Source organism: Athene noctua, chromosome 10, assembly GCF_965140245.1.
Source record: "Athene noctua chromosome 10, bAthNoc1.hap1.1, whole genome shotgun sequence".
NCBI lineage: Eukaryota > Metazoa > Chordata > Aves > Strigiformes > Strigidae > Athene > Athene noctua.
In genome coordinates, this window is record NC_134046.1 from 19,779,822 (window position 1) to 19,900,024 (window position 120,203).

General features: G+C 47.8%; 2 protein-coding genes across 4 annotated transcripts; one reads left to right on the forward strand and one right to left on the reverse strand.

The window, feature by feature from the left end:
* The first annotated feature begins 17,018 nt into the window (after positions 1-17,018).
* On the forward strand, positions 17,019-88,996 carry RAD54L2 (RAD54 like 2). 3 transcript variants are annotated; one of them, XM_074914622.1, is made up of 23 exons: positions 17,019-17,141; positions 39,548-39,754; positions 64,822-65,020; positions 66,655-66,794; positions 68,395-68,526; positions 69,297-69,529; positions 70,012-70,194; positions 70,462-70,595; positions 71,899-72,095; positions 72,628-72,970; positions 74,675-74,852; positions 75,440-75,691; positions 76,320-76,438; positions 76,717-76,832; positions 77,797-77,896; positions 78,241-78,446; positions 79,742-79,917; positions 80,690-80,886; positions 80,998-81,194; positions 81,663-81,752; positions 82,325-82,417; positions 82,634-83,098; positions 85,709-88,996. In XM_074914622.1, the coding sequence occupies exons 2-23, from the start codon at positions 39,604-39,606 to the stop codon at positions 85,774-85,776; spliced, it is 3,969 nt and encodes a 1,322-aa protein (XP_074770723.1). In that variant the 5' UTR covers positions 17,019-17,141; positions 39,548-39,603; the 3' UTR covers positions 85,777-88,996. The 3 variants fall into 3 exon arrangements, with proteins under 3 accessions (XP_074770723.1, XP_074770721.1, XP_074770722.1); XM_074914620.1 differs by lacking the exon at positions 85,709-88,996 and having other exon boundaries at positions 82,634-84,773; XM_074914621.1 differs by lacking the exons at positions 17,019-17,141; positions 39,548-39,754; positions 85,709-88,996 and adding an exon at positions 52,859-53,603 and having other exon boundaries at positions 82,634-84,773.
* Positions 88,997-89,062: 66 nt separating this feature from the next.
* LOC141964352 (semaphorin-3D-like) lies at positions 89,063-114,011 on the reverse strand. The gene is made up of 18 exons (XM_074914623.1): positions 113,920-114,011; positions 100,333-100,537; positions 95,483-95,643; positions 94,674-94,736; positions 94,298-94,417; positions 93,844-93,946; positions 93,294-93,422; positions 92,822-92,967; positions 92,466-92,580; positions 92,231-92,300; positions 91,743-91,887; positions 91,440-91,662; positions 91,231-91,319; positions 90,695-90,736; positions 90,250-90,407; positions 89,957-90,021; positions 89,572-89,702; positions 89,063-89,486 (listed from the first exon to the last, which is right to left on the reverse strand). Exons 2-18 carry the CDS (start codon positions 100,454-100,456, stop codon positions 89,070-89,072), a joined length of 2,301 nt encoding a protein of 766 aa, XP_074770724.1. The 5' UTR covers positions 100,457-100,537; positions 113,920-114,011; the 3' UTR covers positions 89,063-89,069.
* Positions 114,012-120,203: the final 6,192 nt, after the last annotated feature.

Consider the following 120,203-nt stretch of genomic DNA (forward strand, 5'->3'; position numbering starts at 1 on the left):
GCTTCCAGACTTAAGGACAGTTAATTGTGAAGTCAGAGGAGGAATGGCACTGGTAAGAGAAGCCAGGAAGACACAAGCTGTGCTTCCAAAGGATGCCTTGTGTACAGCTGAGCATGGAAGTATGTGGCTGGGATGCCTCATCTGCTCACAGCTGCTGACAAAGGCAGAGAGCCCCAAACCCAGCCTCCAGGCTTCACCTTCCTGCCTGGACAGACCTTCACTGTGAGAATGAAAAATGTTTGTGATCAGGAAGCTTGCAACATTCAGAGAGACTCCTCACTGTGGCTGCCTTACAAGGAGAGGAAGGACTCTAAGCTTTCAGGAGAGTGAATTGCTTACCTTGACCTCCAACACAGGTCTGCATTGATAAAGTTTACTGACTTCCTACACTTCACCTTTCATTACTTGCCCCATCTACTTGTGGCAGTCAGTTTGCTCATCACTGTGTTTCTATATTGCAATTGAGTTTCTGTTGCAGGGTAGCCGAGACAGTAGTTACTGACTTAGCAGCCTCTAACCTCTGCAGCATAATTTTGCTGCATGATTCATAGCAGGTGTGTAGTAAATCCAGTAACAGAGTTCAGTCCCTTCTCAGCACTTGTGTGTGTCACGCTGCTGCTGCAACTACACACAACACCCAGCTGGGTTCCCTGGCAGCATCTGGGAAAGGGTACGATGCCAGGGACTGAACCTTTGGGAGGGTTTCAACCTGCCCTGCTAAGACGCTTGTAAACTGAAGGATGTTTCTTTACAACTCCCATGCCCCAGGGGACTGCAGAAACCAGGCAGGAGGTCAGACGTCTGAGGAGCTGCACCTGGGAACAGAGGACATTCTCCAGGAGTACCGTGGAGGTCAGTCTGCCTGTGCACCAGTTTGGCTGTGAGTCACTTCTCTGCGGAGCACTTTCTTCCCTTCCACCCTGCCACTCTCCTGCAGTACCAGTGGGGATCTGGGGAGTGAGCAGCAGACACAAAGCTCTCCCAGGAGTGCCTCTGCTCCAGCCTTTGTACCATCTATTGCTCTTCCAGCCTTGATCTGCCAGATTAGTTCAGAAGTTTTTTTGTGAGATGTGATGCAGTACTGTAGCAGCTAATATTTGCAACGATATCCCTCATGCCATAGGGGCTTTAAACACTGTCTGGACTCCCCAACAGCACTTGATTGCCATATATATAACACCAATCCTTCACATGCTGTGCAAAAATATTGCTTGTTGGATTAGATTATGGCCATGGGTGACCTGCAAGATGACAGCACATTAGCAAACAGTCTGCTCTTGTTTCTTGCCTACATCTGAGAGAAGTCAGATACTACAATAGAAAGATGGGAGAAAAGAGATAGAAAGTGGGAGTAAGCAAGGGAAAGCAGCGCAGTGGGATCCTCCCTGCCTGAACAGACTGAACAGAGCAGAGGGCTGCCGGCTTTGTCACAGGTTACCTACCGTCCAGGTGACTGGGCAAATGGGGCAAAATATGTGCCCTCAGTGCCCATGATAAATGATGTGTGACAAGGGAGTAGTCCAATCACTAGATGGCACACCAGGACCATCACACCAGACCAGCATCCCCTTGGGAGGAGAGGAAAGCAAGCACTATAGCCCCAAGCACAGATTAACAAACATTCATCGGGAAAGACCCGTTTGTGGGGTCTTGTGTGCACACATAGAGCAAAACTGGATGGAAAAATAAAATGTAAAAGTGCAGACAAAAATTGTTCATTCAGTCAAATTCTGACTGTTCTCTGCTATTTCTGAGTGACAATGGGTAAGGTGGGGGAGACCCACTCATGAATGGAGTGCAGAGACAATGCACAGAGGGAATGCAGTTACCACCTCTTCTGAGAGCTAAGCCTGCTCCCATGTGTGGAGAGAGCATTTGGGTTTTCTTTCTAGCAGGAAAGGCCAAGCAAAGTATAAGGAGAAGTTTCTTGCAGTAGATAAAACTTCTCTGCTTCCCAGATGGAGATGGAGTGAGGGACAGTGGCAGCAGGCTGATATTACCTACTGCAAAAGGAGTTCAAGGGTGGTTATTTGTGGAGAGAGGAACAAGTGATAGAAAAGTGATAACGTCGTTTCTGGGACAGGTTTTTCTCTGTGCTGGAGCTAACACAGCAACACAAGCTAAAACCAGCTAAGGTATTTATGAGGAGGGGCTAGGCAGAGACCTACATTTTGGCAGAAGCCCAGCTACCATTGTGTATTGTTCTGCCGCTGTATATCAGTAGCAGCAGTTCACTCTTGAAAGCATTAAGGACTGTATCACTGCCAACTACGCTAACTCTTCTGGACACACAGGGTCTGCAGGACTTGCCATCAGGCAGTCAGTGCACCTCAGGCTGTCCCAGTGTTTGCATGAATTCAGCAGTGCAGACTCAGGCTCACCAGCCAGTTCCCCCCCGAGCAATCGAGCAATCATTTGGCTGAGAATTTAGCCGAGACTGAAGAGAGAAGCCAGATCTGTATCTAGGAACACAGAGATGCAGAAGAATGTAGTTCATCAGCTCATATACTAATGAGAACATGAGCAGGCAAAAGGCTTTCTTCCAAACAGGCTAGTGCCAAAACCCTCCATTCAGACACTCAGTATGATGCCAAGAGCACATAACCGCCTAGTTGAGTATCTGAATGACAGCACATCTGCGTTTGCAAGCTAAAAGTCAACAGGAAAGTTAAGTAATACAAAGTGATCACTGTTGTGTGAAGTGCATGAACCTCTTGTTTTCCAGTAGCATGGCACCTGAATCCGGACCACGCTGCAGTAACGCTGCCCAGTAGTGAGTACTGGGCAGAGCCTTTCTCAGAGCTGTATGCTCAGCTTCTCAGAGGCATCTAGCAACTTCAAGCAGGTATTCCTACCTCTCCTGTCTCCCAAATAAGAAAAGTAAAGTGGGGTTAGGGATTGTGTATTACCCAGGAGGAGGGAGCCATGATACAGCCATCAGGAAAGAGCCTTTGGGAGAGTGGAAGTGCACAGGTAATGGTTGGACTAGATGATCTTCAAGGTCTTTTCCAACCTAGACGATTCTGTGATTCTGTGAACACAGAATATACAAGAGAGAACATGAAAAAAGCAGGGGATAGAAAGTATGCAGAAAGTGTCATTATGACAAGGAGACATGGTTGTCTCTAAACTAATTTCTCTAACTAGGAATGAGGTAAAAGTTCATTTCAGGCACTACACAAAATCCCTTACTAGTTTTTGTCGTTTAACAAGGGTTTTCCTTTTTTATCTGTTTTGTTACTATAGGAAACAGCCACTCAACCAGCAAACTCTTCAGACAGGAGGAAGCAAGAAAAGATTATGCACAGCATGCTGTGAAATGCCTGCAAGACACACACTGGGAATATAAACGAATTCTTCCTGATGTTTTCCAGCAACAAGGATCTTAGGGATTACTTGTAACAACAGCAGCTTTAAAGAACAAAGATTAAACAAAACCAGGAAAAAGTATGGTTTTAAGACTATCCTTTTCAAGAGGAAGGAGGGGGTTGTTTTGTTTTTTTCTTTTTAAAGAGAGATTATCAGGCCTTACTGCAGGTTATATACCTGTTCACAACTTCTCTCTACAGGAGTTAATTGGGTCAGGAGTCTGTATGTGACAGATTTGATGTATGGGGAAACAATAAGGAAGTTAGTGAAGGTGGGCTGTAATAATTACAGGCACTGTAGATACATGCAAACATGCTCGTTTTAGATTCATGAGTTGTTTTATCACTGAGGGATTCCATCAAGAGTCTTAGCAACAATCAGGTGGTGTTTGTCATATCTAGCTTTTCCACTATTTGGTAATCCTAATCTTTGTCTTGACAGTGGTTGTGGTTACAACTCTCAAAGCTCCGCAGATATCAGCTCCAAGCAGCCACGTGTGCACGGTACCACTGCAGTTACTACCAAGACATTTGGACCTGGACCACTGTAAAGTCTGAACACAGATCACTTTACTGTCACATTCAGCTGCACCTAGGAAGAAGATCTGAAGTTCCCCTTGCAGCGTAAAGCACTCAAGAGCTTTTGACACAGAAAGAATTATCAGCTGAAGTAATCTAATGGTAAAGCCACGAAGAGGGACAGGCTGTAGGAGCAGCTGTATGGGATTTGCATACAGGGATGATGGGATTTACCCAAGACACTTGCCCTAAATTTCTCTCTGCCATGAAACAGTTATTTTTTCACCCCAAAAGAATTACTTCCTCTGGCAAAACCTCTTTTTGTGCTGCCCTGACCCCAAAAGGCCTCTGTGGCCCCAGAAACACCCTGGGGTAGGGGTGTTTCAGAGGGTCTTACTGAAACACTGAGCACCACCAAGCCCACATACCTTGGAAATCCAAGTGGGCCTTGTCTCATTCTGTTAATGGTGCAGACCCAGATCCCCGCTGTTGTGAGTGACTTCATAAAGTGCCAGTTCTGCTGCTGAACTCAAAATGCCAAGTCAAAATGGTACCACCGGCTTGAGGGGTCTTTCCCTCACCTTTTCCACTAGCCCTCTTGTATGGACAACAGTGTCTCTTGTGTCTCTTTCTCCCAGGTGCTTCACAGCCCTAGTCAGCAGGGAGAGAATATAGCAACAATGAAGTTTCATGATTTTCTTTGCACAAATAAAACAGAATCACATGATGACAGGGCAGAAGGGGAAGGGAAAAGTGCTGAATTTTTAGGAATTAAATCGGGTAGTAACCCACAAAGGAGAAAAATCCCACTGCCTCCCAGGGCACCGCACACTGTGTTAGCAATTGCAGAGTCATAATCATGGGTTTTTCTCTCCAGGGAGCTCTGTTTGTGAACATTTAGTTTCATTTATAGGAGTGCAGGGTGTTTTATATAGTGGTCTATTCCTTTTGGGATGCAGGTGAATGCTGGGATGGAGATCCTTATCCTTATTCTAAAACCAGAATTGGTAAATGATAATAAAAAAAAATATCTTAATGTCCTCTCTTCTTCTGGAGCTGGGGTTAGGGGCAGTTCAGATGTCCAGTAATGGCTGCAAATTATAATAAATGGGTGATGTGAAGCTCTGCATTATCATTCAAGCTGAATGCTCAGCATATTGTCTGTAACACACACATCTCTCTGTAATGGGAGACATTTTTTACCACTTCTGGACACAAAGGAACAACAAACTATAAGAATACCAATTTTGGTACTGAGCATTTACGTGTAACTGTGTATCGTTCAGCAGCTGTGAGTAGGCTTGACTTGCAACAAGACTGCAAGTTGCATTTGCATGGCAAACCTCAAACTTGGCAAACAATATCATCTAAAAAAGGGATACATTACTCCAGGCCTAAGTGTATAACCTGCCACAGTATGAGTGTTAAATTGTGATAAAATGCAACTAATTAAGAAATAGGGGCATTCTGGAGGGATAATTTTGGCATTCCCCACTGACAAGAATTAATATATCTTTTTTTGAGAGTTCTTCTCTTGATTCTTTCTCCTTCAAGCCTTCAGAGAAAAAGATCCTTCTGAGCTGTTGGACGTACCAAATCATCAGTATGTCTCGATAGGACTGACAAGAATTTTCCCTATATTACCTTATTTAACAGTCTACGTTTCATGTTTAATGTTTGTATGCTTATCATAATACAACATTACACTTAATGTAGTGTCTGGACAATAATCTCCAGTGTAGTCAAGGAGGAAAATAGTGCTTTAGCCCAAAGAGAAGCTAAAAAGATGGGAGGAGGTGATGAGAGATGTTTATGGCTTTTACAGGCTATTTGGACAGCAGAACTCACAGGAGATTTTAGCAATACAGATACAAAGCTTTGAGCCAGGAAGGAAGAGGGAGGCATGTTTAGCCACTTTTTGAGGCTAGGATGCTATTTTCCACAAAGCAAAGTTTGCATTGTGGCTGTGAGTACCAAGATTTATTTTGTTTTGTCTTTGGATTGTGGGAGTAAAATGCTGGTCTCCTTGAAATATGTGGGATGTTAGTGACTAAGATAATAGAGGCAAGGTTTCACGATAGACATTTGGAATCATCTCCATCCCAGCCTCTCCCAGCATGCTCCCAGCCAGTTTCATAGCAGACAGGTGCACCGGGCCATGTTACCTGCCTGATGAGTTCCTTGTGACGCACAACCTTCTCCCACTAGTTACTGTTCACTAGTGTTACGTTCTCCTGGGCTACAGAAAAATGCTCATGAGCAATGGGACAATCTCCTGGAAGATGAATCCCCAAGGGAGAGCTGCAGGAAACAATATTGCCTGCTGTGGAAAGTTTTACAAACCAGTTGTGGTTACCCACCATACAGGAGATGAATATTTAGTGTTTGCTTTAGAGCAGCGTCTCCAGATCTAACCATGCATCTCCCTATATCTCCCTTTCACAACCGGCAACCAGCTAAAAAGTGAGTACTGAGGTTTCACAGCTCCAGCTCTTCTGGACTAGTTCCCTCCTTGCCTGGAGTTGATCAGCATCAGTCTCCCAAGAGCCTTAGAAAAAGCAGAGGAGGAGGAAGAAGAAACTTGCTTTCTCACAGCCAGGCAAGTTACAAAACCATTTGGCTTTCTGGACTGGCTGCAGAGACTCCCCACACTTCATTTTTAGAGAAAAATTTTTCCTCATATTCCCAACACTGCTTTTCTCACTTGGTCCTCCCTGGCTGAACCTTTACCAAGGCTTTGGTAACACATGTATTTTGTAGTCAAGGGGGTTGTAGCCCCTTCCCTGCATATAGGAGAATGTATCACCCTGCAGACACTATCATACTCCACTTCTTATATCCCCTTCCTCCAGAAACAGTACCTGATTGTGGGAATTTGCTCAGTTAGGAATAATCCCCAGGAGGGATTCACAGCTGGCTGAGAGGGGTTTGCTGGAGGGAGGGCTATGGCTCCCCTCTTCCCCATATAAGTGTCAGATGCAGCATCCTCATCCCTGAGCTCTGTTTTCTGGAAGGACTCTGACTTCATGCTGTGCTTCTGCCACAGTCACAGCATCCAGGTCTGCAAGTTTTGCTCAGGGCCTCCCTCTCAGATCACTTAATGGTGGGGAACTGCTGGGAGCACTTGTGTCCCAAAACTCTCTTGGGAATTCAGCAGTCTGCTTCCCATCCAGGCACCAGCTGGGAGCAATCCATTCCTGCTCAGCTCTGCACCCAGACTATATGCGAGCAATTTTAAACCCAGGGTGTGGATTAGTTGAATATGACTAAGAAAATGAAAGATGACTAAGAAAAACAAGTTTGTGTGCTGTGGAATGTATTTCCAGCCTGAAACAGCTGAAAAACTCTGCAATTCTCTCACAAAGTCCTGAGAAGTGCACAGAACTCCTGATAACATCAAAGAACCCTGAGAGCCAGAGTTCCTGCCTCCAGCTCATCTCCCAACAGAGCTGAGAATATGGCACTCACATTCAGAAACACCTCTGCCTGGTGGTCTTCCAGGAGTCTGTATCAGTGGAAAAACATTCTCTGGCCACCGCTTTTCACTCCTGTGGAGCAAGTGGCTGTGCAAAGGAGCCACCAGGGCTGTCACCTCCTGCTGCAGCCCTCTGGCCCATGTTCTGTTCATTTGTAACTTCATGTCAAGGCACACCAGGGTCGCTGTGTCCATGGAAGCTCTTGGCAGGTATATGCAAACTTGTCTGGATAAACTTCAATCCTATTCCTTGGCTGATTTCTAACCCTCTGCAGCTACAGTTCCAGTCATTCTCTGGCTTCTTCTGCCTCTTCTTTTGTGGTTTTTCTTTGATTTTTCCCTAATACTTCACATAATTCTGGTTGCTATGCAGTGTTTCCAGGCTCAGCCATCTGTAACAATCCCCCACCATGGGTGTGTGCAGCTTGACTGTAGTGTGGACATTTTGCTGATTAATTTGCATTTTTTGTATAGTTATTTTGGATGCTTGAAAATAAACTGAAAAGAAAGCTGTTACTAATACCTTCCCCCTCCTAGTGACAATTAACTTCAGCAAATTAATCTTTTTCAAAATCATCCTTTGTGTGGTCTAGACCAGGGTGCAGACAGTAATATAAACTATTGCTCAATTTACTGTCCCCTTTTGTTCTCAGCATTGCCATGTAGATGAGACAGGTGGATAGAGGGGAGCAAGGAAGCAGCACAGTACAACTGCAAGTCAGAAAGACTTTGAAGATCTACATGGGTCCTGTGCTGGGTCATCACATGGGGTGATGAGGGGAATCCCAGAGGCTGCTTCCTCTACCAGAAGCTGGAGAAAGGGAAGGATCTGAGTCCCGTTCCCCCACATGCTGAACACATGTCCCAGTCCCTAGACTATTAAAAGAAAACAATTTGCTGTTTCATAACCCTTCAGTAGTGCCTGGAAAGAAGCATTGTACAGTTCCCAAAGCTCTTACAACAGGTATGTTCTCACCTTAACTGCTAGTGTGATCTGTAAACAGTAAGTTTCCAAAAATAATTGCCAAGCCTCTTGACTGCATTGTCCTCCCCTCCTTCCTGCCAATGGCCTGGCTGGGCAGGTCGTGCCGCATTTGAGCAAGGAAGGTCATTCACCTGCCCAGGCTCCGGCTGTGCAGGTGAAGAAATAACACGTTAATGTTGCTTCCCATTTTATGCATCAGGACACTTTATGCATACAGGAAGCCCTAGGATTACCTCCTTCATACACAGAGTTCCATAGTTTCCCTACTTAAATACATCCACCATCAAAACCATTTTGTTAAATCATGCCCCAGAGATTGAGTGTCTTGCAGAAATGAAAATGTGCTTTTGAAATAGAGATAATTCCTCGAGTTGCTGAACCTCAGAAACAATCATAAAGCCAGAGGAATTAATGAAAGGGAGAAATTATGTTTAATGTAGTTTAAAATGTTGTTGTTTAGGGTTGTTTTTCAAATGAGTGAAATCACCTATTGTGGAGGAAAAACAAACTACAATGGTGTTAGATTATTCCAAAATTCAGATACCACCCACTGCAGGAGGACAGAGACTGCAGAGAGCACTGAATTACCCTGGTATATTCCCACTAAGTGAAGAAGCACAAATAATTGTTTTGAAGATCCCTTCCCAAAGACAGGAGATGCTGGGATGGTAGAGCATAATAAATTGTGGATTTTAAGCACATCAATATGTGCCATTAGTCAGATTATGTTAATGTTCGACTCCACCAATGTTTTAGAATGATGTTTTGGCATCACAAGAAATGTGGCTAGTATCTATTGGTAATAAAACGGGGGGGGGGGGATGTAATCAGAGTAGCAACAAAGAAAACATAGGTACAAATCAGGAGATGCTATGGCTTGCATTTAGTTGTATGGCATTTAAAACATTAAAATTAGCAATTACAGTGCACAGGGTGTTGAGAAAACTCCTCTAGTAACACAGGCTCTACATGGTGGATAGTGGGCAATGGCTCCAGGATTCCAGGTGGAGTGCACCCATGGATACCAGTGGAGTGTCAGGAAAGGAGCAGATCCTGGCCACACTAACACCTCATTGCCTCAACAGGCAGTCATGTGCATGACCAGAGAGTCTCACATGGTGTATGGCCTCAGGATTACAATACTAAAAAGGAAGTATTACTGTTAATAAATAAGAAGTGAAATCAACACTAATCCCTACATTCAGGCTGCTTAAAGAATTTGTAGTGATTACAGGCATTCTAATGAACAAAACTTAGCTCCCACATGAAGAACAAAGAAGAGAATGGAAGGCATACTGAAAGGCAAAAAGAAAAGCTAGGTATCTTGTTTTATGGCTGCAGATTAATAGTAAACTCTGGATGAATCTACAGAATGAAGAAGCAAATGTAGATCTTAACAGCATTAATATGAAAAGTGCACTAAATCCTCTTCCCAAACCTCGATAATCCACCTATAGTCCTTCTGTCTGTGGTATATCTGCTCAAAACCAAAAAGTCCTTTATTATTAGTCATTTAATTGCACATCTCCTTCCCTTCCAAAACAAACTCCTTCCTTTGCCATCTTCATCTATGAGGATAAATTTCAGGATAAACAATTAAAGTGCATTTGTGAAATGAGCAAAACAGAAAAACCTTGCTGTTTCTAGCTGGTTTATAGACCTCCTACCTATCAGCATCATTCATACACAGCCCCCCTAGTCATGGTAAAGCCTCAGGGTCTTCATCAATAGACAGTCTGAAGGCAGAGGCCAACAGCTTCTACGACAGGGAAAAGAACAGAAACTGAGTAGTCCCCCACTTCTCTATCAATAGCAAATACCCACTGCACTTAAAGGGACAAAAAAATAGGAACCAAGGGGATCCCAGGACCAGCAGGGCAGGGGTCTCACCAGTCAATGCTCATATCACACCACCTGAGTCAGGGGAGCCAGGGAGGCTGAGGGACAGCAGCCACCATCAACCAAGAACCCAGATCATCAGACAAACTCGTAAGACAGAAGTAAAGTTAAACTAAGAAACCAGTCTACAAACCACAGTCAGCAACACCAACCCAAAATAGGCATATACCAAGACAAAGTGCCTGGGGTTGAGTTTAAACAGATCCCCTGTGACAATGGGCAGGGAGTCTGCATGGAAGCCCCAGGTGAAGCCAGTCAGGGCCATTAAGGTCCACTGGAGCCCAGACATCTGCAGCCCAGCACAGAGACAGTGTTATCACATAGGGGACAGCTCCCTTGTATGGAGTGTTATCAAAGTTAATTCCCCAGGAGAAAGCTTACTGTAGCATTGGAAAGGAGATCTTGCAGAGAAGTGGCAGTGAAAACCTATTCACATGTTGGTCATGGATTGTGTCATCTTTTCTGCCCCACAGCTAATGACAGAAAAGTGGAACTGGCCATGGGCAAAAGCAAAGTGAACACCAGTCTCCCCCAGCTCTGTGACCTAGCTTCTTTCTTGGTAGAAGGAGGTCACCTTGCCTCTTTGGAGTGACGAGGCAGAAGTTGGTTTGTGCCTTCAATAAGGACAAACCAAGAGCTGTCTGCTGGAAAGGCATAACCACTTTGTGCCTTCTCCTTGTAGCTTCCAAAGCACAGCAGGGAACAGGGCAGTCCTGACCAGCTGCCGGGTTTATTTTCCACTAAGGAAGGTGAGGAGGTGATTTTTTGCCCCGTGACCTCTTCTTGTCCTAGGTGAGTGAAATGTCCTGGGATGCAGAAAGCCCATGCTGGCCAGGAAAGGGTCAGTGTATTTTGGGGTGAAGTGGGGGTGAATGTTACTGTGCTCACCTTGCTTTGCCTGCTATAACCAACCAGCTTGGAAGAAGGGCTTAAAAGGAGTGAGCTGAACCTAGGAAGGAGAGTGAAGTTGTCTGTTTTTTTCAGGCCAGGCTTAGAAGCAAACAAGATACTGGGTAATGCTTTATTATTACTGTATTTTGCTTGCTTATTTCTCAGTTGCACCACAGTATGTGGTTCTGGCTAAGCAGAGAAAGAAGAAAACTACATAACTTTGATCTTGCTGTGAATTTGCTGATGGGTCTTCACAGGTGATTTAATGATGCACTTACACGTGCTGGAGCTGCAGGTTTAATTTTGCCCCCCTCTGTGGGAGGTTAGAGCATAGGTCTCTGTGGGCTTCACTGCTGGCCTGACAGACCTTGTGGTAGGTGGCTGAGCAGGGTGAGCCCTGGTTTAGCCAGATATCCTGCTGTGGGGATTGCTGGCAACAGCTGTGTGACCTTTTCTAATAAGATGTTGCCTTGCATTAGTTGTTAAACCTGGTACTTTTGTTTCTTTAAATATACCGCTGTCTCTTCTATGAGCAAAGCACCCTATCTTGCCCTCACTCCCTCCTGTTACTCTGTATATCCTTGTATCTTTGCTATTCTCTTTCCTGGCATGAAATTGTAAATCCTTCCACCTTCTAGAAGAGGTGGTGCCTTGTTTTACCTTCCTGCTGCCTTTTCCGAGTGGCTGCACCCAATCCTCTCCCCCAGTGTTTGAGAATGGGGTGTTGAAGGTTGATGAGTGTTTCAAGTGAGCAGTGCTGTGCTGAGTTATGCAATGTCATTACAGGATTTCAGTACTGTAATCCTTCCCAAGGCAGCTCACTATAGGGTTAAGAAAACAAAATAAATGCTCTCTCTCCGAGCAGAGAGATCTTGCTCTGTAATGACACTGACTCTCTTCTGGATTGGGCTAGTGCAAAGCCTAACATGCAGAGGAAGTGTTCCATGTTGCTTTCTGTAATGAGGATTGCCTGTAACTTGTCCATAATGAAACTCGGTTGTTTTTGTTCTCGTGTCTGGTTCTTAGCACCTTCTAGCGGGGAAAGGAGAAGGCTGCAGACTGAGTATTGGGGCACAAGTGAAATCTAAGCTGAATATCATGGTGCTGGTTAGAGGTCTCTGAAGCTGAACCACTGTAAACTCAACAGACTCTTCTGAGATGAGGCTCCCTGTTAACTCCTGGACCAAGTCCTTCAGCACAAAGCTTAATGTTACATTAAGTGTGATGTTAGAAATAGAGTGAACTTCTGTTTCTGATTTTTCTCTTTCCTTCCTTCTGCATGACTGCTTGAATACTTCTCTCAGGATAGAAACAGCTTGGCAGTGCCTGCAGGTTTCCCATCCTGCAGTTTGGATGTGCTCACAGTGATCGAGGGACTGGCTGGAGTGCGTTCCTTTCTTCCACAGTGGGACAGGGCAGCAGCATACAGAGCAAGCACCAAATAAAGAAATGGGGAAAATCAGAGAGAAGTAAAGGTATATGGAAAAGGAGGCAACAGAGATATGGTTAAGCAGGTGACTGGTGCTGTGATGCAGAGCACTGCTGGCCAGGGAAGGTGTCCAGGAAGTACGAGGTGTGTCACCATGGCACACTGCTGACTATGCCTCCTTCATGTCCGGTAAAGTAACACACCTTAGACCCAACTCTTGAAAGAGAAGGATGTAAGAAAGGGCATGTCTCCCAGCAGTAGGAATTGTGCTGTAACAATTGTAACGCTGTCACTAGAGTACTTGAAAACAATTGCTGTGGTTCATGGTCCCATCAAACCCAACACACTAGTGCCAGTGATGAGGTTCGTGATTTATTAATTGCTTTGAATGGGGTGTCATATGCAGACTCACAGCTGCTTGGATTGTAGAATGAAATTCAGACCTGCTCCTTTGACTGTGTCTGTGGACTGCACCTTGAATGTATCTGCTCTGTTTCTGAGCATCCCATCACAGGTTTTCAGTTTCCAGAACCGTTGGACAGAGCTTAGGATGGAAGAGGTACTGTAGTGTCAGGGCACTGAAGGCAAAGCTGAGTTATTCTCCTGATGTGATAATGTGTTTTTCTCCTGCTCTAGAGACAGCCTTCACAGAGCCTTGTCCCCTGTGGCAAGATGAGTAGGTTTAGGAGATGCTTCTATAACTTTCATGGAAAGTATTTGCAAGGGCGTTTCAACTCCCTGTGCGTTTTGTGGGTTACACATTTCAGGGCATTTATTCAGTGTGCAGAAACTTTCCTAAATCCCACCTTTCAGATCTTTTAAAGACCCTGTTGTGGGAAGAGGGCCCACAGTATCTAGAGCAGGACTGATGGCTCTACGTATTGAGTTCTGACTTGAAGGTCTGATCAGAAAAGCTGTGAAAGGTAATGCTTTGCCATTTGGAAAAGGCACTTTCATAAAACTTCATAAATTGTGCTCTGCTGGACAAGAATGACATAGCCAAGTGCCGAAGTGCTCACGGTTATGAGAGAATCAATTAGGGCATATTGATGAATAATGCATGTGCAGCTTAGGAGGGATGGATGACAGCGTTTTTATTTTTATACTGTTAATTGAGCATGATTCTAGGACAGAAAAAAAAAAAAAAAAAGAAACACAAAGGGAAGATGGGGAGCTTTGGGGGGAGATTCTGGTCGGAGCGTCAGAAGCTGGAGGTTCACCAGCAACACTTCCTGTCCATTAAGCTGTAAAAACTTCAGGAAGAGGAATTGTACTAATGTCCTCTATAGCTCCTAATTCATGTAACTGATACTGCCCAAGAACCCAATTCAGACTGTAAATGATATGAGCATTTAAAGAGATAAAAGTTGAAGCTGTTGCTTTGAAATCTGATGGCCTTTCCTATTAACATAACGTCTGCCTTGCTCACTTGGGGCCCAGTTGTAGGATATCAGTCAGCTCTATTTATCTCTAGATATGAGGTTCCACTCTTCCATGGATGTGCAGGGATCTCTGAAGGAGAGCTGATGCAGTGGGTGCTGGAGGAAGCCTGGGACCCTGGTGGGAAATGATCTGTGCATGCGCCAATGTTCCCTGCATGCTGGTGTGAAGCTGTGTCATAAGAAGACCAGGTCAAAATCAGCTGCTCTACAGATCTTATGGGTCTCCCCTTGGGCATAATCACTGGCTGGTGTTGCAAAAGCCAGGGATTCTGTGTCAACTCAGGCTGGTGTAACTGCTGCAGGCTAGAGCAAGAGCCTGGCAAAGAAGGAGGAGTGCTCCACATCCCTTTGCTTTGGTGTTTCCCAACACCCAGCTAAGGGAATTTCTCCACACTTGGGTGCCTGCCCAGCTCAGAGCAAAGCCTGCTGCAGGTGCCCAGTAGTATTCACCTGAGGCAAGGACAGAGGGCACACCGTTATGGTGAGCAATCAGCCACTGGCCTGAGGAACCATGTCAGTTTGTGTGTGTAGCACTTCTGGTGATGGTTGATGTGCAAAAGGCTTTGGAGTGTTGTGTGGATAGCTACTCCATGCAGGTTGGATGAGAATCACTGATCCAGCCTGGAAAATTTCAGATAATTTCTTAATTTGCTTAATCTGGAAGGGTCAGTCCTTCAACCTAATCTCCCACAGTGATAGTAAAGGACAGCTGGTACCTGTTTAAGGAGCCAGAACTGCCATGTGTGATGGGACTTGTGTGTACTTAATGTTTTCTTGAGGAATAACATCTGGGCTTTCTATGCTAGTTCTGTCTGCATGGTGTAACTCCAGCCTCAGTGCTGAAAACCAGCAGTAATAACTCACACTTGCTGCTAGGACTGAATGTTGGTGGTGGTATGAGTTCCTGGTGGCATCTGCTTCAGTGTGGTGAGTGTGGGTGTCCTGAGGCTGCACTGTGAGCTATCTGCTGAGAAAGCATGAGTGATGAGGAGCTGTGTGAAGGGGGCAAACACCATAGTGGGACTGTGCAGGCAGCTTGCCTGTGCAGGCAGCTTGCCTGTGCCAAACCCTGCCCAGTACATCCACCGGACAACATGGATGTCCAATTGGAAAGGTTTATTGACATTGAAAGATAGTGGTTATCTATATTATCTATCTATAGAAGCCAAAAATAATTTTCTAGGTCTGTTTTAACTGCCTCGGCTAACTTAATAGAAATAAGAAGGTGCTAGCTGCTGGAGTGCCTACAGGAGTGGCCCTTGAAGCAGCCATCCTTATCTGGACTGTGTTTGTCAATGCTACTGTGGAGAAAACGCCTGAAGCAGGACATTTTTTAATGTTGTAATGTGGAATAAATGCCAATAAGAACTCCTCACTGCTCTGCTGGGGGCTCTTCTGCCTGCTTTAACTTGCACTTGTTCCACTCTGCCTCCAAGGCCTCTGCCGTCATCCCTCTCTCTGAATGTTTTCTCTGTGTGACAGGCTGGGGCAGGGAAAGAAAACCTGGAATTTCATGTTGGATGAAGAAGGTCCCTTGGAGAATTTGGATGTGTCTAGGTGGAGAGGAGAGTGAAAGCTTTCTGTGATGCATGCCTTTGCAAGGCCCCCAGGGGCACACCGTTTGTGAGATGGCTCTGAGGTGTTAGAGTCCTTTTATTCTGAAACAGGTCTGGCTTCCTGCAAATCCAGGAGACCCCTGAAGGACTAAGGTTTGAATTAGACCGGCCATGCTCAGGCTGCTACTAGTCTCCAGAGTTAGATACCAGACTCCCGCTTTTATTTTTCCTGCTCTGGATTTGAGGACTTGCGTGGGGAACCAGACAGGCGCTTTCTCTGCTGGTCTTGTTCTTTTTCTTCCCTTTAACAAAAGGAAGCACCAGGCTCCTGCTGTCGTACAGGATGAGCAGCCCACTCTCAGTGCAGTGTGTCCTCGCAGAGCTGAAGGCTGTCAGTACATGGGGCTGTGCCTGTCCGTGGGACCGCAGCCAGCTGGTGGAGGTGAGCGATGAGCTCCCATTTTACTCAGCACTCATTAGGTCACATCTGAAATGCTGTGTGTGGCTTTAGATACACACACACGCACACACCCCGGTATGTGAAAGAGATGAATTTAAGCAAGTCCTGTGGAGGCTGTGAAAGGGTTGAGGCAAAACAGGCTGAGGGAGGTGGGTGGGTTGAGCTGGAGAAGGGTTTGGACAGATTCAGTGGTGGTTGCCCGGTGCCGGTGCGGAGGGTATGGAGGCGGCAGAGCCAGGCTGATGGCAGGAGAATGAGAAATGGTGGTTGTGAACATAAATGGTTCCTGTTTCTAGACTAGAGGTGAGGGAAAAGTTCTCTCCTGTGAGGAAGTCCAGTGTTGGAGCCAGGGCTCAGAGGCCGATGGAATTCCGTATGTGGAGGGTTTTAAGACCTCACAGGACAAGGCCCAGAGCTGAGCTCTGCATTGTCCCTGCCTTGAAGGGGAGGGACCCGCTGATGCCCCCCAACCTTAACTACCAAGGGACGTGGCGGCTAATTATCAGCACCCCGCGGGGGGTGGCTGGGGGCGTCACTCCCACGCTCCTTGCAGTAACTCCCCTCACAGCCGATGGCACCGGCAGAAGCAGCCGAGGCTCCCGGGGAGGCGCCGCATCCCCCGGCCGGGGCGCGGCTCCCGCCGTTACCCGCTCCAGCCCCTAGGTGGGCTCCCGGCCCCGTACGCCGGGACCGGCGGCCCCGCTCCCGGGCCTGCCCGGGCGGCGGATGGGGCCCGCGGGACTCCGGCGGGAGGGCGGGCGGGCTCCGGCGGCGCGGGGCGGCCCCGTCCAGCGGCGAGCGGGCCCTGGGGGGCGCCGAGGGGAGCGGGGTCCCCTCCGGGCCGGGGCGCCCCGTCCCCGCCGCGCGGCTCCCGCCGCCTGCGCGCCCTCTGGGGCGAGGGGGAACCTTTCTTCCGCCCTGCGGAACCTTTGCGGCGGAGGCGCCTGTTGCTGCCCGGGGGATCCTGCGGCTGCTCCGGTGGGGGGTGGGGGGCCGGACGCTGGGTGATGCGGCCCCCGAGCGGCGGCTGAGCGCCGAGGCCGGGACGGAGGCGGGCGGGCGGCCGCCAGCTCCCGGGGCCCGCCGCGGCCCGCAGCCCCCCCCGCCCCCCGCCGAGGTGAGGGCTCAGCGGCGCGGCGGGGGCGCCGCCGCCACAATGGGAGCGGGCTGGGAAGGGGCGAGCCGGCGGAGGCCCGCGGCCGCCCGCCCCGCCCCGCCGGGGGTGTGTGGGGAGCGGCGGGGGGCGACGGCCGCCGGGGCGGGGGGCGAGCGGGCACCCGGGCTGGGGGTGGCGGGGCAGCGGCTGGCGGACCCGGGGCGGGGGGTCGGAGTGGGGGCGGCGAGGAAACGGCCACCCGGTCTGGGAGGGCGGCGAGGAAACGGCCCCAGCTCTTGGGGAGCGGCGGGGCAGCGCCGGGGGGGCGGGTCCCGGAGCCGGCGCGGCGGTGCGAGGGAGCCGGGGGCTGCGCGGCTGCCGGGCTGGGACCGGGGCTGAGCCTGGGGGCGCGGGCCGGGCTGAGGCTGCACCCGCCCCCCGGGCCCCCGCCGACTCCCGTGGGAGCGGGGCGGCCGGCCTGGGGACCGCCGAGCCCCGGCTTCGGGGCCGGCAGGGCAGCGCGGCTCGCCTCCCCCAGCATCCCGCCGCGTTTCGGGGCCTAAGCGAGTTTCTGATTCTGGGGGCCGTGGGCGGGCCGCCTGCGGGGGCTGCACCCGCCTCCCCTGGGGTGTCGTGGCTCCTCGGGTGTCGGCCCGTGCGGGAAGGAGGGTGCTGAGCCGGCGGGGCCTGCCGGAGCCCGGCTGCGCCGGGGTACAGTGGCTGTCACGCTCCTGCTGTGACTGAACAGCAGTCCTCTGTAGGACTGGTAAACAGACAGGCAAAGTAATAATTTAGTGTCTGTGAGACTCGCTGGTGAGCTTTGGAGGCTGTGTTGAGCTGTTAGCTCTTCACGCTTGATCCTGTCTCACCGCTTTTTAACTTGCTCCCTCCGTATATGTTTATGGGTTACTTTTGCCGGTGGTTACGTTGGTGACTGGATGTTTTGGTGCTCGTGTTTGAGAGGCGCTCACTAACTCCATTGATTTCCCTTCCTGCCCCTTCATCGATTTGTACAAAACTGGTGCTTTAAAAAGTTCTTAGTACATCACTTTAGTCTATAGGCAGGTGGTGAATTTTTATTGTTCCCCCCAAATCTTTAAAAGGAATTAATGGAGCTCTTATTTCCCTTTTTATGCTAATATGATGCTGATGATCACATTTGCTTGTCTTATTAACTTTATTAACGTTGGATATTCTTTGTTAGTTATTCTTTGTATGGTTATCCAACCGTATCACATTGTGCCTAGAGAATAATCACTTAGCCTGTAGGAAATCACTGTAGAAACTTCTGTATTGGTTTAAGGTGTTCCTGCTGCCTGGCTGAAGGTAGTAAGTCCCTATCCTGACTTAGAGTAATGGACCTTGTGAGCACACTCTGCTTCAGTGCAAAACAATTAGTTTAGAATAAACAGGCTTTGTTTTGGTAATTCTGCCCTAGGGGCAGTAGCACTTGGCAGAGGGATGAAAACACAACAGTCTGCTTGGACCACTGCAGGTGCTTCTGACGGGAGCTCTGACCTGGCCTTGATGTGCTAAGTGAGGCTTCTTTCCCCAGGTGTGGAGCTACACATCCTGAATATACAGAGCAAACAGCATAGCTTCTTATCCTGTGACATTACCAGAATCAGAATATAGGGGTTGTTCATTAACTGTAGGTGTTGAATGTGGCATTTCCAAGAAAAATGCACTTGCTGCTTTAAGGAAGAACTGTCGTGGATGTGTGATGTTTTCTGGGTTGATGCTGCCTCAGACTGAATACCACTTTCTCCCCCCAAAAAGCTGAATGTTTAGCCACTGTGTTCCACTTATATTACACTCAGGTAACTGGTAACTTCTGCATCCCTAAAATGTCTTGAAATTCCAATTTTGGTACCTGAGAGTATTACAAATCCTGGATGAGAACATCAGGTGATCTTTTGAGAAGAACCAAACATGTTTTCTGTCTCATCTCAATAGTGGTTGCATTTTAGTGGAGATTGAAAGGTATGATCTGGCATACAAATTGCAACAGGCCATTACAGTGTTCTCTGGGATCCAAGTTGATGTCATAGAATAATTCAGGTTGGAAAGGGCCTCAGGAGTTGTCTAGTCCAACCTGTTGCTCAGAGTGGGATCAACACCAAGTTCAGATCAGGGCTTTGTTCATTCAGGTCTTAAACCCTACAAAGACAAAGAGTCATCAGTTTCTGCATCCCTGTTCCAGTGCTTGACTGTCCTCACAAGGAAAAACCTTTTCTTTATGTCAGGTCAGGACCTCCGCTGTTGCAGTTTCTCATGTCCTCCTGCCACACTCCTCTGTGCAGAGCCTGTGCACAGCCTTCCGTCTTCTTGATAACCTCTGTGTAGGTACGGGAGATCTGCTGTCACCTCCCCAAAGCCTTTTCTACTCCCCTCTGGACAACCCCATCTCTCATGGCCTCTCCTCACACAGCAAGTGCTCTGTCCCCCCAAGGATCTTGGTAGCCCTCCACTGAACTCAGTCTGGTTTATCTGTGTCTGTCTTGTACTGGGGATGTCCAGAACTGCACATGGTATTTCACATGGGTCTGAAAAGTGCCAAGTGAATGGGAGTGATCACTCCCCTTGATCAGGCAGGCTGTGTTCCTGCTGACCCAGCTTGGCCTGCTGTTAGCTTGCATCACTGCCAGGGCGCACTGCTGACTCATGTTTAGCCTGCTGCCCACCATGTGTTACATTTCATCTTTGTGTGTACCTGCACATCCATGTATGTAGCTGTTCTCCCTCCTGCCATGCATCTCTGAAAAGAGCCTTGTTAGTGTGTATGTGTGTATGTATACACGTATGTGTGTATGTATACACACATGCATCACATTACACCTTCTGCAGCTGAACAATAGTTTTCCCATCCTTTTCCACACATCCCAGTTGTTGCTAGTGGTGACTGTTGACTACCTGGCCTATCCTAACTCTTCTGCTGTCACAAGTACCCTGACTGTTTGTGCCTCCCGGCGGGCAGCTCTGCCTGTTTCATTGCCCTGACTTTGTTTTGCAAAATTTCATTGTGTCAAATACCTCTTTGAGATGTATCGGGTTACTAGGCTAGGAAGGGAGTGGCAGTGTAGCGAGACTTTTCCCATGAGGATTGAGTTGAATCCCATTTGATCGAATTCAAATCCAGAATGTGATAACCTAGGAAGTGTATTTTCAAATAGTGTTGTTTATGCTTGTGAGTTAAATAAAACATTTAGATGCGGTATTTTTAAGAATGCAGTTAGTTGCAGCACAATTACGTTCATGTAATTTCTTTGAACTTGTTTCCTTCAGGTGTTCAGAAGTTTTTGGGAGATAATAGCCTGTAGGATAAATATTCTCTGATAACAAAGTTTCTTATTTTAATCTTAATTTTGGAGAACTTAGTTCCTGCATTTCCTAGATACTTGCTACAGATATATTCCTAGGTACTTGGTACAGATAAAATTTTGAGACATGTGTTTTCTGTTAATTTCTACGTAATATTTTCCTGATTGTCAAGTATGTTGTGTTAATTACAGCTGGGTTTGTTTCAGAGAATGTTTATCACAAGACAGGAATTTGTTGTGTTTAAGCAACATTTTTAGCTGTATAAAAATAAAAGTAATATAAGAAGTAATACTTCTTAGAAGTATAGAGTATCAGTATAAGAAAGTTACTGATCAGTATTTCGTATGTGATAAGCATATGCTAAATGCACATACTTGCTAACAAAAATAGTATATCTGAAGTTGAAACAAGTTTTGGGGAAAAAAAAAACCAGAACGGATGAAAAAGTGTATATTACTTTCAGTCATGTAGATATAAAACTTATCAAGAATTGTTGCCTTAAAAAATACCTCAAACTATAGAAAATAGGCTTTTAAAAATTCTTGAAGGTCAGACATACCGTTGACTCAATTTTATGTCTGAAGTGGAATAGCAGAATGTCAATTTAGTCCTGCAAGTGAGACTGATTCAGTGCTATTGTAATCTTAGAGCAGCTGTGATAATTCAAATCTTGTTCTTGCTCAGTGGTAATGCAGGAGTTGGGGTCACTCTGACACCTCCAAAAACCTTGTGGCATTTTTAAGGTAACTAGAACTCATTTGAAGCGGGGGGCAGGTAGTATTACATCACTTAAATTTAATAACAGCATTTTCAAATGCTCTGAAATGTGCAAGTAGGAGCAGTGATTTGAAGCACCCTATGGTGGCCTGTCAGCCTGTCCCAAAGCTGCTGTTCTGCAGGTATGTATCTGCAGGTTTGAATGTGGAAACAAAGAAAGGACAAATGAACCAACTTGAGTATTAGTGACAACTGATTATTCAAACATTGGAAAAGATGTAAATGCTGGTATGCACCTGCCTAGAGGAAGTATTGATTCTGTGCTCAAGGATATAACTTTGTGACTGAAGATACCATTAAAGTATGCAAAAATCTTAACAGAAAGACTTTTTAGCCAGTTGCTTCAAAACAAGGATGAAGAAATCTGTTAGATGCTATCAGTGTGACTTGTAGTATGAACAGGGAGTACAGTGTTCAAACCTTAGTGCCCTCTACTACCGTCCTAAATCCTAGGAGGAGTTTTTGAGCATTGAAGTGCAGTCACCTTCTTGAAAACCTATTTGAAAAGGAGGAGAGTTGATGAGAAGAACCAGGTTCTTGGTGATGTGACTTGATGTGATTTCTCCTCCTCCTCCTCTACGTGTGTATATAGAGTTGTATTGGTAGAAGCCTTAGTAGATGCAATACACTGACACAAAACACTTTCTACTGCTATAACTGAAATTTCTGGCCAAAAATTAAGCATAGTAACAGAATCTCTTCTCTGCTGTTGTAATTGGTTCTATGCCGGTAGACTTTTGCTGGCAGATAAGTAGAAAATCAGAGTTGGAGAAGCTCAATAAACCTACATGCTTTCTTGTGTTACAAATACATTGAAACTTAATGCTGCACATGAGGAGGACTTTGATCGAGGCCTAACATGCAGACCAACATGCTTTACATAAGAGAGCCTTAAGAGAGGCACTAAACTTATAAAAGCAATTAAAGAGGTTTTGTAGTGATTTGGCAGATTATGGGCAGATAACATTGCTCTGGCATTCTCTGTGGAAAGCTAGCTTGATCTAATTAGCAAAGACTTGGAGCTATACAAGGGCAGAATTGATTAACAGAAGTGCAGAACCTTTCTGTTACTCAGCCAGTCTGGCTGATCAGGTACAAAGAGTTTGTAGGGCAAGAACAGTATGGGAAATAATTGAAACGTGGTGGAGGTAACATCATCTTTACTTGTACTTTCTTCCCTTGACAATGAAAATTTTTACCTAAAATTTTTGCTTATGAAGAAAGCTTTTCCAGGCCATCAGAGCCATGAAAATGATGTTTTAGAGACATGATAATTCATCAAAGATTTTCTCTAGTCTTTGAGAAACTCAAGTCTTGCCCAGGATATCAGTATCAATTAAGTGTGGGTTATTATATTTGGAGTTGTTGAATCCAGAATAAATAGGTGGTTAGAGTGTATTGATTTCATGTGAATTGCTCTAGCTGTTTGTTGCACCCAAAGGCTAATACAACAACCAACCGACCAACCCCCAAACCAAATAAAATCGATGAACCTGACAAAGGAATTGTGGAGTGGAGTGGACTCAGCCTACTGCGTCAACTTGGAAAACAGGATGTTATTCGAAAAGGAATTGATTGAGGAGGGCTGGTGGTAGGATTGACTTAACATTAGTGAAGTAACCTACTACATGGCTGGTGAGTTGCCAGTGCTCTGGAAGATCAAAAAATTGTCATTAAAGCTCTTGTATCAAACACATACTTAGGCATGGGACTTACGTGATAACTGTATTCCCATGCCTCCTCTAATGATAATCAATGAGGGTGGTGTTGAAAAGTGAATCTTGTTCAACAGATATTGTTTCATGTATGGTCAGTGAGTCAAAACCTAGATAAAAATAGTAGATGTAGGAAACAGAATATGAATTGAGGATTTTTCAGGGATTTATAGTAGATCCAAGGCTTTGTAGTATTTTTATCAGTGGCCTGGAAGAAAACATGAAATTAGAGCTGATCAAATTTGTGGATTATGCGAAGATAGCACTGAGTAGTGAAGCATGAAGAAGGAATAGCAGCTGTGCAGTGTCCTCTAAATTGTTTGGGTAATGGGGTCTAATATGGCCAAATATGTTTTTAGAGAGCTGGAACATGGAGTTATGCATGTTGAGGGAAAGACTGGATGCTGTAGGTCTAGAATAAAGAATTGTGCTTCCAGAAACCAGGGACCTTGGAAAGGATGACAGGAGTGGAACAGGTATGTGGCAGTATGTGAGTCCTGAGAGTAATGTTGTAAATATGAGGGCTAACAAAATAAGCAAATTTTTAAATTCTAATGTACATCCGAAATAACAGGAAATACTGAATAAGGACAGAGAGGTGAAATCAGTTGGGGAGTATTTTGACCAGGTTTAACGTTAGTGATTTTAAAGAGATGTTCAAACCCAACGAAGATGTAGGGTTAAATATTGCTTGGATGATTAAGCCACTCATTACAAAACTTTTTCTTAAAGTGCTCAATTGGTTTAGCTTATCGTGAGGTATTCAAAAGTCTCAATTTTCTTTGGGCAAAATAGGCTGTGTACCAAAGGGCTCTTTAATTTAGTGGAAAAAGATATGATAGCGGCCAGTGCCTGGAAGTTAAAAAGATTATTTCAAATTAGGAAAAAGGCACAGATTGTTAACAATGAATGTGATTAACCATCGAAGGCATTAGGAAGATCCTTGTAACTATTAAAGGAAATTAAGATATCCCCATCTCTAGAAGTCATCAAGTCAGGTTGAAATATCATTTAAAAGATATACATGAGGAGTTTTTGCATACTGACACTGTACATGTAAATGTACGAGCATACATGCCACCATACAAGTACAGGGGTATTTGCACATGCCAAACAGATCTTGCCCAATGGTGTTCAGACTAGGTCCTCTTCTTGCCCGAACTGGAGTTAATCAAATGATCTGATTATGATAGCTGTTCATTTATAGCACTCCTTTAAATCTTTTAAGCATACATTTTCTGTCAAGGGAGTAAATGTGCTTGTATGAGCCAGGTACTTAAATGAAATCAAATGTTTGCGACCTCTTTTTTTTGGGAAGCACTGTCATTTTTTCATGACGGGGAAGGGAAGGCGCTGTATGGGGAAGGACAGGGTGAGCTGTTTCATTTCTTGAACAAACTGGAATATCTGCCCCAGTCTTTTTCCTCAAAAATCTGATAACATGCTCTTAAGAAGTCTACTCACCAGAAGTGAGAGGTAAACTTTATATTGTCAGTGCTGGGGGCTAAGTCATTACATTCTGTAAAATTACTTTTTCACCGGGGGAAGAAATTGCACATGCTCATGGTGGCAGGGGTAGTTTTGAGTGTGAATGCATAAGGATGCAGTGGTTTTTGTTTCTCTGCCAGTATGAAATCAGTGTGTTTCTTGTCCAACAAAAGGAATGGTTTCTTTTGTGTCCTGTCTGCCAAAGTGGTGAAGGATATGGCGGGGGGGAAGCTGTGAGTCCTCTCCTGCATTGGTCATTATGGAGATGACTGATTGCTTGTGGATTTTCAGCAGCTCATCAGGAATGTTTTCCTAAACCCTTCAGGGATTGTGATGGGCACTAGTCTGGTTGTGATAGCAGCTTAATCCTGGTAACCACCTTTCCAGACATTTTGATCTTTTCCCCCATCACAGGACAGGTGCGTGCCCAGTCATATGAACACAGGAAGGGCCATGGGAAATGCAGCCTGCAGGAGCTGGATGCTTTGCTTGTGGGAAATTGCTGCTAGATGGCCTTTTCCCCAGGTGCTCCCTTGACTTCAGTAGGAAATGGGTGCATACATCGAACTGCTCTTGTGCAGAAAAGATGTTTCCAGAAAGCATCAGATGTAATATTGTTCAGTAGCTCTGTTTTGGGGAAGGGCAGGTGCTATAGCAAATGACTTTCTTATCTCTGAAAGACTGTCCTGCTGGAGGGTTACCTCCTCAGAGCATTTTCCAGCCAACTGCTACCTTTCCCCCTCTATTGCTTATATTATTATTTCATCAAGACAGGCAAGGTCTTGTATTCTTTTCTTTGTGCTCTTGGGCTGTCCTGTGCAGGAAGACTTAGAGATAAAATCCTTTTGTTGAGAGAAGTTGTTTATATTTTAATCATTAAATTTCCTTGCTTCTTGGGGGGGGTTGTCGCTCTCCTTGCTGTTATCTTGTCTGACCCGTTTTGCTGACAAAGGGAAGGCAAGGAAGAGACAGAAGTGGTTGTAAGTGAACAGTTTCTTTACTTGCAGTCTTACAATGACTTTTTTTTTTTTTTTCCCCCTTTTTAAAAAAAGTGATCTTCTGGCTTCTCTTTACAGTTGCTTCTGCTCTAGGAGTGTTTTAAGTTAGAAAGTCCTTCCCAATGTGTGCATTTTTCTCCTTGCCTGTGGCTGTTGTAGGCAGTTGCATCGCTGAAGGGCTGGTGAAGTCTTGCATCTGGCCTGGGGTCTCATGCCTCAATGCAAGCTCTGGAGAGTTTATATAGCTTGTTTCGTAGCCCTGAGATTTTGTTGATTGGCAAGAGCAAGGCAGCAATGATGAGTTATAATCATAGTCTAGACAACATTTTTGAGCTCTGTATGTCATTCTGGAGGGCTGTCAGCCTCTACAGCAGATGAGACTTGGGAGGACACAAAGCTTAAACTCGAGAGTTCTTTCTCTTTTTTTCTCTTACAGGTAATCATTGTGAACTAGAATGATTCTGAAAGTAATGACCCATATATTTCTAAATCTGTTGCTGGTCTCTCTGTTTTTAAATATTTTGAAGTACAGTATTCCTTAAAATACACTGTCATGTACTATTAGTGGAATTCTCTAGTTTTTCAGGCCTTGCTGCTTTAACTGCAACTGTTGTTACTATTGTGGAAGAATTGCACCACAAGAACTGGAGCAGAGTGAGAGATGAAAATGAAGAAGCTGCAATTTAGCTAACATTTTTTTGTTGCTTTCCTTAAGGAAACTCCAAACTGATGCAAAAAGCCCCACTTTGAATACAGACATTCTTTCTAGATTTCCAGAAACAATGAATCTTCCTTTTAAACTGCAACTTAATAGAAAAACCCTCACCTTTACCTTACAGAAATTAATTTGAATGTAGAAGTTTCTGATGTCATTACTATCTTGCCTTCATTTTTTAATGTTTTTAGGTTTCAGGTTAGCTAGATTGTATTTATTATATGCTAGACAAAAGAAACTCAAGCCTACCCTTTAATGGGCTTTTTGAACTCTTACAGATTCTAGTCTTGTTTTCTTCATGGGTGTCTTTTTGATTTTGTGTTTACTGTCTTAGAAAATAAAAAAGCACAATAAAAAAGGATGGATCAGAGGGGAAGCAAAAAAATTTTTGGTTATTCCTCTGTGAAATCCCATCAATTTCATGCTGCTACTCTCCATGAGTATTATCAGCTAACTCCACCTCTCTCCTTATTTATGTCAGGGAAGGTTGAGGGGGAACAGAATTAATTGTCCAGGAGTCTGGATGAGATTTTGGAGGTGGGAGAAGGCTTGTAGAACTCAGGAGATAAGGGTTCCAGTTTTTTCTACTTCTTTTCGTTCTACTGTTGTTCTGTGCTGGAACTCCTCCTGCATCCTGTACCAGACAGGTGTCTTTCTTGGGGCTGATGAGGGGATCTGTCTCTTCTCTCCTCACCCATATCTTCACTTGTCTGTGACATTATTTAGTATAAGGTTGTAAAATGTGGAAGGGGTTACCAGTGGCCTGGGTCAGAAAATGGAGATCAAGAGTAGCAGTTTCTGGAGTGGCAACTTCATTCCTAGCAGGAGAAGGTATGAGAGAAGACTTTTAGGACTTCATGGCAAAGATGGTTATGCCCCCTTAAGCAGTTTGGGTGAAGTTGAAGTGTTGACTGAAACGAGCCCAAAGCAAGCAGGGAACATGCATGAGGGGCTATGCATACCATTATGTATTTATGGCCAGAATTTCACAGTGGTCCTTGGTTGTATGTGATGGATGGAAGACCCTGCTCTTGTGGGAAGGTTAGTCCTCAAGTGGAGAAAGCAGTGCATGCCAGGAGCTGTGCTTTTTGAGCAGGCAGCAAAGTATACTTTAGATTGGGTGCAAAGCAAAGGTTTCTGAGATCAAGACTAAAATAAAATATTGATTCCCTGAAGATCTTGGGGAAAGGTCTATGTTCTAGAACAGCCCAAGAATATTTGCTTATCCGAGACATGAAAAAGAAAGGTAGAGAGCTGAAGGAAGTGATTTTCTTTTATTCAGGTACTAAAAATTAGCCCTTGATCTCAAGCAAGGGTATCATGGCCATAGGAAATTCCTCTTCATGAGGTTAAAGAAACTACCTGTTTGTTCTCATGGTGCAGATTGCATTACTTCCCTTTGTCACCACATAGAGGTGTCCATTTTGTGAGGCCTGCTTGAGTGAAATTAGGAAAGGACCTGCCCCGACCTGGAGAAATTTCTGTCTGATAGTTACTAGTTTCTCTAGGTCAGGGCAGCTTACCTTCCTGCTCCCCAGAACAGAGCCTTATCCTTTCTTTGTCCCTTTAATGCTGGTACCCGTATGTAATTGCAAGGACCTGTTCATAGAATCTATCTTTAAATACATTAAGGACTTGCATGAGGTCTATTACTATTTTGCTTTGAGTTCTGGGCAGCTTAAAAGTATTTTCTGTGGGGAGAGAGATGTACATATCAAGGGTATATAACTGCATGATATAATTTATGGTACTTGTCCCTTTTGAGTGGCAATTGTATTGATTTTTCAATTAAAAAACCCCAACAAAACGAACTTCAGAAATAGATACCTCTCCACACAAACCACATAATGATGCCATGACTATTTAAAGAAAGAGACAATTGAGAGGATTAAGTATGAGAATGTTCATGTCTCACCTCAGATATGTGTACCATCCTTTTGATTAGTGTTTGTAATGAAGGTAAGAAAGCTTTGTCACAAGGACCATCTCATTTTCTCAAATCAAAACGCTGTCTGTCCCCTATACTGGAGCAGCATTTTGGCTGCTAAGACCATGGCCCTGGGGACAATGATGCCAGCTTGGTCAGGCCATACCCAGGGCTGCATGTTCCCACCATCTGACTGTTTTTCCCTTTGTGCTTGCACAGCTGTCCATGCAACTTTGTAGTAAATTGCATTTGGGAACTGAATTTTGCTTCCAGGTTGTTTTTCAGCTGAATCGGTTTGCTGTCCAGCCACACAGATAGTTGTGCTGGCATGATATGGGGGTGGTGTGCTAACGGGAAAGAGCAGCTGCTGCAGAGACCGTGTCCGAGGCCTGAGAAGCTGCAGTCAGAAGGAGTAAAAATGGGTAATTAAATCAAGGCCAAATGTTTATTACCCTTCTGGTGCCTGTGAAATCTGAAAACTGTCTGTCAGTGTCAGGACATGTCACTGTCTCTCTAATTAGTGGGATTAGCATCAGATTTTGGTTGCCATTTTCTGTTTATCACTTTTATTTAGTCCTTGTGTTCTTGCATCACTTTCTGATGAAACCAAAAGAAACAGCATTCCTAGCGTAACATAACTTTCCAGAGGTTTAGGTGACTTTTGCAGCATTGCTACTTAACACTTGGATGAAAAGGTATCTGGCTATGACTTCTCTTTTCCAGAAGTAGTGCAAGAGTTGTATGTTCCTTCCTTTAAAAAAGTGCTGGGGTTATGGAGTGCACCTCAGCAACCAAACACAAGCTTCTGGACATAGGAAGTAAGAAAAATCAAAATGTTTTGGCAGGGGATGTTTGAGTGTGGGAGATAGCAGGAAGAAAGAATATTTTCTTAAATCAAGAAGTTATTGTAGGAATGGTGTCATCCATTGGCTTTTAGGTTTCTTGTCTGCAGGTGTCAACAGATTGAGGGAAGAGAACCAAAAAATAAACCTTACAAAATCAGTGCCTTTCAACATTTAGTGTATGAAGTGTACCCCAGGCTCTACATGGGGTAAAGCAATTGCCTTGAAAACTGGATGGCAAGATGACTGTTGCACAGAATAGAGAAAATTTGGCGTTGAAGAAATTGGCACGAGATGGGATATATGGGGAAAAGCTGTTATCCCAGAAGAGATTTTTTTTCTGATTTTCCCTCAATACTGGTATGTGGTCCTCTTATCTCTGAAGGAGAATTTCCTGGGGAAGCTGGGTTGTGGTGTTGGGTTTTTTTTTTTGGGGGGTGTGGGGGTGGAGCTCTTAACCCTGGACAATGCATAGTAAGATTTACCCTAGCCAGCATTTTTAAGTTTCTGTCCGCTATAACTTCATATCGTCTTTTCCAGGGAATGTGAGTAACTAAGGTCTTTATTATGTGATGTGAATTTGTTTATTCTATAATGAAAATAGTAGTTAACTACTTGAGGAAAATAAAACCCAGATAATGAGAACACTGAGGAAATGGGTGATCTGCTTAGTCATGCAGACTCTGAAGAAAATGTTTTTTTTTTCTGACTCTCCCTTGAAAATTGTTTAGAGGTGCCTTTTTCTTCCTCCTGTACTTAGCATAGCACTTGTGAAAAACAGAGAGGAGATCTTATATTTCAACTAAATCAATACTTCTGGTCAGTGAAATGCTTATCTTCACAGAATGAGATACAGAGTTGTTAGCCTATGCTGCTAGGGTAGGATCTTTTTGTGAATATATGTATAGTTTTATTGTGATGAGGAGGTGCATCCTCTAGCAAGTCTTTAACTGTTAACATTTGCCTCCTTCATTCCTAACAAGGAGAGAACTATGAATGAAATGGAGTGAGATTTTACAGCATTGCCAGTAAATCTGCCCTGGAAGTGCATGTAACTTGTTTACTCTGTTAAAGAATGCTATTAATTGTACCCAAGAACTTCAATCAAAAGAATTATAGTTACTATTCACATTTCTGACTTCAGCCCAAATCAATAATGATCAAGAATTCCTACAATTAGACAAATGGGTAGTTTCAGTAAAATGACTTGGCAACCTTGATTCAAGACTGATAATTCAGTAATCTAACTAATAATTTAAGAGGAGGGGAGGAAAAATAGAGATGGGACAAGAAATTCTGTTCCTGTTATATTTTGGGAGATACGGGCAGCTGAGTGTAGGGATGTTGACTTTCAACATATGGTCCCCTTCGCTTGGGATGGTAACATGTCAACAGGATGCTGGAAGAACTGGCTTGCCTGCAGTTCCTTCTGTATTTGCTCACTGGGTACGGCTGCCAGTCAGGTAGTGTTGGCAGATGCTAAATGAGCTTTGATAGAAAAAGTGGTCACTTGGGGAAAGCAGTTGACTGAAACTTGCACTTAACTTTGGAGGAAGAATACCCAAAAGGTTATGTTTTTTTGAAGATCACAGCTGAATGCTCTTTATCATTCTGCTTCTGAATCTTGGAAACAACATTTGGATTCTGCATGGGTATGAATATCTATAGAGTTGTCTGTTCAGCAAGAACAAGTACTCCAAAAGACATTCCTAGCATTTATGAAAAGTGAATTTATACATTTGGGAGATAGTGACATTTTTACTCTGAGACCTGTGTCGAGTAGCCAGCAGCTACTTCTGTAGATGACTGTTGTGGTGCTTATTCACCTTACAGTGGTTTTTAATAATTGGCTAATACATCCCTTTTCAGTTGCACTTTCCTGTCTTAGCATTGGATGTGCTTGTGCCTGTTCATAAGGGTAATTAATGTCCTGTTTAACATAAGTTGGGACTGAACAGTTGGTTATGATAACCAAAAGGGTAGAGTGACCCACCGCCACCGCATACACAGTATTTGCATATCTCCTTAGCCAAACTTGCATTGTGCTGCTTTTAAAACTCTTTTGAAAGTAAGCTCAAGTATGTACAGTTGTATACTCAAAATTTTATAAGCTAAAATTGTAATATGTATATCATGAGACTCAGAGCTCAGTTTCTTCTGTGAAATAATATCTCTAATTGGGGTGGTTTTTGTGTGTGTATGCAAATGATCCCCCGAACAGTGTGTTGGATTGTTTGTACGGTACGGTGAGAGGCAGTAAGGTGCATTCTTTTCCTTTGCAGGCCTTTCCAAACCATTGGGGGTTTTTGAGCCAGCGAAACGCAGCCAAAGTGGTGGTTCCATTACTAAGGACAAAACTACAGGAGGCTGTTTCATCCAGTTGCTTTCCATGTGAGCTGCCTATAGCATCAATCAAAATAGATATATTTGTGCAGGGTAGATAAGGATCGGTGTGAGTGTTTTATTTTGACCTGTTCGGTAGAGAAGGCAAAGATCAACATGTTTTGGTGACTTTGTTCTCAAGACTAGTAGAGAAGTGACCTTTATAAGTGGCACTTACTGTAAATTTTTCCAGCACTATGCAAGTAGAATGTTCTGCTGGAGGGAATGACTCTGAAAGAAACCCATGTTTCTGACATTTTTTAATCCTTTAATGGATTTTTAATCTACAGTGGAATCCAATAAAAATTAGTTTAATGTTTGATTACTTGACAGGCTGGAGCAACTTGGATCTAACATATGCTAATTGTCATCTTCATATCATGCAAGTTCAAAACTGTTTATTTCAATTTCCTCCTACTTCAGGATTTTTTGGTTTTCTTCTTTCTTTTTTTTGCTTGTGTTCAAGTTTCTTTGGTAAACTGTAGGTGGCATAAGTAATGCTTTCTTGTCGCTAGTGTAATTATCATTGCTGGAGGTGGGGTAGGGAATGAAGAGGAAAAAAAACATGCTGAATTCTTCTTTTTTCTAAAAACTGCATAGACCAAAACCCCAGGTTTTAAGTCCAGTTCTGAAGAGGAATAAAGATGAGACATCAAAAACAAACTCCCAGTCGTCTGCAAGTCTTTGTAGTGAAATGCAGACATATGACCAGAGGAAGAGTTAAGTTGTGTTTGCTTTGTGATCTGTTGATGACAGTGTGCAATGTGACTGGTGTCTGTCTCATAGGGGATGGTGGGTTGTCCTGGACTGCTGCTGATGGGAAAGCTTGTTTCCTGAGAATAGTTAAAGGCGCTGAATCATTCCCCTGTAATGAAATGTGATTCTCTATGAGGCAAAGAAAGAAGAGTGTGTGGATGGAGCAATACTGAGGAAACAGGATAGATCAACTAGGCCTTTCAGCACTGGGAAAACATGCAATTTTCCTCATTCTGAAAGATGAAAACATTGTTTATGAGCTATATCAGAATGTTTCTGTGGGATGCTCTTGAAGGAGGTAAGACATAATGTTAGCGTATCTCAATGACCAAAGTCATAGCTTGTCTTCACAGAGTGACAGTGACTGATCTGTACTTGAGAGGGGATTAGCTCTTTTTCTTTTCACTCCTCTCTGTTCCACTGCCTCTGTTTATGTAATTTATTCTTGATTTATTACATAACTTCTTGTTACACATAGGTGCCAGAGAAGAGCTTAAACTCCTAGAGGGATGTTTCAGTTATCTGGATCTTCCTTACTTCTGGGAATTGGCTCACATCTTGACATAGTTCCGGTACTCACAAAGGGAAAGCTTGGCATACCTCTCTCCTGAGATTTTAAAATCTATCTTTTGGAATTTGAGAATGGTTATCGTTAATGCAGCATAGGAAAATTTTCCCCAACTTAATCTGCTATCTAAAATGTATTGAATATAATTTGGAATCCTGACAGACTATGCCCTACTATTGAGTCTTCCCCACCATTTGAAAACTTCTCGGGATTTTACTCCTCTCAACTGATTGCTTTTCTAGAGCTATAGCACCATGGGCAAAACCTGTAAAAGCACACTGGAAAGTGGCTTTTGTGTTGAAATTCTGTTTGCTTTGAAAGCAGAAGCAGTGATCAAGGAAAGAAAGTTTCCTTTTCTCAACATTTTCTTCATCAGAGAATGCAAGTGCCATTTATACAGAAGTTGCCAGAGCTAAAAACATAAGTAGAGATTCTGTGAAGTAAGAGACAAAATTTTTGTTGATTGTGATGGTGTTAATTCAAGTGAATATCAGTAATTACTGGAAGCAAAACTGGTCACATGCTTCTTACCTCAGATAGCCTGAACTTTTACACAGCACAAAACAAACCGCTCTTCTAGATAGGGTGGTTCATGGTGAGGACATTCTGAGTATTTCAAAGGAAAGAGCTGATTTACAGGAAGCCGATTTATACTTCAATACGCTTAAGTAAAATTGCTTTTAAAAGCAATGCAACGTTGTTTAGTCAAATAATTGTATATATACATATATGCAAACACAAAAATAGTTAGCCCATTTCTGCTGGCTCTGTCCAGAGATAAAGAGCTTGTCAGTGCCTTACAAAGTTTCTGTGGAAGTGAGTGCTGACATCCTACAAAGAGTATTCAGGTTTTTTTCTTTAAAGGTTACAGAATGTTGACACTCTCAGCATCCCTTCTGAAGTGCAGGAGAGAAAGGACCCTGTGGCAGGAGGTTCCTGCAGCAGTTGATGAATGATGCTGGTGTGTGCCACTGCCACCAGTCCAGGTTGTGTAATGATCTGCAGATGCTGCCATTGACTCGTGCTAGCTCTTTTTGTTCGGGATCGCAGTGGGAGCCAGGCCTTATGTAATGTTCATTGTCACGTTCTCTGTTCCAGCACTGTCATGTCAGCAGAGGGGAAGGATTAACTCTCCCTTTTCTTTCTTTATGGGTTTGTGTTAGTTGGTTGCGGTTTTTTTTTGCTTTCTCCCACCCCTTCTTGTGGCAGCTTTTGTTGTTTTTGTTGTCAGGGAACAACCAGTTTCAGACTGTTTTTAGTATTGTGGTGCCTTTTAGGAAGGAGATTGTTAACCTAGAGAGAATAAAAGAGCAGATCCTACAACTCTCCTAAAACTGATATATGGAAGTGTTTTTTAAAGCACTTTTTTTTTTTTTTTCTCTCAATTCCTGTTCCCCACAAATCACAGTGGGCTCCTTGATACTTGCATCAAATGTGGAAAAGACTAGATGTGTTGTGCCTATGTTTATGTGGGATGGAGAGAAACACACTTGCCTTCCTCAGAAGGGTGGTCCAAGACAAGCAGATGCTCTCCAATTTATGATTTTACCGACTGCTGCTTTTCTTCAGTTTAATATTCCTGTAGTAAACACATCAGAGAGGGAATCAATGCCACTTAGTTTTGTTGTGATTTGAACAAGAGGAAATGAAGGAGGAGAATTGTTTTCTCCCTTCCCAGCGAGCAGTGTGTGGCCACCAGTTATCCATGAGTCACAGCTGAAAAGCTGTATTGCTTGAGTCTTAACAGTCTCAGACTGCAAAGGAAGAAGAGATTTAAATCACGAAGTAATCAATTAAGGGTGGCTTTAAAAGCAATTTGTGGGGAATATCGTTGGGAGAAAGAAGTTCCTGTTGATTTTTCAGTAAACACTTAAGTTTGCTTTGTTAAGAATTTACAGGGGACCTACGAGGCTAGTATTGGTCAGTAACACTGTTGGCTCTTTTTTGAGAAAATATTTATCCCTTTAAGTGATTCCTCCCTCCCCTGCCATTTTTTATGATAATGTAAAATAGAGATGTTAGTGTGTTACATAACATAAATTAGAGAAGTTCTGATGTTTGTTAGAATCAAACTGTCCAAACCCACTGATCTCAGGTTTCTTTCTTGTTAGATTTTTAAATTGAACAGAGAAGTATTCACTGTTATTTTGCAATAACAGTGCAAGTTATTACTTGCAAACTGATACAAGATTTTTTTATCGTACAGAGAAGCTTAAGCTCATGACTTCTTCAGTGATCCGTCTGTATGCTTTATAATAATTTTCTATTAATTACTGAAGGCTACCTATAAGGTACCAAAACTGCACTAGCAGCAATCTAGCAAAAAGATGAGATTTCTCCCAAGGAGCCACCAGTTACCTTCATATGCATCCAGTTTGAAGTGTTTGTGTGTGAGCTGCATGTGTGAGAGGAATCTTATGGCCCCAGCCAACCATTTTGCTGTTTTGCTGTGAAACAAAAAAGATAAAGGAAGTTACTATTACCATAAAACATGAGTGTGTAGCAGAGACGGAAGAGTGTTATGCAGCACTGACTTTGAAATACCTGGTTTTATTAAACTGTGTGCAAATCCTCTTGTGATTTGCCAGCATGCTTGATCCTGTTTCTATGGCCAGGCGCCACAATGACCAATGTGAAGTCTTGGTTACAAAACAGGCTTTAAGGGACAAATCTTGATGAGTCCCAGATATTGGGCTTGGCTGGAGGCTGGGGAGGTGATGGAATCCTCTTTACTATTGAGCACCGTAGTAGCATTAGTGTTAAACCTGCCCTTTCCGAGGGGATTTGTATGGGATGGGTGTATACTCAGGAATGAGTATGTCCTGTGCCTAAATCACTCGTGTCATAACAGAAAAAGAGTTTCTGTAAAGCCACTTTGGCTTCTGTGACTTCCTGGAGGTATAGGGGAATCCTGCTTCTCCTTGCTCAGGTGGGGAAGGACTTCAGCCTGCCCTGTCCTGCATCCTTCCTTTTTACTTGTTTGTAATAGTTAATTAAATAATAGTTTGGTTTTTATAGTGCTGATGAGTCCTCTGATGAAAATGATGATTTTGTACAGAAATGGGCAAAGTCACCACATCCCATGATGCTGCTGTCGCACTTAATAGTTTGGCTCATGGCGTGCATGACCGTGTGGTGAAAAACTATCACTTAGGAGGGGAAAAAGTTCGCTTTCACATTTTTCTCTCAACTTCATACATAAGAAATAAATGGTGATTTTAAACCTTTGCGGAGTGAAAGAAAAACACGAGGACAATAGAAACGTGTCCAAATTTCCAAGCCCTTGACGTTTTTCTCATCCAGAACTGAGTCTCTTTTCTGTGCAGGCTGAGGAGGAGGCAGTCATCACCACATGGCATTTACTTACTATCTGAAATGTTCTACCTTAAAAAAGCAAAGCCCAAAAAACTTCAGAACTATTTTTATCTTTGTTGAAAGACAGGACATAATACATGAGAGAAGCTGTCTTGGATGTTAATTTGATGTGCAGTTGATTGCAGGGTTTAACTTCCTGGGTAGGATAAACATGACAGCTCTTTTCTCCTCCCTGAGTAAGCAAGAGGAATTTTTCAAAGTGTGTTCACCTGATACCTCACCCCATTTTCTCAGTGGCCTCACCACCTGCTGAAATGGGCATGGTACTGTATGGACTTCTGACTTTCTGTTGTAAACGGTGGTGTAGCAGGTTTGGTTTGTGTCTCTTGGTGCTGGTAACCCTCCTTATGGCATACAGCTTGGGGTGCAGCTTCTTTTGTGGCAGGGCAGGAGGCTCGCGGGTTGATACGATGTGGGACAGCCAGAAAGTCCAGACAAACAGTAACTTTGATTAGTTGAAGGTAATCTGTTTATCTCTCGCAAAGCGCTCTTCCTACAGTGATTAAATGTTGAGCACGGTGTATCTGTGTGTGCAAAGGCAAGAGATGGGGCAGGTTGGAATAACTCAGCCATAAAACAGTAGCGACAGCTACAATCTGGCCCTGTTGTGTAATTCCCCTTGGTGGAAGGCTCCAAACTGGGTCAGATCGGTGTGAGAAACGAGGGCAGTCTTGCGGCTGTGTAATGCCTACCTGCCTGTGTGCCGTGTCCCTGCTGCGGGCTCCCAGTGCCACCAGGCAGGGTGGGAGCCCTCCCGAGACCCTGGGCTTACACAGTGGAGAGGAGCTGCCAGAGCTGAGGAGGAGGATGGGAGAGAGGAAGACAGACAGCAGCATGATAATAGACATAGAGGAGTTAACCATCTTTGTTTCACCCAGCTTTTGCAAGATTTAATTAAGTCTTTTCAAAAGCTTCTGTTGAACTCTCCTGCATATGGCTGGGGCTGCTGAACGAGTGTCAAGAGTTAGCTTATAAAGAACATGTACTTACTGCTAAACAAAAATAAAGCTTAGAATAGAGCCCTTTTGTACTCTAGTCTGAGAGACATCTGCTCTCCACTGGATTTTATTTTATTTATAGAAATACAAGGATCCATATCCTTTCCTTTAATTTTCAGAAAGTATTCTGTGGGTTGGTGGTTTTTTTTTTTTAAGGTTCTGCAACAAATGATGAAACATGAGAGATGACACACAGGAGGATGCTGATGGGAGAAACCGTATCATGTGTCATTCTTTGACCCGGAGCATTTAGTAGCATTACAAAACTTCTGCTTTTCCTGTTTGTAGATGAGAATTAATTCCTGCCTTTTTAGTAGTGTTTGTATTCTTTTTCTTTTTTTTTTTTTTTTTTGTTGATGCCTAGTTTGCTGGGATAGTAAAACATGGAAATTTTTTATATGCTTCTGTTGATATAGTTTCCAGCAGATAGCATGAGAAATGCTTTATAGCACAGTATGGACAACACAGAAATAAATAAATCCCCTTGAAATCCCAAGTGACCAGCATAGATCCACAAAGGTAACACTGCTGACCATCTCCTCCTGAAAGATAAGGAAACACATGTGACTTTATGGTCACAGGTTTGAGTACAACCTGTAAAGAGTAAAACAATATTTGTTTTCCTTAGGGCTGAGTATCAGCTGGAAGGGAACATTGTTGCTATTTAAAAGTAAAAATAAGCCACTGTTTTGAAATACACATAGGCTTTAGCATAGCATTTGTCAAGAAAACCTTCTGATAATAGATGACTTTGTGTCTGCAGTCCCTGACAGAAGTGACCAGACATCAGAAAGTAAGCACTCCCAGACCTTGCAGTGCCCGGGGCTCACCGATTTGCAGCAGGCTGACAGCAACAGGACATAGTACCTAGCAGACCACAGAAGCTGTATGAATGTCTTTGGCTTGTGCAAACTGGCACAGTTCCACTTGAGCTAATTTAGATTTTGGCCTTTTCTACCATCTGCTTTACTAAGCCAACTTACTTTGTGTGACATGTGTAATAGTGTAGTGACTTCAGTTGTCTCTGCCTGGTGGTAAAGTGCTCCTGGGACCTAGTGGTGAAAGGCTTCCTATTCCAATACCAATCTCCACAAAGTCTGTTCTTCCCTTGTGTTTATTTTCTTTCAGACACTCTTCAGTGTTATTGAGGACCTGCGAGAGGGAAAGTAGGAACTGATGACTTCAGCTGAAATAATTCAGCGTACTTGACAGTTAGATTTTCAGCCCTGCTACAGGGGGCTTGAGTTGTGTCTTTAACCTTCAAGTTTCTGAGCTCATCTAGTTTCATTTTCAGCTGTGTTTCAGCAGTAATTTTTCTGTTTCTTAAAGTGTAGATATGTATGCTGCCTTATCTGCTTAGAAGTTGTTTGTTTGTTTGTTTTTAAAGCGGTTGATTAGTTCTCAAGCACTTCATAGTTTACGCTGGAAATGTGGTGTAAGCAGGGGGCAGTGGAAAATGAGTGACTAGGAAATGTTTCCCTCATCTATCTTTAAAGCTTTCTGGGGAATGTGTGGGTAGTAATTCTTCTGAGGCTTGATTTTTTTGAACACATGCTTTGGTTTATGTTCCTTAAGATCAAGATGCCTTCTTTATTGTCCTTTCTTGGGTATGTTTCTTTCTTTTCATCCGTCTTACGCAGCAACTTTATGATAATTCTTTGTGTAGGAGAGTACCTAGGAGTAGCCAGGACTGTCCAGAAGTGACAGTGCATGATCTGAACAACAAAACTTGTGATTTTGTGATTGTCCTGGCCCTCTCTTTAGGTTTTAGATTTGTTTTGTGCCATGATTTCTGCTGTGGTGCACTGGAGTAATGTAACAGAGGAGTTATACACAGCCAGCTCTGGTTCTTGTCCTTTAGAGAAAGGAAATGCAAATTCTCTCTGACCCATCCTTCCTTTGTGTTTACTTTTTTCTTACCCTGCTTTACAAAGGGACATACAACCTTTAAAAACTGGATCTTTGTTATCTTCTGTCTGTACTGTTATTAAGGTAAGGCTGTCTCTGTTCTGTTGGTTGGAATGGAGACTTCAGACGGGCTGTGATGAGTGCTGGGTGACCTTCGCAGTGGGTACAGCTAAGTCAGGAGGGTGGTGTCTGTCTGCAGCCCACGGTCTGCATACTGTGATGGTGTTTGCAGTGCTCAGGGATCAGGGTAACAGGTATCCATATGGGATTCTGAGTCTGATCCTTTTTTCTGTGCTTCATGTTTGGATGGTAGTGTTATGAAATTGTTCACATCATTCATTTATTTTTGCATCTTCATATAATCATACTAGGAATCTTTCTGCTGTGTACATGTCTAGGATACCAAGAAAGAGGTGGATTTTTTAGTGATAAGTTAATATATTGATTCTACAATGCTGGACCTATATCATCATGATACATTGCTTATGGCATCCGTTTTCTATGCGGGATTTTGTGCAGTCTGATATAACTGTTATTTAAAAGACTGATGGCAGATTTGTGTTTTTATATGCAGTAATCCTGCTATGATTTTGAGCCTTGAGGCTCAACGATTGGTATTTACTAGGCTCATTATGTACCTCTCTTCTTTTCTTGCAGGGCTGCCTCACGGTAGAACATGAGCAGGTAATGCACAAGGAGAACCACTGGGAATCATGTCAGACGAGTCAATCTCAGGGAGTGATCCGGACCTGGACCCGGACTTGGAGCAGGAGGATATGGAAGAGGAGGAGGAGGAAGATGAGGAGGAGGCGATGGAGGAGGACAATGATGGGGATGACGAGGAGGACCTACTTGATGAGAGTGGTAAGTGAATGGGTTATGAATCTGTGCATATATTTGTTACACAAAACTGGCGTTACTAATTTTGGTGAGTGACACCTTGGTAGGCAGCATAAGGGTTAGGATTTGTCCAGCACTTGGTAGGGAGATGTGCTTATGTGGGTGTTTAGCTGAAATAGGGATTTAATCTAGGTTAAATTTGGATTCCTGGCCAAAAAAATTTCCCATCATGAAAACAAGCCATAAGCATAAATTGTAAGTAGGATAGAATTTTTAAAATAGCTACAGATTCTGGGGAAGCAATTATATAAAGAAGTAAGTAAATCAGTTTACAATTACTTATATTATTAAAAGGATTCAGTGAAATTAAATATATTTACAGCACTGGCTTGCCCATAGGTAAACAATTTAATGGATATTATGGGCAATTACTACAATAATAATCTTTAACTACTGGAAAATGTTTTTTTCTCACAGTATACAGGTTGGGTTTATTTTTGTTTGTTTGCTTTACAGTATGAAAAGTGACAGTGCTCACTAAGTTGTTACCTTTTATTCTCACCTAGTTCTAACTGCTCCACTCTCCTCTTCAGTTAGGACCAATACAGGTGTTTGTGGACCAGCGCTTGCAGGTTACATTTAAGCAAGATTAGGTAACTGTTCCGGTTCATGGCATAATTCTAGAAATATGTTTGTTGGTCCAGCTGAAGAGCTGATGCTCTAGGACACATAGACAGGAGTACTCAGGTGGGAATTCCCTGTGCTGTAATCTCCACCCAACTCCTTGTATCATAAAACTACAGCCTGAGCCTAAGGGGATGCTGTATTTGCTTCCTTTAAAATTGTGATGTTTTTAATAATTTCAAAGGATGTGCAAATTTTTGAATGCACCTACATAAACCTACTGAAAATAGTCTTCCTTTTCTTAGCGTAGAATGTGTTAAAAGACAGATACTTGTGTCATCTTCGAGTTACTAAAGTATTTTTGTTTTCAAAGTGTGTTGTTGTCCTTAAGTGTTGTTTTTTGCTTTGTTTTTATATTATTTCAGCCACATGCTACCTGAAGACACTGTTTTGATTTTAAATACTTACAAATGTTTACAAAAATGCATTTTATTCCTTGGTTTTTATTCACATGATGGCTTTTCCTAATAAGAAAGCAGCAGAAATGAAAGTGTTAGTTCAGGTAAGAAGCAAGGGAATTCCCAGGAGAGAAGAGATATAGGGCCACAGATTACTTTGTCTCGAAGAGACTGGCTGTGACTTTGGTACTTTGTTCATGGGAACCTGCACCCAGCAGAGGAGGTGTGATGCTGTAGACGAACATTTATTAGCAGAGAGGAGTGACAGTATGTTATGTCCCAGTGGGTCACTCTCCATGTTTATTTTATCATAGACCTGTGTATTTTATCATCACATCTATAGTATTGTGTCTGAATACTTATAATTGTTTGATTGTTTGATCATAATTGATTATTTTTTCCAACGCAGACAAAATTAATGTATGTATATCAGAACATCACTAACCATTAATGACAGCTGTTTATTATCTTAAAACACTAGAAGCATGTTTATATTTTGCATTTTGGTGACTAATTAAAAATAAGTTTTAACAAATTGGGAAGTAATAAGAGAGAGTAAAAAAGGCAATTTACCTATAACTAACATAAAACATCTTTATAGTTGTTCATTAGGTACAGGAAAGCTCTCGCACAATCTGAGCAAAGCTAGATTGCCTCTGAGGTTTCAGATAGGTTTAAAGCTGAAACAATCTGCCAAGATATCAGGATGCTTTCTGTGTTCTTAGCTGTATAATTATTGTTTTCTGTGGAGGTGTTCACTCTGCTTTTCTTGATATCTCTTCACAGCTACATATTGCCTCAGAAATGTCATTTGACATCTATATTACCTTAGATCTAATATAAAACCAGTCTCCTGCTATTTGACCTATGAAATATAGCTTACTTCAGAATTAAGAGGATCATTTTATTTTGCCCATCTGATGTTTATAGTCCTGTCTCTTTGTGGATGACCCTCATTCATAAAAACTGTCTTAGGGAACAGACAGTTACTTTTATTCACAAGAAGGAAGTGCTCTAATGTTTATACAATGAAGCTTTTTGAAAGCTTGATTTTAATAATTTCTATTAAAACTTTGTGCTCCCTGTTCCCAGCTGTGCTGTTCTCCTCCCCTCCTGGTATTGTGGTTGTTCTGTAGATGTTCCATTGGGGATCCTTGGGGAGTCCTTCACTTGTAGATGGGCTCCTGCATATTTCTAGCACTACAAGATTTAGAAGATTATTAATCTTTCACAGTTATTTCCTTGGAAGAGTGACAGGCTGCATATACATTTTGTCCAAACTGAAACTGATAACTTGTTTTAAATAATAGTGATTATAACAAATATAAAACTTAACATTTTTACTCTGGCTTGCAAAATAGTGGCTTTGTTTTAGGAACGTAAGTTTTTCATGTTTTAATGGTGACTCAAATTACTTAAGAACCTTCCAGGGTTAATGTAATGTTATCCACACCTGTTGGTGGATAGTATAGTCTCAGACTTAGCAGTGACTTGTATTTTGCATGTTTAACCTTTTCTTGTCTTTTTGATATATGTTGTATGTGGAATTAATACTCGTGGTGGTTTCAGTTTCAGAATTTTCTTGGAGTTCTTTTTACATTCTGGTAATTGAGTGCTATCTTAAGTACTGGTGCAGTTTTTCTCATCTCTGCTCAAAGTTTTGTTTGCGTTTAGTGTAGGCTGTCCCACAGATGGTCTAGAGTTTAGTTTGGACCTTTATGGTACAAACTTTAAGTCTTGATCAAAGCAGCTCTTATCTTAAACATTCTCCCCCTGTCCTCAAGGAAGAAAAACAGCACAGAAGGCTGATTTTCTGAGTATTTCTGACTATTTCTGAGAAAGTGAGAGTTAATAACCACATAGCTTACATCCTTTGTACATTTCTTCAGTGGTGGTCAGTTAATGAACCTTAGCATCATGTGTAGGAGCACTTATAGCTTTATTCTTTTTTTCTAGAGCACTTTTTCCAGGACATACCTACCCTGACACTTATAACCCCTTCCCAGTGGCTGCCAGACTGCACACCCATCCTATCAGCATGCTTCAATCCTAGCTGGAGGCTTCCACTGCTTTTTCAGCCTTGTCATCCCTGCCCACTGCATCTGTTTTCTCATCACTTGTGGGTAGCAGCACTTGTTTTATCATGTTTGATTTTGTGATATCGGTGCGTGACTGCTAAGAACTTTTTTCGTTAACTCCCTAAATCCTTTTCACTAGAAATGTGATGTACTGATGACTGTAGAGATAAAGGGCTGTTTCAAGCCCTGCACTTTTTCCTCTGATCCTGGTAGTTGCTCAGGGCTGTGTAGAACTCTGTAGGAATAAAAGCTAATTTGAGCAAAGAGGAAACAAACCTCCAGTATGGATTTTAGAGATCATTTCAAATGCAAGGACTGTTCATACCTCAGAGCTTTCCTGAGGAAAGCTGTTGAGTGTTTGAACGAATCCCACTGTAGTGCTCTGTTTTTCTACTTTCTGAATGTCTTTGGATTATTCTGATTGAAGTCTCTGGAATTAATTATCTCTTACTGATACATATTGCTGTAATTCTGCTATTAATAGTGATGTTAAGTTGCTTGTTTTCTTACCTCTGAGTATATGGGTTAAACACTTTTTTTTTAAGTGTAGTTCAGGGGTAAAAGTGTAGAGAGCTGGTTGTTTCAGTTCTCTGAAAGATGCCTTAATGAGCACAGGTGTTCAGACACTGTTCTCAAAGGGTACTAGTTGTGTTTGCATTACAGGGTGTGTGGTACAGGAGACAGGGACTGGAATCAGAACTTCTGGAGTATAGCAGCGGACCATTCTCCGGTACCATGGTAGTACTGCAGTACTTAATGTACAGATATACCAGGCAACACCAAATAGTAACATATTAGATGCTACTGTTGTGATATGACAATCTCCACACAATTGGCCTTGTATTCTGCCCTGTGTTTTCCACTTTGCCTGTTTTCTCCTTTCCCATCCCCTCTTTCTTTTGGCAGGGCTGGCCGTGATAGCTCTGTGGCATCTGTATGACTAGTGGAGAACAGGAGAAGGTGGAGGCAGTTTGTGCTCCCTCTTCTCATCTCAGACTCATACTGTTCCTCCTCCTCCCTGACAAAGTGCTGGAGCAAAACAAAACTGCTTTGAGTGGGGTTTCTATGGATATGTGGACCCTTAAAGAGGAGTGAATGAGGAGCACAGTTGTGTTTGGTGGTACAGAATCGCAAGTCCCAGGAGAGTGGAGGATGTGCAGGTGCCTGTGCTCTTTTGCAATGCGGTAGGGTAAAGGCACCATGGCCAAGTCTCATAACCTCTGAAAGATTGGCACAGGAGCTTAGTGAGGGGAAAGAGAGACCCTTTTCCTCACCCTAGCTGCTTATAACTGTGCTCATCCCTATGACATTTGATAGTATCATGACAGATTCAGAGTTCCCTCTTGTCTCTGGAGCATGATCCAGAATGCATTTCAATGGCTGTTCTTTGAACTTGAGCATGCCGCTTGGAACTCACAGTTTTGAGAGTCCCAAGATACTAAGGCAGGAGTACTTGACTTCAGATGACAACTACTGCCAATTCAGGTTTGAAAAAATCTTTGCTTTCCTTGAACTCTTGCTAGAGGAAAGCCTGTTTATTTAAAGGTGTACTGCTAGATCAGCTTTGCGTACGATTTTCACTTGGTGGTTGGGGATAAAAATGCTGGCATGAAATTATAGAAAGAATGGATTTTGTTTAATGTGATGTTCCTTTGTTGCTCTTTGTAGCTCATCATCATGGTGCATGCAGCAAGGGGTGCAATTACATTGAAAGCAAAATTGATTTGTATCTGCCTGGATAATTTCTTTGTCTAACCTGATGGGGAAAATCAGTAGTTAACACCATACTTACTAGAAAGTTCATTAGCACCCAAAGTTATTAAAACTGGAATTGTTTTGCAAATCTGTTTTTAAAGTCATGTGGAAATGTGGGATTTTTTGAATGCTACATGAATGCAGGTGCAGGGAGCTGCTGTTCATTTTGGGAAATTGTGTTATTCATGTGCTTCCCACCCCAAAGTTGTTCCATCTTTTCTTCTCCCTAACAAAGTACTGGAACAAAACAAAACTGTGGTGTGTGTGTGGGAGTCCCCAGCTGGATGTGTGGAATTGGGAATAGAGCAAATTTCTATCCTTACAGGGGAAGAGAGGAAAGTCTTTGGTATAAATCTGCTCATTTTGCAGGCTCCTCCTGCTCATATACATGAGTTTTTGCTTTTCATCTGAAGTTATTCTTTATAAATTAGGTCACGTTATACTCACCTGTATGAAACTGAGAAGCAGGGGAAGACAAGTCTCCTGAATTAATATACCCTGATAAATGATACTATTCTACATCGTTTTATATCCAGATTTAGAAAGGCCCATACTGCTGGAGGAAAAAAAGAAGGAAAAAAAAAAAAAAAAGGAAGCTATTGTTAGAAAGTAATTTACCTGCACTTTTTACTTGAATTGGATGGTCCTGCTTGTATTAGTAAATGGAGATTAGTTCCAGCAACATGAAATCTTTTTGCCTTCTACTTTTGACCACACTGGACATCATTTTCTCTCAGGGAAGCGCTGGTTTTAAGTTGTCCTCCCTATCTACTAGAAAACAAAATGCATTCCTTAAGAAGAGGATGAGCAAATATATACTTATTTCTTTAATCTCTCAACTCCTTTTAGAAAGCAGCTTTTCACAGCTGTGTCTTCAGGTGGTAATGAGGGTAGATGGGCATCCCAAGGTCGAGGCAGCCTCAGAGACTATAGCTGCTCTTTGAGAAACCCTCTAATGAGATGCTTCCATCTGCTGCAGTACATGGGCACAGTGGACTGGATTGCTTCTTGCTTGCTGCCTCAGACTGGTGATAACATGTGCTTTGATCTGTTGTCCTTGTTTAGCTGAAGGCTGGTGGTAGGGGCTAAGGAAAGGTACAGGCCTGTTGGAGTAAGCTTGGAGTGGAGAGGAGGCTCTTTTTGTTGACTGAAAGTGGATGAGTTGGAGGAAGAGGTGAAGAAAGAAATGAAAATCAGGACTTCCCTAAATCTACAAAAACACTGAAGACTATCGTGAGGATTCCTTTAATTTTAAACTCTGCTATATTTTATATGTGAGTGTGTCAGTAAGTAATAATCCTATAGTTTAATCTGCAAGTTACTGTTAGCAGAGCGCGAGGTGGATTTCTTGGGGGGAAGGGAAGAGTGGTGGTATTTCCATTTTTTCCTTCTTGATGGACTTTCGTACCTTGCTGCTTTTATTTTGGTTACTTGTGGCTGGATGCAGCTCCCTCTAGAGTCCACCAGTACTATTTCTAAAGAAGCTAGGAGGGCATATTCTGGGGAAGCAAACCTCTTCTCAACAGTAAGTTTGTTGCTTCCACAATGGCCCTGATCTTTGTAAGCCTGGGAAGCCAAACCTGAAGTTCCATGTACCGCTGTGCACTTTGCTCTTCTTGAACAACCAGGTAGATTTGTAGTGACTTCTCACAGACTGTCTTCCAAGCCAATAATTTATGCAAAGAGGATGGCATGTGTGGTATCTAGAAGTACAAAAGTAATCACTACATGTGAAAGAATTTACTTGTTAATTAATATCCTGCATATTGGCATGTGTTTAAACTTTATCAAATTGATATGAGAAACTGCATTACCTTTGAAAATGATCCTTATGGATCAGTGTTTATATATGCTTTATTGTATGGGTGCAGACTGTGGGGCTCAACCTCAAGTCAGCTGGTTGTGGATAACTCAGCAAGTGTGTGTCTAACTGCAGATATTGGATGTGTTCCTCAGGTGACTTTCTATAATGAAGAAGTTAGGGGTTTTTATTCTTTTCTCAGTTCCTGAAAGGGATAAGAGCATCTCCAAAGTTGCTTTGTGTCTGTTAAGCATGCATTCTCCGCCTCCACAAATCTTACATTTGAGACTTGTGTTGGTTTCCTAAGACCCAGAAAGTTAGGAGCTGGCTGTCTGTTTCCACAATCCAGCTGAATAAAATGCAGAACATATAGTTAGTATCAAAGGTGAAAAGAGACAGGATACTAGCATTTGTAGTTTTAGCAATCCTGATTACTGAGTAATGCAGAAAAGTTATTTTGAAATTGTAGGGAGGAGGATTTGCCTCTCATTTAGGCAAAAGCTCCACTGATTTCTCTGGGAACTTTGCTCCGTTACAGAAGGCTGCATATTTTACCCATTATTTTTTATTCTGGTGGTTTCCCTGTAGTACAGGGTGTCTTTCAGAACAAATGGTGTTTCTGTGTGTAGTCTGAGGGGTTTGGACCTGACCAACTAGTTAGTGTCTGTGTACCCAGCACATTTTATGGGAGCAGCTAATGCCCATGCAGACCCCATGGCAGGCACCCAGCTCCCTTGAAGTGGCTTTACTGGACTTGCTAAATGGTGACATGAAAAAAAAAAAAAAATCCTCTTGGGTGCTTTGCTGGGAACAGCCAGTACTGTACGCTTTGTTAGCTCCCTTTCTGCTGAACCCGGAGCTGCAGATTGCCTTGCCGGGCATTTTGTTTGTGTTGGGGCAGATTTGGTTGTCAGAGGGTGATAGAGGCAGGTGAAAGTCCCTTATCTACACGCTGTTTGCCCATAAATCTGGGAGGAATAGAAGGTAACAGGCATGGAGAGGAGTGTGGGAGGAGTGGCGCCTGGGGTTTGTGGGGGTTTTATTGACTGATTCCAGCATTTTAACTAACCCTGTGAACTAGGTTATTCTCAGCAGGGTGAGGTGTGGCTTGACGGCTGCTGTGGGAAGGAAGGATGAGATCCTGACGAGTGCTGTCCCCCCAGCCCCCTTTGCAGGGAGTTACAGACTGACGATGTTGCAGGTCAGTCCCTGAGCTTTTCACTGTCTGCCTGCTCTTTCCTAAAGTGCGGACTTGTTCCCAGTCTCTGCTTATCCTAAGCAGGGGGAAGCTGTGAATGAAGACATTCGTGACTCCTCTGCCCCCCTGCCAGGCTCTCTGACAGCGGCTTCCTTTCTGAGAGGGTGGCACAAAGTCTGGCATAGTCTAAGTGTTATATAACCTGGAGTAATGACATGCTTTACTTCTTTAAAAGGAGGTGATGACGCCAGAGCTCTGCTTCCTTCAGATCCTCCGACTGGGCACAGGGACTGGCTGATCTCATGAAATGATGTGGTATTATAACTAGCTGCGGGTTTTTTTCCTCTTTTCTTCCTCCTTCCTTTTGATCTATTGCGTATGATGGAATACAAAATAGAAATCCTTCTATGTGGTTCAAGAACAGCCCACGTCCGTGGCTCTGCATTTCCTATATATATGTATATGGATTTTTTTCAAATGTTTTTTTACCTGTACCTACATGCTCTCTTATCTTAAAGCTGCCACAAACGTGAGAGTAGCATGAATGCACGGGGAGCAGGGTCAGTGAGTGAGCGGTTATTAGCTGAACAAAGGATTGCTCCAAGTCTTTCATGGAGAGAAGTATCTTGTTTCTGCCTGCTTTTCTGATAGGCTTTGCAGGATACGGGGGTAGTGCATTATTGGTCAAAAACTTGCTTTTCTCTTTTCACAAAGCAGCCAGAGAATCTCTTAACGAAGGACAGTCCCACTTACTTCTCTATCACGTTTGGTACCTTTTTCCCCATGTATGTTTTCGGTAATCAGCTTTGTACCACACCTAGTCATTGCTAATAGCTAGTCCATCATCTGCAACTTCTGAAACCATGATGAAATCGCAAGGAAACTAATTAGTAATTTGTAATGTGGTATTTTCCTTCTTGAACAGGTAAGGAGTGGCAAAGTGACTTTGCCAAGGTCGCGTGATGAAGCCAAAGTGAAAATCCTCTGCTTTGTGTTTTAGGCAGCACCCCTTTTATTTTCAAATATACTAGATGAAACATCTATCTGTTTTGCATTTGAATTTAAACTATGCAAGGGGTCCTTGTTTTCATTTTTCCTTAATTTATCTGTCATTGTGCTGGTTTTAATGACTGATTAATTAAAATGTGCATGTAGCTATATGTTGTACAAGTATAATTATAACATTTTTTGCCAAGAAGCAGCAGCAAGTTTGGAAGGAGGGGGAATTATTTTCATTAAATCAGAAGTATTCTTCAGATATTAAAACACAATATCACATCACAGTTATTTGCTTTACTCGTTGTTTTAATCTCCTGCTTGGGCTTTGTAGAAAACTGCAACACTAAACTTTCAGAAGTGTCTGGCTCATTGTTTGCATCAAAGTTTTTCAATGTAATACCCATTTTTTTATTTTAATAAAACTAATTTGTACTACAGATATTGAAAATGTCTTGTTCACATTTTCTTCAACTTGTAGTTCACTGACTGAATCTCAAATAAATTCTAAGTAGGAGTAAGAAGACATTATTTTCACTTGCAAATATGCAAATAGGAACGAGACAGGAGAAAGCTACAAGATAAAATCTTTTTGGGCTAGGTGAACAGAAACGTCTAGTTTAAATCTGTCAAAACCAATTTTGTAATTAAAACATCTTTGTTAATCATCTATGTAAAATATTTAAATACTTGAACTATCAGAAGCAATTTCAAAATGGCACTTGTGTCCTCTTAGCTTGTGATTTATGTCAAATTTGCATGTAGATGAAAACTGGAATGAAATTAAACTTATACAAAACTACTTCTGTGGTGCACAAATACATTGTGTCATCTTCAGCAGCAGAAATATAGCAAGTTATAGGAATATCATTATCTATGGTATAAATCCTTTGACTTCAAATCATTACATCTCGTCTAATAACAGCTTGTTTTCTTCAATACATTTAAACAACCTTTGAAAGCCTGGGACTGAAGTCTGAAGCAGTGTATGTTTTGCCACAGTGACAGTCTGAAAAACATTTGCAGAAGGCACTATGTTTTATCACTACCTGTATTTTGCGTGATTAGAATTTTGTTACATTATGTACAACTTTCCCCTCAGTTATGATTTAAATGAGTGTGGGAAAGAAAATAAACCAAGATTTATATGAATACAAATACAGTTATAAAAACCAGGTTGATCAAGTTTTATGCCGTATGGTTCAGTCCAAAACTCACTAAAGTCAATGGAAAAACTCCTCTGCTTTTCCAGGGTTAGTTTAGATCTTACTCATAGAGTTTTTATTTACAGTGCAGTGTTTGTTTAAAAAGCAAGTGATTCTCAAAGCCCAGCTATACTCAGTTGCCAATAAATAGTGTTGTGGAGTTCTAGGTTGGTAAACACCACCTTATACAATAACCAATTCAAACCTGATATTCTTGTGTGTTTTCCATGCTGCTAAAACAGGACAGGGAAAGTGGCCTTAATGATATTTGTATGTGCTACTAGCAGCTGATAATCAAGAGTGAAATTTGGCTGTTAAGCCTAGTTTGTGTTTGATAACTTACAATTCGTATTTGTAGGCAGCTTCTCTACTTGTTGGAGATCAGTGGGGTGTGCAGAAGCAGCTGGTAGATGTGAAGCACACCTGTGAGAAAGCCGTGGGATGGGGAAGGGACTGCACTACAGGGTGATGATGAGGAGGGTGAACAACACCCAGGGCAGTCACTGGAGAGAAGGGAACCACCCTGGCTTGCAGGGACTGAGGGCATGGTGACACGCTATGGATCCAGTGCTTCTCACCAGCGCTGCACTTGGTGGGCTTGGATCAGGTCAGTGTTGAGCAGTCCCGGAGCTGCTCAGCCTGCAGAGCTCAGCAAGGGGAGCAGTGGATTGAGAGAACCAGGCTCAAGGTGGAGAATAGGCATGGGGATGGGGAAGGAGCTACTGGCTTAAAAGGATGGGGAGGGAGAGTCACCTGTGAAATGTTTTGGGATATTTTGTTGAAACTTTACAGTTGAACACTTAAGTTTAGTTTAATTTCTGTCCCCTCATCTCCAATGTTCTTTGTTATACAGAGGAGACTGTCCTGAAAAACTTTGGTTGAGCTTGTGTGTGAGTTTTAACCCTGATGAATTTACAGTGCTCAAGGTTGCTGACATTGCTGCTGAAAAGACTTGTCAGTTGAATAAAACCCATGCTGTGAAGGGCCTTTATCTTGATACTCTATGAAAATACAAAATTTATAGTGATGATTTTTTTTAACAGGATAATCTCTGATGTTTGCAAGGGAACCTCTCAAGTGACAACAGTGTCTTGAGAAGCATCTTCTGATGTATAGCACAGTCATACAATTGTAAAGAGCTTGTGGTTTGAGCATGAGATAGGTGAGGTATGACAGCTAGGTAAGATTCCAGACTCTGTAGGGAAGGGAGAACATTCTTTAATAGCAAGGCTGGCCTCACAGAAAAGCTATTCAGTAAATGGGCTTATCTATAACAAGATTACCTTCCATGAGGAGATCATTTTATAAACTGACTGTTTCTGGCAGATCTAATTCTTGGCTGTGTGAATACGTATTTATCATGGCTAACAGTGATGGCCTCAACAGTAGGCTGTTGTGAGTAGAAAAGCTAGAAAAACTCCTTTGCATTTTACACCCTAAAGTGAAGAAGGAAATTCCCTTTTTATTGCTGTGTGCAGGACAGGTACAGGTTGCCTGTTTTCCCCGGTGTATTGAACTTCCATTTTCTCATGCTTGATTGCTGTCATAAGCATGCCTTGGAAACTACCCAGTTGTATATACACAAATACTTGTCTTTAAATCTTGCTTCCCAGTTTCATAAATCAGTTAGGTCAGATGCTGAGGTCATGTTTGGTTATTTATTCGAACCCTATAAAGTCCTTATAAGGCCTGCTACAAGATCCTCGGCTATGTACTTTTCTTAATATATTTGTCCCTCTTTCCCCCCTTAATAAACACTGTTGTCCTTGTGTACCAGCCAGGCTATTTGAATCTGTGACATAGGTGAAAGGCTGTCTTGTTACCAAGTCTCTTAATTTTAGTACAGTTCATTTTTACTTTGGTAAAATTTATGTGGCTCTAATCATGAAAATAGCACCTTGGGTTTGTTTCAAAGTTGTGATGTACCCTAAAGCAATGAGGATATTTTGATGGTAGCAAACATTCACTGTGCTCTACCACCTTCTCAAATAAAAGGTCTAGCAAAAATGGCTGGAGTCACACAAAGGGTAACGGGGCTCTGCCCTAGCTGTGTTTGCAGACCTTTAGATCAACTTTTACTGTTACAAGCGCAGCTCATTGTCCTGAGGTCATGCAGATCTGTGCCAGGGCTGTTCAGACACAGCCTGCTTCAGGCTTCTTGTGCCTGTCCTGGTTTTCCTGACTCTCCAGTTGTTTCAAGCAAAGAGCTGACTTCATTATGTGGACAAATGCTCTCTAGAAGTAAGCTGATTTAATTACATGTCTATCAGCTCAGGTTTGCTGTTTGTTACTGGCCATTGGGTATGCCTGTGAAGGGAATTGGGCATGGAGAAAGTCTCTGTAGCACTGAGGGAGGTTAGGCATGAAGGGGGTTGAACCCTTCAGGGGTTCAACCACCCAACCAGCTTTAAAGTACTTAATCTGTTCTGTACTTACTTATTCTCTCCTGTACCTGTCCTTCTGATGCAGATGGATGATGGGAGGAAGGCTTGCTTAGAATAAGCTTGCACTCCACAAATTCTGACAGGTTGTTTCCTAAAAACTGGGAAATCTCATTCATACTCCATTTGCTGCACAGAGTGCCTTCTACAGACTAGTAGTGCTGTACCAGCTGCTGATTTAATGAAGTGAACAGGATGCTTTTTCAACTGTTATTGTGCAAACAGGTTACCAGCTCGCATTAAATTGCTCAGGTTTCAGTCTCGGTTGTCCAGGTTTCTTGGAAGATAGCAGGCATCATGCAAATAGTTCATAAAATCTCAGATACCAAGACTGTTTTCAAAGCCAAAAAGGCTGTACTTCTTTTTGCAACATTCCTCCACTCTTTTTCTTTTGTGCTGTGAAACTTGGAAGTGGGATTATGGTCCCGTGTGTCTCCTGCACTGAACGTCCTTGTTGTCTGTTGGGATTCCCCTTGTGCGGGGCCCCGCCACAGCCTGAATGGTTATGTAAGGATTTTTATTTTATTCTCAGTCTTGGTCTCTGCCACTAGTTGAACTGGATCACGGGCTGAGTGAATGGGATCCGATCCGATCTGGACGGCGTGCAGCTCCTCCACTCAAGACGAGAGAGAGGAGAGAGACCTCCCCCGTACACACCCACTCAACCTCCCTGCTCTTCTTCTCTCTTTTAAAACTCTTCCCAGGGGTAACCGAGGTTGCTCTCACTGTTTGGGAACACATACCAAAGCCAAACGGGCCGGCAGCACAGCTCCAGGCATCGATCCCCAGGGGAGCAGCAGCTACCTCGGGCAGGGCTGTGTTGTTTGACTCTCCAAGCAGGGGAGGAGGTAGTGACAATTTTTATTTAGGCTGAACACGAGGCATATTTAACTAGTTATATAACAGTGACCCTGGTCCGTCTCGGCTGGGTGCAGGGAGGATATATGCGTACTGATTCCCGTCACACTGGCTGGGTGGATTCAAGCGCTAGGAGCTATTTACCAAAGTTATTTTCAGAAACCTTAAGTGCAGGTTTCCCTGCCTGTACCCTGGACTGTTTTATCAGGAAGCATTTCCCACTTGTGAACTGAACAGCCAGTGAGCGTGGATTTAGTGCTCACTGGGCTGCAGGCAGAGATAACGAGTTGTCGGGAGTGACTGGAAACTTTTGTCCTGAAGACCCTGAGACAAGAATAGCAGAAGGGCTGAGAGCGTGCGGCCACACTGAACAAGTGTTGGGGCAGAGTCGTGGGCAGAGGTCTTGCCTCAGTGCACTGAGCAGCATGTTACTCTTGGATGAGTCTCAGCAATTTCCAGGTAGGACACAGGTTGTTTTTTCATGGTTTTTTGTTCCAGAAACTGCCCCCCCTGCCATCCACCCCCCCCTACCCCCCCCCCCCCCCCCCCCCCCCCAGTTTTCTGTTCCCTCTTGCTGTCCTGTTACAGACCATCCCCTGTGCAGGAGCACCCTACTCATTAGTAGGTAGCAAAGTGCATCAGGAACTGAGGCTCAGGGGCTCTGGTTTTAATTTGCTGCCTACCTGGCAAGTATAGAAATGGTTGAATTTGTCAGAGTCTTGCAGTGCTTGTTAGTTTGATGGAGGTGATATGAGAAGGAAGCTCATTCTTTCTTTGTCCTTTTAATGTGCTTTGGTGATAGGACGTTCTGGGTCTAGCTGTTATTGTTTCTGCTGCTGTCATGTTGTAATGCTGCAAAAGTAATTTTTAGCAAGAGAGGAGGCAACTGTTAACATTAGTATGATTTTATATCTAGTGTCCTCTCCCCTACCCCCTTCAACTTTCTGGGTATACTTTACCCCAACATCCTACTCAATAAGAGTTTTAAAAGCTTCTTTTGTCAGTGAAATATTTGGTGACTTGCTGACTGGGCAGCAGTCTGGGCACCAGGCAGAGCTGTTGCTGCTTGCTCCAGATCCCCTAATTAGTGCTTAATAGACTAAGAGCTACTTGGCTTTTTTTTTCCTCCCATCAAATGGAAGATGCTGGTGAAACCCTAATACAAGTTTACAGTTTGGGGATGGCTGCCACTTAGTTTGCTTGCTGGTAGATTGATATTATGTGTTGGAGAAAAAACTTTGTTCAAATTTGAAGAACTTTCTAAATTTGTAATTTAACTTGTTACTTTGAGGCCAGGTACTCAGGCATGCCAAGCTTCTTTCACCTTATGCTGAACATGTGGCAAATACCTCCAGAGTTTGTGCTATGAATTTAATAGGCTGGTCAAAAATGGTCCCCAGAAGTTCCAGCTCTGTGTTTCTCCTTTATTATAGGAGTCCAGTGCAGTGTGATCTTCATGAGGAGTTTTTGTAGAAATAAACCATGCAGTATTTATTGTCTATTGGTGGGAGGAGTGGATTCTAGCAAAAAAAATCCATCTTTTCTTGCTTTTTTATTTCTCTGGTTGTGATGGCAGGACAAAGAAGCAAATTCTGGGAGAGTGTGAACTGAGAAGAGAAAGGAATTATGACACAAAATTAGTTTGGATAAATGAGGAATCTGGGTGATACAAGTGGCTTATGTAACTCAATCTAGATAATAGGTATAAAAAGAGAAGACAGGGAGGGGAAGATGTTTTTGGAAAAGAGACTGTAGGTCATAGGTGGAGGGAGAATGCAAGGTTAGAGGTCTTCCAAAAATTTGGGGTGGAAAGGTATTTTTGTGTCATTTGTAAAAATATAAGAGAGCAAGAGTGCAAATGAATCCTCCTTGTACAGCATTGCTCATCAGGTTCTAAAGTCTGCTCTACCAGTGGGAAAGTTATCTCTGTTTGAGGAAGCATTTGTACCTGATCTAACGTGGTTGTGCTCTGGCTGGTGGATCCAGGAAGGTCTCTGTCCCACTTTTCCATAGCCACCTTGTCCCCAGAAGGGATGATAAAACTGCACAAGGTCAGAGTGAGTCTGGTGCAAAACTGAGGTATTGTGTTCTTCCCTGCGTTTATGCTTCAACCACTGGTCAGTATTTCTTTTCTTCTCTGGTTTATGTGGCTTTTTCTCACTCTAGGTGCCTGAACACTTCTTTGGGGCATTCAAAGTAGCAAGTGCTTGTATATGCAGTGATGTGCTATCTGTTTATTATTTTATAAATGTTTCTGGAAAGTCAGAGGGGATTTTAATTATTTTTATGGCAGCACCCACCAGGTAGTAAATCAAGGGTTTTTTGAAGTACACTACCTGTAGCCCATTTGAAAATAAGCTGTTGCCCTGCAAGAAAAAAGTCCCATAGTTAAAGAGCCATGTCTTCTCCCCATATTCACATATGCTTCTTTTTTTTTACCGTAGAGGTAGTTGTAATTTTAGCAGCCCTCTGAAGGAAGCAGTGCTTGTCTTTTTTCCGGGCTGTAAAGGGCTTAGCTTTTGGGGTGTTACAGATTTTGGGTGGGGGTGTCCTTGTGACATTGTTACTTCAGTTTGTGAGAGTCTGATTGCCATGACCAGCTTTGCAGCCCTTTGTCAAACTCCTTTAGCAGCACACAAAGCAGCACCAATATTTTGAAAAGGAAAACTAGAAACAGATTGTTCTTTGAGTGATGATGTTTCATCCTGGTCTTATTAGCTTTCTTCAGTGCTCTTGGTCACTTTTCTGGCTGCATTTGATGGGAGAAGTGCCAGTGGAATGCAGTGGCACACAGGCTCAAACTCAAGAATTTGCATTTTTCTCCCAAGTGATGCCTCCCTCATTAAACAGAGTCCTTTAAAATTCCTCTGAAATTACTTTAGAGGCTGAAGCAGAATAAGGGAATGCAGCTGAAGTTCTGTGCTTTGTTACAGTTCTAAAAAAATCCACAACTATGTTTTGTTTTTCCAAGTAGGAAATTATATTTAATGAGAGGAAAGAGAGCCTGTTGGTCAGAGTGTAGGACAAGGAGCCAACAACTTGGTAGTTACTGATGCCTACCTGATTTCTTTTCCTTAGTTTCCTCCTCTGCAAGATGGGCAGGAGGGTGTTTCACCAGTTATTGAGAGGACAGTGTCATGCTTGTGAACTCCTTTGACACTGAACTAGAGTGGAAATGCCAGGTATTATAATTCTGAAATCTCTCCTCTCTTGTACCATTGCCATCGTGAGCAACAACAAAGGTGCACTCAGATGCTGAAGCATGCTTTACGCTGGGATTATTTCCCATGCTGCTCATATAAATTAGGAGTATCAGCTCTTGTCTGCCCCATCCCTGTTAACAGGTCCTGAACAAAGCTATGGTGAAGGCTTGAGGCAGAGATTAAAGTTCAGCTTGTACTTGTTGTTTGTTTGCCATTTTGGTGGCCTTGGAAGCGTGTGGCAGCAATAATCCCTTCTTTATTATTTCTCATTGCTCTGAGGGTATCCTGGTGTAAAGCTAATGCCACAACTCCCAGCTACCTAGTGTAAACTAATGCTTATGTAATCATTGCATAATGCAGAATGCTTGCTCCCCTACTCGTCCTCTTTTCTTAGTCCCTGAAATTCATCCCTAGAAGAGTCATGGTAGCAACCAGCTGGATTCACTGTGCTGGGAACATATCAAGCCCCCGTATGCATCTATTTTCCGAAGTTGGAGGGGAAATTTATCTTTGTTACCTAAATCAGTATTTACCCACCTTAACAGGATAGAGCAGACTTTTTTTTTTAAAGTTCTGAACTATTGTGAAAATAAGTAAGGTCTGATGCTTAAATCCGGTTACTTGTGGTTTAGATCTAATTTTTGTAATTTGGTTGGCAAAACTATATTCTGGGTTACTAGTTAACTGGAGTAACCAGAAAAGGGAGGTTTCAGTTCCCTCCTGTGTGCAGCTTGTTGAAAACTTCCCAGCACTCAGCCTGAAACACTTCCTGACTCTGGTGCAGTAGTTTTATGTAACTTGGTTGCTCTCTCACACCCCCTGCTAAAGGACAAATGTAACCCATCCCTGCTTCACTTGCTACCTTAAGGGGTGCGTTTCCTGGCTTTGTTTCCCTGTCTTGACTAATGCTTCCAGTGTCTGTGCGAGAGAGGGGGGGGGACTTGTGCGGAGGAGACAGTTTACATTTTAGGTTTGAGGACTTTTCTTGGGAAAAGTAATTTTGATTATATATCTAGAAGAGTGATGCCAGGTAGCAGCATTCTGCATTTTTCTGATTCTTACCATCTCAAAGCACTGTGAAAATGTTTGATTTGAAATTTCACAACCCTCCTTTGAATGTATCAGAGCTGGAAATGGACATGAAATTGCCCAGTGCTCCAGAGTAACCATCGACCTTTCCTCTGTGGTGTCTGCAAGAGGGAAAACAACCTGATGGGCACCCCGCCTGGGCTGCATTTGGGGGGCTTGTGCAGGGAGGAGAGCGAGGTCCCGAAGGGGCTGGGTGCAGCTGCCTGGTGCGGGGCTGCCCGGAGCAGCTACCTGCCGCACTCCAGCGGCGCGGGGTGCCGGTGGCTGCAAGCCCATGCCATACAATGGTTATATAAGTGCTCTTTGGTGTTTATGTAACCTGGGTCTCAGCGTCCGCAGTGTTGAGGCCTGGCCAGAACAAGAGCTCTTGGGTATTTGGGGCCTGGTTCTGCTTGCATAATCTCAGAGCTAGAAGGTATGTTGTCTGTCACCAAAGTTGGCTGTTTGATGTTCCAGTTTGCCTCTCGGCACTTCTTGGCTGCTTCCTTTCCCTTTGGTTTTTGGGTGGTATCTTCCTTGCTCCTGCCTTTCAATTCTGCTGCCTTTTGTTCCTGAAGGATTCCTTCGGATCAGGAAAGGAGTTTTATTCTGCAGCATAACCTCATCAGTAACTGATACGCTGAAAGACCTCTGAAGGAAGAAAAAGAAGGGCAGTGCTGCCTTATAATTTATCTTTTAAAGTTTTCCATCGATTGGGGCTTACTTCCTGCCCGAGGAGGAGTGTGGAGATGGGTTTGGCTTTTGCGTGTTCCAGATCCGGCTCCCTCCCCATGCTTTGGCCCGCAGAGCCTGTGCTGGGGGTGTTTTCTTCAGAGCTCATTTCACATCTCTCCCCTCCATCCTCTGGTCCTGGGCTGGGGATGGAGTCAGCCTGCCATCTCTCACCAGCAATCTGCAGATTCCACATAGGTGTCTTGAACCCACAGTGACTGATGGCTTTACAGATATCTAGAGAAGTGAAAAATGTGTTACTCAGACTTCAAGCGGTGCTATTTGTTATACCAATATGACAGTCTCTGTGTCTGGTTACAGTGACAAGTATGAACAACAGACCTGAGGTGGTTAACTCCTAGATAAATCAGCAACAGGAATGAAGATGTTAGAGTTGATGTACGTGCTGTTTGACAGGCGAGGGAAGCTTCCCCTGGGAGCAGGCAAGCTCTGGGGCTGGGCAGGCTCAGCCCGAAAGATGCCTTTGTGTCTTGCAGTACTGTGGCTGTGACTCAGCAGGACACCAACCATTGCAGCCGGCGGCAGAGCTGGGGCGAGAGCAGTGGTGGAAATCGGTCGTTCCTCCGATCAGTGGGCTGTGTTTTGCTGGTGTCGAGCGGGGACAGCATGCGGCAAGGGGCCGGGAGCTGCCGGCCCTCTGGGCAAGGGGCCGGTGCGCAACACGCCTGGCCTGGGAGCTCCCCGCAGCCAGGGCCCTGGCGAGGGCAGGACGTCTGCGGGGGCACCCAGACAAGCACAGGAGTACTCCGTGCGTGAGAGAAACCACCAGCGTAGACAAAAGGCCGATCCCATCTCGGAGGACTCGGCGCTGGCTCTTGTGCTGTCAGCGAGTGGGTGCCTGCTCGCGGCGGGGTCCCGGCATGCTGGCGGGGAGTGCGGCCAGGCGGGTGCTGAGGCGCGGGGGGGTAGGTGTGCCGGCTTATGTAATGCTTACATAATTAGGGCTTTGTTAAGCAGTTGTGGCTGGGAGGGGCGTCCTGCCATCGAAGACTGAGCCTGATTATTTTCTGAGCAGAACAAAGTCTTGTTGCTAATTAGCTGCCCTGGTAAGGGCTGCAGGGGGTAGCCATGGCCCTGGGTCCCAGGGGGCTCATCCCACACACAGGGTGGCTTTCCTGGTGCTCTGGGAGGAGGGAACGGGGTGCTGATGTGCGTCAAGCCCTGCACGGGGGGTTTGTGGCTCTCCTAGATGTTACATCAGGTGGGGCCTGGAGGAAGGGATTCTGATCTTTGCTTTTGCCCACACCATCCTTGAGGGGTTTCAAAAGGAATTTCCTGCCTTCAACCTTGGGGTGCTCAAGTGTTTTCATAATGCTGCCTCTGTGAGAGGCTGCTCTGTGCAGACACCTCTCCTTCCTTCTTACATGGCATCCATGCAACAGCTGCACAAGGAGAGAATATTCTGAACATGTTTAATTTATATTCCACAGCTGAATACAGAATGAACCAGAGCATTCTGTTGCCAGCCTCTGAGATGATTGCTCCGCTGCAGCTAGAGAACTGATGTTCTTTGGGTGACAACTACAGTTGAACTCTGGCATCACCTACACACCTCTCCAGTGCCCAATGCACTGGGAGAACATCACATAACCCCAGAGAACATCTTCCAGCCTGTCAGTGCCTTTGCAGTCAGGTTTGCTCTGCAGTCGCTTCTCTAGCCTTTGGCACAGTTGTAGTTCAGTGTGTCAGTGACTGCGAGTGTTGCCGCTGGAACTGTGCAATTAGTCTTGTGCCATCTCTCAGTGCTCCTCCCATTCTTGCTTTGACAGCTCAGTACCGGCTGTAGTAGTACTAGCTAGTACTAGCTAGTCTCTGACAAGCTATTGCCCACAAACTGCATGGATGTTCCCAGAACGCCTGCAATAATATTTAACTGCTCCTTGCTCTTTGTGCAGGACAAAAGAGAGCTCCCAAAGCAAGAATTAACTCCTCGCTGCTCTGCATGCAGCTACCTTCCTCACCCTGTCCTTAGGGTAGGAAATAATTCCCAAAGACTCAACAAAATAATGCTGTTTGGTATCCTGTGTTTCCATAGTGAAATAATTTTAGACATAAACAAGCATCTGGTTTTCAGTGGTATGCCTTCCCTGGAGTCACTGGAGCTACACTGGCAGAGAAGTTGGCTTCCCAGGAGGAGGTTGTACCTCTAGCTAGCCACGTTAGCTAGCTAGTAACTGAGGAGCAAGGAAGTAACCATCTTACACAGTGTTTTGTCCACTGAGGTGTCTCTGGGACCTTCTTGTCAGCAACCTCAGGTAGGGGACCCTCGAGTCTTGTCCTGAATGGCAATTTTTGTACTCCTAGGAGTGTTGGACCGTTGCTAGATCTGAACTGTGGATGTTTACTTGTGCACAGACACTTGGTCTTACTGAGGTTCGCCTTGGAGTGAATATTGGATGCAGCTATAACACACTTTCTCACACACCTCAGTGTCAAGAGAAGACCGTGTTGGTTGCAATAATCTCACACCTCGAAAAAATGTACCTGCTGCTTCATGACACTTCACAGCAACCTGAGCCTCTCTGCAGAGCAGGCTCAGGTGTTGAGAGCAATTCACTGCTGAATCAAAGATCCTAGAGAATATTCTTCAGGCTGCATCCTGTGCTGTTTTAAGGGAAGTCTGAGAGTATTCTGAAAGAAGGAGGTGATAAGGTGAGTTTTATAAGTTTGGGTACAAGAGGAAGTGCCTGACTGTGGAATAAATCTTTTGCTGTGTTATGCATCATGAGTCACACCTGTGTGCACTGTTTTGGGGCAGCTCTGGCAGGCACACCACATAGGGAGCATATGAAGCAGAGTCATACAGAGCAGTCACGACTCTTTTCCTTACAGAGACTTCTAAACTGTAATTTGCAAGTGTCGGTCGAGAAGCCAAACACCTCCCCCTGCTTGTATGTACAGCTGGGGGTGGTGAGCAAAGAAAACTGGCAACCCCTGGTCTGCAGCACAAACCAGAGATGTGCTGTAATCAGGTCTATTGGGTTGTGGTGGTGGAGGCACATTTTAAACTCAAAAAGTGCATGAGAAAGGATGGTTGTGCCCCTTTGGCTTTCAGGGTACCTTGCAGGACAGAGTGCCTGAGTGTGTGCAGGTGTCTATAACTGAGGACTGGTGGGAACTGCTTGGGGACCCCTCAGATGGAAAGCTGTAACCCACCTGCAGGAGCAGCTGCTTGACAAGCTCACTGCATTGATGCTATCACCACTACCCTTAGGAAAGCCTCGTTCTAGATCTGATGCCTCTTCTGATGAGCACAGTGCAAAACATGTAACAGCTGGTGTGAACCCAGCAGTTGGTGTTCCAGCTGATTCTGTGCCCACAGTGGGTAAGCATGGGATGGGTTTACAGCCTTGTTGGTGACCGTGACTGTCCCATGGCTGTCTTCTGCTGAGCGGACTTGGGCCTGCTTTTTTGCCCAGAGCTGTGCTTGGGCACGTGTGGCTGATCTCCCTGTGCAAGGCTGTGCTGGGTTGTTACCCATGGGCTGGTGGCAACGCTTTTGCACTGAGGCAATGGATAATTGCCCAGGTCTTCCTAGAGTGCACTAACAGTTTAAGCATGATCAGGCAGTTGTCAACATGCAAACATGGCTGATGAATTTTTGTGTTGTGTAAAAAGCTACTTGTATAGCCATGTCAGAGTAGTGTGTTGAGCTTCTGTTACAAAACCATAATTGCATTTCTGTTGTAGATGTAGGCTTGGCAAAATTGGGGCAGAAATTATTCCATTGATTACCTGATGGGACCTGTTCAACAAGGCTGTTCCCACACTCCCTCCATCCCAAAGACCAAACCTGTTCTTATACAAAATAGGGGTTTGTGTGTGTAGTTACTGTTTCTTAATGTGTTTCTGGCCCAGTGTGGCTCCCACTTACACAGCTTGGAGCTCACCATGCTTGAGTACAACCATGTGGCTGCAGCAGGGAGTCTTGCTTTTTATATGCAGTAAGATTTAGGCTGTGTACACAACCAGGAGTTTAATACAAAACAGCAACAAAACAGTTCCTGCTAGCAACTGCCAGCTCATGTCACAGGTGTGGTGGGAGCTGTTGCATGGTTAGACTTGTGATTTTTATCATTGTGTTAGCTAAGCTTTGTGAAAAGCAGCTTTGTTCATTGTAGTGTCAAGGATGGGACCAGCCTCAGGAAGCTGGCTGTCCTCTGAATCCCACCCCAGCTGAATCAGTGTGATGTTTGGTACTGTCACTAGTGTAGAAGAGATCTTGGTATCTAGATGTGTATGTGTCAGGAACGTGGGCTGAGGCACAGATTGTGTTCCTCACCTCAGAACTTGTATTGGCAGGACAAACACCAGCCTGAGCAGACGTGGCTGTGGCGGATGAAGGCCTGTGCTCAGTGCAGGACCAAATTTATCATCAGATTTTGGGCTTCAGGCTCCTGCTCAGATGAGAATTATATTTTAAAAAAACTTGTCTGATCCAGCTGTGTGTAGGTTTCATCACAACTTGTATTACATATGATTAGAAGGAAAGAAAAGGCAAAATGCAGAGGTGGGATGACTCTACATAGGGATTGCACAACAAATATGAAAGCATACAGAAGAGACATGTAATGGCCTTACCTTTGGGCTTCTGAGCCTTTGGATTTTGTTAACATCACCCTCGTCCTAAAGGCACTCTTTCCTGGCACAGTGAAGGTGGCAGTCACTGCTGAAGGAGGTAACCAGGGGAGGGAAGTGCTTCCTCTTCCAAACAGCCTGACTTTGCTCTCTGATGTCTTGTCAAGGTCCCCTGGGCCCAGAGTGAGATGGCAGCAATGTAACCATGGCAGTGTTTGTCTCGGGGTAGTCACTGCTTTAATGACTCATCTGGGAGAATGTGATCACATGTGCAGCCTCCCTGCTTCCCTTTGCCCTATTTCATCCAATCTTTTGATCTAGTTATATAACCAGGAGTCCAGAGGGGTGGGGGGAAGGAAACAGTGCTGAAGAATCGCAGGTAATGTGTCTGTAGCTGAAATAGCAGAGCTGTTGTCTGGGAAGCCTGGGAAACTGGGTTTACGCCCAGCACAGTTCTCTGTCTGCAAGTGTATGTGATGTGTGATGTCTGAGCTTGTAAACTTAAGGAGTCATGGTGGGGAGGACATGGCTCCAAGACCTTGGCTGTGGTAGGAGAACTACTGTGACTGTAGCAGCGAACCCCTTTGCCTTTATCTTCACATGCAACATAACTCTTGCATTCATCGTGAGATCTGTTTCATCCCATAAGTTGTGGATACCTGTTTTTCCAGTATGTGTAGGACTTGCTGAGACTGATGTTCACAGAAATGTTTGCGCTGCTCTGCTGGTATTGGTCCATGGTGGGGTGAGCCCTGAAGTCCAAAATGGATTCTGACATAGACTTCAGGCAAATGCTGGGGCAGGTCTGGTGGGATGTCTGGAGAGGAAGCTTGCACAGTCAGTGCTTTTGACCAAGGTGTGAATTTAGTTCTTGTCATCTCAATTTTAAGAGGTGATACTGGTGATAAGGTTAATTTAATAGGCATATTAAATGTGGCAGCTGCAGAGGTGTCTGCACATGCAACATGTTGCACTCATGCATCCTTCATTTAAGCTCCCAGCTTTTTGAGAAGGGATGTTCTTTGTCTCCAGATCCCATGGAGTCACAATGTGATGCTTGTTAGCCCTGTATTACTTAATCTGCCACATTCTTCTGCACTGATGTCTTCTTTCCTTCAAAGTTCTGTCTAATTGTCATTTCAATTCAGTCATTAGCTCAGATACACAGTGTAAGCAAGAAAGCTGATTATGAGATGAGGTTCAGGGTATCTCTTTGCCTGACACAAGGGGACAAGATGCTTCAAAGAAGCTAATACAAGGCTTGTCAGAAACAGTTTACTTCAAGGGAAGCTTTTGAACAGAAACATTTCCTTTCTGTGCTCTGCAAGCATTAGTTTGGTCACTGGCAGCCTGTTGAAGAGCAAAATGTCACATAGAACAAGGTGTCATTTCACATAGTGCTTTAAGAATGAAATCAGCCACTAATGGAAGTCTGAAAATAGGAGAATGCAGAGAAAAAGGAAAATGTGTGATTTATAGTGTGGAAAGAGTATTGCCACTTGCTTTTTGTTTTTGAAAAAGCTTGCCAGAAATTGCCATTTAAATAATGAGTGGAGCTGGTGATAAAACAACCAAGTTGCCTGCTAAGCCATGACCTAGTGTTTGAACCAGATAACTTCTTGCATGGTATGTTCTGTTAACTTGGAAGATGGTTACACAGGTGTCACATAAATGGAAATTTCTGCCCCACTTGAATGCTGTGAAATAAAGAAAATGAGATTCGTGTCCCATGTTTTAATCAGAGTTCATTGAGCCCTGTAGGAAAACAGTCCCTTAGGGGCAGCAAGCGCTCCTCATGGACTGAAATAATTTTGCCTTGTTTTCTTGTCAGGACACTTTTGGGCTGGGTTGAGTGGTGTTAGTCTTGGCTTTCACTGTAAAACTTTTTTAACAGTCTTTGAGTGGTGGCTGTTGGAAAGGACCCAGTTTTGACCCTCAGAGAAACATGCTTGCGAACGAGTGAGAACAGGGATTCTTGATTCCCATTCACCTCAAATCCTGATGAATGCTCGTGTAAAAGCCAGCTGCCAGCCTGGGACAGTTGTTCTGATGTCATTACCTCCTTGTCTTTTCAGACCAACCCCAGGAAGCTGTGTTCAGCGGTGACCGTGTTGAACATGCAGAGGATGGAGAATGGCAGCGCTCTACTTCAACTACCTCATCTCAGAGTGAGCGGGCAGAGCGACTCTTGCAGAACCAGCACAAGAGCCTGGCCTCTGAGGACACCAAAAAGAAGAGGGCTCAGAAACCATCTCACATGCGGAGGAACATACGGTAAGCAGCAGCAAGACAGAAAAAGCTAGGGTCCTATATAGCCCTTTGGGTAAAAACAGAATTTCTGGACGTTGCTTCTGAGCTACATTTTGCCACTGCCAGCGAACCAGATGGCTTTTCTTTTCCAAAACCTTAGGATTTCACCAGTGGGAGTAGTATGATCTCAGACTGGAGTACTGTATGTGGGTGCAGACTTGTTTGGTATTTCAGAAGAGCGAATATTTGGTTATGGAATATACTGCAAAAATTGTGTATTTGCTGCTGGCCTTTAAGGCATATAATTGAAAAATAGTACCACCATTAAGTAAACATCCAGTTTCAGATATCTGCTGATGGGCATCCTATTGCAAACAGACTAAAATACATTTCTTCCCTCTACTATCCTGGGTACTTGTTGGCAGAAATGCTGATGCTGTGACTGGTGACTGAAATGTTGGAAATCAGTTTCGCCTGGATTTTATAAAGCAGTAATTGTGTAAGTCACCACATATATTCTGGGACAAGTTGTGAGGAGGTAATTAGCTATGAAATTTTGTTCTAGGGGATCTAAAATTCTCTGAGGAGTCATAATGGATCAGGAACTCCTGTGGCAGGAAGTGTCTCTTTTGCCCTGTATGTAACGTGCTGGTGGTCTTTGGTTCATATTTAAGCTTGTGCAGACTGATTTTCTTATTCTGAAGGAATGGCCATTGAGTAGGCCTTGGAAACTGAGACTTCGGTAGGATGGAGAAGATGGGTAGGTTTAAAGGCCAGATTGAGGGAGCATGATTTTACCACTGCTTGTACTGCACCTCTCCTCTGGCAAAAGAGCCTTTGTTTCCACGGCTGCACATGTGAAACTGAAGTGGGGGAAAAGCAACTTTTGGAAGTAAAGAAAATTACCTGTAAAGGTAAGGTGCTTTGAGAGCATCATTTGAAACAATTGTTAAAGCCATTAGAGATCCTAGTTCCTGAAAATGCTATGACAGAGGAGAATCAGGGAGATGACTTTTCGTGGGGGAAGAATTGATGCCTTTTCTTCCCATATATCTTCTTTGTACGACTTTGTGCATTTTCTGTTTAGAAACTGCATAGCAATAAATAACATGTTTTCAGACAGCGGAACTAGTCTGTGATAACCTAGTTTAAGTATATACTTACCCACTCACATTTTTCCTCCTTTCATTATTTTCCTCCTTTCATTATTTTCCTCCTTTCATTATTTTCCTCCTTTCATTATTTTCCTCCTTTCATTATTTTCCTCCTTTCATTATTTTCCTCCTTTCATTATTTTCCTCCTTTCATTATTTTCCTCCTTTCATTATTTTCCTCCTTTCATTATTTTCCTCCTTTCATTATTTTCCTCCTTTCATTATTTTCCTCCTTTCATTATTTTCCTCCTTTCATTATTTTCCTCCTTTCATTATTTTCCTTTCCTTGACCAGTAGTTGTGTTACCTGTACCTGGAAAGCAGAGTCTTGAAATAGCTGTAAAATTTGTAGCTTTTGATGATGATGTTTCTACCCTGTGTATCTGACAAGCTACCTGGAGCTTGTCAATCATCTTTTGAGCCAGCTGTACAGCCATTCAAATTTTTGGAAGAAATTGTTCCGAATGTAACCAAATCATGTTTCTCTCTTTGCTCCTGTGTTCAGAAAGCTGTTGCGTGAAGACCAACTGGAAGCTGTGACAAAAGCAGCCCAGCAGGAAGAGTTGGAGAGAAGGAAACGGCTAGAGCAGCAGCGGAAGGATTATCCAGCCACTATACCAACCGTACCCCTAGAGTTTCTTCCTGGTAAGCAGTGAGAGATGCCACCTGAAGCAATATTTTTTTTAAGGATAGAAGCTGGATGAAGAAGAAGGTAATGCTATGCTTGTCCATGATAGGACAAGGGGTAATGGTTTTAAACTAAAAGAAGGTAGATTCAGACTAGATATAAGGAAGAAATTTTTTATGCTGAGGGTGGTGAAACACTGACACAGGTTGCCCAGAGAGGTGGCAGATGCCCCATCCCTGGAAACATTCAAGGTCGGGTTGGATGAGGCTTTGGGCAACCTGATCTAGTTGAAGATGTCCCTGCTCATTGCAGAGGGGTTGGACTAGATAAGCTTTAAAGGTCCCTTCCAACCCAAATCATTCTGTGATTCTGTGCTGCACTTGGACTTCCAAGTGTAAACTCTTGAAACAACAGTTCCAAACCCCTTTTAGTTCAATGTAGTCAGTTCCACTTCTGAGCTAGTTCTGAGTCAAGATGCTGTGGCTGTATGGTAAAGGTACCAGGTAACTTTTGTTAAGATATTTTGACAAGTTGATTGTGTGTAAGCAGGATGCTGGAACAGGTCTCTCTCTTGTCTTTTCAACAGTATGGAAGCTTAAAGCAATGTACTTGACAGAAATGCCATGTCCTTGGTTCAGATCATATTGGTACTGTGAATGGTCTGGTTGGTAATGCATGGGTCTAGTTCTAGGGGTATTGGAGCAATAGACTGGGTGTACATATGTTCATGATGTAACCTTGTCCTTTCTGCATGTTTTAGCAAGCAGTGAAATAGTAGGCGGTATAAATGGTTCAGCATCACCCTTGTCTTTTGATCAATATGTCATCTTGCATTGTCTTCTAACCCAGATCATTTCACTGATCTAATTTATAGCACAGCCTCTCAGACTGGTGTAAAGGGCAGAGAAGTGCAGTTGGAAGGTGTTGGGAGTAAGGAGTTCTTGAGTTGACTTTGCCTCTTGAGAAAATGTATATTCTCCCTTAAGTGCAAGTGTTCAAAACATTTTTACATGGGGAGGGGGGGGGAAGGAGTAAGAGCTATTTAAAGCACTCTAACTGTTGCAGAGCAGGTTGTAGCCCTGGAAGAACGCCGTTGCTGGCTGAGTCACTGCAGCGGTGCTTATTTGGCCCTGTTAGCTAGCCTTTCTCCCCACATGGCAATGCTTAAACATACAAACAAATGGTCTTGATCAGCAAACGTTGTTTATGGTATGTGGGATATAATTATTACAGTGTCCTTACTAATAAAGGGCAGTTATCATCCCTTCAGCAGTTGTTACTTTCTCTGCTGGGTGAAAACCAGCTTTTAATTCTGAGAGCCAAAAAAAAAAAGAGAGGCTTTAGCATGTTGCGTGGTCAGTGTGCCCCAGCCAGGGCATGCAATGGAGAGGGTGCCATCAGCAATGGGCTATTGTTTCGGCATATTGAGGAAGGAGGAGATTGTGACCCAGGAAGCTGAGTCATAGCAGTATTGTAGACAGTGAGAGTCTGTTATGGAAAATTCCAGGACTAAGTTATTGGAGCAAAAGTGGAAGGAAATACTGTCTGGTTTTTGAACAGTTTTGTCTCCTTCCCCATTATTATGAATTACTTATTGTTTGTAATTTATGTTTGTAGAGGACATCGTTTTCAGAACAGCAGAGGCTACCCAGCTCCCCCCTCAGGTCCTGGCTGAGGAAGTGATCTGCCTAGATAGTACCAGCAGTGGCAGTGAAGATGATGCTAAAGGAAAAAATAGCATTAAAGATGGTAAGTGACCAATTGCCTCAGCCTGGTCTTCTCACAATTTGCTGTTTATTTAGCCCCAAGTCTCCTGTTCCCATCTAGTCAGATGTTCCAGTAGTGAATCACTTCAGATTTTTGTAGACCTGTTGGTCTACAGTTCTGGCCTTTGAGTCCTAAACTAACATACATAAAATGGCCAGTCAGGCACTCTTGCAAACTTTATTTCTAAGTGATTATTTCTACTTTATAAATGCACTTAGTTTTGCTAAGTGCTCTGATGATGAATGCTTACATGATCTGCTTTGTATAAAAGGAACATCTAAATATTCAGATCTGCAACTGAAAGTGGGTTTTATGTCACTTGCCCCAAATGGATCTAACCTGACTCCTTTATACCAAAACTGGCAGAGTACTTCCTCCTGATTTCCTTGGTGGTCCTTAGACATTGTATGAACAGATAACATGCATGTCTGGGTTTGGGAATTAAGAGGACATACGGAGGAGAACATAAAATGCTTACAGAAACTGTCTCATGTTCTGTTTGAATCAGCCCAAATTAATGTTCTCTGAAACACAGGGAAACTCAGGAAAACTCATGCTTTTATATACTGGTCTGAGGGGCCTGTTGTGTGCCTCTGTTGTGCTTGCTTGATCAGAATAGGCCATTAGGCCAGTGTAGAATTGCAAAAGGGGAGTAGCCTTATTTTCTTGATATGATTTTTTTCCATGCATGATAAACTCTGATGTCAAGTTAACCTTTGCCCTTATTCTCTCTTGTTTTGGTTACTTTATAGAAGTGATTGAGCTGAGTTCAGGAGAGGATGATGCCCTCCAAATTGTGGACAGTAGTGACTCTGGCAATGAAGGGGAGGAGGATGGCAGTGAAGAGAGCAGTGGCTCTCATGTGAATGATGCCTTAAATCAGTCAGATGCTCTGGGGCAAGTCATTGTCAACATCAATCATCCACCAAATGAGGAGGACATTTTCCTGGCTCCCCAGCTTGCACATGCAGTAAAACCTCATCAGGTAGGCTCTGTTAACCTTGAAAATGCAATGAATTCAGGCAAACCGGTCTTGTAGTCTCAGCAGAAGTTCTTTGGTGAGCTCTGTGACCAGTTTGGTTGTGGTGGTGGCTGTCATGGACAGTCAAATGATAAGGACAAGTTAAAGGAAGGCCAGGGCTAGGTATAATTTTGGCTGTTGTTATCATCAGACTTTTGCATATTTAGATGAACGTTTTAAAAATAAAATTATATTTATAAACAAACTAATCAACCCCAATTCAGATTCTCTGTCTTCAAATGAATTTTGATTTATTAGTATATTTTCAGGAAGTTTTATAAGTATCTAAAAACACTGATGTTCTGAGCCTTCCCTCGATTACTGTAGTAAACTTGAAACAACCCCTTTATTTTCACAGTTATGCAATTCTAATGTGCTTACTGCTCTGTAAGTTCATACCCATCTTGGTTTTGTTCTCCCACCACTTTTTCTGCGTTTCTGTCTAGATTGGTGGAATCCGATTCCTGTATGACAACTTGGTCGAGTCCTTGGAGAGATTTAAAACCAGCAGTGGGTTTGGGTGTATTTTAGCACATAGCATGGGCCTGGGCAAGACCATACAGGTCATCTCTTTCTTGGATGTACTTTTCCGCCACACGGAAGCAAAGACTGTTCTTGCCATTGTACCTGTAAGTAGCCACGTGAGGGGCTGGCTGAGGGGCTTCCTTGCACTACTTCTTTCTTTGTGTAGAGAAGATTGATTAGTGTCCTGTCTCACATGAAGCTTTATCAAACCCTTGCTGTTCTTCTCTCTCTTTCATTCCCTGCGTCCCTGAGTTTGCATGCTGTAGTCTGCTCCTTCTGTCTGGGCATGGCTGGGTGTCATTCCCTATTCTCATTTTTTTTCTTAAAATCAGGAGTGGGGACTTTAATCCTTCCATGGCTAACTTTTTCAGGTGAATACACTCCAAAACTGGCTAGCAGAATTCAACATGTGGCTCCCAGCACCTGAAAACCTTCCTGCTGATTATGACTCCAAAGAGGTCCAGCCTCGCACCTTCAAAGTCCACATCCTGAATGACGAACACAAGTAGGTGCTATTAGAATCCCTTTTGAGCTCTTGGACTGCATCTTACAGAACTGTCATGAGAATTGCTGTTGCAGACTGTTTAGTTTGGGCTAATTCTGTGCCCTCAACTCCCAGATCTTTCCCACTGTGTGTTTGTTGTGGATGCCATCTTGAGGGGATGATTTTGGTATCTGTGAGAGATTTATTGTCTCTTTCATTCAATACTAGGATCTTTTACTTCCTTCTCACACTGCTAAGGTGCCTTTCTCTTCTTCTGTGTATGCTGAGATCAGGAACCCAGTTGCAGAGACAGCTACTTCTGCAGAGAGGAGCAGAAGTGCTGTGGTTTGTTTCTGGTGGTACACTGCTAGTCCTGTCAGAGTCCTGGGATTCCCAAGACATGTGCCTCCTCTAAAACATGTTGCTTATATTTTAAATATGAGTTGGGTTTTTTTCCCCAAGATTTTTCACACACTTAAGGATTCCTCTACCTGAACTGTGACTTTCTGTGAATTGTGTTGTCCTTGAGGGATTCTGGCAAGTTATACAAAGCCTCCTTGTCCAGAAAGGAGAGATCAGTGATTGCAGTTACAGCCTGGTGTAGAGTGTATTCCTGGCTTGTGGATCTCTTCTTCTTTCTGGCTCATTTTTCTTGCATGGGTCAGGACAGTGTACTGATCCTAGGGAGCTCTCAGTTCATCAGCTATGTTCATATGTTCATCTGCTGAGGTCTTCGTCTTCTGGCTGGAGAGTACTTTGAATCTACTGATGCTACTCCAGCCATGTGTTTACTATTGGATGAGATCTGATGTCCTCTGGGAGGATTGAGTGAGGACAGTGTCTAGATCTGAACCAATTCTGAGCAGGCTAGCAGGGAAGGAATAACTGAGGGATGGTAGCATTGGAAGAGACAACAACAAGGGATAAACGACTAGACGATTACAACCACGCACATTAGCAGCTTGTTCTGAAAATGGTTTTTGCAGAGGCAGTCTCCTCAACAGCTCTTTAAAAAGGATATTCTCAAGTTTGATATGCTTTTGTACATGACAAACTTCTATAGCTCAGTTCCTGTAAGGATTTGTCAATCGTAACCCTGTTACCTGTGGCACATAAAAGGGTTTTTTTCTTTTCTTCTGTACCATGTTGTCTCCTAAAGAAACTTCATTGTATTCCTCTGCTTGGTTTGATGTGAGAAAGTATTTCAATTAATTGAATGGGTCTTTTTTCTAATCAGACTCCAATCCAGTGGTTCAAACTGAAACTGGAGAGAAAGCTTACAGTTTATTTGGTTGGTTTGTTTATTTGTTTGCTTGCTTTGCAGGACAACAGCTGCACGTGCAAAGGTGGTGAATGACTGGGTGATAGAAGGTGGTGTGCTGCTGATGGGATATGAGATGTACCGTCTCCTCTCACTGAAGAAGTCCTTTGCCACTGGCAGGAAGAAGAAAACAAAGAAACAAGCTGTCCCTGTCATTATTGACTTAGATGAGGAAGACAGGCAGCAAGAGCTGCTGAAAGGTGGGAGGCCAGTCCTTGAGAGAGAGAGTGTGATCCAGTTGTCCAGCTGGATATCAACTCTGGCAACACAGGGAAACAACCTATAACTTGCTTTTAGCATCCCTGCCATGATCAAACTTTGCTGGGCAGGATTGTGTCTTTGGAGGCAGAAGGTTGTGGAGCTTTGGTTGATTCTTTCATTTCTTGTAGTAGCTGCAAGTAAGCATGGAAGGCAGTACAATGAACTCGGGGATTTGTCTGGGTGAGATTTGCCAGTCTGATGTGATGCAAGACACCCAACTTGATGCAATTCAGGTCATTGAGCAGAAATCAATGGACAGTCATGTCTGGTCATTACCACATTATGCTAAATTGGAGCTAGTGTCTAGTCACATTTTATTTCCTGAATCAGCCTTGCTCTTTGCTACCCATGAATACTGAGAGGTTTTTTGTCTTTCAGAACTGTCTATGTTTTTGGGAAGTTTGTGACCCTATAAAACTAGAACTTTGTCTTACTCATCTCTAACTGACACTTAACATTTCTTGTCCTCAGGGATTGAGAAGGCTTTGTCTCGCCCTGGCCCAGATGTGGTTATTTGTGATGAGGGGCACAGGATAAAGAACTGTCATGCCAGCACTTCACAGGCCCTGAAGAACATCCGCTCCCGCCGGCGGGTAGTGCTGACTGGCTATCCGCTCCAGAACAACCTCATTGAGTATTGGTGCATGGTAGACTTCGTCCGACCTGACTTTCTAGGTTCACGGCAGGAATTCAGCAACATGTTTGAGCGCCCCATCCTGAACGGGCAGTGTATTGACAGCACCCCTCAAGATGTCCGTCTCATGAGGTATCGCAGTCATGTCCTGCATAGCCTGCTGGAAGGCTTTGTGCAGCGGTGAGTCCACAATGAGTTCTTAATGGTGTAGTCCATGCAAACAGCTCCTTCATCCCAGATTAGTCTGCTTATTTGCTGAGTTTACGCAGTACAGCTAATCATGCTGCCTTATAGAATCGTAAAATCATTTATGTTGGAAAAGACCCTTAAGATTGTTGAGTCCAACCATTAACCTAATGCTGCCAAGCCCACCACTAAAGCACGTTCCTTAGTGCCACAACTACACATCTTTTAAATACCTGCAGGGGTGGGGACTCAACACTACCCTGGTAGCCTGTTCCAATGTTTGACAACCCTTTCGGTGAAGAAATTGTTCCTAATATCCAATCTAAACCTCCCCTGGTGCCACCTGAGGCCATTTCCTCTTGTCCTATCACTTGTTATCCAGCAAGAGAGACCAACGCCAGCTTCACTACAACTTCCTTTCAGGTAGTTGTGGAGAGTGGTAAGGTCTCCCCTCAGCTTCCTTTTCTGCAGATTAAACAGTGCCAGTTCCCTCAGCCGCTGCTTACAGGACTTCTGCTCTAGACCCTTCACCAGCTTCATTGTCCTTCTCTGGATATGCTCCAGCACCTCAATGTCTGTGTTGTAGTGAGAGGCCCAAAACTGAACGCAGTATCTGAGGTGCAGCATCACCAGTGCTGAGTACGGGGGGACGATCCCTTCCCTGGTCCTACTGGCCACACTATTTCTGATACAAGACAGGATGCTATTGGCTTTCTTGGCCGTCTGTGCACACTGCTGGTTCATATTCAGCCAGCTGCTGACCAACACCTCCAGGTCCTTTTCTGCTGGGCAGCTTTCCAGACACTCTTCCCCAAGCCTTTAGTGTTGGTGGGGTGGTTGTGACCCGAGTGCAGGACCCAACACTTAGCCTTGTTGAATCTCATACAATTGTCCTCAGCCCATCAATGCAGCTTCTTAGGCTTGAGTTTTAAACAGGCACTTTAATTTCTCTTTGTGGGAGGATCTTAAGCATACAGAGAAGACCACAGAGGAGGTTCATAGGTTACCAGCTCCGTATTTCTCTCAGAATCTCTGTCTTGGTTAATCTGTCAACAGCAAAGTGATCCTTATGGCTGTTTTGCCTTTGAGGGTAGAAGTAAAGTTGGTTTGGTTTGGTACCACAAGCTCTAATAATGGAAAACAACACCTCTAACTGCACCAGAGTGACCTCAGATTTATCTTGATGTCCTAATAGTTAATTTGGATGTGTACTTTTTGACATCTTCTACCTGAGGGTCTGAAAGTCTTTCATCAGTCCTCACTTATGAAAAGTGACAGTGTCTCCACCACTCTGGAAACACATCAGCTTTGTTTCTCAGATAAAGGTTCTAAGCTGCTGGACCAGTGATTTGGATGGACTGTCTTAGTCATTGGCAGAGCTAAAGAAAGATCTTAAGTCTTATTTCTGTTTTTCATCTGCTATGGAAAACAGGACTTTGATCACCCTCTTAACACTGTAACCTATGCTAGAAGGTTGTAACATTTGAGGTCTCTGTAATTGTGCTTACAGTTGGTATTTGGCTGCAGGGAGAGTATCTCAGAAGTGTCATGCAGTAGAGAAGCATACAACTAAAGGTCTTTCTCCCTGCAACTGGGTGGGCAAGAAGTCAAAATCTTACCCTACAGGCAGCCACAGAGAGATCAGACTGGGAAATTCCCTTCCCTCTATTTATCTCTCTTTCTTTATTTTCTCCACAGGCGAGGCCACAATGTGCTGAAGGTTCAGCTCCCATCTAAGGAAGAACACGTCATTTTGGTACGTCTATCAAAGATCCAGCGGGCCCTTTATACGGAGTTCATGAACCGGTTCCGAGATGCAGGCAACAGTGGCTGGCTGGGACTGAACCCACTCAAAGCTTTCTGTGTCTGTTGTAAGGTAGGTTTTGTCAGGAGATGTAAAGAAATATTCTAGTATGTAAGGGAGAGACAGGAATATAAGTCAAAACAGGAGATAAAAGCATGGTTGGCCAGGCACATCTGTCTTCAGAGTGCTCTGCAATGGTCTGGCAGAATTGTTATCCCTGTGTCCAGAACTGGGATGCAGGGATGTTAAATGTCTTTCTCAGATTTGTGCAAGAAACCTGCTGCCTTCAGCTGAACCAGTACTGGGCTGATACCTTAACCATTTAACAAGCAGCTTCCTCTGCATTTGTGCTGTATGGGTGCACAATGGCCTTCTGTTTTGTTCTCAATTAAATAATTTGGCAGTTTTAAAGTCAGAAGAGCCTTGGTTAAGATGGTTTATACCCTGTGTTATGGTAGAGTCATGTTTTCTGTTTTCACTACCTTAATGCCGTCAGACTGGTTTTCCCTGCAGTGCCTTATAGTTCCATGTGGAGATGGTGAGGAGAAGATCAAAGTATTAGTTCTTTCCTTTGAATAGCTGTGGGAATTTTCAGTCCACAGTCACTGACTAGCAGTAGGCAACTCAGACCTAACCACTTTCTCTTCTTACCCCTTCAGATCTGGAACCATCCAGATGTGCTGTATGAAGCTCTGCAAAAGGAGAATCTGGCAAATGAGCAGGATTTGGATGTGGATGACCTTGGCACAGCAAGTACTAATTCCCGTTGCCAGCCTCAGGGAATTAAAGTCAAAACAGAAAGTAATGCATTGGCATCACCAGTTGGAGAAGCTACCAATAGCAAGTTCCTTCAGAGCGTTGGTTTCAACCCTTTTCAGGAGAGAGCAAATCAGGTCGTTACTTACGAGTGGGTGAGTACCACTGCAGGAAAACTCTTCATCTGGAGGGTTATGATAAGCATAGGCTAGATACTTACTCTGAAAGACTGTACCTCTTTTTGTTAAGACAGTTTTCTGAAGTAGAGGGGGAAAAAAAAAAAGACTCTACTGTTTAAGAGTTGGAGATTTCTGTTACATTTTCTCTACCACAGAGCATCTTGATAAGCATGTCTGCATGGTGCAGGTAGGGTTTTTGGGACTCTGATGAAGCAGGAGTGCAGGCAGCACTCTTTTATACCATTGTTTTCATCTGACCAAAAAGTCTGTGGACTTTGTTATTCTGAAAAAGGTGTTAGAGTGTAAGTTTAATCTAGATAAGATGGTAGTAAATCTAGTGGGCTAGAGGAAAGGTCTTGAGATAAAGTAGAGAGTCATGAGAGGTTAAGAGAATGCTCGTTCATCCTTACTACAAGAAGCTTGTCATTTGGAGCTTCTGGAATGGGAGGTAGCAGCAGTAGTTGGGAGTAACGTTGTCACCTCGACCTGGCTGGATGTATATAACCTCTCTGCATTGACTTATTTCTCTCACCTTGAGACAGGATTGTTGAACTAAACAGGGAATGAGCAACTCCACCTGTAATAGTCTCCCGTTTCTCGGTAGGCCAAAGACATCTTGTGTAATTACCAGACGGGAGTCTTGGAGAACTCACCCAAGATGGTGTTACTCTTCCACCTAATTGAGGAAAGTGTGAAGCTTGGAGACAAGATCTTGGTCTTCAGGTAAGCAAAGTATTAACAGCTGATCCTACAGTCACTAAAGGAGGTTGTTACACAGGGTGAGTGGTGTGGCAGTTCCTCTTTTCTCCTTTGTTGTATTAGATCCTGGTTTTCCTCCACGGATTTTATACCTCTGCCACTATCAAGTTTACTAGTGAGAGGTGTGCTGCCACAAGCAGGGTTTGACAACCCTCCGTTCTGTCATGGTTTGGGAAGAGTTCTAATGCTCCACTTTTGCTACTGTGGGGGATTTCTCCTGAACAGAAATCTTGGTTTTGCAGCCAGAGCTTGTCCACGTTATCCGTCATTGAAGAGTTTTTGGCAGAGAGAGCAATGCCGAGTCCTGCAGGCTCAGATGGAGGAGTTCACAACTGGGTCCGAAATATCAACTATTACAGTGAGTGCAGCCAATCTTCCTCTCTTTTGGTGTGACACTGTTTGATCCTCTGAGATGGACTAATTCCTGAAAGTGACCCGCCATCTTCTTGTAGTTGTCCCTGGGTGTGAAAATGCTCTTCCGAAGCACTCTTCTGAAGAGGTCTCTTTCAGATTGTTCTTACTTTAGTTGCTTGGGAAGACAGTGTCAGTTTGATAGCAACTAACTGATATTTCTAAATCCTCTTTTTGACAACTTACTCAGAAGATGTTAGATATCTTTAATGTCTCACAGACTAGTGCTTTCTTAAGTTGTAAAAGATACTTTTTGCTTCCTGTTGGCTGTTTTCTAGATCTTGCTTCCCAAACCAGAATCACTGTTGAACGCTTTCACTAGCTTGGGACTGTGAATTCCTCCTCCCTTCTTCCACACTTTAAGTCTTGTTCTGGCATGGATTGTTGCTTTGTGTGGCTACTTTACAGGCCAGAACTGAGAGGAGCAGTAGGTATGGTGTTCTGATTTTTGCAGAGCTGCCAGAAGCAAGCTGCTGCACAGGAACAGAGATGTGACACCCTCCTGCACTCCTTTAGACCAGTATTCTCTGTGCTTAGATCCAGTCTATTCTTTCTCTTGGTTCCTCGAGCTTCCAGCATATGTGAGACCTTAATCCCTGCTGCTCTGGCTTGCTGTCTGTCTTGCCTAATGTGGAGCCTTAATGGGCTAGGTGTACTATAGCACTTCCAGTCTTGGCCTTGCCAAGCTCGAGTAATGTTTTGCTTGATCTTTTAGCTGAAAATATCCCAACCTGGCTGGGCAAATTAGGTACAGAGTGGTCCAGCTGGGGTCCTGGAGCGCATGAGTTGAGGAAGACCTAGAATTGATTGGGAACCAGTGCCAAAGTTCAGTGTTTGGGAAGTGGTTTTGTTCTGATGGAATTCCCGCAAATATACCGAGCTTTTAAATGTGTCCTTAATTTCCTTCTCAGGACTGGATGGCAGCACCTCTGCCTCAGAAAGGGAACGACTGATTAACCAGTTCAATGACCCCAGCAACACCTCTGTTTGGCTCTTCCTTTTGTCCACACGGTAAGCTGGCTGGAGCAGAAAGGCACAGTGGAGGACTCACACTGATGCTCTGTATGCATATGGGTTTTCAGTTCTTAACTTCCTTTCTAACATGGTCTCAAGACTCTATGGAATGATAGTGCCATCTGCTTCTGAATTCCCTAGGGGTGTAGGATTTTAGCCTTAGTCCTCTGCAACAACTTAACAACAGTCTTCAAAACCAAACACAGGTTTGAAGTTGCCTTTATGACTGGAGGGAACTTTCCATAGACACCTCATAGACTCTTGGCTGTGATGGCAGTTCCTGTCTAGAAGCTTTGAAAATTGGCCAAGGCAGCAATTTGAAATTTACCTTCTATTTCCAGTGCTGGGTGTTTGGGTGTCAACCTCATTGGAGCAAACAGAGTGGTGGTGTTTGACGCTTCTTGGAACCCATGCCATGATGCCCAGGCCGTGTGCCGAGTATACCGCTATGGGCAGAAGAAGCCATGCCACATTTACAGACTGGTTTCTGATTACACCCTTGAAAAGAAGATCTATGACCGTCAGATCTCCAAGCAGGGCATGTCAGGTAAGCGTGGATGGACATTGCACTCCACTCTTGGCTTTCATGCCTTTTAGCTCCTTTAAGTCTTGTTTCTGTGGTTTTTTTAACTTCTTTTTTATAAGGCTGAACACCAGACAGCCTAAGAAGTGACAGACACTATCCTAGGGCTGTGTTTGATGTTTATGAATGGACAGTGATGTGAGATCCTATAAGAAATTCCCTGGCAGAGCTGTAGGGGTTGTAGAGACAGCATCCTGCAGCAGGGTTGTGCTGCCAGCCCAGTGCAGTGCCATTTACCTTCCCTGCTACTCTCCTGGCTGCTGCAAGAGACTGGAGACTTGAGGGGTGGTCGTCCTGTTTTCCCCTGTGCCTGGGGGATTACTTGTCTTAAACTGAGCATTACTTATTAAATAGCTCTGTACTTCCATTTCTCCAGCAGCAAGAGAGAAGACAGTGACATTAAGATATATATTGATACCTTTCACTGATAGTGCTTACTTAGGAGCCAAGAATAATTCATTCATTTCAGTTCTGACCTGCCCTTGTACCAAAAGTATCTTTTGTGCTGGCTTGCGCCAACTGTCGAGCTGCTCTCCTAGGGAATGCAGCTGAGGGTTGTGGTGACCCAAAAAGAGTTCTGCTGCCTCTATCCTTCTTTGTCTCGAAACCCAACTCCAGAGGCAGCAGCCTGGCGTGATCGGCTCAGCATGCTGTCTTGCACTTGAGGTGGAGTCCCCTGGCAGCTGGCTTGGTGCCCAGGAGGGGCCTTGATATAGATGTTTTCTCCATGTGCTCCCATTTGCCCTGTGTGCAGGAAGGAACATCCAAGGAAAACTTTCAGGCTCTTGTGAGGGAGGGACTGTGACTGCTCTTCTGAGCTTTTGACTCAACAAAGTTCCGTAAATTTCAGCACCTGGTTATTAACTTGAGCCTTTTTGGTGGGATTTGTGAGAGGACACATGCTGATGTGGCCTGCAGTTCTGTTCCAGGCCTTGCATGTTTTCAGCCTTGCGATGTGAGACGGGACACCATCCCTAACTAGCTTCATGTTCCTGCATGCCAGGAGCTCAGTGACCTGCACTGCATTGCTGTGCTGTCTGGAGCACAAGCATTTGTCAGCCTGACTTGGTCAAACAGGCTCATCCCTGAACACGGCTGATGATTTTTTTTTTTCCCTGCCCTGACATTTGCAGAAGGCTTCTTAGGACTGTGCAGATTGCAATGAGGGAGCTCTGTTGGGACAGGAGTGAAGGAAGGGCAGCAGGCAGCAGTATCTATCTCTTCCCTTCTCTGCTCACTCCGTTCCCTCTCTTTTCCAGATCGGGTGGTGGATGATCTGAACCCAGTGCTGAACTTCACCCGCCGGGAGGTGGAGAACCTGCTGCATTTTGTGGAAGAGGAATCTGACCCTGCTCAGCTCTCCCTCAATCCAAGCAAGATGAAGGAGTCAGTTCTACAATTAGCCTGTCTCAAGTATCCTCACCTCATCACCAAGGTAAGACCAACCTACTTCGTTGCTGGTACAGCACTGCACAGGCAGGAGGTCTGGAGGAGTCTGGCTTTGTGATGGGGATGTGATGGCAAGAAGGACACATCTATGTGCTGTTAGGAATAGGTAAAAAATCCTCTAGAGAGGGCTCTAAGAGCCCTGCCCTTCCCTGCAATATCTTCTACACATTTACAGCCACGTCTGTCCTGGACAGATTTGGGGGCAGGTTGTCGGGCACCACTTTCTTCAACTTGGTGCTGGGTGGGAAGGTGGCAGTGACATATCCCAGCTTGCTGTCAGCTCCTGTCTTAGGATGGCTTTAAAACAAAGCAGAGCCAGCCAGCACTTGCCTGTGTTGTGAAGTTTCACTGCTAGGGTGGTGGTGCAGAGTGGGCCCGTGGCCAGGTGCCGTGGGGCTCTGGTGGCTGTGTGATGACTCGGCAGGCTCTGCGTTTGGGCTTTTAGCCTGGCCTGTGGCTCGTGGGTTTTGCTCTGTGCTCGTGGTAAGCGATGACCTTGGCTGGGCAGGCTTAGCGATGGTGAGTGATTGCTTAGCTGACTGTCACTCTTCAAGCTGAGCCTTGGTCACATCCATAGCGTTGCCCCACGCATGCCCCACGCGTGCCATCACCAGCTCTGTCTCCCAATTCCCCTCTTCCCTGCTCCAGCCTGGGATGGAAACAGCGTTGATGCAGGGACCAGGTGGCTGCCATTTGGGGCATGCTGGTTCCCTCTTGTGGTGTGCTGATGTCAAAACCTCAGTGCTGTGGGGTTGCAGGAGCCTTTTCAGCATGAGTCACTGCTGATCGACCGGAAGGAGCACAAGCTGACCAAGGCAGAGAAGAAAGCAGCCAAGAAGAGCTATGAGGAGGAAAAGCGAGCATCCGTCCCCTACACCCGGCCGTCCTACGCACAGTATTACCCAGCCAGTGACCAGAGTCTGACGAGCATCCCTGCCTTTAGCCAGAGGAACTGGTGAGTACCTGACTCTTCCCCTTCTTCCCATGCTGTAGACATGAAATGAGGGGGCAGAGGACGCTTAGCCCTGTCGGTGGGGTCACTGCACTTTTCTTCCTCTCTCACTAGGCGACCAGCCCTCAAGGGTGAGGACAAGCCGGTGGCAAGTGTCCGCCCAGTTCAATCCACCCCCATACCTATGATGCCCCGGCATGTCCCCATGGGTGGTGCTGGATCAACCTCAAGTTCCAACCCTGCTGTCAACTTCCCCATCAACTATCTACAGCGAGCTGGTGTCTTTGTGCAGAAGATTGTCACCACCACAGGTGAGTGGCTGATGCTCCCAGTAAGTTGAGTTGTGATGCCCATGGTGAATTGAGGATCAGGGTGAGTTGTTGATGCCCTCATGGGCTATGGGCAGACAGGCATCACAGCCACTGATACTGCCTCTGCATTTGGGTGGTTCTCCTGTACTTGGAGGACTTTCCCTGCAGGTGTGTAAGGGGCATGGGCCTGGCGGGTTGTTGAGAGTGAAGTCCAGGTGAGAGGGCCTGCAGTACTGTCAGCAGTTGTCCTTGTTGGGACAGGGGAGATGCTGTGCCAGAGCAGCGTGGCTTTTGCTTCCTTGGAGCCTCTGCTGCCTTTCTGTGCTGCTCAGAAATAAACCCAGGGTTTGCGCATAGGAGAGACAACTGCATTGCAAGCAAAGGGGTTTGGTGGTGCACCTCTCCACTTCTGACTGTGACTGACATGTAATTTCATGGTCACTGTTGTGTTTCTTCCCCCACTGCCAGATATTGTGATTCCGGGTACAAATACATCCACTGATGTACAAGCAAGAATCAGTGCTGGCGAGAGCATCCACATCATCCGAGGGACAAAAGGTAAGTCTGTCTGTCTTGGTAAGACTTGTGGATAGGGTCCTAGCCAATGCTAATTAGCAAAGAAAAGGATGTAAAAGCATGAATGAGTCCCTTGAGAGGAAAAAAAACATGAAGGGAAGGAGATCTGGACATCTGGACCCATGCTTTGGGTGTGCTGTTGTAGCTGATGCTTCAGGGCTATTGCAGCTGTGGCTGCTCCTGCCTCTGAGAGGAGCTGTTGAACTTTATGGCTGGGTGTCTCATTCTCACAACACTCACTGCATGTACTGGGACAGCCAAACACTTCCTGCTGCTCCCAGAGCAAGCTTAGTCCCAGGCACGAAGTTCCATATTTCCCACTGGCAGCACATTGGGAGAGGGTGAGCTCCAACCCAGGAAAGCTGAAGGGGGGTGGAAGTGAGGAGGGAGAAAGGGGGCAGAAGCGCCGCCCTGATGTCCCTGCATGGTCTGTGGGCTGGCCTTACGCAGCACTGCTGTCCCATTCCTGCCCAGGCAGCCTCACGGGCTCACAGATCCAGGGTCCTAAGTTGAGACTGGAAACCATGAATGAAGTTGTTGTGTCTCTGTCCCAGGGACGTACATCCGGACCAGCGATGGGCGGATTTTTGCTATCCGGACCACTGGGAAGCCAAAGGGCAACGAAGACCGTCGGACAGCTGCCTCAGGTAGGGGCTTGCAAGCACTCTGTGGGTCTTTCTCACAGGCTTTTCTGTGAGTGTCTGGGATAGCATTCCCTGGCCACCTTCCATCACGCCTGTGTTCAGAGCTGACCTGAAATCTCCCCATGTTATCCCCACCGGAAGGTGTTCCACTGTTGCCTCTTGGCCCCAGGTTCTTCTCCAAGGTTGTCTTTCTCACCTGCTTCATCTCCTTGTTTACAGGCTCCCAGAGCTCCTCACTGGAGTCCACAAGCAATGGCAGACACAGTGCCTCATCACCGCAGCTCCCCAGCGCGGAGGAGCTCACTCGGCCCATATCCCCCGATAGCCCCGAGATCATCAGTGAACTGCAGCAGTACGCAGAGGCAGCAGCTGCCCGGGAGTCCCGGCACAGCTCTCCCAGCACCAACGCAGCGCAAAGCCACCCTGCCCGCACGGACAACGCGCCCGGCTTAGCAGCCCGAGGAGCCGAGCAGCGTGTGGGGATTCACTGCATGGCTCCCTCCGTGTCTTCAGCCCTGCCGGCCACCAGCCAGCACGTCGATGCCCACTCGGTGTTGGACTTACGGGGCAACAAGCGCAAGTCGACCTCGCCATCAGCTCCAGAGGAGCAAGCCCGCAGGCAGCAGAAGAAGCGCCAGTTGCCATCGTCCGTGCAGCCGTACGAACACGGGTACCCCGTCTCTGGTGGGTTCGCCATGCCTCCTGTCTCTTTAAACCACAACCTAACCCATCCATTTGCCTCCCAACCAGGAAACTCCTTGTACATGGGCACTGGCTCCTCTTATTACCAGCTGCCCAATTTACTCCCAGACCCTCATCTGGTGTTCCCTGTGACTACTGACCCTCTGCTGACAGCCGGCACCGCCAGCTCTTCTGCTGCTACCTCAGCCACCGCCAGCGTCCCCTCATTCATGCTAAACCCTTCTCTGACGGGGGTGCTGCCCAATTACTCGCTTCCCTTCACGCAGTCACTTCTGCCCGAGCCCAGGATGTTTGCTCCTTTCCCAGCCCCCGTCTTGCCTAGCAGCCTTCCCAGGAGCATGGCATCTGCCTACCCTGGCTACATGTCCCCTCACTCGGGCTATCCGGCCGGGGGCCTCCTTCGGTCCCAGGTGCCTCAGTTTGAACCCCAGGAGGTCCCAGAGGTGGGATGCAGCTCTAATGACGAGGACAAAGACGACGATGTTATAGAGATCACAGGGAAATAGTGGGCCCAGCTCCTGCTTGGTCTCAGCTCCGCCAGGAGGCAAAAGTTGCAGGACCTTTTTTGGGAGTCAGGATTTCCCCTCTGGGCCACAGCAGCGGGTGGAGAAGGATGCAAAGGGTGTGGCGTGGGGGTTGTTTTGTTCTTTTCATTTTGTTTTGTTGTTTTTTAGCTGTCAAGGATCTGAATTGTATTAGGGGCTGGGAGATGGGAGGGGGGATAGAGTGGACCTGCGAGGGCCCGGAGAGCAAGAGCCAGGGGAGGAGGGAAGCAGCAATGCAAACCATATGAGTGCCTCCCTTCCACACTCTGTCTGTCTGTCTGTCTCTGTTCTCTGTCTTGTCTGGAAGGGGGAGGCTTGGTGTTGCAAGTCAGTGCCCTTCTCAGGCCTGGAGGCACGGGCTTGACCACTGGTAGGGCCCAGCTCTCTCTCACATGAACTGCCTTATCTGTGAACTTCTCTCACTCTGGGAGGTATGGGCCAGGGGGGCGACTCCAGCAGAGGTTGGGGACAAAGCGTTTTTTACTGGGGAGGGAGCGGGGGGGGCTTCTACGTTGTGTATGTGGGGCAGGGGGGAATTGATGTAAAAGAGAAACAAAAAAAAGAAACAAAACACCCCACAAACAATTTGTCATCCTCTTCAAATTCACATGAAACTAGAGCAAGGGCTCCAGATGGGTTCCTGCCGCAGCCAGGAGGGCAGGGCTCTGGTGGGGGGCTCCCCCAGGCCCTTCTGGAGGGTCCCGTCCAAGGCAGGTTGGTCCCGTGGTTCTGATGCCAGCTCTGTGTGCCAGATGACTGGAGCAAGCCCAGATGTCTTGGTGGCTGTCAGAGGGGAATCCTGGTGACTTCCCCAGCTCTGCAGCCCTGCCAGGCTGTGTGAAGGCCATGTCTCGCCCCACCGTGGCCCACCAGATCTGGGGGTAGGTGGGCTCACTGCTGCTTCTGAACAGCGCCAGACAGTGGAGGTTGGGAGGGGAGACTGGACCCAGAGCCAGTTGCTGTTGAAGCTGTGATTGGAGCGACTTCCCCCTGCACAGAATCTCTACATTAATTTATTTCATGAAGGCATAGTATTTATTGTTTGGGGGACTCTTTCTTTCTACTTTTAAATTAATTTCCATATTAAAAAAATAAAATGCTGGCCTCCATCATGCAGTGGTTGCTTGTTGGGTTGTCTGTGTGGCGAGAAGCAGCCGGTTGACCAAAGTGTAGCCTAGAAGCAGGGCCGGCTGTAGCTGACCCATGTCGTGTTGGCTTGATGTGCCCCATCAGGGGATCATGGCAGAGCAGGGAGGAGTTGTGCCAGGTACTCTGCAGCAGCTGGCGGGAGGATGGAGTCCTCTTCTCGTGTTGGAGCAGGTGGAGGAGCACGTGTGGAAGTCTCCTGTGCTCGTTCCCAGCGAGGAGAAGGGCTGTGAGGCATGCTTTCCCCACGCGGGGAGCAGCACGGGGCCCAGCCCGGCTCTGCCACAGGCGTGCAGAGGCTGGCCCTAGCCCTGACAGCGAACGGGCTGGCTGCTCGCCTCGTCACCAGGGCTCCTAAGGAGAGGTTGGGCTACCCGAGTGCAGCTGGATGGGTGTGTGTGGCTGTGTGTGTGACCACGTTAGGCTGGAGACGTCAGATCCAGGAACCTCCGTGTCACATCTGGGTGTCATCAGGCAGGAGATGTGCTCGCCTGTGTGGGATGTCCCTGGAGTGTGGCCGGGGCCTCGGAGCAGTGGTAGCTTGCAGGGGACCTCTTGGGCTGTGGAAGCTGCAGACACTGCTGTCTATTGGGACCAACTAGGTGTAGGAAAGGGCAGGATGTCCTGACATCCTCCATCGAAGGGGTGCTGGAAGATGGGGACCTCCCTTCCTCAGAGAGAGAGGGGGTGTGGGGGTGTGCACGCGTGTGTTACAAAAACATAATAAAAAATGTTATGGGGCTTTCCTAGTGTCTTTCTCTGTTTAATGGACATTGTCTGTCAAACATAACCACACCATTCATAGAAGCCTTAGATCAACAGTTTAGCTATGCAAATTATTTTAATTATTTTTTTAAAAAACAAACATTAAAATAGTGCTTTCTTCTTTAACATATCCTAGGAGTTGAAAACCGAGGGGTTCTGAGCAAACTGCTGGACAACTTGTCTTTGGATGCACCATGGAAATAAAAATCAAACCCCCCCACAAAAGTAACAAAGCAAATTAACTGATGGTGTTCATGCAAGTTTCTCCAAAGACTTGACAGTGCTGCATCTGTGAGTCATGCCCTCCTGTGCTCTGTGTGTCCACCTCATGCACAACCCTGTGACACTGATTGTATGACAAGCTTGCCCAGATGTCCGTTGCATCCCTGTGAGGCTGTCGGTTTTCCGGTGGATTTGGGGAATGGACCTAGGCAAGGGCTTTCCTTGTCGAGAGTAGCAAGTTGAGACCTGTGGGTGCGTGTGGGAGGCCGGAGCGTGAGCAGACCCTCTCCAGAGCCCTGCCACAGCCCTGCTCCTCACTGGTGGTGGTCAGGGTGGTAGGGCTCATCCCAGGGACCCTCCCAAGTCCTCTCTGAATGGGGCATTTCTGTGGCTCTGTGCTGGGACAAGGCATGAAGATTTGGCTAGGGGCAGTTGGCACCACAGCTTTGGCCACTTCCTCTGCCTCTTGCCTCTCCAGGAGAACACTCAGGGCTTCCTGAGCAGGCCCTGGCACATCTCCACGCTGCTGTCTGATGTCCTCCTGGGGCTCTCTGATGTAGCCCAGGCCCTGTGGCCATAGGAGCTGGAGGTGTCCAGCGCTCACCTGCCACCAGGCACACGCTTTGTGCCACGGGCTGGCCATCACCCTCTCGGCACCAGGGTGAGGTGCGAGGGCTCTCCTGGCTCCTGCATGGCCATGGCAGCTTGGAGACCCTTCCCTGCCATCCCATCGTGTGGCTGCCCCCAGATGTGACCTGTGGCAAGGGGCTTCCTCTCGCTGGCAAACATGAGTGGCTCTGCCAGCTACAGCAAGTGCCCGAGTGGAGCCCTGGCTGCCCTCCCTGAGCACAGTGGGATGGGCAGCAAATGCCTGCCCCATGTACCAGCCCTGAGCACCCCTTAACGAGGGGCAGGGTCCCCTGGGCCCTGTCAGAGCTTGGCTGAGAGGCAGTCACAGGGAGAGCTGTGACGCCCTGACCATGGGGCTCCCGTGGGGACTGGCAGTGACTGGGGCTGCTCCAAGGCCACCAGAGGCACCCGCTCTCCCACAGCACTGTGGGAAGAGTTTCCTCCACCCCACGGAATCCCTGAGGGTGTGTGGGTTACCCAGGGCCTTTTCCAAGTGGGGGGACCTGTCAGAACCCTAAAACCCCTCTCCCATGGGACTCCCTCTACCCCTCATCTGCCCCCCAAGACTTTTCTCCTCTTTGGCACGTGGTTCTGCTGCAGAGGGTCCCGTCTTGGTTTTCCTGAGCCTGGAACAGGGGCTTTCCCTTCACGGGTTAAATTCTTCTTTTGCCACTGAATTTCTGTCTCCAAATGACCGTATGGAAACAGCAGCCAGTTTGCAGCGGGGCTGCGGGTGACATTGAGGACAGCAGTGCAGGACTCGCCGCTGGGGTTTTTGGACACTAAGGAAGATTTCTGAGCGCAGCCCCAACGCCGGGGCAGAGCTGCAGGGGCCTCAGGGGCAGCGAGCTGCCCTCCATGTCAGCACCCAGCCCTCAGCCCTTCATTGGGTGGGAGGTTTCTGCTCCTGGGGACAGTGGGACAAAGGCTGAGTACTGCTGTGGGACATAGTGCTGCAGGTGTAGGGGGGGCTGTGGCTGCTCTGTGCCCTGGTCTCAGTGGTCTTGTTGCCCCCCTGTACTGATGTAGTTCTCGGGACATTGTGAGGGGCTGCAGGGTGGGGGCAGCACAGCCCAGCCTGGCCCACGGTGGGCAGGATCTGCTGCACGTTGGCTCCTCGGAGTGCCTGGGAGGGTGATGGGGTGGATGCAGGTAATCACAGAAAGCAAATATTCTGGCAAGCAAAGGATGGGATTTCCATGGGGGCTTCACTAGAAATTATGTATATTTTGGCTTAATGATGTCAGCAAATGGCTGAATGCAAGAGAATTGCTGTTGGTTTGTGGGTGGCTTCCAGGCCAACGGGGACAAAGTACAGTGAATACCTTCACAACTGGTGTTTCTCACCACTCTGGGATGACTTTTGTTAACCCAGTCTTGGAAGGACCGGGGGTGGGAGGGCTGGGGCGGGGGGCAGAGGTTAAAAGGGGAATGTAGTCCAGCTAGATTACAGTAAGATGATGGCTCCTTGCAACTCAGAGCAAGCGCTCCCATTGAAGGGATGACGGTGCGAGTGAGGGAGAGCAACCTCTGCCGCCACCTGGACCACCGCCGCTGCCCGCGGCTGCCTTGTGCCTCCCACCTTGGTGGCACCCAGCTCGTAGCTGGAGTCTCTGGCAGATTCACGGGAGCCTGAAGGAGTCCATCGCTGAGTCACTGAGTCTCATTTTGGGTTTTCTGTTGGTTTGGGGTTCTTTTTTTTTCTTTTTTTTTGTCTTTTTTACTACCGCCTTAGTTTGTGGCCTGTCTTTTTGTGGTTGGAAAGAGGAGTATCGCTAGCAGGGTGGGTTGGTCAGTTGGCCCCACGCATGATCACGTGCTTCCCTCTTCTCTGTTGAATGGGATGTGCTCGCCTGATCTCCCAGAACAGAGACTTTGAACAATTTGTTGTTTATATGATGTATTTATTTTTACTTGTGTTTCATGTCATTTTTTAAAAAAATAATAAATTGTAAGTTGGTATAACTGCCTGTTGTTTCTCTCTCTTTTTTTGATAAAATAAACGTCAAAATTTTAAAAAGCAGTGTGGTTTGAAGTGGATTGGAGCTGGGCTGTGCATGAGCATCTCTGCAAACCCCAGGTGCCCTGCTGCCAGAGCTGGGGCTCAGCATGCCGCTGTGTCCCGCTGCCTCCAGCAGCATTTGGGCTCTGCTGATGCCTCCACAGTCACCCAGGTGAGCACCCCACTGGGGCACCCTGCTGCTGGCCAGGGTGCAGTGAGGCGCCGGCTGCCTCCGGAGGTGAGGGAGCCTGGGGGCACAGATGTCCGTTGCAGGGCTGGACGCTGCTGGGTGTCAGGGAACCATTTGTGAGAGCTGGCTGTTTCCCTTCTCTGTCCTCTGTGCTTATTACTGTTGCTGATAACGATCATCGTTAAGGGCCAGGGGAAAACAGGGAGAATAAATATTCTGCAGGGTGTAAATAGCTTTGAGTCTCGGAGACCTGATGTGGGCTGCGTGCCCTGGTTCCGGTGTGCCCTGTGGGGCACATGGAGAGGCAGCAGGAGCTGGCAAGGTTTGAGGTAGTCACAGCGAGGCGTTTCTGCACGGGAAGCTGAGAGGTGTCTTGGAGCTGATGCCCACGTGCAAGCTGATGCCCTGGAGAGACCAGAAGGGAGCTGGGGGTGGCCTGGCTCCCTCTGCCCCTCACAGGGGCTGGGGGTGCCTCCGCACCCGGCCGTTCTTGCTGTCTGGGGATGGGTGCTGCCACTTCTGGTGCCAGGCTTTCTGCCGCTGCCTTTCCTGGTGCCGCAGGGCGTTGCAGTAGATATCCAGGCTGGTGCCCGGTGCCCCCAGGGCCCGCGGGAAGCCCTTGTAGCCAGGGTGCAGGTCAATCCGGGGCCGAGGGCTCTGGTGGGTCCCTCCTAGCTCGGCCCCCTTGCTCCGCTTGTAAGGTGTCACCTCCATGGCCTCGTGCCTGATGATACGGAGGCTGTATCGGGTGAGGGGCCGGGAGAAGGAGCGCTCCACCGCCTGGCACTCGTAGGTGCCCATGTCCTCCCTCGCCAGCTGGCGGATCAACAGCCCTTGCTCCAGCACCAAGAAGTGGCCGTTGTTCCTGACCTGGGGCAAAGGCAGAGCACCGTGGGTCAGTCCCCAGGGACTGAGCCACCCCTGCACCTTGTCCCTGCTGTCCTGTCCCCTGTACCTCGCTCAGGCCTGTCTCCTCACTGTGCTGCACCAGCCACCGGACAGTCGTCTGTGGGGAGCGTGCCAGGCACTCGAGGAAGGTTGAATTCTTCTCCACTCCAAAAACCAGCTTCTCCATAGCAGCGGTCGCTGTGGGGATGGGAAGGAGAGGGGAAGGGGTGAGTACCCTGCGTGGGAACTGCGTGACAGGCAGGGAGGAAGGACAGCATGGAGCATCCAGCACATGGTAGGCTGCACAGGGTATGCAGTGTATCGTGCTGGTGCAGCTGGTGAGCACTGGTTTCCTAGTGCTATGCCTCCTGCCCTCCTGGGCATTGCTGTCCCCCGGGCAGAGCTGGCTGCCTGCACTGGGGCTCCTCGGAGAGGCCGGGGCTGGCACTCACCCTCTGCAGTGTCTTGGCACTGGCTGAGCGGGTCAGACTTTAGCACGTCCTGGCAGCGGGCACGCCTGTGGGAGAGCAGACAAGGCTGGGGGGTGGCTTCTGCCCCTGGGACCCCCCTGTGGCAGACCAGCCAGGGAGAGGGGGGACCAGGGATGGCTGGGGCACTTGCTGGCAGGGTGACAGTAGGGGTCTGGGCTGGCAGGTAAAGCCTCCAGGGCCAGCAGCTTGCCCTCCACTGCTCTGAACACCATCCATTTGAGGGCGCACAGCAGCTGACCCAGGCAGACACTCACCTCTTCTCAGTGAGCAGGTGAGGGGCACAGTTCTTGCCATCCCAGGTGCAGTAGGGGTCCCTGGCAAGGCAGCAGTCGGTGCAGGTTTTGCCATAGAGTTCGCAGCGGTACAGGGAGAGCTGGAGCAGCCCGTGGGTGCTGCTCACAAACAGCTCCTGCTGCTCAGGCAAGCGGAACAACAGCAGTCAGTACCCAGGGCTGGAGACCAGGGCTAGAGGGGGAACAGAACTCCCGGCCCAGTGCTGGGGTGGGGGGCACTGGGAGACAGCGGGAGAGCGGGGCAGAACCTGCCACACACACCCCCCCCCCGACTGCCCTGGTGGGACCCCATTCCCTAAACATGCAAGCTCTGGGGCCAAGGGACCCACACAGAGGGGCTGGGGCCAGCTGCCCTCTGTGCCCTATCCCTTGGCTGCTTTGGGAAGAAGCAGGAGGGAGGACTCACCCTCTTTGGTGATAATTTCATGTCCAGGATGGGAGAAGGCATCTGGAAAGGAAGGAGAGAGTGCTGCAGCTATGTTGTCCCTCCTGGGTGCTCCAGCCTGCCAGTGGGGCTGGACCCGGGGCGGCAGGGTGCTGGGGCCTGGCCCTGGTCTCTGGTCCCAGCTCCACCTGCTCCACACTCCAGCCTGGGCTGGCCCTCCTCAGTGTGAGCAGCCCGGGGCAGCCCTGCCTGCCAACTGTGCTTTCAAACCTGGGCTCAGACCACCCATTTTATTTTGGGCTCTGGTGTGCCACCCCCATCCCTGACAGGGACGGGACGGGGAGCTGGGAGATGACTTGGCTCTGGTTTCCCTGGCTCCCCTACATACTATCAGCATCACCTGCCAGTCAGGGCAGGCAGAAGCCACCAGCAGTGAGGCGAGGGACCTCCCTGATAGAGGCCAGTGACTTGCTGCAGGAGCTTGCAGGGAGGATGCCACAGAGCGAGGGGAGGCTGTGTGGTCCAAGCCTCCGTGGTCCAGTCCTGGCCTCCTGTACCTTAGTGACGCTGATCTCCTCCAGGCTGATCACCTCGGTGCCACGGCTCACCCCACCAGCCAGCCCCACCTTCAGGACTTTACCTTCATCTGTGAATGCAGCAGGAGAAGGAGCTGTCAGGGCTGGGAGCCACCTGAGCTGGCAGGGCCCATGTGCCATGCAGGCTGCCCTGTGGTGACAGCGTCCCCAGAGCGGGGGTGAGTTCCCACCTGTGCCAAGGAAGAGCACGTCGTAGTGCCGGCTCTCCATCTCCAGCCTGTGCACCAGCAGCCGCCGCAGCCGGTAAGGCACATTGACCCTCACCAGGATGGGCTGGCGGCCCTGCGGGTACACAGGCTCCCACATCAGCTGGTGGGTGCGCATGAAGCTGATCACCTCATCGGGGAAGTCCTTGGTGGACTGCAGGAGGGGGTCGTACGTCTCACTGGGGCACTGCGTGGCAACATGGAGGGCTGCATTAGGGCCAGGCCAGCCCATCCCGCTCCCCCCTACCCTGCTCCCCAGTCCCTTACCATGCCAGGACGGGGATAGGGGACGCGGCCTTTGTATTCTACCCAACGGTAGTCAAATCCCTCCTTGTGTGCAAAGGGGCCACTGAAGGCAGCTCTCAAAGCAGCCATGGAGTAGACACAGACAGCAGAACCGCTGAAGACACCGCTGCAGGGGGAGTGCGGGGCTGTCAGTGACCCTGCTGCTCCACCAGGAACAGGAACATGCACACCCGCACCCAGCTGGGAGTCATGCAAGGCACCCAGGGGGTGACAGGAATCCCTTTGGCACAGCCAGCCCAGCCTAGGGGACCGCTGGCTGTACCGATGACAGATGCGGTGGTTTGGCAGATGGGCTGGTGAACCAGCAGCAGGGGAAGCACTGAAACAGGCAGTGACCCTTCCTCTGCCAGCTGGGTGCTGGTCCTGCCCTTGTCCCCCTGGGGCAGCCCTGGTGAGGGGCTGGTAGGGCTGGACTGCCCCACGCAGGGGCCAGCCAGAGCCCTGCTCACCTGGAGACTGTGAAGAGGCCAAAGACAAGTGGGTTCTGCGGATCCCGGGTGCGCAGGAGGAAAACATCCTCTGCAGAGAGAGGGGTGGAGGTGAGGCACCCAGGAGCTGGAGCGCCAGTCTGGGAGATGCAGGTGGGCATCCTCGATACTGTGCCCACCTCCCTGGGGCACACTGGGAGGAGCAGCCGGGGCGGAGCAGTGCTGAGCCAGGCTGCAGAGCGGGCTGTGCACTCACCGAGCTGGTCAAAGTGGGTCTCAGTGCCCTGGGGCCCAGGGATGGAGCACACCAGGCGGGCCTTGAGGAACGTGCTCCAGCGGTTGATGAGGCTGCGCTTTCCTCCTACGTCGTTCTGGCAGGCACCAAGAGCCAGGCTTAGTCCAGGCTCTCCAAGCTTCCCCCACCACCACGCACTCCTCCATCCCCACAGCAGGACACCCCCAGCCCCGAGTCCTCTGCTCTGTGGTAGGTGTGTGGTGACACCCTCACATCCTGCTGCTGGCCCCTGCTTGGGGTGCCCCTTGGCCCAGATGAGGTAAAAGCCCACCTAGTGGGACACCTGGGCCATGGCATGCTACTCTCTGGTGACTGACCTTGCAGACACGGGCCACCCTGGCGTGGATGTGCCGCCTGTCCCACTGCCCAGCTTCCATGGTTGTCTCACGGAAGAAGATGTAGACCTTGTCATCGTGCGGGTTGTAGGTATCAGGGATAGCGTAGGCACCGATGAATGCAGGTTCTGCAGGGGCAAGGAGCAGCACAACTGTCACTTTGCCCTGATCTGACCCTGTTGTACTGCCCTTGGAAGCCCTTGGGAGCAGTGTGAGACGCTGTGTACTCAGGGTGCCCCATGGAGACCCTGCTACTGGGAAGGCAGAGCCCCATTCCCGGTGCTCAGGCTGCAGAGTGTGGGCTGGCACATGGGTCCCACCAAAGCAACCATCAGTGTTTCCCCTCCGGAGAGGAGAAGGGGCCAGACTGCTGAGCTCTGGCCCCAGCGCTGGCCCCAGCCTCTCCCCAGCAGTCAGGAGAGCCCCCCATGCCCCACAGGTTCCCCAGTCCTACCGTGTAGCCAGTGGTCCTGGTTCTGCTCTGTCCGGATGTAGCTCTGCTCAGCCCCATGGACCCAGGTCCGGAAGAAGGCAGCACTGCTGCCCATAAAGTCACTGGAGGTCCCTGAATACAGTTCCCCATCTGCGGGGACAGAGGGGGCATGTGTGGGTTGGGGATGCCACTGCTGGAGGCGCAGCCTGGCTGGGAGCCTCCCCCAGACCTGTGACCCAGCACAGCTTCTAGTCCCCAACCCACCTAGACCTTCTACAGCGCTGGTACAAGGTGGGCAGGCTGGTTACGCCTCACACCCCCATGTGCGTGCCGCTCAATCTACTCCCTGCATTCGTGATTCTGTGCAGGAACTGCGAGGTTGGAGTGAGCCGGGGCAGGACTGGGCTCTGCAGGATGGCTTCTCTCACTCACACCCGCTAAGGCACCCGCCCAGGACTGCAGCCACGCACAGCAGAGCAGGGTGCAGGCACCGCTGCCAGTGCCTCCCAGCACAGACCATTCCCAGTGCTCCCACCTTCCAGCATCACCTCTGCTCCCCTCTCCCTCTTACCAACAAGGAGTCCCGTGAAGGGTTCATGGGGGCTGTATGGGCACCGTCCTCGCCCCGATTCCAAGGAGTGGGTCACCAACCGCATGGGGGGAGCCCCGGGACCCTGTCACAGCCAAAGGGGAGATGTCAGCCCAGGGGGAGGATGGAAACAAGCTGGGCATGTGAAGAGTGGGAAGGAGGCTGGTGTGCTTGGCTCTGCAACAGGTGGGTCCCTCAAGGGAGCTGCTAGGAGCGGGTCCTGTTCCCACAGGGCACCCTGGCACTGCCAAGCCAGGACTGCTTCTCATCACATGCACCAAGGCCATGCAGGTGACTGTGCCATGCTGGCCAGACACCCTTCCTAGGCTATGGGGCTCCCTCTCCCTGCCACTCGCTGGGGAAGAGGATGGGGACATGTTGGGGGTCTCTGGCCACCTTCTGCAATGGGGACGTGTCTGGCCAAAGTGTCCCTCACCTTCCACCTGGGTCCCAGCTGGATGAAGGCACAGACGGGCTGGTAGGAGCCAGTCCCACAGGCGAACACGTGAGTCCTGTTGAAGGGCTGGAGGAGGCGGATGAAGTTGGCACACTCCGTCTGCTCAAGGGGAGATGTTTGTTAGTGGTCTAAGCCCAGGTCTGGGCATTCGTGCCCAGCCTCATGGCATGTCTACTCGGGATGCAGGAGCCCAGCCAGATCCTCCCTTGGCTGCCAGTAAACTGAGCTTAACTCCAGCTGGCTCAACACCCTCATCTCAGGCAGACCCCACACTCCCTTTCAGGGTGATGTGGGTGTTTAATATCCATGGCAAACCACAAAAAGCCATGAGCCGGGGGCTGCCAGCCTTACTTACCTCCACGTTCTTCCCTGCCAGCTGGCAATGCTCAACCTGCTCCCTGGAGGCTGGCCAGAAAATCTGCAACACAGAGACCCCCACCAATGCAGCCCCTGCTTTCCTTCACCGGCCAGGGTCGACTGGCTTCCACGGCCACAAGTGGGAATGGGCTCTGCCAAAAGCTGCTGCCAGGCACATGGTGAGGACATGGAGCTGCTCTGCAATGGGTCTGACATCCCCTTGGGTCCCCCAAGGGCCTGGCCAAGCTCAGAGGGCAGCCTGCCAAATAGGCTGAGAGTGAATCTGGCGTGGGGACAGAGCCTGGGTGGGCCACGGCACGCCCAGTCGGTGGGCAGGCTCTCCTGGATCCCGGCCCATGGGAACGCCAGGCTGCAGCGCCTTAATGTGCTTTCCTTTTGTTGGGCTTGAGCTGCACACCCTGCCAGCAGGATGTCTTGGGATGACATTAGAGGACTCACTGCTGGAGTTGTAGCTCTTGCAGCAGCAGCAGGGACTAGGTGTGATAGCAGGGCTCTGGGCACTGCCCTTCCGCCCGTGCTCTGTGTCCACCCAAGTCTCTTCTCCTAGCCAAGACGCCCTGTACCTCCCCGGTGTTGGCCTGTCCCAGAGGGGCTCAACAGCACCAGGGATGGGTTGACCCCACTGATTGAGACATCCTGGTGTAAATGTGTCCCTGGTAACATTAGAGCAGCCCAGCTTGGAGCACATCCACCTCCACGCCCCGGCACTGGAACGAGGAGCAGCTCCCAGGGAGGAAGAGACCAGCCTGGTCAGGGTCATGCTCACACCCTCCTACCAGCACTGACCTTCTCAGGCTCTCTGCTGGGATGGTCCAGGTGGAGCAGGAAGATGTGGTTTTTTGCTCCCACCATCAGCCAGGCCCTGTCTTCATCCACCAAGAGGGCTTGGAAATTCAGGCCATCCCCTGAGGCCAGCAACAGGCGAGAGCTGTTGGATTTCAGCAGATCTGAGGAGCACAAGGTGGGAGAATGAGATACCCATCCATGAGTGGCACAACAAGCAGCCAGAGGTCCCGTGCTCCCCCTCTCCATGACAGCTCTGACTATCCCCACCTTCCCCAAGGGAATGCAACATTCCTGCCATTGCCTTAGCAGACAAACACCAGCTTTGGTGTCCCAAAGCTCATCATGAAGCCTCCACTCATGAGAATACCTGGAGGAAACAGTGAATTACCCCTACAAAGAGGAAAGCTGTCCTGACCTTGCTCTAGGCTGGGCTGATTTGCAGGCGGTGGGGCAGGACAGTGGTCCAGCCTGAGGAGCCCAGGTTGCTCAGCTTCCAGCCTGCCTTTCAGAGGAGCTCTTGGAGCCCCAAAGCCACTGCATCCCATAATCATGAGGAGAAGGCTGACAACAGAGGTGACTGTAACTCCCTGTAACTCACTGTAACTCCCATCAAGATTTCCCTGGGCTTCAGATCAAAAGACTTTACATAAAAAAGGTTTTGGCTATTTGCTGGGGCATTAGAATGCATTAGAATGACTCAGGAAAAGGGTTTTCAAGAGCATTCCTTCGGCACTGCTGGAGGGAAGAGCCACCTTTCTGAGGGTGAAAGTGTGCCACGGACACAGTGTGCTCCATGGGGAGTGGAGACAGGGCAGTGGGAAGGGCTCTGTTGCTCAGGCTGTAGCTCCTCCTGTGCAGAAGCCTGGGGGCCGCTAGCATGGCCCCTCCAGCACAGTTGCAGACATGTGGGTGTGTGAGAGGGACAATAAGCTCTTGTGTCTTGGTTAACCACTCCTGAAACAACATCCCGCAGGCCCGCATCGGTCCGTGACATGCAGCACCAGGTTTTGGGCTGGCTGCCGGGGTGAGCATCCCCAGCATGGACACGGAGCCGCAGCAGCTGCCATCCCAGTGAGCACTGGCTCCCAGGGATCGAGGCAGGGGAGACAGGCACCAAGGTGGGCCTTAGAGCTTCCAGAAACCATAACATATCACTTTCCGCTTCAGAAGTGGCGGGATCCAGCTAGGGAGAGGCTGAAGGCTGGCAATGCTGGCAAGGCTGCTCTTGGTTTTGGTGCTGTGCAGGGAAAGGTGCAAAAATAGGGCCATGGGATGGGGAGATGGAAATGGGCTGCTGCTGAATGGGGACTGGAGGGAGGTGAAATGCAGTGGGAAACCTGGGGTGATCTGTAAGACCCAGGCTGAGAATTTACCCAAAATCATGTGGATTGAGGCAACAGTTCAGGAACTGAGGGAGGGGAGCCGTCAGGGGGAACCGGTGGCTAGGAGCATGGGTGGACGTGTGGCCCGGGCGCAGGTGGCGTGTACGTGGGCATGGGCACAGCTCCATTCAAAGGGGACCGGCTGACCCAGGAGGTTGCGTCTCTCTTCCTTCCACCCCGTTTCCAGGGCAGAGGGGAAGCGGGGCCAGTGCTTGCGAGCTGGAAACGCCACTGACGTCATTTGTCCCTGTGGGGGGAAGGACCTGCTGGGCCCCAGACAGCAAGCAGGGGTCCCTGCCCGGATCCACACTGCTGCAGCCAGGACTGCTCCCAGCTAGCCTTTCCTTCTCCCCTTGCTCCAGGGTCAATGCTCCAGTTACTGCAGGACACAAATCCACCTCTGCCAGGCTCCCAGCCATGTCAGGGAGCTCCTGGCCCTCCTCCTGCTCCCACAAAAATTGTGCACAGCCCACTTCACTCCCCCCTACCCTCGGGTGTCCAAGGGCTCCCCTCTGGATGCTGTGGATATGGGGGGAGCAGATTTCCAAGCCATTTCCCACCAGCTGAACGGGATTAACAGCTGAATTCCTGTCCCTGCCTGCAGGCCACTGTCACTGCTGAGTCCCCAGTGAGATGCATTGCCCTCCCTCCTGTGCCTGCCAATGCTCCTGGCAGCTGCCCTATCCAGGCCGAAATGTCAGGCAGGGTACTGGGGAGTCAGGTTGGGGTGGGAGGGAAGGTTAAATGTTGATCTGGTACATGGGCCTAATTAAGTGGATTGGGGACAAGTCTGGTCCCCAGGAATGTCACCCACTGGTCACCCTCTGACCTGCCCCAGCCCCACCCAAGGACAAGGTCAGGGAGGATGATGGAGGAGCCCTCCCTGCTGCTGTGAGAGTATGTAGGAGGACCCAGGAAGGATTCACTGCCCTGCACTTGCACCATGAGACTTCTGGCAGGTTTAATGTCCATGAGGGTCTGACCCTGATGGTCTCTGTGGCACGGTTCTGCTCCCTCACCAAGCACACGGCAAGTGCTGTGGATCCAGATCCTGTACACAGGAAGCTGCTGCACATACACCAGCCTCTTCTTGCCCCCAGTCAAGCTACACACACAAGGCATTTGATCCCAACCCCGACCCCCAGGGCAGGGAACCAGGCAGTCTCTGCAGCAGCTGTGCTGTGGCTAAACTGATGGGTGAGCCCGGAGAAACATCCTCTCCTTTGTGTTCACTATCTCCCAAGGCCACGGTGTTTTTCTTTATTGTTGGGACCACTGTAACCGCCTTGTCCCATCCATCATCTCCGCCTGCCCCTTAGCTACAGCATCCTCAGTGCAAGGCGACCCTGGGCTTCCTGGGGTCACAGCCCGGCTGTGCTGGAGGGCTGTCCTCTCCCCTTCCCCCAGCCCTCAGACAGGTCAGACCATGGAAGAAGATTGCTGAAGCCCAGGGGAAACTTGGCACTAAATCAGGCTCCAGCCCCTCACTGCTGTTGGCTGATAAGAGACGTGTCAGTGCAGCTCTTGGTGCTGATAACCAGAGACCCACCAGCCTCCTGTACTCCTGAGCACTTGCTGCATGGTGATGGCTTCTGGGTCCTGCCCAGCTGGGCTGGCTGCAGATCAGAGGCTGGCAGAAGACCCATTTACCAACTCCTAGCTGTGCCTGACCTGGATTATTACAGTAAGAGGAGCTGGGAGGCTTCCTGTGGTTTCGGTGCATAGCTGCACTGCTCTACAGCCTCAGAAAACAGAGGCTCAGCCCTGGGCAATGTCAGGGCTGACCCAACCTGACCCATCTTACCCACAGGCTGCCCCTTGCATGGCCATGATTGCTGGTGTGCTATTATAAACCTTCTCCTCACCTCCTCAGCAGGGTGGGAGCCACTGCTGTTGTTCTTGGCCCTGTGCCCTGTGCCCCATCCTTCCTTTGCTCTCCCAGCCTTCGGTGCTGTCATTTCCTTCTTGCAAAGCCTGCTTGAATCTTCTCCCCCCACCCCGCCAAGGGCTCTGCCTGCCACCCCCATGCTGGGATCTGAGGGCAAGGCTGATCCTGTAGACAGACTCTCAAAGGCCTCCTTTTATTATTTTTTTTTCTAGAGGCTTTTAAACCTAAACTTCTCAAGGCATTGTGTCCTTGAACCTGTCCCATGCTGTCCGTGAGTCACATCCCCTGCCATTGTTAGCATTGTCCTTGAGCCCTCCTGATGCTGGGAGCTTCCTATGCTGCCTCTGCCCAAGACGTGAGGGCTTTTGGCATGTCTGGCCCCAGCACACTGTGGGGCTTTGAAGTCAGCAGTCCCTCTGCACCCCCGCTGCCCCAGCAGCCCTGCTCTGCCTCCTCCAGCTCCAAGGCAAGGCAGACCCTGCACTGTATTTCCGAGCTGAGCTATCAGCAATGTCATCTCCCTATCTGGCATCCCTGGGAGGTCCAACCCTCTCCAGCCACAAAGTGGGGGCATCTTCCACCTTGCTGGCTGTCCCGGCCCAGAGAGTAGCTTCTCAGGGTGATGGATCAGGCCAAGAGAGTGGCTGCAGAGCTTTGATGGCCCCACCACTGCCACCTGACAGGTGTGGAGAAAGGCTGGTGGAGCCGTACTGACTGACACGTCCAGTGCACCTCTGGGGATGTCCTGTCTGTCCTTCAAAGCAACTTGCTCTTTCTCACATAGGTGAAGCTGAAAGCAGGTAAGTTGGCCAAGTCCATGCTGCAGGTCCATGGCAGGCTCTAACCACCCACATCATTCCCCTGCAGAGACCCTTTCCCTACAGACTCCCTTCTTGCACTCCTCTGCCGGGCTGTGTACTGTGCTACCTGTCAGTCTGCTTTTGTTGCACCTTCAGCTCACCAAAAGCAGGCCCCCCTTCGCATCAGGCACAAGAGCAAACTGTGCTACCCCTGAAGAGCTCATAATCTAAACAGACAAGACAGATGCAGGGGGGAAGGGTAAAGTGCAGCAGGGAACTGATCTGCACAGTGGATCAGTCTCTCCTCAGCAGGAAAGGAGGGGTAAAGGCAGAGGGGCTGAGCTGGGGCAGGACTGTGCTAGTGGGAGGCAGGAGAAGAGGCTCAGTGTCCCCTCTGCTCTGTGAGCATGAAGAGAGGGGACACTGCCCTGAGGCTGCCCAGGTCAGCTCCAGCCCAGGATACACCATAAGATGCCCAGAGTGAGTCTGAGCAGGAAACATCCCTTCTGGTGCCGGTGTTGTGCTGGACCAGGGCAGGACATTCCCTGCTCAGCTGCCTTCTCCGATGCAGCAGCGCCAGTGCAGCATCCTCAGGGGCTATGCTTGGAGCTGCATCCGGGAAACATCTCGAGGACCCAACATGTGGTGATGTTGCAGCCACAACTGTGGGGCTACTGCCTGCCTCCCCTGAGTCCTGGCTGCCCCCTTGGCTCCCTGCCTGCAGGATGCTTTCCCAGCCCTCCCAAGCAAGGTGCAGACCCCAAGGAACTTCACCCTTACCTTTGTAGGCGAGGCGAAGGCGCGGGGCATGCTGCTTCCATGCCTTGCTGCTGCCCAGCTGCTGCAGGAGGAGGCAGAGGAGGAGTGCGATGAGGGGCAGCCTGCGGCCGGGGGCAGCACGCATTCTGGAGCTCAGCAGTGGGGAGCGGGCAGCTCACCCTCACAGCACCATGGTCCAGCACCGAGATGCCACCTCCACTGCCAACTGCAAGGAGAAAAGGGGTAAGGTTGCATTGCAGAGGGCTGTGTGAGGGTCGGGACCCCCGTCTCACCGGCCACTGGCTGGGAGGGTGTTCAAGGGACGGCGAGTGACAGCCTGGAAGGTCTGCAAGCAGCTCGTCAGCCAGAATACATCAGGTCAGCTGCCTGGCAGAGAGGAACCACCAAGAGCAAGGGGCCAGCCCCCTGCACACCCACACCGCTGCAAAATGAGCTGGGGCTGCTGTGCAGCTTTCTGTGGGGGGAGGTCACAGCCACAGCGAGCTTGGCGTGCTGGGCCAGGGCGGCGAGGCACAGGCTGGGGACCCAGCGCCAGCTGCAAGAGTCTCATCAGCGTTTATCTGAGCAGAGCACCTGCAGTCTGCCAGGGATTGGGCCCACCCTCCCCAGGGAGTGTGGGCTTGGCGGGAGGCAAGGCTTGTCTTGAGGAGCTCCCGCCGCCTGAACTGGCCAGGCTGGGAGGGAAAGTGACAGCCCAAGGTGGCCGGTGTCTTGCTGGCTGGCCTGTCCTCACAGCCTCAGCAGTCACCAATGGTTCTGGTGGGGTGAGGAAGATTTCTGAATATCTCCGTTGCCATGAGCCATGCTCCTCCCCACTGGGACACCCTGCACCCCCTGTCTCTGGGAGCTGGCAGAGCAGCTGGTGCTCACAGGACCAGTTTGGGTGCTGGGAAAGGCAGCTGTGGCTGGGACACCTGCTCACCAGCTGCCCCAGCTGCCACCTGGGAGCTCCAGCATGTTTCATGTCCAGGGACTTCTGAAGACCAACTATTACAGCGTGCCAAGGGGAGGTGTGCGGTGTGAAGCCAGTGTGCCCACAGCATGTGGTACTCTGGAGTGCTTAGGTTGTAGCATCCTGGAGGTGACTGACATGAGGGAAGAGGCAAGAAGGGCTTGGGGATTAGTACACCCTCCAACAGGCTCTCAGAGTTTGGGCATACTCTGCTAAATACCTGCTTAGACCCTAGTGCTTGTCCAGAGCCTGAGGAGGGGCCCCTAATATTCATCTTACTGCAGCTTGGGGTTAAATTGTGTCTCTCTTACTCAAGGGGGAATGAATGTTTTGAAATGCTGTCCATAAATGCTGCTTTTGTGATCCCTTCAGCATCAGCTGTGGCTGTGTGTGTACATGATACATCACTCTGGCCGGTAGCTCTCAAATTGCCTGCTCACCACAGACCTCTGCAAGGCCACCAGCATCCGTTGGCCCTGGGACGCTGCAGCCTGGAAGGACTCTCTTACATTTACACCCCCTCAGACACATACAGGGTTTCACAGCCTCATCCGCCAGCTCCCACACCTCCTGCAGGGAGTGGGGCTGGCCTGCCAGTTCTCAGCAATTAATTCAGGCAATTTAGATGCTTTTTCCCCGCTTATAAATGTCCCAGTCCCTAAATGGCAGCTCTGACTAACTCCCCCTCTTGCTGCATATAAATTCTTCCAGGCCCATGGCTGAAAGATTTAAAATGAGCTTTTTGGCTCATTCCTGGCCAGGGGCTCTTGGCGCAAGGAGCAGGGGATTTCTGCCGTCCCAGCAAAGGCTGTAGGAGGGATGGTACAGCCAAGTCTGCCCAACTGCCTTGGTGTCTGCCTTCCACAAGGAGCACTTTACTCTGCTTAGGGAGAGGGTTTCGGGCTTGCAGAGTTGGGGTTTCTTTCCCTCCTGGCAGACAGGGAGCAGGCAGCAGCCCGTGGCCAGGCTGGGGTGCAGCCCCTTGGCACAGCTCCTCTCCTGCCCATTCCCTGCCTTCGCTGCTGCCTTGCTCTCGCTCTGGCCAGCATAACCTGCTGTGCTCTGGAGCCTCCCACCATTCCAGAAGACCTGGATGTGGCCTCAGGGTGGAGGTTGTGCTGTTTTCTGTCTCTCTTTGGTTTGGAGCTGCTTTCTCCATTCATCTACCCTTTTCCTGGTCAGACTTTTCAACAGGCCAACCACTGCCTCGGGGAAAAAAAGCACCACACAAACATGATGGGTTTATCTAGGTTTGAACTGATCATTGCTTGACATACTGATTGTAGAGGGGGGGTTCCCAGGTAGGAACACCATCAAACACCCAGGGGACCTGCTAACAAGCAGCGCTGCCTTCACTTCCCCCACAGCCACCTTCCCACGAGGCGCAGATGCCGAGCAGCTTTCCTGTGCTGGGGATGCTTCAGCAATTTCAGATCTTCCCCACACTCAGCTGCCTGCAGCAGTCAGTCTCCCAGACCCATCCTGCTGATGCATGGCCATGCCCTGAGCGAGCACTGCCATCCTGGGAGTCATCTCAAGGACATGCCTGACATTTGACAGAGATGATTTTTTTTTCCTTGCCAATGTGCTTTTGGTTGCTGGAGGACATGGGAAAATGCTGGCCTCTAATTGCAGCTTTCTCTAAATGGAGCAGGGCCTGTGCTAGGTTTAGGTTTGGGCTAAGCCAACCCTGGGAGGAATTTTTCATGTCCCAGAGCTCCAAGGGATGCCAGGGTGGGTCGGGATTCTGTGGATGGCAGGCAGGACACCGCTCCTGCCTCCAGACATGCTCATGCATGGCCATGGGGTGAGTTTTAGGGATGCTTCACATGCCTGCAGCAGGGGTGGGGGGGCAGCAGGGGCCAGGGCAGGCATGCACGCTCCCAGAATTTCATCTCCTCACCCTGCAGATGCCAAAGGCAGGTTTGATGGTGGCAGGAGCTGCAGTCACACACAAGAACCCAGAGCCCTGACAGATCTGGGTGCAGGGTCAGAAGAGGTGAGGATTATGCTGGAGGGGCTTGCAGTGGTCAAGGAAAGAAACAAACTGTTGAAGGATAACTTCCAGTAAGAAAGGCTTCTCCTATATGTCATTATTTCACCAAGACTTCAGGGCTCTTCTCCATCATGCCCAAGCAGTGCTGAGGGACTCGGCACATCCATCTCCTGATGCACAGTTAAAACCCCAGCAGCAGCCCCCCCCAGCCCAGCTGTGCCTGCAGTCCTTGGCATAGGGGCACCCCTTGCTGTGCCAGTCGGAGCAGGGACCCTGGGGGAAACACGCAGCAGGGTCACGTCCCCTGCCTGTAAACCTCTGTCCAAAGCTGCCTGGAGGTGAAGAGCTCAGAGAGACAGAGTTTACACTGAGAGGGGGAGCATGGGTGTCTAGTGGATGGAAACAAGCTGCGGATGATGAATCCAGGGTTAAATTAAACACTCCCGACAGCTTTAAATAATCAACTGTCTGGAGCTGCAACTATTTCTATCTCAGTTTGGAGAGGGAAATGCTGATGAGGGCAGGCTGCTGGGCGAGGGGACATCTGGGGGTTAAGATTTCATACTCTGGGCAGCATGGGGCATGAAGGGGAGGACCTGGGTGATTGTAGCTCTGTTTTGGGGGTTGGCAGTCGCCAGGAGTGCCTTGGTGTAGGTGACATGGGTGGTGACACCACAGTGCTGGGCTGATTTTGTACCAGCAGTCCACCAGATGCCTTGGTCCCAGTGGTCATCCTGTGCTCTCCCCTTCCTCCCTTTCCACCAGTCATCTGCAGAATTCCAGGTTTAAGGCTCTGGGCTGTCATCTAGAGCCACTGTTTCATGGCATAGTGGTGAATTTTTCCTTTGGAGACAAAGTCCCCTGGAAGGTCTTGCCAGAAACTGAGCATTACAGGGAAAAGACAAATCCCTCCTGTTTGAGACATGTGGGTATGGGAGGGAATCGTTTAACCGTGAAAGAACTGATTTCCTCCTGACAAAGCCTATTTGCTGCGATGCCATGAATAGTGTAAACCAGCACAAATTTCAGAGGGGGAAGAGCCTTGGCAGTGGATTTATCAGGCTAGGGATTATCTCCCAAGAGAGAAGAACGTGCTGAACTTGATCTCTTCAGCAATCTTGCATCACTAAGAGCAGCCCCCAGGGCTGCCGCCCTGCCCAGCACAGCCTGCCATGTGCTCCACCACTTTCACAGGCCCCGATTGTGTCCCAGCTAATCCCCACACGCCATTTGCAGCCCAGTGCCTTCTTCAGTTACACTGTGGGGCTGGCCAGGCCATGGGCAGGGGGTGATGTGCTGGCCCCAGCAGCTGGGGGACCTCAAGCGAAAGGAGCTGGGGGGAGGAGAGGGGCTGCACTCTGGCGTCAGCATTCAGCCACAGTGACCCTGCCTGCAGGGAGATGGAAACATTGGGCTAGAACTCACTGAGAAAGGGGAGAGCCTCAGGGGGCTGAGACCCCCTCCGTGGGGCTGACGCTGCCTGAGGCTCCCAAGCAGCCAAGCCCTGGCTCCCAGACCTGAGCCCCACACTCTTGAGACTGTCTTACCTCTCTCAGCAGAAGCCCTGAGTGTGGAGGGGGCCCTCTCTGCCTGGGAGGGCAGGTACCCCTCTGCCACTTTTGGGAGCCAGGAGAAAGGAGTCTTACCCAGGCAAAGAAACTCAGGGCCAAAGCCAGGCAAGGAGGTCCAGCAGACAGGACAGCTATGCCGTGCCATCAGGGAGGCTCATTCTCTCTTATGCCTTCCCATGGCTCAGCCCCTGTGCCCGTCCCACACACACATATCTGCAGGTTAGTTGGGTGCACAATGCATGATCTGGGCTGTGCAAATTCCGGGCTACGAGTGCAGGGAACGTGCACAGCTGGAGCTGTTGGTCGTGTGCCTTGGTGTGCACCACTGCCTGTGCACGTCCCTCTTCCTAAAGCGCTGCCTGCCCCCCTGCCTGTCCACACAGGCACAGAAACCCTCTCTGCTCAGCCTGGGGCTTTGGTTGTTCCCCTCCATCCCGTGCAGGATGATGGATGCCCCAGCAGCTGCAGGGAGAGGCAGCTGCTGTCCTTCTCCAACCAGGAGGACAAAGCCACTGGGGTGGGCTCTCAGCTCCCTCCCTGCCTTCCCCCAGAGCTGCCTGGCCAGGGCAGGACCGATGCTGGGAAAGCATGCAGTGCTGAGCTGTGTGTGGGATGGGGACAGAGGCATGGGATGTTTCTGCACCTTGACACAAGTTGGGACCACAAAAGCCAGTGCCAAAACTTGAGTGGCACTGGGGTGTCACGGCCTGCCCTGCGAAATGGCAGGCTTTCAGTGAACCCCTCCGTAACACAGGTCACACATGCTCACGCAGAAACCCAGAGGTTGAGGGGGAGTCAATTTTGAAGGGTTTGAGAAGAGGAATCATTCAATAGCAGAGCAAGGCTGAGGTTGTTCAAGCTTTGCCCGTGTTTCTCTGCCACCACACAGCAAGGCTGGCCAGCAGGCTCCCTTCCAACCGGGACATCTCCTGACAGCCTCCTACACTCCCGCCTCCCAAGATTAAAGCCTGCCATCACAATTAGCCCCAGATCACCCTTCCTTGCCAACCACCGCTGCCAAAGCATGCCAAGCATGGCAAGTGGAGAGGAATGAGTCCCAGCTGCTGCTGGCACACTGCAGTTCCAAACCGCCAGCACCTCACGCCTGCCAGGCAGCGGGCTCCTCGCTGGCGGGTACCTGCTGATAATGGTGATGGGGCAGGATCTGGGTGGCACCAGGGAGACTTCACTGACTGTGGTGACACTTCAGAGCATGAACGCTTTGTTCCCTTTTTTACTTCTTACTTGTGCTGATGGACAAACATTCCTGGTCCCTGAGAGCTGGCATGTCACATTAAGCACACACCAGCTGCGCCACCTTGGGCTCTGCAGCTGGTTTTCCTCCTCCCTTGTTGCACAAGGCTGTGTCCATCCTGGGTTGTGAACCTGCACGACAGCACTGCCCCTGCCCCGGCAGAGCCCAGCTGTCTCTGCCCTCCTGTGCAAACAGGAATTTTCTCTCTGCCTGGGGCCTTGGTAGGTGGGAGCCAGGCTCAGCTCCTTATCTTTAAGCAAGGGGTAAACTTTTACATTTGGAAGGGCAAATACAGCATCTCCTCATGGTGTCTGCCTCTCTGAAGTTTCAGTAGCTTCAGGCACACTCCAGTTGAGAGGCATCCTTTGAAAGCAAATGGGGAATTACCAAGCCCAAGGCTGGCCAGGATTTTAATAATTGTTTATGAAGGGATAAGGAGCTGGCTTTGCTTAACATTCTGCTAATCCCTTTCTCAGGGGGCCCTTACGTTTCCCTTGCTACTGAGAGAGGTGAAGCCCCCTCTGGCTTGGCTCTTGGGTGTCAGGCTGGGAAGGTGGCCCAGCCCCCAGGCTTGTCTCCCTGCACGGTGCTGGGCACTGCGATGGGTGGGTTGGACCGTGCTTTCAGGCAGCAGCTCCTGAAAGGTTGTTTGGTGTTCCTGAATGTGCTGCTGGATCCAGATAGTGCCAGCTGAGTAACCTCCACCGTTCCTGCCTCTAATTCATGCCAAGGACACGCAGCATCAGGGAGTTAACAAGCCCAATGTGCAGAGAAAACTGTATGGAGGTGCCGTACAATTGCACCTTGCAAGCCTCTCACCTAAAATGCTGCCAGAGTACAGGCAGCTTCCAGTGTCCTAGGCAGGCAGGGACTTCCTGGGACTCTGCATGCCCTCTGGCTCTGTCCTTGCTATACCAGCACCCCATTTGCCCAGCTCTGATTACAGCTTTTGAGCCTGCATCCCCATCACAGGGCAGTGTGCTAGGTCCTGCTGCCTAGCCCCGGCTCAGGCAAGGGGCTGGGGGGGCTGCCCAGACCAGGGCTCCTGGAGCAGGCAAACCATGCCAGGACACCAGCTGGCAGTGACGCAGAGGCAAATTTGGAGGAAGAAGGCTGGCCTTCTCCACAGACAAAGCAGAGGGTCAGGGACGTGGGACAAGTGAGGTGCAAGTATGTCTCACCCTGGGCAGCAGCCATACAGCTCATCTCAGGCCAGCCAGGATTGGCTTGGAGTATTAAACTCCAGATTAATTTGGTGTGTTAAACTCCAAATTGACTTGGCATATTAACTCCCAACCTGCCTCCTAATGCAATCGAGAAGCTTAAAATTCTTTCATCTTTGGGAAGAGGCTTGCCACACTCTGATGTTGTGTTAGAGAAAAAGTACCCAAGTAAGGTAGCAAAGAGACTCTGTGTTGCCCACTCTGCTGCCAGACCAGCTCCCCAAAGCCTCAGGAGTCCCTAGAGACAGTGCCTCGTTCCTCAGAGCCATTTATATCATGATGCCGCCCACCAGCTGAAACCCCCCTTGTCACCTGTGCACCACATGGCCTGACATTCAATACAGCCCTTGGGACACACACAGGGAGCTCTGCCCTGCTCAGCAGCTTTTTTGGGCCGCAGACCTTCCAGGCTGAGTTTGGGTGAATTGCACATGTGCTAAAACCTGGCAGGGGCTCCAAGGCCAGGAGTCAGCGTGGACTCTAACCAGGGACAGGTTTGCTAATACTTCTTGCCTCAGGCTCGCTGAAAAGCCCCTGCTGGGGAGAGGGCCTGGATGACACCCAGGGTTTTCATACAGAGCTTGCCAGCTCTGGGTCACCAGCTCGAACCTGGGCAGTCTCAGCCATCATCAGACACCTACTGTCATGGGCTGCTGGTCCTTTGGTGGCTGGAAAAGAAGCGGTGGGCTTGGTCAGGGTCCTGGTGGGCATGTACCAACATCCTATACCCCAGCAGAGAGCCAAGGGCTGGAGACAGCTCCATCCCCAGGGGTGTCTCATAAGACAACCAGCCCTGGGGAGGACAGAAGCATCCCTGCTCCCTGGACAGGCAGGCTGCAGTCTTTTCCAGCACTCCCAAGACAGAGCCTATTGCTACCTGAAGTTACCAAGGCATTTTGCAACAAACCTGCACAATTTGTGATGCGCATTTCCTTCATTCACAGCGGGATTATTGCTTCCCACTTCCAGACCTATTGGGCAGGGATGCTCAGCACCTCTCAGAGAGCTGTTGGCTTCACTGTGTTTCCCCAGCTATAATCCCAGGGCCATTCTGGGCAGGAGCTGGCTGTGAAGCACCTGCTCTGCAGTTCAGTGACCCGGCTCATCCACTTCACTCTTGCCAGCCAGTGGCACAGCCACCAGTCACACTCTCAGGGCCTCTCACTGTCCCAGGCAAGGCTGCCTGCCTCCCCCAATACTTGAAAGCTCTGCAGTGTTTTCTTTTCATCAACGGGAGCCTTGCTCTCTGTTCTCCCTGGCTTGCTGTGCTAATTGGAACAGGCTGGACAGGCGTGGGGGGCTTTGCTGAAGAAAGTATTTTAATGAGGATGGAGGGTGCCTGGACTGTTATCTGCTTCTTCTCAGAGCCTCTTGGCTGGGCTCCTCACTAATTACAGCCTGGATTGCCGGGTAAACTCTCTGGCTTGCAAGCCTTGGACCCCTGCAGAGCACCACGCTCTGGCAGCCTCCTCAACCGGCTGCCCTTTGCTCCAGCACGCTGCTTGGGGAGCCAGGGGACACAGCTTTGCCTGGCAGTGAGCTCCCGAGTGGCTGAGCACCCTCGCAGTCCCCACGCCACAGCGCTGCTGTGACAAAGGAGTTGTGTGGAGCAAGGCTGCAGCTTCTGTACAGGGTAATTTTCCTAGGATCAGCGACAGCAGAGTCACCGCGGATGGACCAGGCTGTTCACCGCAGCTGGCTGCTCATTCATTCTTCCCCAGGAGACACCAGGTCAGCTCCAGGCTGAGCTGAAGATGAAGGCACATCTGTCAGGGGTTGGGGTAGGTCAGTTATTGGTCAGCTGCCATAGCTTTTGTGCAAGGGGAATCAGGGCGACTGCTGGCAGCAGCATGCTCCAAGGTAGACAGCTCCCCTTGTTATCGTCATAGAATCATGGAGTGGTTTGGGTTGGAAGGGACCTTAAAGCTCATCTAGTCCCACCCCCTGCCATGGGCAGGGCCACCTTCCACCAGCCCAGGTTGCCCAAAGCCCCGTCCAACCTGGCCTTGAACCCTTCCAGGGAGGGGGCAGCCACAGCTGCTCTGGGCAACCTGTGCCAGGGCCTCACCACCTCACAGGGAAGAATTTCTTCCTTATATCTAATCTAAATCTACCCTTTTTCAGTTTAAAACCGTTACTCTTCCTCCTATCCCTACATCCCCTGATAAAGAGTCCCTCCCCACCTTTCCTGTAGCCCCTTTAAGTACTTGAAGGCCTCTATAAGGTCTCCCCAGAGCCTTCTCTTCTCCAGCTGAACACCCCCAACTCTCTCAGCCTGTCCTCACAGGGGGGTGCTCCAGCCCCCTGAGGATCTTTGTGGCCTCCTCTGGACCTGCTCAAGCAGATCCATGTCCTCCTTATGCTGGAGGCCCCAGAGCTGGACACAGCACGTCAGGGGGGGGTCTCACAAGGGTGGAGTAGAGAGGGAGAATCCCCTCCCTCACCCTGCTGGCCACACTGCTCTGGATGCAGCCCAGGACACAGTTGGCTTTCTGGGCTGTGAGCACACATTGCTGGCTCAGGGTCAGTTTTCCATCCCCCAGTACCCCCAAGTCCCCCTCCTCAGGGCTGCTCTCCATCCACTCCTCGCCCAGCCTGGATTTGTGCTTGGGATTGCCCTGGCCCATGGGCAGGACCTTGCACTTGGCCTTGTTGAACTCCATGAGGTCCACATGGTCCCACCTCTCCAGCCTGTCCAGGTGCCTCTGGATGGCACATCCCTGCCCTCCAGCGTGTCACCCACACCACACAGCTTGCTGTCATCAGTGAACTTGCTGAGGGTGCGCTCAATCCCTTTGTCTGTGTTGCCAACAAAGAAATGTTGCAAGCATTTAACTGGCTAGCCAAACCAGAGGTAACCCAACCCACTGGATGTTCACAAGTGGAGGTACCTCCTCACAAGCACGACTCCGTGTGCCAGTATCACCAGCTGGCCAGTGCAGCTCAGAAGCAACCACCGCTGCCTACCATGCTCAGGGTGCTGCTCCCAGGACACATCCTTCCTGTCCAACGCCTATTTCATGTGAAGGCCTCCCAGTTCTCCATGTACTCATCTGCACAGCATCCTGCTGTGGAAGTCCACCATGGCTGTCATTCTGGTGTGGAGCTGAAGCACAGGTGGACTGAGGGTGACCTGCCCATGGCCAAATGGGAACCATATTGGGGTAGGGATTCACCCCAAGTGTCCCATCTTCCTCCAAACAGCAGTTCATCCTCCTACAGCACAGACCAGCTCAGCACTAAGCCTGACTCTAAGACCAGCCATGCAGGAACAAGTGTGTAGCTCCAGCACATAGTGGCAGAGCTGTCACCGCTGGCCTGTGTGGGAGCACACACCGTGGGAAGACCAGCTCTTCCCCCAGCAATGAACAGATTGAAACTGAAAGCCTTTTTTTTTTTTTTTTTTCACACTACAAAGTGCTAAGGCCAAATTAGCTGACATCAGTGGTATCCTCCTAGAAAACAAGGAAACAAACCTGAACTCGACAGTGGGAGAAGCGGGGTAGTTCATGCACACAATAAATGGCAGCTTGCCAGCGTGCGAGACAAGAACAATAACTCCATATGGCCATGTGCTGTGAAAGGCATTGTTTTAGGGAAACCATATCCTGGGCAGGCTCCCAAGTCAACTGGGGGTGACATCGGCAACAATTGTGCTCCGTGCCATGTCATCCCGCTGGCAGAGCTGGGCTGTGCCGGCCCAGAGCACGCATGTGGCATCCCTGCAGGTACAGCAGAGCTGGGGCTAGTTCGGGGGGTATGTGGGGTCACTGACCATGGAGATGGCAGAGCCCAAATACCCTACAGTGCCCACACTGGAGAATAAAAAAGGCTTATCTCTGCCAGGAATATGGAGTGCTCCCTCCCAGGTACCATGAAATTACTGCCATTCTTGGCATCTAGCTACAAGTGGGCACTGAGATTTTATGGATGGGGTTTGGGATAATCTAGTCTTTAGGGAGACAGAATGACTTGGTCCCCTACACTGTGAGATCAGCTCTGCAACCTTATATTGGCCATTTTGCCACTCTGTGCTTCAGTTTTCCAGGGCAAAAATAGTCAAGAGAAGGTAGAGCCGTCTCCTGTGAGCAGGAGTAGGTGGGGAGGTGATGGGTGGCTCACAGAGACCAGAGATGACCAAAGCTGGAGACCCAGTTCAGAACAGATAACACTGTTTTCGCACTCTTTCCCACTGCAGCTTGTCCTCGGCAGGAACTTCTTGCCACCCCAAGCAGGGTGGAGTGGGTGCCCCTGAGCAGACCTCCCTCCCAGAGGAGGGGTCCTCAAAGAGGGCAGGTGAGACCAGGTATGTCCCCCCATTCCCCATCCAAAAGCCATTCCCAGCTGCCCCCAGGGCCAGGGAGTTACTCAGCTGACTGATTTTTGTGTCTTTGCTTTCAACACTACGTTTGTAACTGCGTAAGTGAGCACCTATAAAGAGCTAATTACCCCGTGCTCTCCAAGCCGCCTCTTGCTGTAATCCCAGTTGGAGTGGGGATAGACCAAACTTGGAGGAAGAGGCAGCTCCAAGAGTCCAGGAGCCAAGGTTTACAATAAATCTTCATCCTTGCTGTAAACAGCCCCTGAGAGGGTGTCACAGGAGCACAGCAGAGAGTGAGGCAGCCAGAAACCCTCACCAGTGAGAACATCTGCCAGCTCTGCTGGCTCAAGGGCTTGGTTTGGCAAAGAGCATTAGTAGTGAGTCCCGCCGAGGACCCTGGGCTTGGCTCCTACTCCCTCTGCTTGAGCTCAGCACTGCTTGGCAGCCCCACAGCCTGGCATCACCTCTTATCTCGCCAGCTGAGATGGCTCCGATGTGGCACCCCCTCTCTGGCCTCCACACACAAGCACATTGGTATTTGGGAGAACGACATACATCCTCGGGGGTTTCCTGTTTAAATCTCGACCTAAGGAAGCAGAGCAAATGATGCATGTCTTGCATCCTTGTGGAATTCGGTGAGATTAGATTAGGGATGAATTCTTCCCATATTTCTTATAGAGCTGATATCTCTGCCCTGGCTTTCCAATTGACTTCCCCATCCCTGGCTCATAAATCACAAGGGTGTTTGTGTGTCTGTCATTTTCAATACCGTTAACTCTGCAGGAGAAACCTATATGTTACAGCAACTCATCATGTCAAGTCGGTGACCCATCAGGACTGCCAGACACCCCTCCCTTTGAAGGCTGTGCGAGGCCTGGCTGGAGGAAAGCTGGGACACGCTCCACTTGGCAAAGAGAAAGCTCCCTGCGGCTTGTGCACGGGTCGCGTGGCCGGCATGTGTGCGGGATAACTGCAGTTTTGTGGCCATCTCTCCTGGAGCACTTTCCTCTCTTCCCTTGGGCACATGGCTGCATCAAAAAATGCTGGTTTCCAGTTTAGCAGAAATTTCATGCCAGTGCTCAGCAGCCAGATTAATGCAGTTGTTCCTTATGGGCAATGATCTGCATAACTAAACGCAGTCATGACAGCAACCTGAGGCTTGGGGCTACTCCCTGCCTGTGAAATGCCTCCTGATGATTTCCAATGGACAGTGCATCCCTCGGCCAGGTTGCCCAGCTGCTATATAGGGCTGCCACATGATTTCAGCAGCTGTAATTCATGCCAGGGGTGGTCTTATTTCAAAGATAGGAAGAAATAACCCTCTTTCTCTTAAATTAAGTTTGTCAAGTGCTTTGTTATTTGTTTCTAGACATAAATAAACATTTAGACTTCTCCCTCCCACCCTCACCCTGAGTATCACAACCCTGTCACACTAAAACATCCACCCAGAGGCATGTAAAGCTCCTCACTCCCGGCCATCCATCCCCAGGATCTGCAGCGCTTCTAAGCAGAAGATCGTCAGTTAAATGACTCTGGAGAGCACCCAGCATTTCTCAGGCTCTGTTTCTTTTCTGCCTCCTATATTGTATGTCCCGAGGTTTCCAAGGGCTGAGGCATTGCAGAGCAGAAGGTTGAAGAAGTACCATTTCCCTGTCCCAACAGATTTCATGCAGCCTGAGAAGGGGACAATTCCCCCCACGCGCTGGGGAGGCTGTTTTTCCTCCTCAGACCAAGGCTGTCACAACCGCTCAGAGGCAAATGATTGATTTTTATTTGGGGGTGGGGGGAATCCAACAAAGCTGTCTTTGAGCAGTGGAAAAGTCCCCAGCATGGGCTAGGCATTAGTGACAATCTGCCCGATATCAGGTTTCGGGCTGTTAAACCTTAGCAGCAAAGCAGAGCGTCAGAGTCAAGGAGCTCCAGAAAAAACCCACCTTTGGAGACAGAGAGCTTTACCATAGCAATAAAACCTCCTAGAATCAAAGTTAAGGCATTAATAGATATAACCGTAAAAGATTATTACCACAAACATTTCATTACGTGCTACGGCAAACTGAGCAGCAGAATAAGCTCCCCTCTCTCTGTAGGAGCTGGGAAAAGCAAGGAAGCAGAGAGCAAAAGCAGACAAGCTTACAGCGGGTCAGACCTGGTTCAGCCGCCCGGGCTGAGCTGCTCCCAGCCGGCTCTCCCGGGGAGAGAAACGAGGCAGCCTCGTCCAGCCCGGGCCGCCAAGCTGGTGAACAATTAAAACCATCTCTCGGCTACTCACCCGCCAAGGAGCCTGCGGGATCTCAGCGGCGATGAGCCCACTCTGCTGCCAGCCCAGCGGCCTCCACCAAACCCGAAGCACCTGGAGGCTGCAGGCGGCAGGAGGAGCCGGGGGTGGCAGCCGGGGGCTGCCCCTTCATTCATAAAAGCAGCCCAGGCTGCGGGCAAACCCCCGTCCCGCTGCTCCCGGTGTGCTCGGCCGCATCCGCGAGCAGCAATTGCCATCTAGTGGTACCTGGGTTTGTCGGGCCGGGGGCTGCGGGAATCGCATGAAGTCATAGGAAAGCGTTCGGCTTTTCCCCCGAATATTTCATTTCTGCAGCTCAAGGCACACCTAACAGGGGTGGGACAGTACAGCAGCCCATCAGATGTCTCGGTCCTTTTGGGGTTTTTTCGAGTAAATTGGGAAACCAAACTGCCGTGGGGCCCGGAGGCACACAGGCACTGTCCCACTGCTGCCTGGCAGTGGGGATTTAGAAAGGAAAGCTCTGGTCAGCAAGCAACTCAAGAGCAAAATGTTATGGAAAGGGAAATCTGGGAGGATTTTGGCTCCAACGGCTGTGCACAAGCCCAGTGCTGCGGGAGCAGACCCATACGTCCAAGGACTTGATCCATGTACTGTACATTTACAGTGGATTTTTTTTTTCTCCGCTCCAGATGAGCCCTGGGCTGATGCTGTAGCCTGAACGCCCATCAGTGGCCAGGGAGTGTGAGGTGCATGCCTGGAGCACGCTTGGTTTGGTTTCATCTGAAAGGAATCCAGCTGACCCACTCCCAGGCCTGAGCTCTCCAGAACTGCTCCAGGACGCAATCCAAAGAGTAGTAAAGTGGGAAAAGCTGGGGGATCGGTTTCAGAAGCGCACCCCTGAGCCAAACTAACGTGCTGGAGCAGGCACGCCTCAGTGCTTTGGAGAAGAGGGACTTTGCTGTGTAACCGCCCCACGCCTGGAGAGCTGTTGGGCCCCTCTCCTCAGCCCCAGCAATAGGAAGGACCCAAGAGAGCTGCCTAAGACCCCAGCGGGGCCAGGGAGGGTGTCGAGGCCCTGTTGTGCTGGGGGCTCTATTTAAGCCCACGCCTGGGTTCTCAGCACTTTCCCAAGTTGTGCTGCAGGTCGACTGCTCTCCTGGAGGGACTTCAGGTTGATGTAGGCAGCCCTGGCTCCTGGCTGGGTGTCGGACCAGTGTTACAGGCAGTTTTGTCACCAGCTTGTTGATGGGACCTGTCACTCCTGCCCTGGTCAGTGGGACTGTACCCTGGTGGGTGAGGGCACCCCCTGCCCTGGGGTGACCCTGCTCTTGCTGCCCCTCCTCGATGGGAATCCAAACCATCCCAGCGCAGGCACTGCAGCTCCTCAGGCCGATCCTCTCCTTCCCTCTGGAACAAGCCCGGCATGGTGTGCTGTGAAGTGATGTGTGTGATGGGCACCCTGCCGCATGGGAGCTGCTCACCAGGGTTGTCTGCAACAGCTACATTCGTAAGGTGATGACTGGATGTGGGTCCAGGGGGTGAACGTCACGCTGTTACCCAGCTCTCTGCCATTCCTGGACCAGCCCACCCTTCCATGGTGTGGGATGTCTCTGTCCCCCGGCGGTGTAATGCTCCCATTCCCCAGCTTCCTTGCAGCACACCCAAGTGCTCCGCAGGGCAGTGAGGTACACTTCAACCGCCAGACGGGACTGGCCTCCTCCAGGCTGCAAATGGGCTGAGCAACATGTGTGTGGAACAGAGCCGTGCCCCGGGAGGTGAGGAGAAATGCTTGGGGCAGCGCTGTGCACAGCTGGGCTGGTCTCTGTGCTGCTGATCCAGGGATGGGGACAGCTCTGTGTGTCCCAGTGCAAGAAGCAGGCACTGGATATGTGCCAGCACAATCGCGAGCAAGTTGTAAATCCTCCCCCTGTGACTGGAAATGCTACAGAATCATAGGCTTGGAAGGGACCTTTAAAGGTCATCTAGTCCAACCCCTCTGCAATGAGCAGGCAGGGGCATCTTCCACTACATCAGGTTGCTGAGAGCCCTGTTCAACCTGACTCTGAAAGTTTCCAGGAATGGGGAATCTACCACCTCTCTGGGCAACCTGTGCCAGTGTATCACTACCCTCATGGTAAATTTCTTCCTTTTATCTAGTCTGAATCTACCCTCTTTTTGTTTAAAACCTCTTGTCCTATCAACTACTGATGCCTTTTATTCTCTGCTGGCAGTAACCAGCACAACTTATTCTCCTTCCAGCAGCATGTGTGGCTCTCCAAGGGAGGAGGGAAGCGGGTGCCAGGGAGGGAAGCAGCAGCACAAGCCGGTGGACAACGCCGTGCCCAGGGTGGTCCAGAGTGTGCGTCAAAGGATGTGCCACAGCAGCAGGAGCCTGAGCACACATGGCAGAGTTGGAGCACTAGGAGGTTAGTGTGGAAGGTGTGTGTCCTCTCGTCTGCCTGCTGCTGTAGGGAAGCTTTTTTTTTTTTGGTGTTAATGCCCTGGCCCAGCACTGTCTTACCCACAGTGAGGGGTGCTGCTGGGGGTCAGCATGCTGCCGTCTTGTCCCATTCAGCCCCTTCCACACACACACACACACCCCAGCAGCAGCTTGGCCAAACCATAACCCCTTCAAAATGCACTGGCAAAAACGATCCACTTAGTATTTGGACAAGGGCTTGTGTCTATGCTTATCTCGGCTATTCTGGTTGTTATGTGACATGATAGTGTCATTCATCTTCCTTTGAATCTTCGTGCTACTAGTTGGAAGTCCATGAAAGTGCAGTTTCACAAAGATATTACTTGTTGACATTTGAAAGCATAATGTCTCCCATGCAAGGAACAAAGAATAAAATAGTGTTTCTTGTATGTATATGCATAAATATACAGAAATATATTACCTACATTAACATGAGGGCATGATTTGAACAACTTCCTCTGAACACTTAAGTCCTGTTCCTCTTGCCTTAAAACATTAAACGAGTAAAATTGTTCATGTTACTCATCTGGTATCTTCCCATATTTAACTAGAGGCATGTACAAATTTTTATTACTCTGCTCTTTCATTTCAAATGAAGAGAAGGCCTATGGATTTGTTTGAAAGACATAAAAAATGGCTAATTGCAATGTATTCACTCCTAAAGATTCTTCAGTAGAAGAACGGTAGCCCACTCATATTCGTCTTGCTGGTGGCCTGTGCTTTTGGGGGTGTCTTGGCAGAGCTTTGCCTGTTGAGGACGTGCCTGAGTGCCAAGTCCAGCCGCACCTGTACAAGTGTGCAATGCCCCTGATGGCCAGCAGTAGCTGCACTTGTAGTATTAAGCAAGAAATCCCCGGGGGCTGGGTTTTTCTAGTTCACTTGCAGCTGAGTGGTAGAAACCCAGTTTCTGGAGCATCAGGATTTGCCTCTGAGAAAAACAGGGGGTTTAATGCCACTGTTGATGGAGTGGGTGTGCCTGGGCTGTAGAGATGTGATATTTTTCTATGCCATACTGTGCCATGCTGCAGAGGGAAACAGCCCCATGTTATATATTCACTGCAGAGTGTCTGCCACTGCCAACTTGCTCTGCTCCCTGCAGCCCATGCTTCCCGTGCTGTGGAGGTCCATGGGGGGAGCTGAGCAGGAACTACACATTAGGTAAAGGTTGTGTCACTTCTGCTCTTCAGCATGGAAGCTGGAGAGGGCCACAGCTGAGATAAAGTGTGCTTGTTTTATTCAACCCACAGCAGAAAAGTCCCGCTCCCACCTTGCAGAAGGACAACTTGTCTGTGTTTTTTCCCAGCTGTGCTAGAGCTGAGAGAGGCATCCCCAGCCCCATCCTCTTTCCAGCTGCACCTCTTCTCTCCTCAAAGCAGGTTACTGCTGTGGGCAGAAGCACATTCACTGGTTTCTTTCTCTTTCCCCTGATAAACGCTTCCTTCATCCCACCTCGTTGTTTTCTTTGTTTTAGAAACAACTCTAGCTCTTTACATCAATATGTTCCACTTATAAGGTCCTGAATCACTGCTGTATTGATATGAATAAATATTAGAAATTAAAGACTACCTACTTGCTTTACATTGGGAAAGCGGGGAAAAGCAGCTCTTGCCCCAGAGGCTCTCAGATGTCCGAAGTAGCCTCCTGCATACCAACCTTTGTGGCTGATGGAGCTCAGAGATGGACCCTCCCTTGGGCAAGGTGGAAATGCCCCGCTTATGCCTCCCACCCTCTAAATGGTGGACTTAACCTCCCCTTTGGTCTCCACCAAACTGGCCAACATGAAGTCTATGGCTCCTACTGCCTGTTCCTAAAAACATGCCTGGGCTGAGCACAGCCTGGCACCAGTGCTACCAGCAGCCATGTCCCAGGGGCAGTGTCCTTCCTTACCCATACAGGCCACCTTTTTCAACCCCTTGTTCTGCCTTTTCTTCCCAGGGTTCCTTGCACACACACTTCCATTTGTACCAACCTTAGTACTGGTTACAGATCACCCCAGTCCTCCTCGTGTGAATAGTCTCCATGCCAATCAACTGCTCCAACACAAGACTTACCTTGTGACCTGTTCCAGTACTCTCATCAGGACCTTCCAAAAAATAAAAGTAATTGTAATCTTTGTAATTGTAATTTTAATCCCAAAACTAAAAATAATTGTAATCTTCAGTCATACCCATCACCACAGGATGGCACGCAAGGCAACGTGCTGAACATGGCAACAGCACTAGCACAGTTGTGAATTATCTTTGAAATACAAACAAAGGAATTATAAGATGTAAAGATAGGTGCAACACGGCTGCAGCTTTAGGTGACCATCCTTTAAAAAATATTAGACATCAGAACCAGTATACCAATAATAAATAGTCAAGGTTTCTGCATCACCACCTATACTGCTGTTTCCTTAAGAGAGTATGACGTTTTCTGGCTTAGTGCTTCTTTTTAATGCTTTTAGCTTCTCACTCTATTTATCTGTTCCAGTTCATTAACAACTTTGTTGTAGTCACTTCATCCCAGTCCCAGTGGAGGCTCCTTCGCATTCCCTAATCCTGGATATCCCCCGGCTCATGCACAACAGGGGCGGACACCAGGCCTACGTATGTATGTTCACACCTTACATACACATGCGGATCTTCAAGGGAATACACAGAGGCACCCACTGGGTTACCTTAGGGAATGGGAATCCAGAGGAATTAAGCCAGTATCAAATGCAGGGATTACCTTGATTTTCCATGAGCTGTACTGGGATACTCTCTCCAGTCTGGGTGAGTGGCGTTTTCAGGCCACACACAGCACATCCCCTTGAAATCCCACACTTCTCTTAGTAACATGGTATTGTTCCAACATCTTAAGCCATAAGCAATATTTGTGATTTCCCATAACCATTTACCATGTTCCATAAAATAAGGTAAGCCAACATATCAAGTATTTCTATGATTAATATAACTAATGAGAGCTAGACCTATCTCCAGTGAGAGAAAAAGGATTTCTCTTGGTTGGAGACAGATGCACCTTGCAATTAGAGGTTGGGCGGTTTTTTTTCCCCCCTCTTTTCACTTCAGTCAGTCCCTGCTCCTCTCTTTTTCCCGACTTGAGCCCTGGCAATTGGCCTACACAGCAGTGCTGTGCTGCCTCTCCTTTCACATATGCACATCATGCCGACTACAAGCGAGCAAGCCAGCAAAGGCAAAGCTAAGCCAAGGAACATACATTATTTAGTGAGGTCCATCTGTCCAAAGGAAGCTGCTCTTACATTTGTCTGGTTTATTTTCTTTTAATTAATTACGTATCATCACTCGTTAACAGGTTTTTCACTAAGATTAATGTACCCACTTAGCAAATAAATAAAATCAGATAAAGGGTTCCTGCAGTTGGTGGTTGTCAAGGCTCCCTCCTATTTCATTTGGGAATGACAGTCTGTGGGTGCTCCTTTTTGGCACACGCAGGTGCCCAGTACACCCGGGTGCAGGACAGCTTGTGCAGCAGCTACTGATCTGCTCCCAGATTCCCCACTTCCCTCCAGTGCCGCTGATGATGATGTCCCATTGCAGTCATGCTTCTTTCCCCTTTCTGCGTGAATAATTTCCAGACTCAAGAGCACCAGCTTGCTCCTCCAGACCTTGCACCACCACGACTGCTCCCTTTTAGGGCGCTCATCCCCGGGAGCCCATCGTGTTCCCCGTCCTTTCCCCCCGTGCCTGGGACTCCCACGAGGACCGATGGCCTGGCTTGCTGCCCAGGCTGCAGACCTCCGTTACAGTCAGGGCCTCCTTCTGCATGTCTTTCCAAATTCTTCACCCTCATGTGGAGATCACTAGGAGGCATGCAAAGGGTTGCTACTCTCTGA

What these genes read in the sequence shown, in the direction of transcription:
- RAD54L2 (XM_074914620.1), top strand. Translation starts at nt 39,604, where the DNA reads ATGTCAGACGAGTCAATCTCAGGGAGTGATCCGGACCTGGACCCGGAC. An exon ending in ATCCTGAATGACGAACACAA is followed by an intron (nt 70,596 to 71,898) that starts GTAGGTGCTATT and finishes CTTGCTTTGCAG; the next exon opens with GACAACAGCTGCACGTGCAA. An exon ending in GCCTTTAGCCAGAGGAACTG is followed by an intron (nt 80,887 to 80,997) that starts GTGAGTACCTGA and finishes CTCTCTCACTAG; the next exon opens with GCGACCAGCCCTCAAGGGTG.
- LOC141964352 (XM_074914623.1), bottom strand. Translation starts at nt 100,456, where the DNA reads ATGCGTGCTGCCCCCGGCCGCAGGCTGCCCCTCATCGCACTCCTCCTC. An exon ending in GGCCTCTTCACAGTCTCCAG is followed by an intron (nt 91,888 to 92,230) that starts GTGAGCAGGGCT and finishes CTCCCCCTGCAG; the next exon opens with CGGTGTCTTCAGCGGTTCTG. An exon ending in AGGAGACAGGCCTGAGCGAG is followed by an intron (nt 89,487 to 89,571) that starts GTACAGGGGACA and finishes CCTTTGCCCCAG; the next exon opens with GTCAGGAACAACGGCCACTT.